The 114,585-nt window shown below is 45.3% G+C and overlaps 4 protein-coding genes across 5 annotated transcripts; 1 reads left to right on the top strand and 3 right to left on the bottom strand.

The window, feature by feature from the left end:
* Nucleotides 1-3,105: 3,105 nt before the first annotated feature.
* STK4 (serine/threonine kinase 4) lies at nt 3,106-48,803 on the bottom strand. 2 transcript variants are annotated; one of them, XM_021527863.2, is made up of 12 exons: nt 48,693-48,803; nt 46,155-46,235; nt 45,195-45,323; nt 43,321-43,435; nt 42,632-42,796; nt 42,060-42,227; nt 41,359-41,496; nt 40,580-40,708; nt 40,106-40,159; nt 38,108-38,294; nt 25,900-26,057; nt 3,106-6,160 (listed from the first exon to the last, which is right to left on the bottom strand). In XM_021527863.2, exons 1-12 carry the CDS (start codon nt 48,722-48,724, stop codon nt 6,002-6,004), a joined length of 1,515 nt encoding a protein of 504 aa, XP_021383538.1. In that variant the 5' UTR covers nt 48,725-48,803; the 3' UTR covers nt 3,106-6,001. The 2 variants fall into 2 exon arrangements, with proteins under 2 accessions (XP_021383538.1, XP_021383539.1); XM_021527864.2 differs by lacking the exon at nt 40,106-40,159.
* A 58-nt stretch (nt 48,804-48,861) lies between these two features.
* On the top strand, nt 48,862-53,200 carry TOMM34 (translocase of outer mitochondrial membrane 34). The gene is made up of 7 exons (XM_021527912.1): nt 48,862-48,983; nt 49,052-49,151; nt 49,286-49,438; nt 50,015-50,175; nt 50,442-50,586; nt 51,226-51,352; nt 52,145-53,200. Exons 1-7 carry the CDS (start codon nt 48,869-48,871, stop codon nt 52,241-52,243), a joined length of 900 nt encoding a protein of 299 aa, XP_021383587.1. The 5' UTR covers nt 48,862-48,868; the 3' UTR covers nt 52,244-53,200.
* A 2,456-nt stretch (nt 53,201-55,656) lies between these two features.
* On the bottom strand, nt 55,657-66,308 carry PABPC1L (poly(A) binding protein cytoplasmic 1 like). The gene is made up of 15 exons (XM_077787023.1): nt 66,116-66,308; nt 65,267-65,460; nt 64,718-64,833; nt 63,816-63,955; nt 62,954-63,048; nt 62,570-62,707; nt 61,982-62,077; nt 60,881-61,147; nt 60,289-60,379; nt 59,825-60,019; nt 58,754-58,893; nt 58,360-58,453; nt 57,446-57,576; nt 56,547-56,636; nt 55,657-55,975 (listed from the first exon to the last, which is right to left on the bottom strand). The coding sequence occupies exons 1-14, from the start codon at nt 66,306-66,308 to the stop codon at nt 56,553-56,555; spliced, it is 1,974 nt and encodes a 657-aa protein (XP_077643149.1). The 3' UTR covers nt 55,657-55,975; nt 56,547-56,552.
* Nucleotides 66,309-69,368: 3,060 nt separating this feature from the next.
* YWHAB (tyrosine 3-monooxygenase/tryptophan 5-monooxygenase activation protein beta) lies at nt 69,369-83,206 on the bottom strand. Its single transcript, XM_021527865.2, has 6 exons — nt 83,092-83,206; nt 75,417-75,717; nt 74,295-74,418; nt 73,161-73,324; nt 71,723-71,818; nt 69,369-71,260 (listed from the first exon to the last, which is right to left on the bottom strand). The coding sequence occupies exons 2-6, from the start codon at nt 75,708-75,710 to the stop codon at nt 71,204-71,206; spliced, it is 735 nt and encodes a 244-aa protein (XP_021383540.1). The 5' UTR covers nt 75,711-75,717; nt 83,092-83,206; the 3' UTR covers nt 69,369-71,203.
* Between the last annotated feature and the right edge of the window lie 31,379 nt (nt 83,207-114,585).

Genomic DNA, 114,585 nt, shown 5'->3' with positions numbered 1-114,585 from the left:
TCACAGCTGGGAGGGAGGAAATCCTGATGCTGCGTGTGGCTCTCTGATGCTCTGAGATGAGGGGGTGTCTCTATGCTGTTGCTCTGCAGGGCTGCCTGGGGAGGGCACAACTTAACCACTGCTCTCCCTGTGTCAGGTGCCTTACCCTGCTGGGTGTGACAGGGGTGAAAACAGTTTAATCTTTACTCCTTTGAGAGCTTTCCCATTAAAAAAAATTCAAATTTGCATGCTGCTAGTCATTCCAAGGCAAAAGCTCCCCTACCTTGGGGGCTATCAGCAAGGCAGGATCTCCTGTGAGCCCCTCTGCCACATGGCAAAGGCAAATCAGAGGGGGCTGGTGCATGAGAACTCCAAGCTCGGGTTTGGGAAAGCCACCAAAGATGTTTTCCTTTTTTAGCCTCCTGCTCTCTGTGAAGACATCAGGATTTGTATGGCTCTGAGTAAGTGCACTAGGAAAATCCTCCCACTGCTGTGCAGGCAGATCTGGCAGAGCTGGAGCTGTGCAGAGCAGGAAGAGCGGGGGGCAGGAAGGTGCCCAGCAGCAGAGTGGGTGGGCACAGCCCACGCTCCCCAGCGAGGCTGCAAGGACGGGCCTCACTTACTCTTTCGAAGGCAAGGAGGAAACTCATGTTCTTCTGCTAATCCCTGATCAGTTTTCCTGAGTGGCTGCATTTTCATTTGATACAGTGGGTAAATCAATTACACACTTTATCAGGTTATTCCTACAAAGCTGCTTTCCACATTTGCCAAATGATTGACTAAAGCATGACTCTCTTGCCTCCAGGGAATGGTGATTAAGAAGTGACCTTATTAAGCTATTTAATGCAGACAACTCTGCTCAAAGAGACAAAGTAAACTTCATTAACTTGTTCAAAACTTCTTTTCCTTTGCCAACTTTCAGATCCATGACTACCCTGAGCATGGTCTGTGCACTTGGCTGGTACTTAGAAAACCAGGGAATTTTAAAGGGATCACCTGTAAGAAGGAAAGACTCCTCACTGGTAGTGTTTCTGGGATTTCTCTTGCTCACAGATTCCTACAACCCTGCTGACCTCAGCAAAAATCAGATCTCATTGCTTGAGCACACTGCTTGACATGTTGAATCAGTGTTACTTCTATTTGCTGAACTACATAAAGAGATCAGTAAAAACAAACAGTGCAGTAATTCCATTTTTTTTGTTTGTTTTTTACAAAATAATGCTAAACCACTTTTGCCTTGTAATGAGACAGCCCCAAGGTCTGCATATACTTATTGGGTTCACTTTAGCCTTTACTTGAACCCAAGCTGCTTAGTTGTAGGAAAAATCTGAGAAAGCCAAATGAGCAGCCTTGAAGGCATGGAACTAAATTAACCAAATGTGCCTAGACAGGTTACACCATTTCGGGGAATAAAACCCACAGATCAGGCATGCAGGGAGGCACAGAACCAGCAATGCATGTTCACATCCAGACCTCGAGTCTGCTGAGAGCAGCACAGTGGGAAAAACTGCCCCACATTTCTTTCAAAATCATGCTCTGCAGTGAAGGAATGATGGTCCAGAGCTTGTGAGCCCCTTGGGCTGAGGAAAATGCACCCTACAGCTCAGTTGTCTGCTGACTGTGCACAGACAGGTCTGCAAGAGGCTGCTGTCACCACTCAGGATGGGACTCAGGGACCCTGGGCTCCCTCCACGTCCAGCACTTCACTGATTTGGACAGCAACATCCTAGAGAGGAGCAGGACAGCTCTTCATAGATGGAACTGAATTGTTTTAAAGTTTTCAAACACACTGGCTTTCTTCCTGGCCTCTTAAATTAAAGAGCAATTAACTTTCAGTCTGGAGAGAGCTGATGGGTATTTCCTGGTTTGAATCTTTAGAATTTTGCCAAAATGATTAGTGAAATGAAAAATTGTCAACCCTCGAGGCAGGGCTGTCAGCCAGCGCTCAAAGCATTTATCCAAGCTCAGACTCTTTTGGCCTGTGGACAGCAGGAAATGGTACAAAATGAGGGTGTAGGAAATGAGTAGCTGGGCAAAAAGGACACTGGCACAGCAGCTCCTGTACCTTAATGCTAATAATTATTAAAAACTGCTGGTGCTATGGGCTTAGTGGAGAGCTGACTTCTTCCCTTATGGAGGAGAAAAGCAAGGCTAACCATCAGTCCCAGCTCGTGGGAACCTGTTGCTGGGTTTGTTAGTCACATGCAGAAGTTTGTGCAGCAGGTGCAGTGCTGCCAGCACACAGGGAGTGCACACAAACATTCCCCTGGTATGGCTGCACAACCCTCCCTCCCTTTGTTCTGGGGCTCCACAATACCCTGGTAGTGTTGCTGAGAAGCTGTGAGAGCTCCAGGCTTCCCCAATTACTAGAAAAGCCTGCAGCCTCCCTCCCTTTGATTTCCAAGCTCCTTCCCAGCACTTAAAAGCTCAGATCTATTTTGTTTCTTCCGGAATTGCTAACCAAAGCTGACTCCTGAATGAATTCTGTCTCTGCTCCAGTTAGTCATCCCTCCAGGACAGATTTAGTAACTGCTCAGGGAAACCACATCCAAGCCAACAGTTCACCATTGGAAGGCATCACCCACTCACTGTCAGCTTCATCTTTTTTCTGAGCTAGAAAGCTCAAAGTGCAGCAAGTGAGCCAGAATTAGGAGTGAGCCTCTAGCCTCACCTGTTGTGTAGGAAGGTGGATAAATTGATATGTACCTAGCCCCAAATCTGCCTGCAGGCTCAGGGAAGCTGCTGCAGAGACAGCAAGGACCTACAGCAGAGCTCAGCATCCCCATCTGCCAAAGCACCCCACGGGGCAAACATCCCTCCTGCATGCCTGGAGCTCCAGGCAGGGCTGCCTGTGCTCCTCCCTGCCTGAGCATCACCTCCTGAAGCCCCACAAAGCTGCCAGCACATGGAACTGCCCCTCTGCTCAAGCAATCTCACCCCGAGCTGCAGCATTAGGAATGTTTTAAAACGTGTGTCTGACATGTTCACTGCCTGAAAGCTTGTGCCCTCCTCCAGAACGTTGCATAACATTGACTGGCTAGAGGTGCATCATGTTAAAACTTGTCCTGGTAAACAGTAACACCCCCAAGTACTGCAGTGCATAAATATGAGACACAACACCGATGCTTTCAGGTAGGGACAGTTTATTTGCCCTTTTGAACAAATAAGGCAAAATATTTGAGAGAGATCAAACAAAATCTCCTGTATCAAACTGAGAGGAATGCAATAAAAGTTACTGTTCCATACATATACAAACTAAAGACCAGAACACTATTATATACAAACAGCCAGATCTTACAAAACAGCATTTCAAGTCAGCAGTTTATGCCAGTGTTGCTAATTTCTTTGTTACAAAAAAAAGTTAAAGCTACAAACTTCACATTTGTAAGTCTCACATGACTGATACCATCAGTATCTCCAGGTTTTAGAAGCAAAGAGAATGGTTTGTCCAGAACCCTTTCCAAATGCAGATGGACCCATGGAGCACATGAATGCAGCTTCTCAATTAAGCAAGTTTTTTGCTTAAAACTTTGTCAAAACATCCTTTCCTTATGGTACCAGCCTTGGTCATAGCTTGGAGGATTCTGAGGAATGAACAGTTTCTGTGCTTCCAGACAAAGGGACCAAAAAAAGGGAAATACTTTCTCCAACAAATTGAAAATCAGTGAAGGAGAAAATAATTCCTCTGCACCACAGCTCCAAATGCAAGAAACACCATTAAGTCTCACCCACTGCAAGCATTTTAGAAAGGTTCAAAGACAGTTAAGCCATTGGACCAGTTTTAGTTATTTTGGTTTGTTTGCTATATTTTAAGACAATCACGTCAGCAAAGCAGAGTATTTCAAGAGTGCTTACATTCAGTTACAACAGTCACAGGTTGCATATTCTGTAAATAGACACCACCCCGTGGTGTTTCACCTTAAAGTTGGGGTTTCTAATGCCCTCTGATCTCTACAGAGTTACCTATACAGTGCAGAGGAAAAAATCCTTCCAGCAGAACAAGCTTGACCCAGGCCACACAGGCAGTGCACAATTTACCATGTCACAGATCTCTGTGTCTGTCACACCAGAGGTGCTGGGCCAGATCCATCCAAGTGACTTACACAAAATCCAACACTGACCAGAGAACTGCCTGCTAAGCTGGAGGAGCTTCTTTGATGCAAAGGATGCTCATGCAAATTGGCTCATCATGAAGACACGGTCAGGGCAAAGCCTATTGCACAGATTGCAGCTGAGCCCTGATGTGACACCTGGGGCTGTCAGATGGCTGGCTCTCCCAGGATGTACTCCTCCTGCAGCACCCTACATACACTGCTCACTGCCTCCCTTTTCCTTAGGGACAGCTGTGATCCCACTGCATTGTCAAACTGAGAGAAACCCATGCAATGAGCCCTGCAGAGGGTAAGAATGGCTTGGTTCCTTTCACAGCTGTGGAGCAGAACTGTAAGCAGCAGCCAAGAGCCTGCTCCAGTGAGGAAACAAGACCCTACAGAAACATGGAACAAACACATCGCCTCTGTAGCAGCATTTGATTCAGGAGACACTGCTGTTTCATCATCCAGGTGATGTACCAAGGCCTACTTCAGAAGCACGACGTGGAAACTGCTCCCTCTATCAGAACAAAATAAAAAAATATTGGTAGAAACTTGCTCTGCCCAAGCATTCCATCATATGCTAGGCACACCTGAAACGACACAGCTGTGCTGTTGGAGCCCACGGGGCAGAGGCATTGCTCAGTCTCTGCCCTGCAAACAGGCTTTGTTTTACTCTCCACTCTGCTGTGAGCTGATTGCACCGTCCTCACAGCGATTGTGGCTGATTGAGCTATGCTGGGCAGGGGTGGCAGGGAAATGAAAAAAAAAAAAAACCAACACAAGAGCATCCAGAGGAACTGGAAGAGACTGAACCTCCTCCAGCAGGACATTGGTAATTGTCTTCTCATCCAGATCAACTCTGCCTTTGCTCCACCACCGTGAATGCAGATCTTTGTTAATTTAACAGTCTTTACTTTCAGTTTGACTCTCCTGATGCACTAAACCTTGCAGAAATGTGAAGGATTGTGAAATCAAGTTTTTATTCAAGCATCCAAAGATGTAAATTCAAAATTAAGCCTATAAAATAATTCACAAGCTGTGGAGATTTTAGACACAGCTGAAGTACCTAATTCCTGAGAGAGGTTCACACAACTTCCACCCATTCAAACGCTGCTTTCTTTTCCCAGCACTCCATTCTCAGCAGGGTCTCCCTGAAGGACATTTCCAAACAGACAGACAAAGGGGTATCACATCACTGACTGGCTTTTGGTTTTAAGTGAGTGTGGATTTTAAATTACAGAATGTAATTTCTTATGGAGGCACAACATGCTTTATCTACTTGTACAAACTCATGAAGTACACAAAATGAGGACAAAACTGAGGTCTTGAAGATATCACACTTGCTTAAAGCACACAGTGTAAGGCATGGGGCTTATTACAGGCTTTTTAAAAACTGAGAATTAAGTTTCTTTCAAAAGGCTGGACCAGTTTGTACATGTTTTCACCAGCTCTCTTCAGTGACCTAAAACTTATCAGTACCTTAACAGTAGAAACAGTTAACAGCTTGAAATTGAGTCTGTGCATTCACAAAGGAAAACAAAAAAATCACAAAAGAATCAGCTGTTACAGACAACCATCTGTATTAACTTAAACCAAAATAGACTCCTGAAAGTTCAGTTGAAAAGAGAGTGAGCCAACTTTCATTAGCCAATTTCTATCCGATTCCTCTGGTTTAAAAACAATCCTCCGAAAAAAGTAACAGAACTCTTTTGGAATTATGTTTTAAATATATGTCTAACATTACAACATACAATCAGGATTTTCCACATGATGGCATTCCTGAGTTCACAAAGGTGCTATGGAAAAATAAACGAGCAGAAGTATTGCCCTCTATTTTGCTAGAATATTTCAATAGAAATCAATCTGTTCAGTAGTCATAAAAGCAAGGGGCTGATTGTTTGAGGATGGCAGGAGGTTCCACCCGTGGCTCAGAAGTTCTGCTGCCGCCGCTTCTTGGCTTCGATGGCATCGAGGATCGGCTGCCGCTTGGATTGGTACTTCTGGCGAATCTCCTCGATCTCCTGCTCCATCATGGGGTCCAGGGCAGAGAGCCTCTTCTGCAGCTCATCCACGCTCCAAGACTTCAGCTAGCAGGGAGACAAAAGAGGAACAGACACTGGCATCAGTGCAACCACCACCCACACACCTGCAGGGATCCTGCTGCTGCACTGACGCCAAGTGCATCTTCCAGCAGGGAAAGGCAGCAAGAGCTCTGCTCCAGGCTGCTGGCCTCAGTGAGAGTGCTGTGAGCCCCAGGACACTGCTTCTGCTCATTTCTCAGGTACATTACATGCTCTGGTTGCTGGCAGTGTGAGCACACAACCAACCAGTGAAATGTTTCCCCCATGGAGTTGCTTTTCTAATGCTTCGTTTTGCAGGCTTAGGACAGAAATGCTGCACTGAGATGGAAGGAAAGCAAAGTTCTCTTCTCCTCCCCATTCCCTGCAACTAAACCTCCTTATGCTAAATGACAAAAGGAGACATAGGGAACAGGAAGAAAATAATATCATTGACAAAAGCTGCAGGTGGAAAAAAAAAGGCAATTATGTACAATCAGGCTGAAACTCAGTCATGGTGAGGAATTCAGACTCTGCTACACCAGAAATCCCAGAGCACAAACACACACCAGGTCACTTCGGGTCAGCCTTGTACTGATAAAATATGCAAGTACAATTTGTATTTTCCTGTACATGTGAAGATGTCAGGCTCATCTGGACAAGCTCCCTCTCCCTGAATCCTCTCTCTCTGCCCGGCCTTTGTTGAGTTGGCTGTCTTGTCTGTGGCAATTTGCCAAGAACTGGCACAGGAAAGTTTTGCTCTCTGATTACAGATGTCAAGTGTGGCTTGGGATAGCCTAAGTTACCCACAGCTACAGCCTTTATGTAATGTTATAATATTACAATTGGTGTAACAGACAGGATTTTAGTAAAATGTTAAAAATATGGACACTAGAAGGGCTTCAAATGTTTACTTAAGCACCAGCCCTTTCCCCATCCAAGACCAAGTGACCACAGGAGAGATTATTTTACAGGCATTCCAGCAGGACAGAAATGACTGTGCAGCACCTGCTATCATTAAGCACCTGCTGTGGATGCTAAGAATATGCAAAATAATTTGGGTTCTTTCTTGTGCACAAAGAACTGTCAACATTTTTTTTTTTGCTTTCAACAAATGTCATAATTAAGTGACATATCTTTATTTTCATGCAAGCGGGCCTGTTCTAGTTTAGCTGTTAATTAATCAGCTGTCATGATTACTCTTCAAGCAGTTTCTGAACCAAAACACGAAGTTAAATATTTGCTGCCTACTATAAGGCAACAAATGAATGTTTAATGGCAGTTTGCTTCACTCCTTAAAACTAAGATATGGAGCTCCTGATGTGGAGCTCCTTTTCCTGAGGTGGAAGAGATACCAGTCCCTAAATCACAGTCACCTGCTACTTGATTTCTCACAACGTCTTTTGAAGTTCTTTAGCATATTCTGCTAAACAAGATCTTTCCTAGTTGTTGTTTCAAGATCACAAATCCGTTTTAATAATCCAGACACATATGAAACAACCTTTCTGCCCAGGGTATACAGTATTTCAGCCTTTCCAATCAGGCAACTGTTCATTAGAAAGACAAAGCACTTCCTCCACAAAGATATATATTATTTATACACATTAATGCAACTTTAACAGGCAGCAGTTTAAGTTGATGCATGGCATCAGTTGCCTTTTCACACTAACTTATTAAGGAGCAGGTAATTATTCAACATTCCACTTCCTCACAGTCTAGGGAATTGAAAAGTCAAATAAAAATGCAAAATAGAAGAAAATATTAATACAAGTACTGAATACATATACTAAGCAGCTACACCTCTCCCAGTGCTGGACTGCTTAAAGAGAGTATTGGAACAAATCTAAAACACCTTGCTCAAGGTGTAAGCCAAATATTAGATGTGAGGAATTGCCCTAGGGCTGCAATCTTCCAGGGATGCCCTTTGAGCCTTCTCTGCCATCCTCCTGAAGTGCCTGGGTGCTGTTCAGAGCCAGGAACCAAGTGCCTGAGCTGGCAGAGCAGATGTACAGATGGGCTCTCCAGAACACGTGGCAGCAAGAAAACACTGCCCTGCTGCTGTCCTTGAACAGGATGGAGCATCAGGGGACATCCTCCGTGGACACCGACACCCCCAAGTCTTCCTGCAAAGCGCAGGAGCTGCTCACCAAGGGACACAACAGCTTGGCAATCCCGGGGACTGCGTTTGTCAGGACACATGGCTGAGCTGTGTGGAAGATGCTGGAGCACAGCTGAGTCTGGAGTGGGCAAAGGCCACAGATTTGTATTAGTATGAACCAACGGGGAAGTGGGTCACCCACGTGAGGCAGAGAAAGTGGCTGCTTGCAGAGCTGATCACGGGTCAAACACCACAGGATGGTGGGAGAAGGAAGGGAGGCAAGTGCATGTGCCCAGGAATCTGGGAGCACAGAACAGCCTCTGTGCAGAGCTGTGCCAGCGAGGAGGAACGACTGGCAGAGTTTTCATCTGCAGGAATGGCACACTGTGAATGCCACGCTACTCCTGGAGGGGCAAAGCCAAAGGGCAACGCTGGTCCAGGAGGTGACTGCTCAGCCCAGATGAGCTGATGGGAGACTGGCAGGTCCCCAGTGGGTAATGAGAGCCACGAGAAGCACACAGAGCAGGGGACACCCAGCCCTCTGCTCCTGCTGTGACAGCAAGAGCCTGGGCACCTGGCCTGGCCAATTACTCAGCCTGTCCTTCTGCTCACACACATCTTCAGAAGGGAGAAAATACAACAAACTGTTCAAAATGTGATGGCCTCCATTTCACTTTGCTGTCTGGCATTTCACTGTAAGGCAATGCCACAGGCAGGCTTTCTCCCAGAAATGAAGTTTTAGACTCCAGTATATCTCTTGCTGCACTCCTGGGACACTGACATTATTCTCTTAGAGAAACGCCAGGAGCAGAATAAGACAAGAAGGACAAAGACAGTATTTCATGACAGACGGGTACCCGGGGAAAAGTCTCAGTGCTGAGCAGCTGCAATTAGAGCTGGTTTTAGCCATGGGCTCAGTCCCATTCCTCTCCTCACTTCTCAGCATCTCCTCTGCTCTAAGAAGTCTAACTGTCTCTGTAAAAGCTATCTATTTTTGTCCATGCTGATCAAATACCTAAGACAAACTTCTAAAGGAAGGAATCTCATTTTGAATGTAAAGCTGGATAAAAAAATACTTGTTCTAAGGTTGGCCAAACAAATCTATCAAAATGGTGAGGAGGCAGCACATGAAACTCTTCCAGCAAGCCTGTATGTTGAGAAAGCTAATTTTTAACTGTTTGATTAACAGTTGTATTTTTACTTGAGGTTTTGAGAACGATCTTAACTCTGCAAAAATGCCCAGCTGAAGACATATGTCAGATGTCAGAGGTGGAAGTGTTCATCTGAAAGACTCATCCACAGTTGTTGGATGCTGTTTGTTTTCTTCAGACATCACTGACAGCAACATCTTGTTTTAATATGCTGATGATTTCTACTGTATAATTCAGAAGGACACACATAATTATATCCTTTGGAAGGACATAACCTACAGCCTTTCCATGCCTACACAGTAGTGATGGACAAATCAGGAACAGATCATTTGAAATACAATTTCTTCCTCAAGGAGAAGATTTGTAAGCTACTCATGACATTCCTTTGTCAGCATTTCTGGCAGATTTGCAGACAACCTACCCCACTGAATAATGTTCAACTCAGCAAACTGCTTCTGAGTTGCAGTTCTTTCAAATCAGCATTTTAAAAACAGGGGGGGAAAAACCCCACTTGCATTTCTTACAGTCAGGTAAAGTGTCAGAGGAACATGATATTCTACTGAATGTAAATGAACCTAAGCAGCAAAAGGAGAATAAGTTCTCTGCAGACACAGACACAGGTTTGGCATTCAAGGGCACCATGGTCTTAACTTCATACCTCTGCTGTTCTGTCCTAAACAGGACACAGCCCAAAACCCTACCACCATGCCAGATTTCTGTTTCACATAAAACAAAACAAAAAAAGCTGTTGTAAAACACAAAGCCTAGAGAATTAACTCAGCATCTGCCCTGTCCCCACTAAAACCAAGCAAAAACCCCAAATGGTGGAAACTTTTTGAATTAGAAGCTGATGCAAATAATTTATCACAGTCCCCTTAGTACCCACAGCCCTCACAGTGAGGAGCACCTGTGCTGGTTTCCCTACAGCAAGGTCTGCAGCTTGCCCAGTCTGGGACTTGGCACATTCTCTGGTCCCTCAAGTGCCCTTGAGCAGCACAAGGTCACCACTGCCTGGACCAGCCAGCACTAGTGACATAAATATGGTCATCCAGTGACCCCTGAGTCACTCCAGCCATCATTCTGATTTGCTCCTCTGGCAAAACCACTGCCAGCCAAATCTCCTTGCAGCATGAATTACGAGCATCAAACAGAAATGAGCTGTTTCCCAGCAGCTTTCACACATTTCTCTCCCAACGAAGAGTTTTGGCCAAGCTTTAGCTCACTGAATGCACAGGAATCAAAAAATGTTATCTTGGGGCAAGCGGAAAACATGCTTCTCCTGAAACATTCTTTTTACTCACTGATACTGATTTTGCTCCCTCCATTTAGCATAAAGCCTTTTCTTTGCATGTCTGCAAGGTTTCAGGCTATCTGGACTTTGCTTTTAAATACTGTCTTTCAAGTCCTGAGGCTTGTGCTAAACAGGAATCCTCTATCCCCTGGGGGGGATGCAGTTTTTTCCACCATCACTTCTCAAATGTGCAGATGGACCCTGACTCTGGAACAAAACTGGAATATGTATGACACTGTGAGATGAAGTTACTTTCCTCCTGGTGAAAGCACTTGAATGGTTTTTCAGAAGGAGAATAGTTTGAAGTCTTGGTACTACAACCAATCCTACAAACAAAATTAGGAAGTTGTTCTCTTCTTCCTTAGCCCTCCAGACACATTCCTCTACCACAATTCCTGTGAGTTTGAACACTTGTCTTCCACATGCTCAGGGTGTTTTCCGAATATCCTCCCACTCTTACCAAGAGCCTGTGGCTTTTTAGAAAGAAAACACCCAGCTGTAGCAATTGCTCTGCCTGCCTTTCACCCAGAGATTCCAGGTGGCATTTACTGCTCAACATAACTTGATGTCAAACTTTTAAGTTTTATATAGCCCTTAGAAAAACTGGCTTTGGCAATTATCACTTCATAAGGGGCAGTGGGAGTTTGAAGACTAAAATACAGAAGTAATAAAATTGCAGCTTCCCACGCTACACAGGGAAATAAATTCTTAGTAGAAAAGATACAAGCTAGATGGGAGCTAAGGAAAAACAAATTAATTGTCTATTTAGCACAGCTTTTATTGTTATAGTTTCCTTTTAAGCTTAGTTTTATGCTGCAATCTAACAGTTCTTGACTGCATAGCCAGTGATCAAAACCCCCCATAAAACTCATCAATCCCATCAGCAGGGAGCACAACACATCATTTTTTTGGTGTGTATTTAGACAGGCAAACTCTAAGCATGGCTTGAGAAGGGTTTTTACCCAAATCAAGTTACCCAAGCCATGCTAAACATTAAATGGCAAATAGGAATTTGCTGTTAGAGATAATGAAAAGCATTACCACAGTAATAGAGTAGCAACAATCTGCTTTGGAAAAACAAAACCAGAACAACCAACTGGGACTACAATTGCGTGGAAGCCCCTCAGGGGAGGCTGTTGATGATGACACTTGACAGCAGAAGTGGCTACATATGAGACAAGTATAAAACGATTCCTACAAGTGCAATTAAATGTTCATGTGTCCTTTAGGAAGGGAGGCTCTTCACAGAAGAGAATAATTAAACTCCTGCTTCACTTGACCTTGGCTATCACCAAGGCTATCAAGATGTTTCCCTGCTGATAACACCAAGGGCACACTGACACTTCCTTCTCCAGAACCCTGCAGATCAGTTTGGTGTGCATCCACCTCAACTCCTGAACTTTCCTGCCATCACCTCCTCAAACAGAATTTGTTTTTGGGAGGAGCTCTCCCATCAGATGCTTTTTGCAGCAAGCACCTTGGGGCAGAGCTCAGACTGCAGTGGTGCTACAGACAGCACAGGCCAGGGAGGGCTGTCACAACTCAGGGATTCATCAATGTGAGCTCTAAAAACTGAGATTATCCTGGAATTAGCTTTCTGTAACTTGAAAGACTGGTTAAACAAGGTATCCATTAAATGCTCATATCAAATGTACTCTGAGGACACAGATTACTCTAAAGTACTATGCACTTTTTTTAAACCAGAATAAAAAATAAAGCTCTCAATTTCCCCAGCCAAAATTAAATTGTAGTAAGGTAATTTCTCAGGCTCAGCAGTGCTCCAGACTTTAGATCTTGAAGATGGTGATATAAATTGGTGTTGGAATAGCATGCCATTTTTTCCCATAGCATTTTTCCTGAAATGCTGCCTCAATATCACTTGGCATACTTTCAATCACTGCTCTAAAAATTAAGTGCCTCGTTCTCATTTATGTTTCCAGCACAAGAAAGCTTTGATGTAATGTACGAGCAGGCATTAACTATTTATTCACTTTAAGTTGTCAAATGCAAAGGACACAAGGACCTACTAGCACTTTCTGACCATTTTTCCTCATCCATCAGGTCCCTACAGCTTCACAGATCTGTCAAGCAGCCATGCTACAGAGGGGCTGCAGTAAATCAGAACAAGCCCTTGTGCCTGCACCAGCACTAATTATCTTGCTTTTCCTCCCTTTTAGCATCAGCATGTCAGTGAAGTTTCTCACTGTTATGAAAGCAGTGGATGAAATGCACTCATTGTGGGATTTCATGCAAGATTAAAACCACAGATATTAATCTTTCAAAAGATTTGAAAAATAAGTCTCAGCAGCACAAGCTTCTGCTTTTAATGCACCTTAATTATTTAGGCAATATACTGGCAAAACACATCACGGGCTGCAGCATCCAGCATAGCCAAAACAGCTCTGCAGCTGAACTGCCCAAAGAAAGAGAAGAGGAGCTGTGATCACTGCACATCTGGAGATGTTCTCCAGCCCCTCACCTGAACAGCAGATGGCTTTCCACATAGAAACACTTTCAGTGAGATCATCAGATGCCCCAGAGGTCAAGCCAGCTTAAGGCAGTTAAATATTTAAGTGCAATCACAGCATCGCTTTTGGGGAAGAAAAGATGGACACTACCACACACTCAGCTTTTGATCCCCAGCTGAACTGGAAAAGTGCATCTTAACAGAGAGTTATATCAGAGGGGACCCAGGGCCTCTCAAGTGAAGTGTTTGGGATGGCTCTACCTCACCTGCACAGACTGGGAGCTACTGAAAGTGAAGCACCTCATTGTTATGAATGCCAATAAGGATTCCAGTTCATTTTCCATGTAGCTCTGCTTACTTGATTAAAATAAAGGTTCAAGACCCCAGACCATGGTCTCTGTGCTACCCTTGCAGAACTCCTGGAGGGCCATGTGTGCCACCAGGCACACTGGGAAGATCATGTCTAAGCTGGAAACTGCCTCTGCAGGAATGACAGCAGCCATGTAGCTTAATTTACACCCACGATGTCTGATCCTGCTGCTTCAGCAATGTCGCAGTTGAGGCAGGCACGGGAATGAAATGACTGCATGTTCAGAAGGCAAAGAATGAACGTTTATTCAAAGAACGTCTCTATAAAAGAGAGAATATTGTGAAGATTAATTTCATTGGGCTTAAAGTAAAAACATTTCACACCATTGGTGCACTACGAATAGCACACAGTGGTAGAACATATCTATTAACAATATGAACAGAAAGAGAGATAATAGAGAGTTTACATTCCTCTCAGACCTTTTCCCAGGCTTAGCCTGGTAGAAATCTCTCTCCTTTTCTCTCTGACTGAACTGGGAATATCCATACAGCAAGGACCTTGAGCAGCCCATTCCTGTGGTAACTCTGGAAGACACCCACGCTCTGGACACACAACTGCTCCTCCCAGCTCAGAGGCACCTCTGCCTTCCCACCCTCCCCACACTTTGGACATTTTCCCCCATTCCTCAAAAGCCTTTAGGAAGCAGAGAGCAGCTTTGCTGTTGGCAAGGTATCAGGAAATTCCCAATTTCAGAGGATTACAGCAAACATCCCATGAACAGCACAGCCAGGATCAACAGCCCTGGCATCCCTGGGCTGCTCTTAGCCAAGAACTGCACTTCACTAATCCCTGCTGTAATCCTTTCAAGGCTCAGGGAAGTTTTGGAAGCCCAACCATAGAACCTCTGTAAGATGTTACTATCCTCAGAATTGTCCTGAAGTATTAGGAAGAAAACCCATCCAAAGGTCTACTTGCTGATAGGAGTGCTGAGTGATCATTAAAAAAATAAAGCTTTTTTTTAAAAAAAGCAATTCATTTTAACCTTCTAAGATCCAAAATTAAATTTCCTTTTTTAGCCTTAGTGTCAATTATGAGTGTGAATAGCCCCATTCACTTCCAAAATCACCCCAAGTCCTGTGCACACTTCTTGTAAATAACGGGAATGAAAAATGGTGTCAGTATTATTCTGCAGCACCAAACTTCAAGAAGTCCAAACCTTGAAATCATTTAGAAACTTAGAAAGTGGCTGACTAATCCTATAACCACAAAGACAGGTTATTTCACCGCTATTCTTTTTTCAGTAACTGAATTACAAACCAAGCTAAAAGGTCAGCCTGTCTGGACAAGCAAGCAAGAAAAAAAAAAAAAGGAAAAAAAAAAAACATAAAAAGGAAAGAAAGGTAAAAAAAGGAGCACCGTTTGCTTTTAAAAAGCACTTGCTTGCCAGCGGTTTGATTAAATAAAAACAGCAGGGTTTTTTTTCCTTCTCTAAGTGATTATGATTTAATTTTCTTGAGTAAGAGCACAAAAATACCTCTCAACATGCAAAAATAAATCATGTCATTAGGCCATGAGGATCTGGCAAGCTGCACAACTCAGCTATAAAGTACAGAGCTGGCCAATGTGGGGTTTTTCTCTTTTTTTTTTTTTTTTTTTTTTAAGAAGAGCAATCTGTCAGAAAATGCCGATTCCTTTAAATCAAACAAAATTCTTTTACAAATCTGAAAAGTTTAACAAAGTTCTTCTAGGAAGGGTACATATGTCCATAAAGGAGCTCCCTTCCAATTCCAGGTACCCTTCACCCCTCCCTCTCTTGCTCCTAAGGGCCCTACTTGCTGAAGGATTAACAACTAATTTCTTCATTCAGGATCACTTATCCTGAATAAAGCAGAACAACTTATCCTGAATAAAGCAAAACAACGGAAGAGGTAAGAATACCTCTTAAGTAAGAGTGATTAATTAATACAATATTTTTCAGTATGAAACACAAATGTAACTAAAGTGGTAACCAATTAATTAACACTAAATGAGTACTCAAATACAGCCTTTATTAATGATGTGGAGTAAGAAGCATCATTAACATATCTGAAGACTTCACACACTCAAATCTGCAAGGCACAGGGAAGGCTTAAAACACACAGCTTCAGTTTCAAAGGCTTAAGACTACATCATCCATGGCAAGCAGCCATTATAGCTTTAAATAACTTGGGCCTGTTTATCTTAAGAGTATTAAACTTTACTCAGCAAACATTTTTGAGTCTTAGTCTCCCATTTTAGTCCTAGCTCCATGAGAGCTGCTGAAAGGGATTTGTTTTCAGGAAGACCCCACATTGTCTACCCAAAAGTGATGCTTATTACAAAACCTTGGTCCAACAGTGTTCTGCCTCCCCCGTTTCACTCAGGGAAAGGAGGAAACAGCTGCAACTTGAAGGCAAAGAAGAGAGGAGAGAGAATGAAAAGCTTTCTTAGGAAAGACTGAATTACAGAGATTTCCAGGGCATTCTGGAAAAATGAATAGCTGCATGTCCATGCAGTTGTCTTTAAAACCAGGGGTATGTGTTTAATATTTAAGAGGCAAATATTTTTTGGGACAGTCCCCAGGTAAACCATCTCCACAAAATCTATCTTGAATTAACCTGCACAATTCACTATGAAAGTTTTCCCCAGTTGTTCACTTGGGTTTCCATTTATAATGATCCTGCGTGATGGCAGGACACAAAACAAGAAGGAATCAAACACTTAATTTCTGAAAAATTTTCCTTTCAGACTGTATCAGTCTATATGTATTAAGCTGTTCTTTCTTGCTCTTCCTGAAGGTGAAAGCTTTAATTATGAATCATAAAATGGTTTGGGTGGGAAGGGACCTTAAATCCCATCCAGTGCCACCCTGGCCATGGGCAGGGACAATTTACACTGTCCCAGGCTGCTCCAAGCCCTGTCCAGCCCGGCCTTGGGCTCTTCCAGGGATCCAGGGGCAGCCCCAGCTGCTCTGGGTACCAGTGCCAGGACCTGCCCACCCTGCCAGGGCAGGATTTCACCCCAGTGTCTGGACCAGGACACCCCAAGGTTACACACACACCAGTCACGCTGGCAGTGCCTCCATGGTCCCGCAGGTTTTCAAGTAACACAAGAAGAGGCTGCACAAGGTCAAATGCACCAGGTCCAGCAGTCAGAGCTGAGGTAACTTTGCTCCTCTCACAGTTCATCATTTCAGGCACTTGTCCAGATGGAAAGTGTTCACAGAGGCACGATGGAGGCTTCAATCCTCCACTTTTCCAGATGGTCCAGATTCCATCCCAAGAGGCAATCCAGAGCAGCTATAACAGACTCTCCATGCAGAGTCTCCAAAAGGAGCCCTTTTGGGTACAGATGAGAAAAACCTGGACAAGCGTGTCTTTTTAAGCTACATTACCCTTTGCAAACATTTGCACTGACAGATGAGCTGGAAGAAGATTTCAGAAGCATTTCAAACAGATATTGTTTCAGCAGCAGAGTTCTTTCTTTAAGGGAGATGCTGTGCCAAGAACACATCCAGCCCTGAAAACAGATCTCAAGGCACAACAAGGCTCAAACAGGTTTTCTAAAGAATTCAGTGTGGTCAAAGAGCATTTTTATAGTACCACACTTTCAGCTACCAATTCCTCTCCCCTTTTTCCCAAAGCAGAAATGCATGTTGCAGCCGACCTTAACCATGCAACAGCAGTGGAACAAACCCAATAATCACAAACCCAGGATGAAATTCTATTAGTCACTTAGCTCATCTGCGAAACTTTCAGTCAATGTCCTAGCAGATTAAATCTACAGTAGGCAAGGGGCCTCCAAGATAGTCCAGGATGTTGAATTTACAAGTCTGAGTACTCTGATACGAAGTCGATTTCAGGTTACATTATTTCAGTCTCCATTAAGGGCTATGACCTAAGCAACAAACTATAGCAACTCATTTTACTTCCCACTCACTGCAGGTTTCATCTAAAAGCCTCATGTCACAGAAGGCCTGCTATATACAAAAATATAGCAAAAAATGAAAATTTGACAGCAAGTTGTGGCAGTAAGTGCTTTGCAATCAATGTCAGTTTGCACCAAAGTGAAAGCAGGTGGTGAGCAATGACCCTGTTAGCAAATGGAGAGAGCAGGAATCTATTCTCTTCCCCAGCAGACAGAAGTCATGTCTCTGAAGAACCTTTTTCAATTTTCAATATTGCTAACAAATTTTAAAACCAAACGTGGTATATTCTTCTTTTGTTGTTGTTGCTATAAAGGGAATTTGGAAAGGTTTATAAAACCTACATACACGGAACTCGCTGTGAATCACGTTGGTGGTTTGACACGGCCACAAATCCAACGAGGTTTGCAGTGAGGTTCAGAGTGCCTTCCTCATGCAAATGCTACAGAAGACTCAAGACCACTTAAACAATAAAAGAGAGAAGCAAGCTGCTCCTGGGATTATTTTTAAAAAAGATTGTTTGACTACAAAGTGACAGAATGAACCATTTGTCCTTAATAAAGATGTCACAAGCTAAAAGTATTTGCTAGGAAGAACATACCAAATATGCTGGAAAGGTAATGCTTAAAAGAGAAATAAACAATTAACAGAGCTTTAAAAATTCTTGGCAGATGGCTGAAGAGAAAAAAAAAAAGGGAATCCATTCAAGGAATGTCAGTGTTATGAATCAAGACAGGTGACATTTAAAACCAATGAATAAAACATCAGGAAAACCTGTCTCTTTTTATAAATCATACTTCACAGTGGAACTACATCTAAGTAATACCCTTCAAGATCCTCCTCAATAAGCAGGAGATACCATGGGGGTACAATTCAGGTTTGAAAGTTAATAATTGTCTATCCTGGACTGCCTCCTGTTGTCAGAAAACCAGTCCTTTTATTCGAGTTCGTTTCCCTCCATCTCACAAAAAAGAAAAGAAAAAAAAATGTAGCCTTCATGCTCTCCCACAGAAAGAAATCTTTATTTTAGATCCAGCACCGCAGAAACAAGTACCTCAAGTTTTCCTGCTTCCCAACCAGGAATCTGCCCTAGTTCCATACTGCCCAGACAAAGATATCCATCAGCCACCCCAGATCTGGCGTTATCTCTCAAACTGATAAATGCCTCAGCAAATAAGTTCACTTTATGTCCAAAGTAAAACTATTGGAAAAAATCAGTGCCTTAGAAGTAATTTTAATTCCAGTCACCACTGGGAAAAAGGAGAGTTCATGATAGATGAAGGGAAGAAACACTTGGACAGAGAAATCCCTGTAGATTCACTCAAAGTGTTTGGTTAAGTCTTCAAAAAATGTTATTGAAAAATGCTCTACTTTAACCAAACTTTTTTTGTTTTCTACACAACACTATATGTATTCAGATGAATTTTTTGAGCAATCTTCATTTATCACACAAGGGTCAGAGAAACTTGCTCTCTTAGAAAATAAAGAATATCATCTAAGTTTCATAATAATTCAATAGAAATTACAAGATTATTTGATTTTCAGTGATGCCATTTAAATGACCTACAAATGTGCACACTTGAATACAGTTTTTGTTTTGTTTTTTTTTTTTTTTTTTTTTTTTGCTGTTTTTTTTTTTTTTTTTGCTGAGGCTTTCTGGTGTCTCAGTAACCAACTCAAATTACTCACTTGAGTAATTTGTCTGGGAGAAAGGAGAAACAAAGATTATTGCAGAGGCCTGCATCTGACACCTTTACCAAGCTGCTTAAAAGGCAGAAGTAAAAAGAAGATAAACCTAAGAGGATCACAGCAAAGTCAGGAAACACTATAAAATAATAAATTATAAGAAGTCACACACCAGCAGCTTTCCCATATAATGTAAGTATTCCTAGCTTCTGCCTTAATCCTGTATCCTCAGCATGCCTCCTTCCTACTGCCAGCAAAGACCAATTCCAACAAAATAAGAGCCAATTATTCAGTCTACCATCATTTTCAAAGCTGGCAACTACACAGAAAATACTCTCAAGTTTTTAATCGATTGAACTTTTAAAAGGACAAAAGGTAGTAAAGCTATAAAGCATCAATATTAGATTGCTAACAAATGCTATCCAAATGGATGTTCAGAGAAACCAAAGATGGTGAATGTTCCAGATCCTGGCAGACAACGAGCTGTTCACAAGACAAATGACACCTTCACAGACAGAATGCAATAAATTAGAGACTCTGGTCATTGTAAAGCAGCGTGTGTTTACTGTTATTGATAAGCAATAAATCACCTGCCCTCCAACAGTTCCTCCCTATAAATCACTTCCAGTGAAAGAAACAGATGGTTCCAGTGTGCAGCCATTCTTCAGCAGAGCTGGGAGAGGCACTGAGCTGTGCTGAGCCACGAGGTGACTGCAGCTGGGCACGGGGAGCACAGGAGCTGCAGGTCCCTGCAGCTGGGGCTGTGCCAGGCTGAGCAGCCCCTGTGCCCCCCAGGGCATCCTCCCTGCAGCTCCGAGGGCTCAGCCCACTGCCATCCATCCCTCCTGCCAGGCCTCCCTGCCTGCACCACACCTGACACGCACAAGCAACTCATCTGCAGGCTGCTCTCTACCTGTAAAATATAGAATAAAATACATATAAAAAATACAGCATGGTCCTAGTGCTCTGGCAGCCTTGCTTTCTACACACTTCTCAGCAACTCCAGTTTCTTGCTATCACACCAATACCTAACTTGTCTAACTGGAAGGAAAAACAGATTCATGTTCATGATTTCATTGCAAACAAACAGCCTCTTGTTCAGGCTAAACAAGCTGAAGACACCATTAGATCAACACACTTTTCTTTTTTGCTGGTAAAGATACCAAAAGTCGGTTTACTTATTTATTTATTTATTTATTTTAAAAATCTGTTTCCAATGTGACATTTTGAACTACTAAGGAAAAGCACAGAAATGAGGATGCGAATAATAACAGAATATCCCAGGAGAGATCAGCATAATGAATCATTGTCTCTAGTAAACAGAAAATTTTATTTTTCTTTACTACTTCAAGAAAAATAATTATACCTTCACTCAGGGAAGAAGAAGGTTTGCTTTTATCTACATTATACTTGTAAAAAAAGAAAAATCCCTGGCTAGAAACTGCTTACAGAGAAAATATTAGTTTCCTATCAAATAATTATAAATGAACATCCAGTTATTCAGCTATTTGAAGGAGATGGCAGTTGTGATACCAACTCCTGCAATTTAAGATCTCCAAAAGATGCAAATATACTTTTGGAAATGGGACTTAATTAAATTTTAAGAGTTTTGATGTTTTGCTTCAGCCACTGGCTTGGTGAGCCGGCATCCAACTCCCACAGCTTCCAGCTCCAAAGAGCCCTGGGCAGGACTCAGGGTAAGCAAACAGAACCAGAGGCCACAGTGAGTGGTGTACAGACAGTTCTGAAATGAGTATGTCTCATTTCAATACTGGTCTGTTTTAAGGAGCACAGTGAAGTCACACATGGACAGCAAATTGTGGCACTCTGGACGCAGCAGGTCAAACAGCCAGGAAGAGTTCAGTAGGTGGGGAAGAGCTGGGTGTGATCCCACAGCTCCTGAAGCTCCTTCTCTGCCCATCCCTGACAGGCAGCTTGTGGAGACCAGAACTTACAGCCCTGGAAGCAGTGGCAGCTGATGAGTTCTTGTATTCTTCCTCCCAATTAGCGGCAATTAACACCTCCTGCTCATCCTTCTTTATTTTGCCCTGGAAAAACTTCCTAAACCACAGCTCTATTGCTTGCAGGACAGCCCTCCCCAGCAGCAGAGAAACAGATGACACTGTGCAGTGAGAAGTGATGAAGGCTGCTTTGGAATGCAGGGAAATCACAGCAATCTTTCCTGTCCATCAGCAGGCAGCGAGACACTGCTCAGAGGGAGCTGAAGGGATGGGCTAAGGCACAGAATGGCACTCACAGCAGGGACACAGCGAGCTGAAACACAGGTGCACTCCCAGCACGCTGCAGGGTGGTGACACTGTGACCAAAGGCCACGGCAGCTGCCACCTTCCACAGGAATCTGACAAACAGGCCACGTCTGCTCCTTCCATGATGCTGCTGAGCCAGGGAAGGGCAAAATGATCCCACGACTTCAGAAAGCAAAGTGAGCATTTATTCAAAAGCACTTCTATATTTTATAGAGAGCATCGTGAACACTAATTCCATTGGTCTTAAAGCAAAAGCATTTCACCTGATTGGTACACTGGACTTAGGTCAGTGTGGTAGAACGTATCTATAAACAATATGAATAGAAAGCAAGATAACAGATAGTTTACATTCCTCTACGACCTTTCCCAGGCTTAGCCTGGCAGAAATCTCTCTTTTTCTCTCTGACTGAACTGAGAATATCCACACTTCCACTTCTGCAAAACCTGACATTCTCAAGGCTATATGTTAGTTTTATTTTCCCAAGGACAGAAACTCTGCTCCAAAGTGTTTCTGCTTCAAAGAGAGAACCTGTGAATGCAGATCCTCTCCATTAAGCCAAGGAGAGAGAAGGATGGACCCATATCAAGGCTGCTGATAATTGCAGGAATGGGAAAAGTCTGACTCACCAAGACCTTGCAGATGCAAGCAAACCAGGGTTTTCCCAAAAGAAGCAGCACACTTAGGAAAGACACATAAGCCTTGATTCTGGTTGTTATCTTCCTTCCCAGCAGGATGGAGATTGCCAGTGCAGAAAACCAGGGCTTCCTGCAGGGGAATGGCACTGCCACCTTTCAACAGCCCAGCTCCCTCCTGCTGCCCTGCCAGGGCAGCACAGAGAGCAGCTCCAGAGCCAGGGAAGTGTCTGCACCAATGCAGCTCTCCACAGGCAGCCTTGCACAGGCAAGGAATGGTTGGCAGAGCCACAGGTGCTGGAATCAAAGAAAACCTTGGAGCAAACAGCTCCAATTCCATGAAGACTTGATGTCCTGCAGTACTCTTGCCCTAATCTCAGTTAGAAAGTTCACGTCCTACTTGACTTCACATCCAAAACCAGCCCCCAGGATAGCAAACATTTACTGATAAATGAAAAAAACATGACTTAGAATTACAGCAAAACCTAAGTTTAACACTACAGATACTGAAAAAGCCCCACAGCCCCATCATGATGGCAAAATTTGAGACTGACCAGGGCCGAACTGCCACTGATTTTTGCCTGTGAAACCACACTCATGACATAAAACTGAAAAGGTTTCAGTGTTGTCAAAGCTCCCATAAGCCAGGAGTGGCTGGCACCTGCTAATTTGCTAACAAAATAGGCTTTCAATAGAAGGATTACTGATGTAATACCAAACATTCATGACTGGCTGATCCACAAATATGTTCTACAATAGGTTTGGCAAAACTGAGAACCTTTCAAGCAGGGTCAGAATAAAAACAAGTGATTCTACTTTAACCATAAGTGATATTAGAATACTGATGTGCTCAGAGCAGTTAAAAGGCTTTAAAAATAGGAATAAGTAAAGGATTTGTTGTGTCTAAGGGCAGGAAACACTACACAACTAATTTTCCTATATGTTACAGTACCACTGAAAGATTAAAGTGAAAAAATGTAGGTTATTGTCTAAACAAATCTTCTGGCATTATTAAGTCTGTGCAACAGCATGTGACTAATGTTCACTGGCAAAATTAAATGCAACTACAAAAATCCTGAGATCTGATTATGGCAATTAGTAATTATCCATACAATGCAGCCTGCCTATTATCAGCCTACCCCTGCAGCAATCTCTGCTAGAGTTTGTTATGTTCTTCCTAAAAGCCAGAATTTTTGCCCATAATTAGTATTTTTCTCCCCATGTTAAATAAATCATAATGTTGTTGAAAATACTGTTCTCAGTCAAACAGGGCTTAAAAGATCCTTGCTCAAACATGGGAGGAGATAAACATTAACAGCATCAAGCATTGACTAATCATTTAGTAACAACTTCCACCTTAAAAATCCAAGGCTGGAAATACTTTTTTGGAAATACTCTGGATTAGTGCCATCTCTGACCACAACCAGAACACAGCCAGAGCATCACATTTAGGAGGAATGGAGTTCATCACCTTTCAGAACAGGATTTCTGGGTTTTCAGCTCTGCAGTGGATGGGGTTGACTCAATCTAAGCCTCATCTAATGTGACATTGCCATTGTGATATAAATAGTGTCTTATTTGCCTGCTTCAGAACAACAATGTTAGTCAAGAAAAGGTCAAATGATTTTGCCACAGGCAAAAAAAGAGTGAAAATCTTTTGTAATTTAATATTGCCTTCTTTTTTTTTTTTGGGAAGACAGGAGACTCCAGGTGCTAGTCACACAGGAAGGAGAGGAATACAGAAAAGAAGAGAAAACATATTTATCTAGTCTGCAGTAGCAGAAAGCAATAATATTTCAATCATTTCTTAAGGCCCAGAGGAACAAAGATTTACCTGGCATCTCACTGATCTCATCTTTACTTGGAATGCTGCAAACTGTAGAAAAAGGCTGCTCAAACCTGCCTACTTTGGCAATGCAGAATTATAGCTGTAGGCAGGTCTAGGACAGATGTACTGGATACAACTGAAGAATGCCTTTTTTTCTTATTCCACAGTGCTTATTACATTGATGCTTTCAATTAATAAATCATTAATAAACATGACTTTTACCCACAGATAGTCACAAAATCAATCAATTTTTAGCCAAATGGGAAAAATACATGATTTTAAGTCTTTGACTACATTATACAATATGAGCTTGTACTAACTCTCAGATAAGGGCTATATAAACACCCACATTATTTATTAAGGCTGCTTGCAAGCAATTTTCTCATCCTACAGGAAAAAAAAGTAGCTCTGCTCCAAAATTTACATGCAAGGCAGGCTGGTATAGTCATACACAACTGAACTAGAGAAACACATAGAGCTGGGAAGTGAAATTTCTACAAATCACTTCACAAAAGTGACCCAAAGGCAGATTTATTGCTCACTTTTATTGCTTCCAGCACAGTGGGAATCTGTGCACATGGCAATACTGCAGTACTAATGGAAATCAGTAAACAGGGTCACACATGCCACAAGAGTTGCTTTTCATTGCTAAAAATATTTGTGGGTCCTGCTTGCTGGAAAGGCAGAGACCTTTGATTGTGTTGTCTGTGCTGGCTGGGGGTACCCTGCACCTACAGCTCCAGGGTGCCCAGGGGAGTGCATCCCACTCAGAGGAAATACACTGCTAAACTTGTTATCAACCAAATCAGAAAGTAAAATAATTACAGCAAATTTTCCCCTGGGCCATCCTCTGCAGACTACAAAAGACTCTGAAGATCCCCCGAAGCAGCCCATGTCTCCTGGGAAATGCCACTCATTAAAAACCAATTGTTTATCATTCAATTAAGGTACAGCATGAGGTGAATGAGATAAATGAAGCATCTGACTCGACTGGAATTGAGTGCTGGGCCCAGGCCCTGTGAGACACGGGCAGCTTGAGGGTTATTTTTGCACAAAACATGTTTATGCAGTGGCTTTATGCCTTGAGACCAAAGATAACAAAAGATAATAGTGCAAAGAGCTAGGAGGAAGGGAATGCAGGAGGTCCCCTCAGCTATTCTCTGCAGCCTGAACAAGAAAATAAGAAAAGCAGGAGCAAAGACAACGAAATAACAGCAGTAAATCTATACAATCTACAGAAAAAGAATGAAAACTCCAGCTGTTATTCCAGCCTTGAAGGGAGGCATCTCCTCAGGTCGTGAACAGCAGAGGGAATTTAATTTGCTTTGCACACTTTGGGGGGTGAATGTCACCAGCTACTGCCAGAGTGACAGCCTGAACCACAGGCAGCACGAGCAGGCACTGCAAGGGCACAGAGAGCAGAAAGTGCTCACAGTGAAAGATCTCTGCACAAAAACCAGGGAACAACGTTCAGCATCTTCTGGCTTTTTGAAATCAAACAGGAAATTTTACATCCACACACACACAGAGAAAAATTTAAATCAAATTTATGAATAATACGTCTTTCTTTGAACTTCTGATAAGTTCCTGAAACTTTTGAGCATGGGAGCCTTAGGAAGGAAGAATGAAAATAAGGATTTGAAATGAGAAATGAAGATAAGTTATGTTTGTATAATAAAACAAAATCCAGAGCCAAAGCTTGAGAAAAACAAGGAAATTCAATAGTTCTAACGCCATTCTTTGTCAATACTAGACATTGAGGATTTGCATTTTCCAACTGCCATCTGGAATTATTTTTTTAAATTTTAAATGCGTAATGGGGAAGTAAAGCAAGACAGCTTATACCTTCATGTCCTCAGGCTTTTTTGTTCCTTTGTTTGCTTTTAAACAAGGAACATTTACAGATAATGACTGGCTATGATTACTGAGAAATACACAAAGAAAACGAGTTTTTCAAATGCCCCATCCAAATGCATTAGCAATTAGAACCTCCTCAAGTTTCCATTAGTCTGTCAAAACAAGAAATAATCTCATGGCAGCTGACTAAAATTCCTAAAGATTGTCACATTGATTGAATTTCAAAGTATAGACTTACAAATTCGTAGTCTCCATCCTGTGGTACTTTCCAATCAGATGAATTTTTTGTCTGGCCAGAAACATTCTTCCCAAAGCTATTGATTTGATTCTCCTTCTCTTTCTGTTCAAAATATTCAAGGAATGATGGTCTGGCTGGCTGCATTGTTTCGTCCCTCCCTGGAAATATTAAAAATAATAAAAAACCAGTTGTTTTGAAAGATACAGTTTTGGTTATACAGCCCTACATCATACCCAGAAGTAATTTTATTTTTTTAGCACGCACTAAATCACACAGTACTGCTGAAGTACTTGCTAAAATACTATTTTTCAGCAGCTTTTCCACCATAAAACTGACGGCACAGTGAGAAAAGCAGGGAAGGAAAGCTGAAAGCCAGCACAGAAGTGATTACAGTGCTTCCATCCATCCCTGCCAGCACACTCCAGGTACCCAACTGCCCTCCTGCCCTGAATGCCAGCACTGAGCAGCTGCTGCTGAGACAGGCTGGGCTTCTCCATCCCAGCCAGGTTCCACGCACTGCAAAAGAAACAAGCTTCGAAATAAACTGTGCTGTTTTACAAGCAGAAAGTCACCTTTACATTTGTGAACAGAACAGGACAAAAATTAGGCTTTCAAAGACCACAAACCTTATAAATACCACAAAATTTGCCTTGGATAGAAGTGGTCAGCTTTTCTATATTGTTTGGGTAGAAAGGTTTATTTAGCTTTCAAAACTTGTTTTTTTTTCTTTTTATAAATAGTAGGTGTTCAAGTTTACTGCCCTAGTTTTCTTTTTGTAAATTAGTTCTTCTGAACCAACTTTGTTAGTAGAAGAAAGGCTTAGATTTAGACTCAAACAAGCCAGATATACATATTAACCATTCAATTCTAGGTTGTAATTAAGAAACTTGGGGTAATAAGAAATGGGAGGGCAGCTTCACTGGTAGGGTGATGACAGCACATTAAGGAAGTAAGTGATGAAATGTCAGAGGATGAAAATGCTAATTCCCAACACAGGCAGGAAAAAAAAAAAAAAGCCAAAACAGGAAAAAAACATGAAATTTAACTTCATAGCAAGTCAGGGTTATAAGGTGTCCAGCATCTCCAAGGGAAGATTTCTTCAGTAGTGCAACCAGTCCAGCACCAGATGCTGCCCAGGCTCTGCACACTTAAACTGGGCTGTCCTGAGTTTCAGCACAGATAATTCCTTAAGAGCTTCAGTCCAAATTAAGAAGTAGGCTTGCACAGCAAACGTGCTTTAACAGGGCTGCAACACAGGCACAGTTAAAGTCTGCTCACAGCTCAATGCCACTGCACTGCTCCTGCTGATGAAATCACCAAAACCCGTGAGCAGCATGGAAGCAAGCACTGTAACCCACTAAATGGTTTTGTTCTGTAACACAAGGTTCTCTAGAATAAGTTACTCATGCTTGAAACATATGTTTTAGGTGATGCAGAAACCACAGTTTTCAGAAAGCAGGACCAGGACTGGAGTCAACAGAAAATGGCATCAGAGCAGCCGAAGTCTGGACTGCAGAAATAAGTTCATTGCTGAATGCCATACGTTTGAAATAAATATAAACTGTCAGGCAGCCAACCAACCAAGAGTTTAGAGCTTCAAACAAGCACACAGGGGATGTCCTGTGATGGGCTGGCAAGGTCTGTGTAATGCAGAGACTCTCCCACAAGAATCTGTACAGAAGGCAGGCTGTCACAAAACAGTCCTCTCTAAGGACATTCAGCAGCGCTTTCCTCTTGAAAAAATATTAGCTGCTCTGGAAACTCATTAAGATTTAATCACAGAATATTATTCTTGCATATAAAATTGCCACGCACTGATCCAGAACTTCCCTGGCAGACTCTGTCTGAACCTGAGAGAAGTGGATGAAGTCCTTGGTCAGCTACAAGACACTCTAGGAAATCATTTGTCTATAGACGTGTTAAATACGGAACAAATTTCCACAAAGTATGAGAAATCTTGGCAGGATATTTGGGTTGTGATACTGAGAGAAGTGTGGTTCTGCACAGCCCTAAATGTCATGATGCATTTTGAAAAAGCCCTGCATCATCCTGCCTCTCCAGGGCCAGCTAAAAGCTCAAGCATGAACTGAAGTGCTGACACTTTTGCACCATGACAACTGGAGCAAAGACAAATTATTATACCCCTGGTAATAGCTCCCCTTTTTTAAAAAACAAAACTAAAAAACTCATCATACATAATTAGATCAAGAAAGACACCTTCAGACCAGCAGCGTGAAGGTCAGGCAGGGAACACGTCTGCGAAGTGGAGAACATCTTTGCAGTTGGGAATAATTACTGAAATACAATCACAATCCAATTACTGCTGAGTGATAAAACATTTATTTAGAATGAAGTAAACACACCCCTTGTACTCTGCTGCAGCTCAGCCTGCTTGAAGCAGGAGGTAAGTTATTGTAGACAATCATGGCAATGTTTAACACCAACTAATTTTGTAGAAAGAGAGGAATTCATAACTAGCCAGGCTCATCTATACACAGCTCACTGACAGCCAGCCTGGGTCTCAATAATTCAGACTTCCTAGGGGGGAAAAAAGAGAAAATCTAAATCATGTTTGTATTCTGTTTTGAAGATTAGTGTTTGCTGCAGAAGATACTGTGAAAGCAAATGTTTCACTCCAGTGACACTGGCTTATTCAGTTCTTGTCTATTTACTTTCTAAATAACTGTTCACTCAAAAGAGAGCTTAATTCAGGGGCCAGTTAAAATAATCATGTTCATTTCCTCACATCTTGTGTTTTACCAAGAACTGCAGTATTTGCACTTGGCAGAAGGGATGTGCAGAGTCTCATCTCTCCAGTGTGCCCAGGTCCCACTGGATGCCATCCCATCCCTCCAGTGTGTCCACTGCACCACACAGCTTAGGGCTGTGGGTGACAAAAGGAAGAACAGTGAAAATTATGTACCTATAGAAGACTTTTGAGCTGCCCTCGATGTCCCTGGCCATATCTAATTCTACCAGGGTTTTAGCTTTCCTAACCTGATCCCTGGCTGCTCGGACAATCTCTGTATTTCTCCCAGGCTACCTGTCCTTGCTTCCACTCTCTGTAGGCTTCCTTTTTGTGGCTGAGTTTGCCCAGGATATCCTTGTTCATCCATGCAGGCCTCATGGCATTTTTGCCTGACTCCCCATTGCCAGGATGCATTGCCCCTGAGCTTGGAGGAAGTTAGCTTTGGGTATGAACCAGCTTTTTGGGCCCCTTTTCCCTCCACGACTTTATTCCATGATATTTTACCAAGCTTATTCCTGAAGAGGCTAAAATCTGCTCTCCTGAAGCACAGGGCAATGAACTTTCAGTGGGATCTCCTCACTGTCCCAGCAAGAGGATAAGAGGAAATGAAGTTGCATAGGGTAACTTGGCTGGGCTGAACAAAAGGAAGGAAGTTTCACAACAGGGATGGTTGTGCAACACAATGGGACTGGAGTGACTCTGAAAGGCCTCGAGCAACCAGGTCTGACTTTGTCCTTGTCCCATTCCAGGGACAGCTGCACACAGGGAATCAGCCTGATGAGCACCAGAGCTCCCTGCCCACCCAAGAGCTTTTGTGGCACATGCACCTCACACCCACCATCAGAACCTCTCACCCTGCAGCCACATCAGGCCTTGCAAACACAAGCAACATTTAGTCACCACTTTAAGTACATTTAGTCATCAATTTTAGTACATTTAGTCATAAATTTTAATACATTTCCACACATCAACATATAACTCTGCATCTTAGTGCTGCTTTGTTTTTTAACTAATATAAAGCAGAGATTGCTAACTGACAAAAAAATGGGGAAAAAAAGAGATGGTAACATAAAAGGAGAAATAGCTGTGATGCAGAGCTAAGATATCTGAAATTTTAGTTGCTGCTATGATGTCTGTAGGGGTGTGGATGCAGCAAGAGTGACAGAAATGTTCCCAGAGACAGAAAGACATGACACCAAATCAATTATCATCCCAGCACAACTGAACTTCTTTTTGTCAATCTTAGCACTTAAAAGCAGTGTCATCTTTCCAAAGATGACCTGCTGTTAATTCAACACAAGAGTCACACCACTATATCTTTAAAATTTTGGTAACAGGCAGCCAAAGACCAAAATCGATCACTGCTATTTGCAGAAGCAGATGCTGCTGGAAGATGACACCGCACCAAATGTGTCCGTGCCAAAAAGCATTTAACTTCCTAATTTTATAGGGTTAGGCTAAAATACGAACATTTGACAAAAAGTGAGATCACAACTTTGGTAGAGAAGAGCCTTTTATGAGAAGGTCACCCTGTGGTGACAAGAAAGGCTTCGCTGTTGCATCTATTTTGGAATCTAAAGCATTGCTTATAAGGATGAGCCATGAGAGCTCCCTGGAGCCATTAAAGGTCTATCATTTAGATATGCAGTCATCTTTTAGGAGCTATATTAATTACACAAATGGAACACCACAGCTCTGCTGGGGCTGGTCCAACTGACTGCAGAATTGCAGGTTCAGAGTGGCTGTGCAGAGCAGGGAGGGATGCTCAGAGCTCAGCCTGCATTCTGTGAAGAGCAGAAGCCCTCCATGGAAAACTCACAGGTGTTGGCTGGTTTTAAAGTCATGCTTAAAAAGTATAACAACATCAGTACTATTGTGTCTGAGAACAGACAAAGGTGCGAAACTAGTGGGTCCAAAGGTAGAGAATGCTCTAAGTTGTGCACAACAAATGTTCCTGTAAACTTCAATTTCTGTGCTGTCCTTCACACTGGAAAGCAATGTCCAACTGCACATGGCAGTGTGCAGGCTGGGACAATCCAAATCCAAGCACAAACAGCCCAAAGACAATTGACAGGTAGAGGCAGGGCTCTGCAAGAATCCAGCACTTGGATCCTCTCCTCTGTCAAGCTACAGCAAGGGCAACTTGTAAGGAAAAAACTGAACAACAGTCCACTCCCTTCCAAAAACTGTCACCTGTCTGAATAGTTGAGGGAATGGAACAGATCAGTCTTAGGGGCTGACTGCAGCACACAAACCACCTCACATGAAACAAAGGGTGACAAAGAAGGTGTGGAGAGCCTCCAAGTCATTTGCATTTCCATATGATGCTGCAGAGAAAGCAGAATGATAAAGAAGAAACAGCCCAGTCAATGAAACCAGCAACAGATTTACTTTTCATACCCAGCTGTAAAGAATATCCATTAAACCAGAACACTTGCTATCATCTAGTCCCAGAAATCAAAACTCATTTCGTTGATTTTGCCAAATTAGCTCTCACAATTGAAAATTTGCAGGAGCTTACGAGCTTCAAAGGATGCTTTCAAAAAGAAAGGGAGATTTACAGAGACCTTTATCTATCTGAACAAGCTTGCTGAAATGAAAATTTCTGCTTTTCTCTAAAATTATTCTTCTCTACTCAAACTTGACATCAGAAGAATCCTTGTTTTATTATTCTTTCCTCTTGAAAGGGATTGCCAGGGTCTACCTGGGGTGAATATTCTGGAGTTACAAGGCTTGTCATGACAGGGAGAATAAGATAACCTCAGGAACACATTTTGTGTGCACTTTACTCAAGGCAGTTTACACAGTTAATACTCAAATACCTGTTCTTGAAGTCACAATGATTAGATTTCCTCCCTATACCATAAAAATTGGAGCTGGAGTTATGGCTGGGCACAGTCAGGAGATACAAATTAATTTACAACGAAGCTGACATAAATCAACAACAGTGATCAATTACTACATTAGTGATTTTCAACTAAGACATGATCCTTGGTATATGTATGTGCATTTGTCAAAAATTCAGGGGCTGCAACCTCTACTAAGCCTTAGTCCTCAATAGTCTCAGTAAGCTGCTGCTTTATATTCAATTATGTAACTTTAAGACTGAGAATACATACTTAGGATGCACAAAAAAGTGCCTGATGGTCATGTGTAAGCAACACTTCATTAATATTTAATTTCAAATGGAACTGCAGTTTTCTTTCCTTTGGGCTATTTTTTAGAGATCACAGATGAACTTTAGCAGCTGGACAGCATAATTTGTACAGTCTGAAGAGGACTGAGTCATTTTAAGCAGCAGAGCAGAGAGATGTCAAACTACTGAACCAGAGCAAAAATTGCTCCATCGTTAATAAGTTCATCCCATGGCAAGAGGAGTTGAAATTTCCTTGCATTAAAAGCAGAACACATAACACTTTTTATCTCTTTATGAGGACAGGTCTCCCCATAATTATGGCCTATCTCAAATTAAATCAAACCAAAACACTCCCAACAGGTCCTGCTATTAATAAGAAACTCCTAAATGAACATAAAAATCAACCTAAATCTCTTAGTGAATAAGGTGTGAAAGACATCTAAGGAGAAGAGCACCAACACTTACCCAAAGCTGTAACATCTAGTGAGAAGAACAAAAATAGGGGAGGAAATCCTCACAGTAATTGAAGGTGCTTAAGGTCAGGTTACCTCCTTTTATATCTCCTCTGCTTTAAATCTCAGACATGATTATAAATACAGAGCAGCTTTCTTCCTCCATCACAGATTTTCAGTGGCCACCTCACGTCTTTCACCTCATTAGCTTGAATTGCTAATTTAGTCCAGCAGCCAGCATATGACAGGCAGGAGATGTGAAGGTGCATCCAGAAAGAAGTCAACATTTCCTATTCTGCATCCTCTGGCTCAGCTCCTCATAAATCTTAATGAGAAACAACCTCATCAGCAGGGATGTAGTCTTCACATCCAGCACCTGTGGGTAACAGCTCAGGCTCCCCAGATGGCACAGAACCAAGTAAGCACTTCCTAACTTTTCTATTCATAAGCCAGAAACTCATTTGCTTATCTAGAGAGAACAGAAAACAACATTGCAATGGACATTTTTTTTCTCCCAAAGCTTGAAAATCTGTTGGCAGAAACGAATTTGGTTTTGAACTTCTGCAATGAGGGAATTTAAGAGTTGACACTTTACCTTATTCTTACGCTTAGGAGTAAGGCTTTCTCCAGGGTTTATTTTGATCTAGTAGGGTGTGAGTTTATTCTTAGAAGAGACAGGTAAGCTCCAGTTTGCCTGTATGTGCAAAGGCACGAATGTGCATGGGACAGAGATGCACTTACTAAGTGATTTACTACTATTCTGACTCTTGGGTGAGTCTCCTGAAGCACACTGTGCCTCCTGCACAGTGCTCAGGACCCTGTTAATCACATCTTCTCCAAGAAAAATACTTCTGTCCAGAAAAAAAAAAAAAAAAAAACCAACAAAATCCCCTACTTTCTATCCCCCGCCCTACTAAATACAGGAGTGCTCAATAATAAACTGTTAAAACCAGCAAAAATAGCTCTGTTAAACACATACATCCTTTCTCCAATTTCAGTATCTCTGACAAATTAAACAAATAATTAACTTTGTCTTAGCAATGAAGCTTTGTCAAATGTGCAGGACAGCCAAAGGCAGACAAGCATCCCCCTTAGCTCTTGGATTAACTTCCCTTCATTCTCCAGCCTGCCCAGAGCCAGTATTTCAATTACTAGGGCCAGTGTTCAAAAAGAAAAACAAAACACACAACAAAAACCCCACAACAAAATGCCAGCACACGCAACACCTCCCATCCCTCAGAAATGCTGTCTGCATGTTCATGCAGCTTAATACTCTTAAGCAAATTTTACTGGCCACTGCTTATGTCAAGCTTGCCAGCAAGGCTGCTATGAAAAGTCAGAAAGCAACAGGAACATTTTTGTGTGCAGATTTGTATTCTCCACACCCCAAGAGTGGCAGTAGGATGATTCTTACAGTTCGAGAACAATTTAATCAATGTAGGAGTTTGTATAAGCAGCATGTTATTTAAATGCATTATAATGCTGGGAGTGTTTTATGGTTCAATTATGACTAAATGGATCAATTTGCTTTAAACACTGAACTGCACCACTGGACATTAATAACACTAAGTAGTGGGAAGCTGCTGCAAAGAGCTATTGCTGTCCATGGAGAAAACCAGAGGCAAAATAAGAACTTTTGGCCAGTATCTGTGACGCACACATGATGTAATTCCCAGCAAAATGTGGAGTTATTCTCCACGGTAGCTGCATGAGTAATTTGGATAACGTGCCACTGCACTTTCCTGGACAACTAATGATATTATCATCTATGGCTACCTCAGCTGTACACCAGTAATACTTTAGTCAATTACAATATTAATGCAATCACATAATCCTTCTGCCACCCATTCTCATTCTGCTGCTCACACTGCAGGTTTTACAGCCATTGCTTTATGTGAAAAATCTCAGGTTAATACATGGGGAAAAAACGTTTCCTGAGTCTTGGCAGAAACATTTTTCTGGCTTAGGTTTAAGTGTCACCCACTGGATGTCTCACACAGCCACCAAGATGACAAGCTTACTCTGAATCATTTGTCAAATAGGAAATTGCCAAGTTTGCATCTTAGCTCATTTAATTTGCTAATGAAGCCCAATTCCCCCTCAAAAGGGGAAATCCTCTTTTAAAATGACACAACCATGCTTAGCAGTGTGGGCATGGTAAAAGCACAACAAAACCCAAGCCATCTCAAATTGTGTAAGAATGAAGCCTGGATTTTTTTTTTTTTCATTTTGAACATTTACAAACTCTAAAGAATTTTTTTCCAGCACATTACATTATCAAGGTAGAGCCAACAGTGTTATTAAAGCTTCTGGATTACCTCTGCAGCAGTCACTGTACTGAATGTGTGCCACATGAACAAAAACCCCACACCACAATCCTTCCTCTGTCTCCAGATTCCTCCTTCATCTCAACCCGAGCACCAGACAGCCCAATTCACACTGCTGCTGGCAGTTCTGCATTCTCCAATATAATTCACTAATTATTTCATGCTTAAACAAGCAAGATGTATTTTAACAGAGAAAATATGGCAGACTATAGCACTAGACAAACTAGATCAAATTTCACTTGGACCTGATCGTATTGCAGTGTTCAAGGAAGTCAACATTATTATAAAATTATGTTCTACTCTTTAAATCAGAGACAAATTCATGCCAAGATTCCACTATCTAAACAAGTACAGCAAGTAAAGCAGAAAAAGGAAGTGTAAAAGCATAAAGAGTAAAAAATGCTTCATTGTTTACTAGCACTATATATTCTCTCATAGAAAAATTTTAAAAGGACATTTCCAGACATATTAACAGCTCAAAAGTTATTCCAGCTCTCAAGCACAATGGAAATGTCAGTTATTACAAATCATTGCTCATCTATAGCTCTCCAGCTACATTTAAAGTTTTCCTGGAATAGTTTAACTGCAATCCATAAGAAATCTTTCAGCAATCGATTTAAAAGTAAAATGTGTGCAGCAGGATTTAGTATCTGCAGTCTCAGGCAATCACTTGAGTGCTTTCAGAATGTGTAACAGAATGGCACACTGACATTTTTAATGATGCCTGACTATTTATATTGAGTGCCCAGAATAAAGCCAAGCAAATGAAAGAATTTAAGCAAACACAATTACAGCTCAATTGACTGCAAAAAAAAAACAACTTCCCCTACAGTGTAAAATACTGGAATTTAAGATTCCTCTGAGCTAAGAAGTCACAAACTGATTTATGCAAGAATCAAGTCTACTGGAAGTTGTTTGCACTTTCAAGGCTATTGGAAGTTGTTTGTTAGAGATTTCTAAGACAATCCTATGCATAAAACACTGAAATACAACATTTTACACACTTTTTACATTAAAAAGAAATACAACCAAACAAAAAACTAGTTAAGACACAGATTTATTTTTTTTAATTAGAAAGAAGGGCTAGAACACAACTTCAGAAACCTGCAGTTAGAAAGCCCAGGACACCTAGGGAAGCTGTAATGCCATGTAAAAAAACAAACCAGAAGGTTTTTATTGACTTAAAAATAGGTTCTATTCTGAGTCATAAGACAAACTGCCAAAAAGAAATATAGGCATCTTTAAAAATATGATTCAATGAAGCTCCTTAAAACTCAGTAGTTCTCAAACAGCATTATTATATTTATATGTAAGATTACAAAAAAGCACTTTCTCCAGAGGATTCTGCAGCAGGCTGATGAGCTTTAGGGCTAAATGCATTTAACTGAATGTTATAAATATGTAAATGGCAAGCTGAAAAATGGAGCTGCAGGGAATTCTCACAAAGGGCAAGCTGCTCAGAGACCCTGCCTTGCATCTCCAAAACATCCTGAGAACTGCCCCGTGTGAAGCCAGCATTTCAAAAGAGTTACAGCACCAAAGGAGGAAACAAGGGTGTTAAGATAAAGTTATCATTTTCATTAACATCAGATTTGCTGGAATGAAGCTACAAGCAGGCAAAATGCAGAATAACCTGCAGCAGAGTAGGCTCACTGGGCATCCCTGTGTGAGCCATGGGCATGGACGTGGCCCCTGTGCCAGCCACCACCTCCAGCTGCAGCACCTCTGCCACACACCTGGCTCGGAACACCTGGCAAGCAGCAGCTGAGCAGCAGGGAGTTTATAAGGAGTCTAAGAGGGTTTAAAATAAAAACTCCACTTTCCAGTCACGGAGATCTGGAGGTGTCAGAGCTTGTTGTGGAGCTCCCTCTTGAGGGTAGAGGCTGCCCTGTGGTGAAGGCATCGCTGCATCCTCCTAACTCACCCTGCTCCAAACCTGAGCATGTCCTTGCTGAAGAGATGCTATCAAAGGCATCTCCTCGAGCCTCTGAACACCACACACAGCACTAGGTGCTTTTGAGTTACAAGCACTGCAGCATTAAAAAGATATTGATAAGATAAGCACATGTCAAACAACGCAGATAACTCTAGAGGTGCTTTACTTACACAGTGCTGGCAGTGCAGGAGCACCAGACAGCAAAACCTCTGATACTCTGAGCCATGAAATGGAACAATACACACTGATGATAAGAAACTATCAGCAGCTTCACAGGTTTATTCAGTACTGTTGAAATGTCCTTTTCTTTGGATGACGTTTTTGCTGCTCTAAGCCTCCATCCATCTCCTTGCTAGACCAACCTTGTTCCACCACACCACTGTCTTTGCTGCCCCAAGCTGCTACATGGACTGACACCTCTGGGTTTTAATGTGCTCAAACATGTTTATGAAAATTTGGAAAAATCTTTAAAGGGATTCTGCTGAAATCTCCCTCTCAAACCCAACATCGTTTCACGAGCTTCAAAGGGCCCTGACAGGGAAGAAGCTTTCACCACAGAAATTCCTGAGGAAAGGATTTTTCCAAACTCCTGTGAAGAACAGCTAAAGGCTCAATATCAGATGGCCATGGAAGTCTTTGGAAGCGTTGCCAGAGCCAAAAGAACAAGCCTTGCATGTGATGATCATACTTGAGTACTGCTAAGCCCTCAGTCAGCACTTTCTCCACTCCTTGAGCAAACAAACATCCAGGCTGGCCAGTTGAGTCATCCCTGACTACCTCTGCCTCAGCACTGGGACTTTAACAAACCAGAGACAATGGATTTCTATGAGCATCCATAATTCAGAAGATTTCTTTTCTTGTAGTCATACTTTTCTGGGAAGGCTCTCCCTGCCACTTCTTTAATCAAAGAAACATTTTCAACCCTTTTCCAGCTCAAGCTGTGAGGTCTTCCACAGACAGTAAGTCACAAAATTTTAAATCTTGTATCTCTGACAAGGCTTGTGGCTTTAGTAAGCTCTCCTGTTTTAGGGCAGCATGGATTTCAACTCGAGTGTCTGAAACAGCAACACAGCCCCCTGGGCTGTCCTCAGTGACTGCAGGAATACTAAAGCAGCACACCAACCCCTCCCACTGCGTGTCCTGCTGTGATGAAACCTGCAATGCATTTCTCATTTCATGAATCTGTCTCTTCATTGAATGCATCACTCCTAAAACAGACTTACTGCTTTCAGAGGCCAGGTTACAGCCAGATCATCTAAAGCAACACACATTTTGTGATTAACTACTTGTTAAGAGTCCCACTGTACATTCTGTGAAAAATACAAAACCAGCAAGATAGAAGTGACAAAAAAACCACCCCAAACTAGTAGCTAGAATCAGATCTTATTAACACAAAAGCTTGTGGAAATTTTGCACTTCAGCATACAAAGTATGGCTTGAAACTTGGACCTAGAAAGGTTTCTCAGAGGGCACTGACCTACATATTTTGGCTCCCCTACAACCAAAAGAGTCAAATATTTACCAAAAATATCAAAGCAGGCTGGGAATACATATCATAGCCCACATGAAGCTTTAAGTAATATTCTAGAGTCAGCGAAGTTTCCTTACTTTTCATGGTGCCCTCCTCCTCTTCCTCCTCGCTGTTGATGACCATTGTGCCCAGCTGGGACTCCAGGGTGCCATCGTGTTCTATCATGGTGTTGGCTCCATCACTCATGGTGTTCACAGCCCTGATTGTGCCAGTTTCATCTCCACTCGCCCTCACCATGGTACCCGAATCCGTCTCATCCTCCTCCTGTTCAAACGTGCCACAAACAGAGATTTTACTGATGCTGCTGAAGTGCCATGAAGAATTTCTGTATTTAAGGACACTGCCAAGTCACAGTAATTCAGAGGTTTTTACAGACACACACGATGTTTGGTTTGTGCACTTTGTTCTCTCCCTGTCATCTCCAAACAAGTAATGAAAACTAATGAATACTTTTCTGCCAGCATGATAAGTAAGAGAACAGATAAATAATCAGCAGAAACTTCTCAGTGCAAATTGTATCTCATTTCTGAGCTGGTGAAGTGTCTGTAAGAGAACATCAGAACACTCAATAAGTCATTAGTGTTTCTATTCATGCAGGCAGTTCTGAGAGCTGAGCCTAACCCACTGCCTCCAGTGGTACAGCTCACTGAGGAGTCACCAGTTACTTGACAGCACCAGGTCTAAGTCTGGAGAGTGTGTGGCACATGGAACATCCTGTTCTTTTTCTAACATTTAGGTAGTTGTACTCATTATAAACTTCAGGAGCACTGAAAAAAAAAAATTAACTACATTTGCAAATCTTTAAAAAGGATTCAAACAAATTATCAAAGTTTGGTAACTTTTTTCAATGAAAATTACTTTTTATCTTTTCATTTCCTTAAAGGGACTAATAAAAAAGTTGGAATTACTGCTGCCAAGGCTTAGGAGAATGATTCTCTAGGAAAACACAATCTCTTCAGAGCAATTCTGGCAAAACAACTTCCTGGCAGAGTTATGTCAGCCAAAGGTGGCAGTTTCACCAGGTGGTGTGTGCTTCACTAAGTGTGTATTTTGACTAGGACTCCATGAAGAACTGGGTCAAGATTTCCACAGTCCACCTGGTTTCTTCAAAATGTGGACCAGCTACCCAGCTGCATGAACAGAATTCCCTTTCCAGCCTTACAGTAGAGTTTCTGGGCACCTCACCTTAGATGAGATGCTCATGTTTTGTTCTCAGTATGAAGTTCACATTCTCTATGTGACCATGGTCTTACTGATCTGTGTTAGTGTTAGAAGGAAAACACACAGGTGTTGCACATCAAGCTGTAATAGTCCAGCTCAATGTCATGGAATGAAAGAAGTCACCTCTCCAAAGTCACAAAGTTCTGGTGTTCCCAGCACTTTACCTGCTGTGTCAAGAGTGTCTGTAAAATTTACTTCCCAACCTCAAAACCAATAGCAAGAGAGGAGAAAACTACACAAGATGTTAATAGAGGAGAATTAATTTTGTGTGGAGTTTAGTGGGTGAGAATAAGTAATAAATTTGTTAGCTACACATCATTTAACAAAGGACTACATCAGAAGTTTTCACATCACTTGGGAAGTGTTTGGGAAGCTTTTCTGCTAGCAGACATGGAGTAGAGAAGCTTCAAGAAAACACACACACACCAACAGAGAGGACTCAACTCCACCACACTGACATCACCTCTCAGCACTGTGACCCCAGATCAGTCAGAAATGAAGAAGGGACAGCAAAGACAAAACTCAGGGTAGGGACAGTACTCATAGAATTGACATCATGGCAACATGACCCATAAAGTAACTTCCACACTGAAGAAATACCCAGTCCTAGACTGCAAAACCAGATGCACAATGTGTTCAGCACAGATACCATGGACCATGCTGCTCAAGTGTCACCCCTGAGCAAGGCTGGCATAAAATGCCTTGTGTTGCCCGTTTCATTTACTCAGGCTGAAGCAGGCAGAGGCTCAAAAACCAGCTTTCAACATGCTTCCCAAATTGACATGCTGTAACCACTGAAACACAGAGCCAAACTGAAATTCACAGCAAGCCCTGAACACTTCCCATGCCCTCACCTCAGGCTTCTGTCGGCTGCTCTTGTGTAGAAGAAAGTTTCTATAAGGGATGTTCTAAAGCACAATAGCAAAACAACACAACAGACTTATATCACAGTGCATCAGAGATGATATTATTATTTTGTAAGAGGAGAGCAGTCTAAGACCTGAATCTACAATTAAAACATTCTCACTACTGCATAAATAATATAATCCAAGTGGGAAAATGAATCAAGTCTTCTGCATACAGCACTTTGTAGCCCAGCCTTAAGCTACACTATAAGGTGAACAGTACCCCACACACACTGCCTCTCCCACTCCAATGCAGCTTGAGCAGGGACCAAGCATCAGGAAGACAGTCATAAAAAACTCCAGCACTAAGTCAAATCCGCTGGTAATTGGACAAAATATTGCAAAAACAAAACCTGAAGCAGTTAAGCCTTATGAAAGGAGCAAGAGTTTGGACTTTGCACACTGCTGCTATAAAATACTCACTGAATTTTCTTCATCCTCTTGATCGAGTTCACGCTGTTGTGCCTCTTGGCGTTTCAGCTTGATGTCCATTGCTTCATTAATCAGGTCCCGCAGAATTGATACTCCTTTGGCACTTTTAACAAATGGATGCTGAGAAATATTTTAAAAACAAATAAGCACTGCATCCAAAGCAGGACAGAGCAGTAAAACACTTTTACTATGGCCCACCTCAAATCAAATTAAGGTTTAACTCGAAACATTACTAAAATAAAGATCCAGTTCTTCTGTTGGCACAGGAAGGAGAACTTCCACCCTTCAAACAAGAACAAGCTCCAAGAGCTCAACTGATGTAAGACCTTGGGCTCATTCACCACCCACAGCTCTACTTACTTCTTTCTTTAGCTTAGCTGTCAAGAACCAATTACACAGACCATTACCATGCCTGGAACATTCTGAGCAACCACTTACAATTAGCCTGCCCTGTTTTGTGTTTTAAGAGACAGTTTCTTGGCAGTGTTGGTGGGAATTTGAAAGTAAAACAAATCCAAACCAAACAAAACCAGCAAACCAACAACAAACTCTGAAAGCCAAAACAACAAAAACAACCCAGAGAAGACAAAGGAAGTTGAAGTCAGACTGGTTCTTAGAGAAGAACTGAGAAGTTGAAGAAATCTGTGCGAGGTTTTTAAAATGAGTTACTAAAAAGTAAAATCTGTAGTGAGCAGGAGCAGCAAGAAACGAAACCAACATTTCAAGAGCCACACAGCACAGAGCTCATGCTCTCCTAAGAAAAGGCAGACCTGCAGCAGCTGTGTTGCAGTGGCTCTCTGCTCCGGGCTCTTCACGAGACACTGCTTCACAAAGTCTGTAAAATTGTCCGACCACAGCTCTGGTTTCCGGAATGTTGGAGGTGGATTGGTAGGAATCATGAAAATTGCCTGAAAGCAGGAAGAGTATTTCAGATTTCCACAACAAAGCAAAAAACCAACAATTCAACATAAATACACCCAAGCAGATGCTGGTACTAAAGAACAGTGGACTTTTCAAGGTGCTGCCTCTGAGGAGTTTGTGCCAACATTACACACAAATCTGCTCACAGGGATGAAGTAGCAGGAAAACAGACTTTCTTCACAAGGTGCTCACACTTGGCTGAGCCATTAGGTGCCCCAAAAGTGTGACTCTGACATTTTTCAGTCTCTAAAATTTGTGCTTGCATTAAAAAAAAAAAAAAATTATTTGTATAATCCAGCTGAAAATATCCTTCACGTCCAACACAGAGCACCAGCTATGTCTTAACAGAAGAGGACTGTGATTATTTTTATTCCCATGCAGACTCTTCTTGACAAAGACCTGTTTCTCATTTAATCAACAGTACAAATAACTAACAGAAAACAACTTGTTCTATACATTAAAAGCAAGATTGCATGCTGATGTATGATTCAGCGAGGTATGATATCAAACCTTTTCCAAACAGCAATGCATTTAGGGCCACAGTCCTTACCCTCATGGGATGAATATCTGCATATGGTGGCTTTCCTTCAGCCATCTCTATTGCAGTGATTCCCAGGGACCAGATGTCTGCCACACAATTATACCCAATTTCCTGAATCACTTCTGGAGCCATCCAAAATGGGGTCCCTATGACTGTGTTCCGCTTTGCCATGGTGTCCTGAGGAGAAAAGGATAAAGATCCAGACAATGGCAACTGTATTAGCCACAAACAGTCATTCATAATTAACCAGCATTAATTATCACTCTAATTATCTTGCAGGCATGCAGATTATTAGACTCGGCAAGACTAGAATACAGAAGTCTGCAAAGATCAATTAAAACGTGCTCATAGAACTTAAAAGTATCCTATAAAAAACAGCAAATGCTACTACAAACCATTAATTAGTTGTAACAGCTTCAACAGAGGAAGATCTGCTTTAATCTCCTGCTGGTTTAGCATCTCATGTTGATGCCAAGTGCTAAAAACCAGCTATGAGCAATTTGTCCAGCTCCACAATCCTATCAGACACATAGATTTAAAAGATAAACTGAAATGTACACAGCCACCCTGGTTTTACTTACTGTAAGTTGTCCTGCCACTCCAAAATCAGCAAGTTTAGCATGTCCCTCTGTATTTAGCAATATATTTCCAGCTTTGATGTCCCTGTGTATTTTCCTCATAAAATGCAGGTACTCGAGTCCTTTTAGAGTCGACTGCACTATTGTAGCAATTTCCTCCTCTGTGAGCTGAAGAAGGGAAGAGTTACTGCCAACGTACCAGTGGCTGAGACACAGCACTATTGTGCTTTGGTCTGTATTTTACTGAGATTCACTAATTGCCACTTAATTGCCTTCACTAAAGGTTGCCATACCAGTGGGGAGTTAGTGACTTACAGCATTATGTAGCAGGATTAGATCATAACCAGCATAAATAAACACACAACCACATTTCATATGCCACAACCTTTTCTCAGCTAGTAATTCTTCTCCTGAAATAACCAAAGTAAGGCAAAGTAGGGTCTTACGTGGAATCAATCTGGGTTTTTAGGAAAGCCAACACACCAAAACCTGCTCCACCAATTAAATTGTCCAGGAAACCAAAACTCAATCAGTTTTCTCGTTTTCAGAGTAACAAAGGACCTGCATCTCAAATTATGGCCAATGGCTGTGTCAGGCACTGAACACTGAGAATTATGCCCTAACTACTCAGCTTCCTTGAGCTGCTGGACACCCATATTCCCACCCACGCACTCGAAGGAGAAAGGACGTACAGTTTTATTTCGTAACCGAATAATGTCAGACACAGATCCAGCACCACAGTATTCCATGACTATCCACAGGTCTGTGTTCTTAAAATAGCTGCCGTAGTATTTCACCACATGAGGACTAGGAAAAAAGAAGGATAAAACAAAGGGTCAAACACCAGTAACCAGCATCACTGAATAAGCACAATACGCTGCAGAGACCCCCGATCAGAAGTATTCCAGAACACCCTGAATTCTGCACAGGGCTCCCCAGCCCTGCCAAACCTGTTCCCACAGCAGGGCTCATATGACCTGCCAGTAAGTCACTCCAGGGAGCTAAACTGGTCAACAAATCCCACAGAAACAAGGAGTGATTAGCCCTTGGTCTGGTTCAGCTCCCTGAACCAGGTTACAGCAGGGTCAGTGCTGGGGCAGGACGAGGAATGGGAAACAGGCCACAGCAGCCCCTGGTAAAGGTGCTACAGAACATTTGCAGACAAACAGAAACAATAAATAAAGTCCACAATTTGCTGGAAAATAGCTATCATGCTTAGACAAACATTCCCCCACTACCACGTGAACCTACTTGTCTCTTTGATTTAGTTCATGATATATTTTAAGATCTCAGCACAACCTAAGACTCTGCCTCAGTCAGCTATCTGCCTGCCCAAAAAGCAAACAACATAGTAAAGTACACTCCTCAGAAAAACCATATGTCTTCTGAAAAAGGTAAAGCAGAAACTAACAGAAAGACTGTCCCTGATTTGATAGGAATGGAGCTAAGGAACAAAAGTGTGTTTAATCTATTCTCTGCTGAACATAAAACTAGCAAGTCAGTCACACTGCACACTGTCCCTTAATGCTTGCACAGAAAATGTGATGCTCCAGTGATTCACTCCCTCTGCCGTTCACAACTCTGAGGTCTCACTTCAGGCCTTACAATACTAATATTTAATTTAAGAGAAAGTAGTAATGCATTTCAATTTATGCAGTAAGCTTTTTCAGGAACAATTTCTTTTCAAGGTACTCTCTGCTGCCTACCCCTAAGTCATCTTCATTTAACTACAGTGAGAGTGGAAAGCAATAGAGTAAGTGACTGGGACCAGAGTTTTATACTGCTCATGTAATTTATTTTAAATGGCTTTCCATGCAGGAAGTCCTTCAAAGTAGTGTTTCCTAAGGCCAGATTCATAACACCAGAAGAAATGAGTGTATTTCAAACCTTCAGCCTTAAACTTTGAGAGGGTCTTCCCTACCTACAAGTGGATAGGCTAAGTCACTGCAGCATCCCTTCCTATAAAAACATGCACAAAGGGGAACTACAGCCCACAGAGCTGCCAGCAGGTCATTCTGGGGGTGCTCAGATCAGCAGACAGCTTGTGCTGCAGCAGAGCCTGCAGAGGCAGAACAGGACTGGGAAGGACAGTCCTGCACACGAGCAGCTGACAGCACAGAGGTTGTGCACATGCAAGAGCAGTCATGCATTAGCAGCTCTCATCCACGTGCCCTTTAAAAAAGAAACAAAAAACCTCCTCCTGACAGTTTTCTAGGCCTTGTTGGGAAGCCAGCACCCCTGTGCTGCACAAATCAAGCTCCCACTGTCCAAGGAGAGACGTCGCCCGGGCAGGAGGCGGCGACTGCTCACAGGGCTGGCAGCAAGTGCAGTTACTCCACTCAGCTCTGTGCTCTCTCCTGCTGCAAGCTACACTTCTTCTGTCTTACCTCTGCACTACCCAAATGGTCAGCTAAGGTGACTGTTGATATGAGGTAACTTGACTGTACAAATCCAGCCTTTTAAAAAACACGTAAGGCAACGTCATGGCTCTTATTTGATTAAATGCCAGGTCATGGGTGATACTTTTCCTTGCACCCCAATAAAGGGTTTTGCAGCACACACTTACCTATCACATTGTTGCATTATGGATATTTCCTTGATAATTTCTTGCAGGTCAGATTCCACAGGAACTTGTTTAATTGCAACAACTTGACCCGTTTCTTTATGGATGGCTTTGAACACACTGCCATAAGAACTAGAAAACAAAACATAAAACAAATACTGAATATAGTAATATTTTAAAAATGCAAATATTATGGTTTTGCTTTTTGTGAGTGTAATCATCAGGTAAAATATTAACTGTCCTTTTATTAAAAATATTTTGTATTTTAATGTAAATAATCATCCCACTAACTTCTAAACACTGTAATACAAATAAGTCAGCACACTGAGACTGTGAAGGAAGGGCACAGCATCATTACCCTGACCATGGCTTTGGAATGGCCTTTCACACAAATTCAACAACTAACATTTCTTTTTTTCCAGCATGGAGTACAAGCTGAGCATCAGTAAGAACTACAGTTCTGGTCAGAAAGGTTTGCTTGTTCCTGTCAGATATTACCACTCTTATTTCCAGCTTCTTTACTTACAGCAGCCAGACAGATTTACAACTCAGTCTTTTCAAACTGCTTAAGCAGTAGTGTTGCCATGCTGCTCTGCCTCACCAAAGGGCACAGTGTCACAAGTTCACTCCACCAGGAAGATCTCCCTCAAGATGTACCAGGGATGAACCACAAAATCTCTCAAATTCCCAGAGAGCTCTGCCAACTCCTGGCTGGGATATTTCACAAACTTTTAAACTCCCTACTACTGACCGATAACCTGATATTTGGATTAAGCTATTGCATTCTTGGGAAACAAATTCTTTATTCTGTTATTAACCAAACAATGCCACTATGTCAGTAACTACCTTTCAGAAACAGGACTATGACAAAAGTGAAACATCAGAGTCTGCTGAACACACCTCCATTACAGATGCATTTTCCTAGAAAAATGCATACTGAGCCCACTGGAACACAACACATACCCTTCTCCAAGCTTCTCCAGGACATCAAATACTTCTTCAGGTTGTTTGGTTAAACTGTCTTCGTCTAACTTCTTCAGCTGCCTGTATGGGTAAAAAGAGAGAAATTATTACATTTAATTTTATGGCAGATTGGGCTCTGCTGAAACAGAAGAATAAATAGCACCACTTAAACATCCAAAAGGTTTGGCATGAAGTAAATTGATTATGAAGTATTTCCCTATATTTCACCTGATTTTCCCAGTATTTCACCTGATGAGGAGACTGGATATTATTAGCACCCAATAGGCAAAAAGGACTGGGAATTACAAAGCACAGAGTGTGAGCAGGCACACAAATCTACAGCTCCTCTTGGCAGAAATCAGTTTCAGGATCTATATGCTGGTGGTCACATCTCAGCATGGCACAGTCTTGAAGCCATTGAACATATCTGCAGAATATCAATACTGGAATGGAAGGATAGCTACCAAAAAAAAGGGAACATCATCTTCCTTGATGATTAGAGTACGTGTGGAATACATTTGTTGGGAGGCAGGAAGCAATACTACTCTCACCTGTACATTTTTATCATCAAAACTTCAGATATTAACTTCATAGGCCTGGACACTTACTAGGAAGATTCTATCAGGAAAAAGGAAACTGTATATGACTCTCAGGATCTTAATGCCATCCTTCCTACAGTATTGCTAATAAGAGTCAGCTAAAATAATTTCTAGGAATAAAAACCTGCCATGTGCTGTGATTCTTCACGTGGGCCCCCTTCCCCTAGTACACCTTTTAGGGAGATTCCGTGCATAAAGCAATAAGAAGCTCAATCATATTTGTTTGAGTCTACGCTGGAGAGCTGTTCATCAAACCTCCTGAAACAGCTAAGGACTACATAACCAAAAAGTCTGAAAACAGTATTTTATTGTCAGTGGTAAGAGTATCCAACAGCCCACAAACAAGTGCTCTTTCATTTTCACATGAACTAAAAAAAATCTGAAACAACAATAAACAAAACCAAAAAATAGCCAATAAAACCCCCTCCAAACTCCCGAAACCATCTCATTCAAGTTTTTTAAACACAGAAACTTAAAATTTTGAGTCTCAGAGTTTTTAGCACTGACTGGTGTTTAAAGTAAAACACACGCGGTTGCCTGCAACTGCGAATTACTCCTGAAAGCTCTTAACAGCTGCTGCTAAAGATCAGGACTCCAGTTACAGGAATATTAATTTTTATACTAAATATATAACTTTTTTTACCCAATTTCTTCAGAAATAGAACGAAAAACCATTGATTGATCCTTGGCTATTATATTTATGCACAAAAGCCACATGGGAGGAGCAGCTCACGCATGGAGCACATACAATGGCTTCCTGAAGCAGAGGAAACATTATATAGAAGCAGACTCAGGAAGTGGTGAAATACTGAAAGTAGCTGCTAGCTTCCCTGCTCAGATAAGCATTAACCAGAATTTACTTGTCCCTGTGAAAATAGAGAGGGAAGAAGGTGTGGGAAAAGGGGAAAAGCAAGTAATACATGCACCAGAAAACACACAAGCCACCATTTCCAAGGAGCCCAAAATGTGGTGACGCAAGAGGCAGACCCTTCTTATTTGAGGCCTAAATTCTACAAGTATAAAGAAAGAAAAAAAACCAACTTTTCATATACCAAACACAACAACCAGAAAACTACTGGGCTTGCAGCAAGCAGCCTAATTTCTACTGCAGACCAGAGCCCAATTACTTTGCATTGTCCTGCTCCATCGAGTGCACTAGCTGCTGCCTGACACACTCTGCCGTTCTCCTGGATGCTTTACAGGTGCAACAGCAACACAAACCCAATCTCACCTCTGTTATTATTCAGATCTAATCTTAATCACCTGCCCTGTAAACACCGGCATAAGCAATTCCAGAATAAAACGAAGGTTGTTTTGTTTTTTAACAGCACATACATCACTGTTTAACCAAGGGGGCCAGTGCCACTGGGGACCAGCGCCAGCAGCTTCCTTTGTTCGCTGCCGAAGCGCTCCCCGGGCCCAGCTGCGAGCCTCTGATAGGATTCTGACACTGACACTTCACTCAAGCTGCCGCCGGTCCCCAGCTCTGCCCCGCGGCCCCGGCCCGGCAGCCCGAGACAGGCGACCCACGGCTTCCTTTCGCCCCGAAACGCCGAGGGTCGGGCTCGGTGTGCCCGGTGTGCCCGGGCCGGGCACCGCGCCCGGACACGGCACCGGGGGCACAGACCCGCACGAAATTCAGCCAAGGAGAGACGCGAGGGGAGAAGTGACGGGGCTTTGTCAGCGCTGTGGCACGGGCCAGCACACCGCGTACGGCCGCGGAGCTCCCGCAGCAGCGCGGGCAGCGCCTCCTCCCCAGGGCTCCCGGTGCTGCCCAGCACCGACCTGCCCGGTGCCACGGGCTGCTGCCCCGGCCCCGCGGCTCCGGAGGACCGAGGGGGCCGGAGCCCGGCGCGCCCGCAGCCCCGCTCCCGGCCCCCGCGGGGGTGACCCGGGCCGGCGCATCCCCGGTCCCGGCAGGGACACGCCCCGCGCTTACCGGCGCGGGTTCCGCAGCTGCACCGTCTCCATGGCGGCGTGTCGGTGAGCCGGGTCTGCCCCTCACCGCTCCATGGCACCGCTCCGCCGCTTCCGCCCGCCGCCGGATGCCGGCGGGGAGCGCCCGCCCCGGCTGCGGCGGGCGGGGCGCGGCTTCGCGGGCGCGGCGGCGGCGCGATGGCCGCGTCCCCCGGTGCGCTGCGCCGGGCCGGCAACGAGGAGTTCCGCCGCGGGCAGTACGGCCCGGCCGCCGAGCTGTACTCCCGGGCGCTGGCGCAGCTGGAAGCCGCAGGTAGGGTCGGGGCGGGCGGGCGGGGGCAGCCCTCCGAACCCCGCCTGAACGGCGTGTGCCCCGCGCAGGGGATGCCGGCGCCGAGGAGCGCAGCGTGCTGCTGGCCAACCGCGCCGCCTGCCACCTCAAGGACGGTGCCTGCAGCCTCTGCGTGGCCGACTGCACCAGGTGAGCGGCGTTGGGGCCGGAGGGAGCCGGAGGGAGCGCTCGGCCGCTTCCCCGCTCGGCCGGGGCGGGCGGAGCAGCGGCGGCCCCGGGCGTGCCGGCTGACGGCGCCGCGGGCGCTCTGCCCTCCGCCGCAGCGCCCTCCAGCTCGTCCCGTTCGGCATCAAGCCCCTCCTGCGGCGGGCAGCGGCGTACGAGGCGATGGAGAGGTACTCGCTGGCCTATGTGGACTACAAGACGGCGCTGCAGGTGGACTGCTCCGTCCAGGCGGCACACGATGGAGTCAACAGGTAAGGAGCGCTGCCCGGTGACCAGAGGGAGCAGCCAAAGGCTCGGGAGTACGGCAGCTGGGTGCTGCTGCTCCATCCGTGCTCGTTCCTGCTGCCTGGCTATGCTCCCTCTCTGCCTGCTGGTACCTATAGCTCCTTTCAGGTCGAGGTCTGGGAATGATTGCTGTGGGACTGTTTTTGCTTTGACCAGTGCCTGGTTTAAAGGAAATAATGAACTGACGTTCATACCCTATCCTTTAAGCATCTCTATGTTTGCTGTGTTTACAGGCTGCTATAGTCCTGTTCTCTTTCTGGTGCTCTCTGCTTGCCAGACCAAGGAGTGAAATGCATGTCTCTTGCTCACCTGAGCAGTCACAGCCCCAGCCCATGTCCTGTTGTATTTTTAGCCCTGCTGGTGTGAAGATAATCTTTTTGCAAATGTCCTGTCTGTAGAATAAACCTAGCTGAGATGCATGTAAAGAAATCAGCAGACAGATGCTGTTCTTAAATACACAAGCCAGGTTAAAAGTGATGTGGCTGGCTACTGCGTGGCCCAGCCAGCCAACAGCCAGGGTGACTGGCAGCTGTCTCTTCCAGGATGACTAAAGCCCTGCTGGAGAAGGATGGCATGAACTGGCGTCAGAAGCTCCCACCAATCCCCACAGTGCCTGTTTCTGCCCAGACGAGGTGGAGCATTCCTGCTGCCCAGGCCCCTGGGGCAAACACTCCTCCTGCAACTGCACCACGGGGAGAACGAGGTGGGAACGAGCCCTGGGGCTGGGCAGAGAGCCCTGTAGCTCCCAAGGGTGATGAACAAGACAGCTGCCACACCTGCTTGGTGTGTTTGCAGCCTGGGCTGAGACCTGGAGAAACCCAAGCCTGGTTCTGCCAGAGCCTTTTCAGTTGATTCTGGTTTCTTTGATGTCTCTGTGTTTTGCCTCTGGCATGGGGATATTTGTTTTCTGTGATGTTTGATATTCTTGTTGGTTTTATAGAGTTGTGTATCCTTTCACACCATTTCCAGACAAGACTGCTGCTGACATGGAGAGAGCTAGAATGCTTAAGGAAGAAGGAAATGAATTTGTAAAGAAAGGAAACCATAAAAAAGCAGTTGAGAAGTATAGTGAGAGTTTAGAGCTCAACAAGGAATGTGCAACTTACACCAACAGGTACTGTTCAGCTCTTTGCCCAACTATTTCTTGGCCCTAGATAAAAGCCACCATGGTACTTCCTAGCAGAACTGTTTAATATTTGCTCCCAAACTAATGAATAAAACAAAACTACCCCCTCAGGTTCATCCCAAGTGCAGCCTCCCCTGTAATATACATTCTTTGATTAGGTAGTACAGAACCCCTTGGAGACACTCCCCTGTGGGCTGCCAGGGGATTTCTCCCTTGACTGCTTTGTCTGACAGGACTCAAGTATGTTGAGTGGTCTCTGCTCTCTTACAAACCTCAAACTGCAGACTGTTGTTCTTAAACACTCAAAGTGCTTCTAAGGCAGTTGCAGCAAGCAGAGCAGGGGCTGCACTGGCAGAGGCAGGAACCTGCATCCTCAAAGTGCAAGTGCAGGTTCTTTGGCTTTAGGGCAGGTTGCTCTAAACATCTTCCTTTTTATTTCTTTGCAAAAACCATTTCCTTTTCTTCCTCCCTGTAAATGAAACAAACCTGAGCTCAAGATTAAGATGGCATAAGACACGAGGATGGTTTTGGAGCCCAGCTTTGTGCTGCACTGGCAGCTGCTCTGTGTGTTGTGGCAGTGGATGCTGCTTTCAGCCAAAGGTCTCTGAGCAGGTGTGTGTGTTGCAGAGCTCTCTGTTTCCTGACCCTGAAGCAATACAAGGAAGCAGCACAGGACTGCACTGAAGCTCTGAAGTTGGATCCTAAGAATGTCAAGGCACTATACAGGCGTGCTCAAGCACTTAAAGAACTGAAGGTAAGTCAGGAGTTTCTGAAGGGCTTTAGGCTAGGACTAGATGGCTGTTGATGCATGATCAGAGCCAGGGATACCCTTCAGGGTTTGTTTCTGTGTTAGGCAACCTCTGCCATCAGACCTTTAAGGACTGAGAGTCAGACTTTGCTGTTTGAATCTCATGAACTTGTCAGAATTAGGTCCAGTTTTAGAGATGCTGAAGGCAACTGCTTTTCAGAGAATCACAGACAATGCTGAGTTGGAAAGGGCCCACAGGAACCCTCGAGTCCAGCTCCCCACCCTGCACAGCACCAGCCCCAGCAATGACACCCTGGGCCCGAGAGTTGTGCAAACACTTCTTGGGCTCTGTCAGGCTTGGGACCGTGACCACATCCCTGCGGAGCCTGTTCCACTGCCCACCCATCCTCTGGGTGAAGAACCGTTTCCTAATACCCAAACCTCCCCTGACACATCTTCAGGCTCTGCCCACAGATCCTGTCCCTGGAGAGGGACCAGTGACCAGAGACCAGTGTTGTGCTGGGCTTTTATCTTCTTGTCTCATGAGGAATGCTGGAGTCAGTACTGGAGTACCTATTGCATTGGTGTTGGACTCAGAAGGCACTTGAGTGATGAAATTATCTTCTCAGCCCTAGTTTGAACATGTTTTAGAACAGCTACATCAATGCCAGTGCTGAGCAGTTACAGGGAGGGAGGCACAGGCTTAACTGTGCTGTCTTTGCCTCTGTTGCTGGGTAGTAGTTCTGCCTTAGACTGCCTTTTTAATGCACTACCCCTTAAAAAATATTCTCTTTCTAGGATTATAAATCAAGTATTGCCGACATCAAGAGCTTGTTGAAAACTGAACCAAAGAACACAGCTGCACTGAGATTACTGCAAGAACTGAACAGAGCCTAGGGTAACCAAGCAACAAGGAAAGCTTTCTTTTCCACTGCAGAGAAAAGCTTTCTCCCTTCTGCTGTTGATACAGGGACCAGTCGATGCGGGATTGGTGTTAAATCTCTCTTCCAGTGCTGCTGAGATCTAAGAGGTTCTGTACCAGCACAGTGATTGTTAAGACATAATCTGCATCAAACTCTATTCAGCTGGCTCTATGATCATGCACAGTTTTAATGCCCCTCCCCAAGAGGCACTTAGGTTAATTTTCCTGGTTGAAGTCAACTTGCCTCTAACTATTGGCCTCAGGGACTCTTTACATGTTGGCTAAGATGCACAGAAGTGGCTGTTCCTGTCTGAAGAGCTACAGAGGGGTTTTAGTCCTTATTCAGGTGACAGTTTTGCTGCATTTGTGCTGCTATTACTGAAAAAGTCGCTGCAAGAGCTACTGTAGTTGCCAGAGCTCTACATACCCTTCATGTGACAGGGGCTCAGTTACTTGCACAGGGCCAAGCTTGTTCCCTCTCCCCCTTCATGCCTGCTGGCCCTCAGCTGGGTTCTGCTGCTTAGTGTGGCTGGGCAGATGTTTACAGTAGCAGCTTTCTTTAATTATTCTGCACATTTAAGAAAACAGCAGCAAGTTAAGCCTGCCTTGTTACACTGTGCACTGTTCTTTCAGATTCTGGGTGCTTGGGAATTTTGCAATGGTTTGTTTTGTCCTGTTTTTTTTTTTTTTTCCTTTTTTTAAACCACTTTAGCTCTGTGCCTTTTGGAGCAGTTGCTGTGGGGTGTTACAGGGAGGAAAATATGCAGTAACACCCCAGCTGAGGTCTGGCTTACTACTTCAATGCATGTTTAAATTTCCCCTGGTCTGATATTGTTGGCACTGATTTTAAATAGTAGATAAAAAGATACTTGGAATTACTTTGTGAACTGTTAAAACCTATTCTCATTAAAGCCATGTTTATTTTCATTCTAGGACTGTGTTTTTTGTGATGGATGGAACAGGGGAAGGGGAACGCTTGATTAATCATTTCATACTGTCTCCTCTCTTTCCCAGAGGATTTTAGGCACTGTACAGGGGCCTTGCTCTTTCAGACAGTGACCACAGCTCATAGTTGCCATTAAAATTAGAGTTCAAAGAACCAGAAAGCCTACAGCTCCAGGGACATTGGGGCTGGGAAAGGCATGCCAAGGAGAGCACAGCACTGCATCATGGTTTCCAACCATTGCTCAGCCTTGCACTCTGCCTCAGCTAGTAAGATGCCGGGCAATGCTGGACCTAATCCAACTCATAATACAGAATAATAAGATCAGATAATAAGAAAAAGCTAGCCCTTGGTCAGGGTTCAAAAATATTTGTTTCCCACCTTGCCAGTCCCAGCAGTGTTTCAAGGCAGGTACCCTGCTGAATTGAATTTTGAGAGCAATTGAATAAAGAGCAATCCCTCTAATACCATTGAAGACAAAGACCTCTTACCTTAGCCTGACATTAAACAGCTTTTTGTAGGTCCCAGGGTTGTACTCCATCAAGTGTAATGTGCCAGGGCTTGGAACAAGCCCTCCCTGAGGGGCACAAATTGCTCCATTCACTCCATTCCTGCTTCTAAGCATGGCAGCTCCATTGATCCCACAGCTAGCCCTTGCCCAGCTCTCAGCTGCTGTGATGGATTTCAGGGTGGGGAAGCACACAACAGTACACAGATAGGCAGAGAAGGACTGGGAGTAGGAGTCTAGAAGACACCACTGCAAGCTCAGGGTCATTTCTGCTCCTGTCTCCCCTCCTGCTCCTGCTGACGTGCTGCTGTCTGTGCTGGACACTGCCCAGGTGGGCAAAGGTGGTGCTGGCCACAGGGCAACAGAGGGTTTATCCCAGGGACACTTCTTCAGCTGCCCCATTCACAAGCAGCAGCTGTTCCAGAGCCATTTGCATTGCTGCCTCAACTCCCCAGAGTCTCAGAGTTCACCAAGGACTGCAGCCAGGGAACTCCTCTGAATAATTTCTAGTATCATCAGGGATCCAAGTGCTGGCTTCACCTCTTCTGATTATCATTTGAAAACCCCTTGTCCTTGTTCACATCCTTTCAGAGGCTATTCTGATATCTCTGTGTTCCTGGGCCCCACTTGACATTCCCTCTGGTTTTAAAGAGGGTTCACCCAGCACAGCCATCTGGCAGTGTAGGTGGTGTCAGGCACACCTGAACTGCCCTGTTACACCTGAAAAATGGCTGCAGCCAAGCTAAACAACAGCAGAATGAAGTTTACCTGTACAGCTCCATTCCAGCTCTCCTTATGTGCATTACACTCATGCAAATACATGTTTTTCCTCCAGACACCAAGCAGAAAAGCTTCCAGCCTGTGACACTCAGATAAATAACAAATTAGGTTTCTGTATATTAAGTGAATTAAAGTCCTTTATATGCGTCTCACTGAGGGGATGATATCTAAACAGTGAACAGTTCAGGCTGAGGGATCCACTAAGAGGAAAATAAATATTTAAGGAAGTCAGATTATTAACTGGTGAAATGAAGGTGAGAAAAAGGAATTATGAAAAGCCCCAGTGGAGCAGAGCAGACACCATGCAGGAGCAAATGTGTAAGTGGTTCTATTAAAATGCTGGAAGGAAAACAAGAGGTAGGAGGGGTGACTCAGCAGGGAGCTGAAGTGAGAGTATGATACAGCACAGAAGGAAGATTGAGACAGCAAAACCAGCACGAGCTGCACAGAAAGAAGGTGGGTGGTACTGGTGGAGGTGTGCTCCTGCCAGCTCCAGGAAGAAGTCAAGTGAGGTCAGTGCATCACCAGCCTCAAGCACTGAGGAGTGAGTCTCTGGGGATTGAAATTCCTTTCCTAACTAGGAAGAGCAGAGGATTAAGGTCAGGGTGATGACAGGAACACAGGGAGCACAACACAGCAGTAACAGGTCCCAGCTCCCCCTGCAAGCCAGAAGTGTCCTCGTAGGACATGATGCAGTCATGAAGGCTTGCAGGCTCTTCAAGGACTCCTGGGAACCTCTGGTCAGAGGCATACATTGGAAACAGCTTTTTATTTACAGCTACTCCACAATACCTCAAAAAGTTGATCCTTTGCACCACAGACACACAGACCCTGTGGTGAGTAGTAGGAGACACTCGAGGCCATTACTACAGGAACAGCAGCAATAGCTCCCGTTTTGCTTAAATCCAAACTCCTAGGGAATCAGAAAGGATTAGAGGAGCCTGTTGGTTGGCAATTTGTTAATGTAGAGCTGTATATCCCTTCTGTCAGCTTTCCAGGCTGACACCCCACCAGCATCACAAACTTCAATCACTAATTACTGCAGCCTGAGCTCATCCTTCCACCTGTGAGAAGCAAAGTATTGGCTGTCTTCCTGCCAAGGGAACTAACCCATTTGTGGGGGTGGAAGTTCTTTATTAGTGTCAGCTACATGAACAAATAAAACTACAGAACCCAATAAATTCAGTGAAATGATGATTCATCAGCACTCATCATTTTCCAGGCAAGTGAGCCAGGCTGGGTTCCACACTACATCTCACAAGGTGCTTTCAGCGGTGAGAAGAGATTTAATGTGAAGATTTTTACAGGTGCAGGAGGAAGCAATTCTACAGGGGTTACAATACACACAAACAATAGGATGGGGCATTTGAAGACAAGCCAGGATCACTGTAAGGGCATGATTCCAACAGCATGGTGGGGTTGCTGCTCCTGTTCTTCAACAGCAACATTCTCAGGGCTTGCTCTCAGTCCCATAATCTGCAAGACACAAAGAACTCACATATGTAATTGTCAACTGCTAAAGGAAGAATTTCATCTAGAAAACATGAAATTCACCTGAACTTGGATTAACACTGTTACACCAATATCAGAACTCAAGAAGACATCTGAAATATCTTAAAAGGGGTGCATACAGTCTGAATTGCTTTGTTAGTGCATCTATCCCAGCCTCAGCAGCAGGGCCAGCTCCCTGATCAAGCACACAAAGGATATCTTATAGGGGTATGTACTGTCAAGGTTCTGCAAAAAACCCACTGGGAATTCCCAGGAAAGATTGTGCTGGTCTCCAATAGACCTACAGAAAAGCAAGGATATTTCCTATAGTCCTTTCTGGTAGCAGAGTCATTGCCCTCATCAACATAGAAAGAACCCCCACAGGTCTCTGTGGTACAACTAAGAATAGAGGATGCAATTCAAGAAATGGAATATTACAGTCAAAGACACTGATAGTGCTCATTAAACCTGTCTTGGCCTGGATGAGAAACCCAATCCCCAAATTTCAGAGTAAGAAACCAGAGACTTGGAGCACACCAGGGCTCCCAGCACCCACCTGGAGTCAGGGCAGGAATGCCCCAGCACTGCCCTTGTGGGGTGTCTCCGTGCTCTGGTGTGCCTGGAGAACAGTGACTGCTTCCTCGATCTGACAACAGAGAAGGGAGAGAAGCTGAGTTGCTGCAGTGTACAACTGCACTGCACCAGGAACTCGGTATTTTGGATCCCAATGTGGCTTCCACACAAACCCGCTTTCAAAAGGTAAAGGACTTGATTACAAAATCCAAGCCTGCTGCTTCTGCAGGAGACTGATCAGCACAAAGACCTTTTCTGTCTCTTACCAAGGGAAATTCTGAGGAAACTCTCCTTTATTATCAAGTCAGAACTTGCTAGACACAAGTCAGATTTCACAGGTAAAGCTACCTGACACCACCCAGCAGAGCCCAGGCTCCTCAGAAAAACAGGAGTGTAAGAATGAGAGCAGCTCCTGTCTCCAAGGAACAGCAAAAAGATGCAGTCAATTTACTCCAACTACTTCAATGGGAACCAAAGCTCAATATTCACCAGAATTAAGAAGGAAAATGAAGAAATACTGTAGAGAGGCAGCAGTTAGTCTAGTTTTTATTCTGAAGAAAGAGCATCTTCCTGGCTACTTCCATGCAGACATACCACCCTGCTTTTCCCCTCTCACTTCCCAGCCACCTCCAAACCACCCTGAAGCTTGGTCTGTGCTTTCAGGGAGCTGCTTCCAGCTTCTCCTTTTGCTGAAGGCAGGCAGGCATTCAGGCACTGGGTGTGGTGACATCAACCTGAGGCTCCTTTTTCACGTGAAATAAAACCAGCAGCTGCTTGCTCTTCCTACAGTGATCAATGTCCTGGGCTGTGTCATCTTTCCTTGCAGCAGCAGGTGAGCAGCCCTTTGGAAAGGGATTTGTTTGGGCACTGAGTCTGTCCTACCTTGGAGCGCAGGGAGTCTGGGGACTCCAGCAGCAGCAGCAGCTCGGAGTTGTCAATCTCCAGCAGCATCCCAGTGATCTTGCCGGCCAGCGAGGGATGCAGCACATGGATCAGAGGGTACAGGCGTTCTCCTGCTCCAAACACCAGTGAAGACATGAGCACTCTGCAAGCCCCCCAGCATCCTAAAAACCACTGCAAGTCCCCCCCTGCCTGCTCAACCAAAACGGGATACGAGGGTGGTGATGGTGGTGGAAAAACCACTGCTCAAAAGCAAAGCTACTCCAGCATGTCTCAACAACAGGAAGCTGCTGGGTGAAGTCAGCAGCAGGCACCTACAGTGGGCATAGGGCAGTGGAGCTGTGCACATCTGCCCACCTGTGCACAGGTGAAAGTGCCAGTTTGTGCAGGAGCAGTTTCCCCCTGGGAAGAAAGAGCTGGTCTGTGACCTGCTGTGCTTTGCCAGGCCAAGCAATGCTGTCCCACACCAGGGCACTGCCTGCTCCATCACAGAACACCTGAAACCCAAGGGTTGTGTGGCACAGCTGACCTTAACCCCTGTGGCCACCAAGCTGTTCAGCAGTGCCCAGGAGTACAGGATGGTTCAGAGCTCAGGGGAATTGTAAATGCCCTGGCATGGCCTGGCAGCACAGGCAGGCTGGATGGAGCTCTGCCCGTCTGCAAAGCTTCACCAGACACTCTCTCACTGTCAGGCAGCTCATGCAGACAGGGAGTGGCTTTATTGCTCCCATCCAGTTCCAACACAGACTGAATTTATTATTATATTTTAAAGCAGCATAATATCAGAGCAATCCCACAAAGCCTTACAGCTTCCCCCAGCAGTTAATTTTGCCCTGGAGCATGCAAGCCCATATGCCCCCAGGGTCCTGCAGCTGGACCTGCTCCATGGCACCCACCGATCATTTGCTTCTGCTCCTGAGGGGGAGCTGCTGCAAGCAAGGATGCTGTCAGTGGCTCCTGCCCCTGGACATGCACAGCAGGTTCTCCCACCTGGAGGAAAAACAGGGAAGAACAGCAATCAAAGGCTGGAAGGGATGTGAATTACCTGACTTACAGGAATGGTGCTCAATACCAACCACAACGGGGCATTTCAGCCTTCCAAGATGCATTGTCTGTTTGTATTCAAACACCAGCTTCCAGAAAAGCTGGAATCAAGCATTAGAGCTGTGTGGCTACTGGATCCACAGCCCCACAGCATCATTCACAGAGCATGGGGGTCCCTGGGGTCAGCAGTCATGTTATCCCAGAGCAGGACCAGAATGTCACTTTTTGGTGGCTACAAGCACTTACCTGCGGGGCCACCACAGATGGCATGTGCCCCATGGGCTGCATGTTCCTGGCAGATGAGGAGTACTTGTACTGCTGGGCACTCCGTGGCAGGGCAGATGAGGAGGGCAGCCGGGTGCTGACTGTCTGCGTCCCGATGTTGACTGCAATGGGGACAAGAACATTTGTGAGGAGGAGTCCTTAAATACATGCCTGTGTCAAGGAGGCTGAAGCCACAAGGACAGTGTGCTTGTTTGGAGGGCCTGAAAAGTCCTCCATGGGCTCAAAGCAGCCCCCAGGTCAAAGGCAGGTTCCCCATGACAGGTAGGGCACTGCTGCCCTTGGGGTGGGGTGGTCTGATGTTGTGCAGAGGGCAGGAGAGCTGGCAAAGGCAGCCACACCTCATCATCTCTCCTCCAGAAACCCATCTGCATCAGCAGCCAGAGAAGGGGAACAACACTGAGGAGGGTGGGCTGTGAGACCCTTGTCTCCCAGCTCATCCTGAAGGGAGGTGAAGGCAGAGAAATGAGAGGACAACGACAAAAGGAGAAGGGACAAGCCACAGACAGCCCTCCTGGTCCCACTGCTCACTTCAGCAGTAACAAAGATAACTTTGGGCAAAATCCCATGAAGATGGGAAGGCTGTAGGCAGTCACTGCCCCAGATGGTCATGTGTGGAGGAGACACCCCAAGAGCCAGGGCCTCAGCACAGCCAGGCACTGGGGATGCCAGCAAGATATGACTCTCAGCTCCAAACCTCTCTAACATGAGGCTTGACATTGGCAGCAGTTCAGCCAGAGCCTGTAAGATCCCCTTCCTGCACCCCAAAGATCCTTTCCCACCCTCTGCCTTTGTCCAAGCACTAAGCCCAGGTGCTGTGGCTGCACCACCATCTGCTTTAAGGATCATATTCAAGGCACAGCCACCAACAAGACCAATCTGCACATCAGAAACCTGTCCCATTGCCTAAAAGGTCCCAGCTTTCCCCAAAAGTTACATACTTAGTTCCTACAGACATTGCTCCAACTCCATCACACCATCCCTCCACAAGCAATTGCACAAACCAGTCCATCCTGACTGGAGACCTGAGCTCACAGCAAGCACACTTGCCAGCATGCTGATGTCCCAGCTTGCTATCATGGGGGTTCTTCTCACACTCACCCACTCTCTGGGCCTGGGGGGGCACACGGGGCACCTGGGTGGAGGCCTGCCTGGTGGTGCTGATGTTGGACAGCAGGCGCCGGGGTGGCACGGCAGCCCTCAGGATGGGGGTGGCTTCAGGATACACTGCTGCAGAGACAGAGCACACAGGATGAAGCTGCTTGGTAGCAAAGGCATGGAAGGAGGTGTGGGGAGAGTGGCTGTGGCTAGTTCAGGAGCACCTCACCTCTGGTGTCACTGCCAACATCTCACCTCCCAGTGCCCATCACCGTGACCCTACACACTTTTCCAAGATAAATCCCCGTGGTTACACACTTCCTGCTACTTTTAAAAACCCTCAGTCCCTGACTGAGCCCAGCTGATGCCAAGAGCCCCCAGGGAGAGACGGGCAGACTCACAGGGAGGCCGGGAGGGCTGCGCACTCCAGCGAGTGGCAGGGCGGACTGGGACAACGGGGCTGGGGCCGTAGAAGGCAGCTCTGGTTTGTGGCTGGGGAAGAAGAACACATCCAACGTGACTGGGGAGCTGAGCTGAGCCAGAACTAGCCCAGAGGCTCTTGGTACTCCCAGAGCCACTTGGTGGCTGCTGCACACAGACAGACAAGCCAGAACCATGCTCTGCAGGATGCCAGAGCACTTTAAAGACCGACCTCCAGCCCTGCTGTCAGCATGTTCTCCAGCAGCTCTACTTCATGCCTCCTCAGGAGCTTCTGCACATCTGTAACCCTTCTCCCTTGCTCTCCATGCTTCCCTCCCACCAAACTCCTCCTTGCTTCCCTTCCTCTGAGGAGCAGCAGTAAGTATGAAATCCCCAGCCCATTTCCTGGAGCACCTGCACCCCACCCTGCTGCTCACATGGAAGCCCAGGCAGATCCCACAGGGTGTTCCTAGATCTGCACAACCCAAACTCTGCTTCTCAGCCTGACTGCCACCCCGCTCCAGGGCAGACTTGAGTCCCTGTGCAAGGCTGCCATTGGGGAGCAGGACTCACCTGAGGCATGGGGGGTAGGAAGTACCCTGAGGGGGTCTGGAAAGAGCCCAGGAGAGGGCCAGGCAGGGCCCTCATAGTGGCCAATCTCTGCATGTACTGGTTGGTGAGGATTGCTTTCCGCTCCTCTTTCCTCTGAGCGAGCGCGACGTAGAGAGGCTTTGTGCTCACAATGCGCCCGTTCATTTCTGTCACGGCCTTGGTAGCCTCTTCTGGGGAGGAAAAACATACAAACCCAAAGCCTTTGCTGCGGCCACCCTCTGTCATCACCTAAAATAGGATTAGAACAAGACAGCTAAGTCCACAGATCACTGCAGCATCCACAAAACACAGTGTCGAGGGGGTTGTGTGGGATCCAACCACAGGCACCCCGTTTCAGCCCCCACACCCAGGGTGGGATGGATGGGACTGCATCTCTCTCACAAACAGATTTCTCTGGGGAAGGCCAGGATTTGCTCGGGCAGTAGGTTTGGAAAATGAAGATGGCAGAGTCTGAACCAGCCTGCGATCAGGAGCTTGTGATCATCTGGGGGGGAATATGTGCCTCAGTCTTACAGGGCTCATGGGTCAGAAATGCTCTGGTGCTGAATGCTGCAGGAGCCAGCAAAGGATGGGGAACAGTGGGACTCTGTGCCCTGACAAGGGCCAGGCAGCATCTGCCCCTGGTAGGTTATAGGCAGCTGATCTTAATGCCAGACCATCCCTTACATGTTGCCTTCCAGAGAATCCTGACACCAGTGCCAGTGAAAAGAGCGACATGACCACGGTGTTCCAAAAGGCCAAACACCAGCCTGTCACCCCACTGTCCCAAAAGAAGTGTATTGTGGGTCATTTTCATTTGTACCAGTGTCACAGAGCAGCTGGGCAATACTCAGAATGTTGCAGCTTTAAGGTCCCATACCTGGCACCTCATCAGGGTAACTCAACAAAGCTACAAAATATTTGCTCCTCAGGGCAATGTGAGGTGAAGCAGCATGTCCCTTACACCTGGCTTGAGACACAAGCCATCAGCAGGGAAGTGTAATTCAACAGGATGATAACCCCTATCCATCCCCAAGGGCAGAGTGCACCAGTTTACTGACCACAGGAGCTCCAGTCCCTCACCTTGGCACTGGTGATGGTGCCATAGGGGGAGAACTCCTTCCTCAGCCTCTCATCGTCTATCCCGTCATCCAAATTCTTCACATACAGGTTGACCCCCTGCACCAAGGTGAAAAAAAAAGCAGCTTGGGATCCCAAAGTTTACAGTAGTTTGTCACACTGGATGCACATCTCATGAGCAGCTCAGCTGGAGAGTGGGACATCCCAAAGAGACATCCCCTGCAGGAGCAGTGACATGGAGAGGGGCCAGGATTGTGCAAAAACTCCACTCAAAATGCAAGCACCCTCGAGTGAAGAGGGCACTCACACCATCACTGGGAACCTGCTGAACCTCATGAAGCTGTCTCATTTCCAGATTAATATTTCTGGAAATTAGCAGAACCATTTGTTCACCTCTCAACATCATCCTAGGTTTAAGTCTCTCTCCTCTTTCCTGATATTGCTTCCCAGGACACTCCCAGGCAGTGACTGGACCCCTAATTTCAGGAGGTACCCACGATGCTGATCTGCTCTGGAGAGCTCTCTGCTGTCCCCAAGCCGAGAGCATCCCTGGTGCAGACCTGCAGGATGGAGCACCCTGCTCTCCCTTACCTGGTACCTGTTCACCCGCTCTTGCTTCATCTGCTCAAATTTCCTCTTGAGCTCGCTCTGGCGCTCCAGCCGCTTCTGGGCGCGGCCCACGTACAGCAGCCGCCCGTTGATCTCCTTCCCGTTCATGTCAGCCACCGCCTGCCGGGGCAGGAAAGGGCTCTCAGCTCAGCAGGAAGCCCAAGGCCACAGCTCTGCTCTTCACCCACCACCCCAGGGCAGTCCCACAAGCAGAGACCCGCTCCCCCTTGCCAGGTCCTGCCCATCCAGGTACCCAGCACCAGCTCCCAGACAGGCACAAAGCTGGTGAGGTTCCCTCTGAGGAGAGCTGGGAGCATCACCAGGTGGCACTCTCAGGAGAGAGATGGGCAGTGAGGAGCCTCTTGCCTTCTGGGCTTCTTCGTGCTTCTCAAAGTTGACGAATCCGAAGCCCTTGGAGCGGCCGTTGTTGTCCATCATGACCTTGACACTCAAGGTCTTTCCTGCAGCAGGGAAGGACAGCACAGTCTGAGGGTGCCCTCAGGGAGCACTGCCAGCGTGCAGCACTGTGCTGGACAACCACCATGAGAGACCAGCCCAGCGAGGACACTGGACAACCATGGCAGCATGGAAGAGCCCAGCAGGAGGACAGACAACAGGATCCCCAAGAGGCAGGGACAGGAGGCTGTGAGGTTTGGTGAGGGTCAGCCCTCCAACCCAGGCTGCTGCTCTCATTGCCCTGGGCTCTTCAGCTTCTCCAGCCAGTGCAGTGAGGTCCTTCGGCTAGAAAATCTCATTTCCTTTACATATGAACACGTAGATTGGGTTCATATGAAGGATAACCACAAATTACTTGGGATGACACTGACCATGTATGGCCCATGGATTGGCACAACACCAAAACCCATCACAAGGGGCATCCTCCAGTAGTGGACTAAACTGAAAAGCCTGTTTTCCTTACATTCAGACTCAACAATTCTTATTCACAGGGTTCCTGTAACCAGACAGTATGCTGGTAACAAGACAACTTAAAAAAAACATAAATTTTTCAAGACCAAGTACAAGTTATCCTCTGTCACAGCAGGAAAGCACATGTGACATCCTGACAAATGAAGTGACTGCAGTCCTTTTTTTGTGGAGTTGTTTAAACAAGTCATATCTCATTGAGAAAAGGGGCTTGCTATTTCAGCCAAGCACCCCCCCCACTTCCTTTTAGGTTGCTCCAACTCCAGTTTATCAGACATAAGGATATTTCAACAACTGTACTCACCAAATCTGGAGAATATTTCCCTCAGTCTGTCATCATCCATGTCATCCCCAAAGTTTTTGATGTAGACATTGGTGAATTCTATTGCCCTAGCCCCAACCTCTGCCTCACGCTCTTTGCGGGATTTGAAGTGTCCAACAAACCTGTGGGAAGAAAGGAACAGGCCTCAAACCCTGCATGTCTCCTGCAGAGGGAAGATGGACTCAGGCACACCTGCCTCAGTTACAGGCCAAGAGAGATCCCATCACCTCAGGCCATGCTTCGCTCACCCAGAAACTCACCATGAGTTTCACATACAGCAACTTCAGCATAACCCACTCTGGTGTACATACACCCGAACTCCCCATTGTCACTGCCAAAAGTAGAGATTTGTCACCCCAGGACACATCCAAAGACTTCAAAGGATGCCACCACCACAGAAGACCCCAAAGGATACCACCAAGTGCCAGCTCTCTTCCTCCAAAGCATTCTCAAACACTCTGCGTAGTCCTTGCCTCTGTGGGATGTAGAGAGTGAGGTGATGCAATGCAGAGAGAGGAACAACAACAAAACCTCTTCCTGCCCAGATTATCTGATGGCAACAGCCAAGATCAGGGACCAGCTCCACTTTGTGGGCACTCATTACACCACCTCAGCAATAAAACCCAGCCTGGGGCTGGACTCCTTCCCCACCATCTGGGAGCAGCTCCAAACCACTATCACACTTCCCCCAGCACCCACCACAAGTGACTCACTGTCCCAGAGAGCAGCAGAGCTGCCATGCCCAGCAGGGATGGAAAAGGGAAGAACACAGGGCAGCAGGAAGGGCATGCCTGAGCAGGGCATGCTTTGACTGCAGATAGTGGACCAAGGCAAGGCAGGAGCAGAGCCAAGTCAGAGTCTAGACCCCCTTCTCTGGCACTTACACCTTCCTGTCATTGAGTAACATCCCATTCATGGTCTCAATGGCCCGAGTTGCTGCCTCATGCGTCTCAAAGTGGACGAAGCCATAGCCACGGGATCCATTTTCATCACAAACCACCTACAAACAGCATGAGGTGCAAAGGAAGGAGACAAACATGTTTGGTTTTGTTTTTCTCCATGTCTGTACGTAAGTACATCACAGGAAAGCCCAGCCCTGTTTTCCCTCCCTGATATCCTGCTCCACTGCAGCTGAGCTCTTTTGGGATATTGGCAGCAGGTCAGGGAGGTGGGCAATCCCAGGACCAGATCCATGGTCTGCACTGAGCTGGGACAGGATGACACATAGCATCTCTGCACAGGGACTGGAGGGAAAGCCACTATTCTGAGGGGAAACACAGCCAGGCCTTTTGGCTTCAAAGCAGCTGGAAATTTAAAGGAGATGATGTGGGAAATTAAATGAGAAAGGGAATTCCAGCTGGCTGGAGCATGCTTCCAAGAGTGAGGGCAGATCTGCAGCAAGTCCTCTCCTGCAGGGCCCTGGGCACACCCACCTTGCATGACAGGATGTTTCCAAAGGCAGAGAATGTGTCATACAGGGCTTTGTTGTCAATGGAATCATCCAGGTTCTTGATGAAGACGTTTCCAACCCCTGATTTCCTGAGCCCGGGGTCGCGTTGGGACCACATGATGCGGATGGGTCGGCCTTTGATCACCTCGAAGTTCATGGTGTCCAGGGCTCGCTCAGCTGGCAAGGAAGGGGGAGGAAAGGGGAGTAACAGAGACAGATCTCCCTCACATTCTGCAGCAGCTGAGATGGGCACAGGAACTGGGGATAGGGGCTTGTTACCCTAAATGTGATAGGCAGTTCTGCCTCTCCAGCCCTCCAGCCACACCACTCTTAGACTAATTACTTTTTTTCTCTCCAAAGCATGTCTGACTCCCAAGGATCAACCATTTCACAATAAGCTCCAGCCTGGCAGATGCCCAGCTAATTTACCCAGTAAGGATTTTGGTCTCTAGGGCAACTAAATCAACACTTTCCCATCACTACAGCCTCACTTCAGCATGGAACACCTTCCAATTACAATACTGTGTCATGGCAATGCTTGCCAGGAGACTGGCCTCACTTTACACTGTGAGCCAGTGGGCAGCTGGGTACCCCAGGGGAAGGGCAGAAGGGGTTTTGGTGTCCTTCTCTGATGGAGAAGGAGGGAGGAAACTCTTCACCTTCAACCCCTCACCAGAGCCCAGATGAGATGGAAGCAGGATGGGTCACCATCAGAAAGCAGACTGGGATTAGTTAGAACCAAGCCCTAACAGCAATGCAGCCACTCAGACAACTGCTCCCCCCAAGCCCCTGCTGTGAGGCAGCTCCTCAGAGCTGCTTACAAGGAACGTACCATCCACAGGCTGCTGGAAGTTTATGTAGGCATAGCCCAGCGACCGGCGCGTGGCCACGTCCCGACAGACTCGGATGGACATGATGGGCCCAGCAGGGGAGAACTTCTCGTAGAGCATAGCTTCTGTCACATCTTGGTGCAGGTCTCCCACATAGAGAGAGGCTAAGGGATAGCCAGGGCCACTGGCATTCATGGTCAACCACAGAGCTCAGCTGCAGAAGGAGACAGACCCGCAGCTGCAGGGCACAGGTTTCAGATGGCCTGTGCAATCAGAGACCCACGCTGGGGCTGACCCCACTGCAGCAGCACAAGTCAAAGCAATGCTTTTCCCTTCCCACCAGCAGCACTAGGATCAGGAATACCCAAGGAAGCTGCAATCTCAAAACTTTCCAGGACATAACAATTTTGATGCAAAAGTTGAGCTGGAGTATCTGTACCTCACAGCCCTTGCACACCCTGGAAGGATGCAGAGGGACACACTACACACATAGAGATTTGCTCTTTAAAACACACAACCACAGGAGAAATAAAATGGAGTTTAATTTTTCAGAGGGTAAACAGCCCTTCTCCACCAGAGACTTCCATTTTAACTCTGTAATGGCTCCCTCCAGCCAGAGCAGACCCAAGGATTGGGGGTTTGTACTGATGGCCAGGGACAGAACTGCAGCCCACGTGCTCCCTGCAAACAACTCCACCTCTAACAAGGCAGACACAGGGTTTTAGCCACTCCTTCCCAGTTTCTCAGCTTGTTGACTGCTGTTCCCTGAGCAGGCAAATTGATGCTCAGTGTCTGCCTGCTTGCAGTTGAGTATAAAGTTCTGTGTGAAGACAACAGTCCAGTGCCCGAGACCCCCAGGCTACTAACTAGGAACACAGAAATGCAAGTCCTGCCCCAAAAACTTATAAATCCATCCTTGGGGCTCTTACCTTAGAGTTCGACAGTCCTGAGACACTTGTTTAGACACCTATGGATACCCAAAATTAACACACATATATAGGAGACGTGCATCGAGCAATCCCCCGGCCAAAGGCAGGTCCCCACGGCGGGGAGCCCGTGGCAGAGCCGCGCACCGGCTCCGTGACCCAGCCCCGCTCCTCGCACCGCCCACAGCCCTCCCCAGAGAAACACAGGGTAACGGAGCAGCCCCAGGCCCCTCCACAGCCAGCGGGGCAGGGAGGGAAGGGAGCTCAGCCGGGGAGCGGCCGGGCAGAGGCGGCAGAGCCCCGCCGGGGAGCGCAGGGCAGCGCACAGCGCCGGACACGGGGCAGGGCTGCGGAGGAGCGCTGCTCGCCCTGCCCGAGCCCCCGGCCCGCAGGAACGGCCCCGGCAGCCGGAGCTGGGCTGCTCGCCCCGCACTCACACCGAGCGCTCGCCGCGGCAGCACCGCTCCGCTGCGGCTGCCGGCGCCGCCCGCCTCTTCCGCGGCGGCCCCGGGGGCGGGCCGGGACCCCCGCCCGGGACCCCCGCCCACCGCCCGCCCCGGCCAGGTGCGGCCCGGCCCCGCCCTGCCCCTGCGCACACGGCGGGCAGGGCCGGCTCAGGGCGGGAGCGGAGCGCCTCGGGGCTCGGCAGGTGCAGCTCCTCATCTCGCAGCTCCTGCGCATCTCCTGCCTTCCCCAGCGAAGGGCCGGGGAATTGCGCTGCGTGTCACCCCGGAACGCTGACAGCGTGTCCCACCCACGCGCTTTTAAGGAAATCACATTCACCTTCTGACATGTAATTCCCCGAAGTTAAGGAGAACAGGCAGGAGCCGTACACGGCTCGGTTACAGATCACTCATCACCGGGCACTCATGCATTTCCAAACTGCACAGCAACCTCCCTCAGGACACAACAGAGAGACAGGGAATATGGCCTCTGCCATCATCATCCCTTGTCCATATGGCCTAGGAGTTCTGTAAGTTCACTTTCATCCACTGAGGTCGCACCCCAGCTGTTCTGGACATGATTGTGCTACTGAAACGCTGAATGAACAGAAACCCCGAGCCGCAGGCAGCTCCACCCCATCCTGCAGCCTCAGAAGGGTCAGCTGCGAGGCAATCAGAACCATCACCTTCACAAAAGCCTTCTGGTGGTTTCCCACACCAAGATGCCTCACCCGCAGGTCAGATCAGCATCAGCACCAAGAATGAGAGGCTGCAGCAGCAACAGTTTGATGAGTCAAAAATGTTGAGAGCACCTGGACTCTTACTGTGGCTGGGTCAGCTGCAGTGCCCTTTCCCAGAAAGACAGAATTAAATAAAAAATGGGGACACCCTCTCAACTCATCACTGCTGCAGACCAGCCTCCTCAGCTCACGATTTCCCCAAAAGAGACAAGCAAGGATGAGATGTTATGTGAAAGGACTAAGACAGGAGGTGGTCTCTGAACAGGAACAGCTAGCAGATGCAGGGATTTTTCTTCTCAGAGCTGACAATGCCATCAACATGAGTCAGACTGGGAGTTGGTGCACACTATAAAATAATTTAAGATGTGTGGTATGTGCATACATTTAGGTATGTCCATAAAGGCTGAAGAAAATGATGAAGTAGTAATAATTACAGATATGGAGGAACCACCATGTAAAGCCATGGCACAGACCAGAACAGTGGTCAAGCAACAGCTGGTTAGATTTTGTCCTAATGCCTTCATTGGTCAATCAAGAGCAGCCAAGTGATATTTTCCACTGTGCATACTTCTGTGATGCCACACTCTGGGAGCAGGACCAAGCTTCCTGGAAGCTTTCAGGCTGCCTGGCATCTGCTACCTGGCTACTGCCATCCATCCCTTCAAGTGTTCTTACGTCCAGTGCACCTCTGCTATTTTGCACTCTTGGTGTTCTTTTAGCACAGCCCAGTGTGAGACAAGCAGAGCTGGGTGTGCAGAGGTGAGGCCAGTCCTGTGCACAGAGCAGGTATTTAAAATATTCCCAAGAAAATCTCTAAATGTAACCAACAGATGTTTTTTTTACAGTGTGTTTGACCCTACAATAGGCAATGACTCATGGCAAGTTAAACGATTATTCAGAGTTGCATTTAAGCCCTGCAGTGGCAATATATTACAAGTATGCCCTTGATGAAAAAGAAGAGAAAATGTTTTCTCCTCCAAATCTGGGAGGGTGTGTGGGAAAGTTTCTAGTTGAAGAAATGAGTAACTCGGTATTTGTAAACCATGAATCAACTCACACAATCCACAAACTGAAAACTGAATAGAAGTGGTGATTTTACTACCACGGGTTTCAGCAGTACTACAGCAAAGATGACAGACAACCAAATGATAAAATTTTTTTTTTATTATTCACTTTTGAATTCTTTTACACTTTCCTGATTATTTTGTGTAAGGTGAAACTAGAACTGTTTAAAAGACATACACAAATCTAGTACATCAATAACCAGGTATTTCTTTTTGCTATACTATTCTCACAACCACGTGTGTGCTAGGCAATATAACCGTCACAGAAGCAAACTTTAGGCAGAATACTGGTCAGTAAAAACAAAGCGAAAAGAGCTACCAGATATACAGACAGGCTCGGTTCCACATTCACTACTGCATTTATCAAGCGCCAAGTATTAACTGCACAATTTGTTCAGCTAGTAGAGGGGAGTTTTAAAATCAGTGCATGAAATTCTCTTCAGCAGACAGATGGACAAACAGATGGATCCTATATCTAAGTGGAATGTGAAGGCAGGGGATGATACCACGGGACTGATAGGTGACTATTCCTAATCTTTTCCACTGCATTATTCACGCAACTCTTACTAGGTTTTGTTTAATGGGACATGTTTGAAACATGGTAAGGTGAGGACATTTGGAGCTCAAATATTACAAGCATTACAGATGAGTAGGTCTGCATTCCAGTACAAGATGGGAAATCCTGAATATTTGAGCCAGTACTTGAGCCAGTTTCCTGGTACTACCAAAGAATGGCAGACAAGAGCTGAAGAATACAACAGCACTGGCAGCTCTCGAACACCCAAGGAAGAAACCTGTCCTTGGTGAGGTGAAGGCCTCATCCACCATCCTGACATCACCAGGAACCAAAGAAAGGATGATGCATATGGGAGTCCAAAACTGCTTTAATGGAGTTTAAACAGGTGAAAGGGTCAAGGATGAACAGAGTCCGGTGGGAGAATAAAGTGAACTAAAAGATGGCTCAGTGGATTACTTAGGAAGTTTTCAGGATAAACTGAGAATGGGAATACCATGGAGATTTTTATTTACCTAAGAATAAAGTAATGCAAAAGTGGCAGATCACTTCATGGTATCATTCAAACTAATAAGGCCATTCAAAAAATTGAATCTTCTCCTATTGCAAGTCCATGGCAGTGAACCAAGAGTTTTTACTACTGAAGAATATCTAAGCTGTAACTAGGTAAAAGTTATTGCTGTGGGAAGGGGCTTAGTCATGCATGTGGTATGAGCATGAAAGCACTTTGAGAAGTCAAACCCCAGTTATCTGCCTGTGTAAAGAGTTTGGAAATCAAGCTGCTAACTCCCCTGTTTCCCTCCTCCCCAAAACAAACCCCATCCCCAGAAAGACAGGATTGACAAAGTGAGCTTTTAACTGAAAGTGGTGCCTCAGACTCGGTTACAAATGTCTACAGAGTGTGCCTGTTCAACTACCTCATAGCAGTGTCCCTAGCTGGAATGCCATACATTGGATTGTTTTCCTTCCGTGCCCCAGTGTGACAATAGAATCTCTATAACTTTCTGTACAACTTTACAACAGAATTGTATTTCAACTATTTTGGTGCCAAATTAAGCTCGCCAGAGTTACACAATTGATGTCTACTTTTCTACCAATAAGAGTTTTGTAAAGTCAATTGCAATCACAAAACCCTTTATTATTATTATCATCACAGTGTTCAGTTAAAAATATAAACACGGTAATCGGAACTGTAAATGTTCAGAATAGGAAAGTTCGGAATGCCATTGGAATAACCGACCTCCGCTCTAGGTACACAAAACACCAACCGGTTTTACCCCACAGACAGTTTTCGCTACGTTGAGGTTGTGAAAGTCAATGTACTATTCTTTTTGCTTGTCGCACAAAGGGATTATGTGTAGGATACAGGGTGACATTGAACATATAGTGAAGCGTGACAGCCATTAGTTCTCTCCCTCCCCAGCATCCCCTTCATCTCCCTGGTTTTCCGACGTCCATAGCTGTAAGGAAATACAAACATGTGTTTATGCTGGAAGCACAGTTAATTACAATTGTCAGGAAAGGGAAGACAGCGTAATTAGTAGTAGCTGTGCAATTTTCTCAGCTAAAAGCAATGCAGAACTGAACTTAATAGTAAAGCTGAAGAATAATAAACTAGAACATGAATAAAAGATAGGCAAGAAGCTAGCACAAGCTGGAAAGTTCCACATAAAACTGTTGAGAACAAACTCCACTCTGTGTTACAAAAGGAATCTGAGTTTGTTACAGCAGTTAACAAATGATTCGTAGTTCGAACAAGCAAGTCTAACTGGTCTGGTTACAAAAAGCATCGCAGTTAACACATGCAGTTAATGCCTCAGAAAAAGCTTTTAACGGCACAGAACCGCATCAGCTTTCAGATGCTGAGTCCCACTTCAGAGTGCAGCAGCCTAGAGTGCAGTGGTTTGCCCCATGGTACTCACAGTGAGGTTGTCCCTAAGCAGCTGCATGATCAGGGTGCTGTCTTTGTAAGACTCTTCATTCAGCGTGTCCAGCTCTGCTATTGCTTCATCAAATGCCTAGAAACATAAACACAGCCCTTTCATACTCAGCTTTCTGAAGTCACTTCTGCTTATACAGAACTTAAAAACTGCCACATTACTATCCACATTCTATAAAAAAGCTTCCAGTATTTTAGCTTCCACCACAAGAAGAAATGTAAAACAAAGTGAGTACCAGATCCTAGACAGCCAGGGGAAAACAGAAGTCTTCAGGGGTGTCCAGATAAAAGCCCAGAAAAACTTTACTAAATGCCAATTCCAAACACTGAAGAGACAAGAGCACACTATGTGTCATGCTGAAAAATGGTTCACATAACTTGAAGTCAGGTTTAAGACAACACTTAAAAATAAGACTTTCTTTTAAAAAGGAAGGTCTCCTTGGTCTAAATAAGCAGTGAAACACAAAGGTACCATTACTTGAATAAGTATATATTTATATATATTGCACATGAATCAGTAGACAAGAAAATGGAACACAAAATTTTTCGACAGTGGGGAGGAAGGTTTCCAATTTCTTTTCAAAACAGCAGAGGAAATCAGGTATGTTCCACTAGAGATTAACAAAGCCATTCTTCCCATCCATCTGTTACACATGAAAATCAATACTGTGAGTCTGAGAGCCGTAACTGCTATTTCTTCATTCAGGTTTCAAAGAGATGCAAGCATTTTGACTAAAAAAAGCAAGAACAGCAGCAGCATTTTACAGCATCACTTCTTGCTACAAAGTCTTACTGAAGTGCATATTAACAACACAAAGATTCACCTAAAGCCCTGTTATTCAAGTTACTAGCAGACAATATTCACAGATGCAAAAAGCTCCATTTAGAAGACTAATCCTATTTTAGGAAGAAGGCTAAGGAAAAAATGACTGGCTATTTACTTGCTACAACCCATCACAAAAGCTCTTTTTGGTCTCTGGAAAGAGACCTCTGGAAGAGGCACACATGCACATGGATAACAAGGACATTCAGGGCTACAAAGATGGGCACACAGACAACACTTCATGTACTGGCTAAGTGCTCCAATCTAAAGAAATATTTCACTTTAGAAGTGCTAAATTAATTCAAGTGTTTTCCATTTTGACACAAACACATTCAAAGAGAATTAGGTGGACATTAAACAGAGGCAATTTGTCTTCCCTGTCACTGGAACAGCTGCAGTAGCAAATTAGCCTTACCCAAAGCTAAGCTAGTCTAGCAAATCAACTTACCTGAAACTAGACTACAATGACAAGCATTTTATGACAGCATTTTTAAGGAATTTGATATGAAAAAGCATAATCATCTACAAAGTGCTACTGTAACCATGCAATTACCTCCTCAGCCTCCACAAAAATTGGTGATATGAAGAGTCTGCTTACCGTCTTTGCCAGATTACAGGCTTTTTCAGGAGAATTTAGGATCTCATAGTAGAAGACAGAGAAATTTAGAGCCAAACCAAGTCGAATGGGGTGTGTTGGCTGCATCTCTTTCTTGCTAATTTCAAATGCCTCCTGATAAGCTTGCTGGGAGTTTGCTACCGTTGCTGCAAGAAGCAATTACAACCACATAAATACACAATACATCTCTCTACTTCACAAGGGAAGCAATTATATTCTCAGCCTAGACTACAATTCCACCAGAAATTCATACAATTACCTATTCACAGACACTTATTTCAATGTTTTTACATGCAAAAGCCTTCCACTTGCCGAACAATTAATGCTGAAATAGATTTTTTAAATAGAAACTTAAAATAAAATCCAACAAATTCCAACCAGTGTGAATGGATGTAAACTCTACTTAAGTGTTCTGGTTTAAACCATTCATTCCCAGCCCAGCTGAAGAAGTCATAATTATCAATAATAAATCCAGACAAAGCCATATGGGGAAGAACAGGTAACTAAACTGCTGCAGGTAGGTCATTAATTTTGTGTTTCAGGTTGGGGTTTCAGGGCAAAGCCAACAGTCCCCTCCTGGTTAGTGAGTAACAATAAGCTCCATACTGACATCAAGCTAAGTTTGCAAGACATGGACTACATTAGACACTCACAGGAATTCAGACAGTTCAGCACTTTCCCATTTCAGAATTTATTACTTTAGAACCCAGGAACCCAATATCCCATATCTGTACGGAGAAACACTTCACTTTGCAAACAGTGAAGACTTGAGCTGAATCCATATTTTAAACATGAGATCAAACAAACAAAGCACTTTCTATGAGAAAGAAACCTACATTCTCCAGGAAAATGATTTTACACTGCCACATATGCTCGAAAACTGGCTACTGTGGTCAGGGCTGCAAGCAGAGTTTGATGGCATTGATGAACATCTGTCAAGCAGTTTTATTAGTTTCAGTGAAGTCTTTCTCCAAAAGTGACTTACACTGCACCTATCTTCATAACTACAGAGCAGCAGTGAAAAGAAATAAATACATGATATTGGGGAAAAGAATACAAGTGGTTTTTATACTGGTTTCTGCTTGGTCCACAGAGAGACATTTAATTTATACTTACTTTGCTTATTGTCCCCAGATGCCACCTCTGAGAGGTATCTGTAGTAATCACCTTTCATTTTCAAATAGAAGACCTTGCTTTCTGGCTGTGTGGCATTGACAATAAGGTATTTATCCAGGAGTTCCTGAGAAAGATTTTTAAAAAAGTGATGTTACCTGAGTCACAAAAATAATGTCTGAAACAGAGCCTTTGTTACAATGGCGAGCATGAACTGTTCAAACAGTAACAATGACTTCTGTCATGACTTACGCAGACTCATGTGTTAATCACTTTGCCTACTGTTGTCTAAACTCTGGGAAAAAAAATAAAGATAAACTACTTGTAGCCTAATCTGTGGAAAGCTGAAAACGTGCTATGTTGATCCTACCCACAATTCCTCTCCTCAGGATCTGAAGGCTATCAGGGCTTAAGCCTGCTGATGCAAACCCACATCCATGACCAAACTAATGAAAAGCAGCAGCTGGAAATCTGCACATCTGGTCACTTTTGCTGCCACAAATTTGAATTCTATATAGAACTGTGAAATTGTCCACAATAAACTGATTCTAACTCCAACTCCAGCTGAAAAGTTTGACAGTGGCATAAGCAGCACATGTGCACTCAGAAAGAGATGCAATGATTGACTACACTAACAGCATCTGCTCCTGACTGATCTTAAGCAAATGGAACAACAATAAAAAGAATCCCTCTTGTCTGAGGGAAAGAAGAGCAAAATTAGTCTGGGAGACAAACTACACACCTTGTCCATTAAAAAAAAAGTACTAAACAAGACTCAGGATGTCAGCATTCATTAATTAAGGAATTCAAACAGCAGGCCTTTTAACAGGACTCATGTCTGCACTCCAGATCTAAATTTGTTTTCATGGTGAACCCCCTCCAGCCAGCAGCCAGGGGTCTTCAACATGGCCTTGTTTGCTTTTTGCTGCTAAAAAAAATATATTCCTTTATAACAAATTCCCTTAGCTCCATTCTAGGAGCTAGAATTGGACCCAAGTATGTAGCTATGCAAAATTATCCCCCTGCTAAGGTGCTGCAGTGTCTCCAGCACTACTAAAATTCCTTAAGCCTCTCTGGAGAATGCTGCAGTACTAACTACTGTTATTTTTGCTGTTGGATTATTACCAGAACATCATTGCAGATATCCTGCAATTCAGCCTCAATTTTCTCACGATATTCTTTTCCCATCTGCTGTTTCTTCTCGTTTCTCTCTGTTTTCTGTTCGATGCTGGAAATCACACGCCAGGACGAGCGACGGGCACCGACCACGTTCTTGTAGGCCACGGAGAGGAGATTCCTTTCTTCATTGGACAGTTCATGTCCCTGCTCAGTGACAGCTTTCATAGCAGCAGCCATGTCATCGTAACGCTCGGCCTGCTCAGCCAGCTTGGCTTTCTGTACCAACTCACTTTTATCCATGGCTGTCCTGCAATTAGCGAGGAATAAACAGAGAGAAAAATGTCTCCATGGTCTGCACTGGGGAAGTTCATGCTGAAGAAGATCTTACAGTCAGTAATAAGAGGGAAATCTATCAACTGTAATAAAGTAATACAAAGGGTTTATTTTAAAAAATATATTTGACCTTTTGCCAAATATGTATAATTTCCATGTGTAAATGACAATCCTGAAGATATGAAAGCATCATTCTTCAAAGTGCAGCAGAAGTCATCCTGGCATTAAGCACAGCCCTATGTGAATTTCTCCTCTTTCCTTTACCAGCCACAGCTCAGCTGGGGAGATATTAATGAAGACACTGCTGGGGCTTTTTCAGATTTGTTTGTTGTTGTCTGTTTCTCTCCACTGCAGTACAAGAACAGCTACTTAGGAGCACTGAAGCACTGGACAGCTCCTTCTGACACTGAAGATTTTTGGCAAGTTAGAGATGTTTCTGTGGGTTTACATAAACCATACCCAGGAAAGCTGTAGTTGTTGGCAACTATGGGAAGTACATTTATAATGTTCTGCCAGAAAATAACGTGGGGTTTTTTTTTTACATATGCATCAACATACACATAATGGACAACTCTACACAGTTAGGGTGGCTGCAGTCTCAGGTTTTCAAGACCTTTTAAATAACATTGACATTCATAAAATCTGATTGGGACGTGGCCCACACAATGGTCACTGCTACAAAACAAATTGCTTATATAGAAACAACTTGTTTATAATTTCTGATAATGCAGTTTAGTAACCAAAGCTGTGAAAGCACATCAAATGGCCACAGCATTACTGAAGAGCTTATGCCAGGGAGAATGAATAAATCACCCAGGGCCAGGCTCACAGGACAAAGTAAAGACTTTATCAAAATGGTCCTCACAAACTTACAGACAACCCAAATTAATCTGTGAAATTTCTTCAGGTGTGCAGGTTCACTTTTGGACACAGCCAGCTGTTATTCTCATCAGCATTGACCAATACTTATCCTCTCCCACTCCTAAATCCTAATCAGGGCTCTGTCTAAGTAAGTTGTCAGGCTGAGATTTAACAGCCTAAAAAAAAACTTCTGAAAGAAAAATAAAAACCAAACAAGAACAGTAAGTTTACATTTGTATTTCACAGACTTCTGTTCATTACAGAAGTACCTACAGTCCTATTAGAAAGAACCAACACGCTGAAAGAGATTGCTGCAGCCTTTTCCCTGGCTCTCATCTTTGAAGATTCCAGTCTGACAGGCTTCTGATGGAGAACATCTTGCACACTCTGCTCAGCTTGTATTTTACTCCAAGGGTCACCTACCACACTATTATAGAGGTAAACCAGTCCCCTGTGCCAAGTCCTCAAACAGGACAATGAGACACAGACCCAAATTCCAACTGTGATACATTCCCAAATTCATACATTGCTCACACTGCCGAGGATGAGTCCTAACTACAAACTTACTTTGAGATAAGCACAATCTGTACCTCCAGCTGAAGATATTCTACTTTAGCAAAAAATATAAATCATCCAGTATATCAAGTCAAACATTGTTATTTTACGTAAAAGTTCCTGAAGTAAACCCAGCAACCAAATGTACCTGCTCGGTATCTGCAAGTCACACTCACCCCTATTTGTGTTTGATCCTTGTAGATTCTAATACATCCATCTTCATAAGGCACTCAAAGTAAGGACATGGAACACTACAACCAGCCTCCTGAAAAGGGATCTTTTACTGGTAAGTAAAGCTGGGCTCTGCTTCAGCTCCATTTCAAGTGCTGTTTTTAAACCAGTGGAATCTGGGACCTATTGGAAGGTGCCACACAGACTTCAGATCAAAGCCCTCAAATTTGTTTTCATGACAGGGTGACTGTGGGCACCAGTGTGACAATTTGTGGTAAGGCATGATTCATTTGGTTCTCTCTTCCCCAGTAAACTTTTACCCTGGGGATATTACCATTGGTTTCCACAGGCTTATCAAACAGATAGCTCCCAATGATGGAAAAGGTTAAGTGGGATTTGTGATGTGCATTGTTTCTTCCTAATTTGAAGCCTATTACAGCACCAATGCAGAATGAGCCCAAGGAAATCATCAGACCATTTCCCCTTGAGACGAACCATCCAACTTTTCCCTGTTGAGTCTATCAAACCTTGTAAACCATTCCCTTAACTCAACACTATTTGCAGACTATGTGCTTAAGGCAGGAAGTAATTTGTGAGTGGTATTTCTCTAGTCACTCACTAAAATCTAAACATGAACAAAGTACACCTGAACAATGCTTTTTGCATTACAACAGCCAAACAACACGACATTGAAACTAAGCAGTTTCAGAGCACTTTTCGTTTCTTCATTGTCTGCACAGCTTCTAGAAGTATTTATACTGCAAACATCTTATCTTCTCCTCTTCTTCTCATGGAATGTGATTGTTATGTGGAAGCAGCCTACTTGTTGAAATGCAGAGGCATGTAGCTCCAACAGAGTTTACATTTTGCCATTGAAAAGTCACTTAGTTTTATCTTTGATCTGCACTTTGCCAATAGTGGTCTAATCTGTTGACAAGTCATCTGTGCAGAATTCTGTTTACAAACAATATAGTTTAGTTTTGAAAGGGTGCAGAGATTGTTTTATCAAGCTCACTGACATATTTAGATACAAGACAGTTCACAGGAGTCAATGGGTTCATATAAGGACACATGAAGGAAATCACAAAAGGAACTGCACATGAAGGAAAACACAGGGACACAAAGAGCTAATGGATAAAAGACATCCAGAAACCAGTATAACGTAAAATACCAGCACAAATTAGAATGTTGCTTCTCATCAAGCAATTTTCCTCAGCAATGTAACTAATTTATGCACATGAAAGTCATTTATGCATATATGAAACTCAAACTCATCACTAAAGATGGAGCTCCTGAGTGCTTCACTGGCTTAGTTCTGACACAAGAATTCAGTATACACAGGCTTGAGTTTAGTTAATTTGTGTTAATATCTGTACTGTTATCAGGCTTGCTATGAAACACAAGTATTATTCAGTAACATAGATTTAACAGAACTTAAATGGAGTAAGAAAAGAATTGCCCACACCAAAATATCTGCCAATGATAGTAAGCCTACCATTACTACCTTCCCAGGATGCTGCGTAAAGGAAGACTTAAAATCCTCATTTGATTCTCCATTGCTTACCTTGTTAGAAGCTTGGAGAGAGCTTTGCAGAGCTATGCTGGCTTGAGCTCCAAAAGAGGGAAGTGTTTGCCAGAAGGAAAAAAGATACAAGGAAAGGAGTGATGTTTGAAAAGGCAAAGAAGCAACTATCAGTTATAACTGGTCCCTCCCAGAGAGATGAAAGCCACACTCTAACAATGGACCAGTGTGCCACAGTCTGAAACAAGCAAAGCCTAGAGCTAAAAATACACCTAGGCCACACACAGAAGCCATCTACTAAAGGTTACCTGCAGCTAGGAGCAAAACACACAGAGGTGATGAACAGGAGGCTAACAGGAATGGTCTATTCTAGCACTGATAAAGCCATGCCATGGTGGCAAAGGGAAAAGAGGGAAGATGGAAAAAGGTGCAGAGACGTGCAGATCACAGCCATGGAGGAGTCCTGAAAGTTGCCTGTTCTAAGCAGAAGATTCTGATATTAGATGCATTAACACAGTTCAAATTCTTAAGATGCTGTCTTCTTAAGCATCTGTCCAACACAACTTAGTAGCCCTCAAAAAAGAAGTGACTGGATATTGTTCACAATAAGGAATGCCAACCACTGCCCAGCAGTCACAGCCAATAGCACCAGCTGCCAGAAATTTCAATCACCTGAAGTCCCACACTCAAAATGTAATTTTTTTACTATCTTTTCCCTCTATCTCCCATGCAGCCTGGAGCTCTTTCAATCTCTCTTGCAAATGCAGAAGGAATATGTATACAGGCACTATAAGTTAGAAGTGCTTACTCACACTTCAGAAAGCTTTACACCTGTGTGGACAAGACTGAATCATATCACAAAGCATCAAAGGTAAAGACCAGAACCTGCAAAACTCATTAGTTTGTAGCTGCCTGCATCTCTCAGTGGAAGATGCAGTGAGAAGGGGATGGTGTGGCCAGCCTGGGAACAGCACCTGGTGTCAGTACACCCACAGATCTTTCAAGAGTGGATGGACACAGAACTGGAGCTTTACATCCCATTAACAGCTGAGGGGTAAAACATGCAGCTACTGTTCTTCAGAAAACTGCAGGATTTTGAGAACTACAGCTTACTCCTTAGCACTTATTCCATCTGCTCTGTAGCCTTTATTGGTTCCCGTTCCTATGGGCCCTTTAGGACAAAGCCAAAACTAATCAGAACTAACTGTGCTTAAAAAGTCTGTAAAAATCAAATGAAAACTGACACTGAAAATAATCTGGCTTATATAACATATCGAACTGACAGGACAATTCTAATAAGCTTATGTTGGTCTGAAGTCTGCTGCTCTTGATGACCTGTTCTTCTGATGCTAATTAAGTCATCGATTTTTGTGCACTGTTTTTCTCTCTACAGCAAGCATGAGAATCTATCAGACAAACACTTCCACTTTGTAGAAAAGAACTGGTGAGAAAGCAGTGTAGTTATTGGTTTGACATACTGGTCACTAACATGTTGAGCAGAGCTGCAAGTTAACAGACTTGCATATTTCACTGTGAGACAAGAATACAAAACAAGGTTTGGTGAAATGGGAGGGAATCATACTTCCCAGTCATAAGCTCTCTAAGTCCACTCAAATTCTACCAGAAAAAGCAGCAGACTGGTACAGAATTTGCAGTTCAATATTCCAACAATATGTGAACACACCTTATTTGATTTCTGGACAGGCAATTCATTCTGAAAATAAACATTCACGTGAGGTGAGTGGTACCTCAAATTACAGTTCTGTAACTACAGAGAGTAAGAGCTCTGGGGACATTATTTCTAAAATAAACAGAAAATCATTCTCCACCATTCAGGTACACACATGCTAACACGAGTATCTGCATGATGGGGATGGCATTCCCTGTCAACTGGACAGTGCTTCCAACATTTATTTTTTTACAGGAAACGGAGTGCAGCTCTTTCAGTTGAGTGTAAGGAACCTTCCTTGCTTTCCTGTAGCATTATGCATTTGATTTTATTAGTTGTGTTTCTCTAGATGGTTTCCTCAAAGGCTACCATGGGATGTTTGAAAATGAATAGCTCTGTTAAGATCTGAACAGCAAAATCTTCCCATCAGAAGCTTGGGTATAACAAGTTCAGTAAAATATCCTGCAAACATAATGAAGGAACATGACTTCACAGCTGTGATATTCTTGCTGACCTTGTGCAGCACATAACTTCAGCCTCCTCTGCATCTACTCTGGCCTTCGGCTCAAGTCTCTATGCAAATGCTGAGATAAAATTAACATTCTATAAAGCCATGCCTCACCCTGCTCCGGCCATCTGCTGCCATCATTACTTGTTGCTTCGTAAAATTGAATAAAATGACATTCAATGGCATTCACTCTCCATAGAGTATTACAAAATGCCTATGACCACTACCAACAGCACGTGGGGACACTGATATTGTACAGACATCTTAAATTTAGTGAAAGCAGCCTTGTTCTTCCTAATGCCAGGCTGAAAAGCAGAGCTCTGCTCCTGCCTATGGCCCTTTGCTCAGTACAGCTGCAGGTGGAGACATGCTGGCACTTCCACAGCACAACATCCCCACATGGCAACACCTTTTTGTTCCAACCAGCAGAACTGTTTTTGGCTCAAATCCAGGTGGAAATTGTGACTATACCCAAAAAATCTTCCCCCGGGCATAAAGTTCACGCCAAAATAATGTATTCATATCACAGGTAAATCACTTTTGTTAATAATAAACTGACAGTATTTGTATTACAGGGTGGGGCAAGGAATGTGGCCATATAATAGACACACTACTGTAATGCCTGGTATTAGGATACCACACGGATCAGAGTAGGAGCTTTTACCTCATTAACCAAATAATTATTTAGTGAGCTCCTCCTCATCCGAGTTTATTCACATGCATCACAAAAAGCTGCATACTGGCACAGGCCTGCTCGGGAAAAAATAAAACGACTCAACATCAAAATAGCGGAGATCAGAACATGCGGTACTGACATAATGAGGTTGAGAAAACTGCACCAGGCCCATCTGTGCAAGGAGTCTATCACTTTATTGGTACCAATTTAATAAACAAAATATGATACAAGGGATATTTCTGCAGTCCTTTAATATGAAGGGAGAAAAAGGCACTTGTGTTCTTGTTTTCTTTTCTAGACCAGATTTTATCTCATTATTGCTTTAAAATTAAAATAAGCTCATCTTTTTTCATATTAAAAGTGTTACAATTTCTGACTGAGGTGTCCTGAGTTAGTGAACATGTGAATACACAAATATTCCTACAGCCACTGAAGATACTAAACATTACAAACACCGCCAAAGCCTCTGATGTTCTTCCATGGGAATTTAGCTTTTATGGTGCTGTATGATGTGTCTTTTGTTCTCCTATCAGTGGAAAATGTGTTTTAACTATTAATAAGGAATCTATCTGAAAGCAACCAATTTATATTGTGTTCTTTGCATGAGATGCATTGATGCCAATACAGTGATTGCATGTCACTGTTATTTTAACATCCCAATTAATACCTGGTTATACATACCTCAAACAAAACCCAAACCCGTTAGATCTGGGCTACTGCCCAGCCTTTCTGTACGCTGGGACTGAACCAACCTTCTTTCCCTGTGGAGTCCTCCCTAAACGCATCTCTATTCCCAAATGGACACGAATGATCAAAACTGGAAAATAATAAACGGGTTTTATTCCCTTCTAAAGCGCTCCTACACGGCCACGACCACCTACGCGGGCCGGCTCAGAGCCGCGGGCACGGGCACGGCAGCTGCGCTCTCCGGCTGGGCACGGAGCTGCCGGCGCTGGGCGGCCGGAGGCCGGCCCGGCGGTGCGGGCTGGCCCCGGGCAGCGCCGCTGGCTCGGGCAGCGCCGCTCCCGGCGGGGCTCGCCGCGGGCCCGTCCCGCCGGGCGGGCCCAGGTGAGCGCGGCCGCGCCCCGGGCCGCCAGTGACTCACCGGGGCGGGGCGGCGCGGCCGCCCGGGGAGGGGCGGCGCCGCCCGCCCGCGCCCGCCGGGCGAGGGTCACGCCGTTACCCGGGCCGGGGGACGCAGGAGCGGGGAGGCAGAACCGGGGACCCTCCCGCGGAGACCCCCGCACGGCGCGCCCGCCGCGGCCTGCGGCTGCCCGCGCGGGGCGGAGCGGAGCGGAGCGGAGCGGGGGCAGGCCGGGGCGGGCTGCCCCGGGGTCGCGGTGCCGATCCCCCCACGCCGATGCCCGCCCCGGCCGCGGCCCTCACCTGGCGGCGCGCGCGGATCCCACGGGCGGAGGGAGGCGACGGCAGCGGCGGCCGCTCCACGGACACGCGCACACACCCTGCGGCGCTCGGCCCGCTTCCGCCGCGCGGCACGCCCCTTCCGGCGCCAGGGGGCGCCACCGCCCGCGCGCCGCCCCGGCGGGACGGTCGCCATGGCGACGGGGCCCGGCCCGGCCCGGCCCCGGGGCTGCGCCGGGCTGAGCGGGGCCGAGCGGGGCCCGGCGCTGCCGTGCGAGCGCGCCCCGAGCGGGGAGAGCCCCCGAGACACGGCCCGTGCTGCGCTCACACCCCGCAGCCGCCGCGCTGCGCGCTCTTTGTCTCCGCGGAGCTCCCCGGTGGGGGTCCAGGGGAGGGGTGCTGCGGCCTGCAAGTGCAGCAGCTTCTCCGGCAACAAAAGGAACGGTTTCTGGTTTTCTTGTCGTTTCGCACTGCTGTTCTTTGGCTGGACCTCACAGTAGAAGTGATAGAATCACAGAATTGATTAGGTTGGATAAAGCCGTCTAAAATCACCGATCTATGACTGAACGCTTCCACCCCGCTTAGAGCATGGCGCTGCACCCGGTCTTACACACCACCGGGGACAGTGACTCTGCCGCCTCCCTGAGCAGACCGTTCCGAAGGGATATATATCGGACATCTCGGAAAACAGGCAGTGTGGTTATTCTCTGCACCCTCAGAAATAAAACCTGACAAATGCTTTGAATTGCAAAATCACCTTTAAATGCTGTTTTAGTAGCAGCTCTTCCCTACAACTTCAGTTTTCACTGAAAAATCAAGATCCATACTGGCTAGATAAGATTCATGCAACTTACAAACTGCATTTTTCTAAGGAAATGGCAAAAGAGAACATTTTTGGGGCATGAGGAGAAGTCTAGCTTGGTGTCCAAAAAGGAATCCAAGTAAAAGAGTTCAGTTTTGTAATCCGTATAATCCTTTTGGATAAGAAGTGACAGGACACACAACTCAATTGCACTGCACCCAGATCTCAAATTTATGGCAGCAACACTTGTCAAAGTGTTATTATTTGGACTCGGTTCAATTACAGCATTCTGGAGTCCAATTTTCTCTTCTACTTTCAGATACAGTCCTGGGCCCATCAAAGTCACTGTCAGATTCCTTTTTGGTGATGGAAGGACTTCATTAATTTCCTGCTTAATCTCAGTCCAAAGGTTAATTACTTTGGAAACTCAGAAGGAAAATTACTTGGCACCCACGAGTTATCTTAAGCTGCAAACACTGATTCAGCTCCATTAGTTGCTGTCATCACTCTCTTTTTTCTTTTTGAGGCAAAACTTGTTTTTTACCCCTGATCCTCTCCATAGTCCTTATCTTCTCAGTTTCCATTTGGGCCATTCCCAGTGTTCTTGCTGAGGCCTTGAAGGTGCTGATTCATGGCAGAATTACTTGGTTTTGACATTCCTTGCCTCCATATCTGTGTATCATACTCAGTTTGCAGAGGTGTGCTGTCAACACCTGTTCATTTGGACTTCCACTGTGCCTTCTTCACCCTTCTCCTCTTCCTACCTGTGTTGTCACAGCTCATGCCTCTTCCAGTGAGGTGCACTGAGCTCCTTTCATACAGCTCCTCCAATTTGTCCACACAAAATTCTCATCATCACCGCTGAAATGCAGCACTCAATCCTTCTCAACTGCTATTTTTGGACCATGCAATCTCCACCACACCATCCAGGTAGGGCAATTCTATACTGTGTAGTCAGAGAGGTGAAGCATCACCCTCTGCTGTCACAGAGCTCCTGCAGCTGTGTCCCTGCTGGGCCAGAGGCCACCGAGACAGAAATGTGTTAATGATACAGATATTCCTCCTTGAGCTTTTCCTACCCTGGGGGCTTCCCAGTCCTGTGCCTGGTCTGGTGCTAGAGATAAGCAGGGCACCCTGCAGTTCCTCCAGGGATGGTGAAGGCTGGAACCAACACCAAACCTCAACTCTGGAAAAGCTTGCACCAGCAGCAAGTGGTTCAATGTGTCACCCTTCAGAGGAGGAAGTGCACATTGGCTCAAAGAATCTGAGATACCCAATCTGTGCAAGAACAGCCATTATCTCAGGGACAGGCTGGATCCATGAGGAAACAAGCACAACAGAGAGACCAGCTTGCCTGGCTCTCCAGCAGAAAATGTCCTGTTGTGTGTTTTTCCAAAGAGCCACATTTCAGGTAGGTAAGTGTGAGGTCTAAATGGAATTTGGCTTTAGCTGCTGGTCAGCGTTAACCTGTTACTGCCCTGGGGAGCACAGAGCAGCTGCCCTAAGAGTGCTCACACTGAGCTACAGCCTCACAGACCGTAAATCCAGAAGGGAGGAAATCACAGGATTTGGTGTGAAAGAGGATACAGCTCATGGCTGAGGTGGAGTCCCTTTGCTGAAGGAGTGGTTCTTTACAAGGACTGTGAGACCAAAGCCCTACCCTGGATACACCACAGGCTTCATCCTTCAAAGGAGGCTCTGCAGGGCTGCAAGGACAGTTTGTTCCTGTCTTGTGCAACTGATTCACTATAGAGAGCGAGTTTCCATCTCCAAACCACTTCTCTTGCACTAAGTTAGTACTTAACATCAATAGCAGGTAAAAGAAGTGTAATAAGCTTTTTGACAAAGATGTCAGTTGCCAAACAGGGAGGGCTGGCTCTATTCCTGTGCGAGCAGCAATGTCAGAAGCTGTTCCCAGCAGATGGCACAAGAGCTCGAGCTGCTCCAGTCTCTGTACCTGCCCTCAGGTGTGCGGCTTCTGGTACAGGAAAAACGAACCTGAGATTTGTACTAGAACAAGTGGACAAACCTTTGTTCAGAAATGCCATCCTGACGAGTCGCTCAATTTTTGTGATTTTTTTTTTGTTTGTTTGTTTTTGGTCATTTGTGTTGAAAGTAGTAGGTCTCAGCTGCTGTGGGTACCAGAAGCAAACAGTTGATGGCACTGCATGATCGCTGTCCCTGCAGCTGATGTCTCCCTGCAGCCTGACCGAGTGAAAAACGAGGGTGTTTCATTTCCATGCTGTAGGAAAGACACTCACAAAATGTAATCGCCACCTATTAAGTATATTTTATTTCTTGATTGCTTTGGTACTCATTTTCCCAATCTTCCGCTCTGTGTATGAGAGTGTACAGCCTGGATACTTCAATTGTTCTAGAGCTGGATCTCACAGATCACTAAATAGTGGATTAGGTGATGGATCCTGCATGGAACTGGTGCAGCGGTTTATGGCAGCTGACAGAACTGACCTGCTGGAGCTGACAGCTGGGATGTCCACCAGAAGTCTCATCAGTAAATTAAGAATTTCATCATTTGTCAATGCTGGTTGTGGTGTACTTTGAATTGCACATGATGGTCCTAAGAAGGAGATTTGTAAGGAAGAAACAAGGAACATGAAAGAGCAAAACAGTACTTTTAAATTAGTATTTCTGCAATAGGAAATTTTTAAAAGCTCCAAGGTAAAAACTTCTGCAAAACATCTTGTACTTTCTCTGTGCATAAGCTGCTTGTGACATTATAGACTACTGTGATGAAGTTAAAACTAGAATTAGGTTAGTTAGAACTAAAATTACAACTAAACTGGGCTCAGGCATAAACATCTTGCATAGGATAGAACTATTAATAAGTTTAATTAAAGCAACATTTAAAGCAAAGAGCATCAGGTTTTCCTCATGGTCCCTGCCAACTAAATGCTAGACTAAGTAATACTTTGTTGGGCAACTTTCAGTCCTTCCTTCTGTCCAAGGAATGCAAGTAGTTTAGTTCAACTTCTCTATGAAATGCGATTTGGGCAAAAGTCAAATTGGTGTTTTAATTTTAAGGTGTTTAAAGGTCTGAAGGTGACTTTGGAGAACACAGTTAAGAGCATAATTGCAAAGCAACTTATAAGAAGTAACTGTGGGAGCATGAAAATATAAATGACCTAAATAGTATAAAATAGTATGATGGGAAATGTGGTTGGAACAAACGTCTTGGATGGGATAGGAATTCAGCTCCAGGAATGCAATTTTGGCAGTAGTGCCCCAAACAGAGAATGCTATTTCTGGGGAAATGCACTGAACTCTGGGTCATGAATTAAACTCAGGTAATTTATGTTCTGCTCATAAAAAGTGGCAGTGCAAAAAAAACAAGCAGAAATGGAATGGAATATATTGCTGTAAATTTTTGTAGCTGTTGGGACCTGGAGAGTCGTTGTGTACTTCTGGTGCCAGGTAATGCCTAAGAAAAATTCAAGCCAAGGAACACATAGCAAACCCTTCAAAGCTGCCAACTCAGTGACCCTAAGGAAATCCAGTTTCAAAGCAACATATGAAGAGAGGTTTGAAGAGGTGACTTCCCAAAATCTGAACTTTATTTATTAGCTGTTTCTGACAAGCTCTAAAGAAAGGCAAATGTCTTGATATTTTGAAATTGCATGGCGTGTGTTCATTTTCTGAGGAAACTCTGATCTTTAGGAAATACCAATATTATTCCATTTCCTGATTTCTCATTCTTTTTTCTCTTGGTATTTAATACCAGTCTGCTGTACAGAACTTCCAAGCCAGTGTCTCATCCAAGACTTGGCTGCCTGGGTCTCACAGAGCTCCAGCTTCCTCACAACCAGCTATCTTGCAGGTGCCTTTGAAGTGGGATTTCTGCTAGAAAAGCAGCTATGGGAGAAATAACCCTCCTGTGGTAATGACAGGTAGGTCTGCTAAGGTTTTGATAACGTTTCACTCCTCAGCATATGCAGGTCAGCAGGAATTCTTTATGGGGAGATGCAGCCAGACAAGAAACCTCCACTTGGCAAAGGGATGGGTCCCTTTGGGATTTGGTGAGATCAGCTTGGACAAGTCTAGGCCCCTTATGGAAAATTGGGGAAAAAATCTCCATAATGCATGGAGTGGTGGAGCTCCTTCTTTGGTATAATGCATAGGGGAGCTTGGCATGATGTTTTCTCTGGATGTCTCTGGGGAAAGGCAGCTTCTCTCCCAGCAATATGTATCTGTTTCAGGCCATACTTCAAAGTCCAATCTGGGTTTTTGGTGTTTGCTTTTCTCCTTTTAAAGAGAAACTATCCACAGGGCTAAAAATCTGAAGTTTAAAGAGCTATACAAGCTGCCTGGAGCTCCAAAGTGTTTTTTTATAATTTGTATAAATGCATTAAATATTTAACCTTCATCCTGTGAAAACCCCGACTTTTAAAAAAGAATTTACAGCACAGGGTGGAGTTTTATCTGCTCCTAAATAGGACAGCAATTTCCTTCCTTCCATTTCTGCCCCAAATCTCAAATTCCAGAGTGCAATGAATCAATTGCAGAGGAGGAGATGACTGTTCATCCACCTCCCTGTGCAATTGACTCTCAAAAACTTGATTTTTCTCAGACGAGTCAGGGTGAGAGTTCTGAAGTAGCACAACTCCAGCTGGGTATCTGTTCTTTATTCTGACTTGTGGCTCAAGGTGTCTTTTTTCTTAATAAGCACCTGCCACTAGACTGTTAATAGTTTAACAGTCCACAGCTTCCAAGGAAAGGCTTGCCAGCAGTCAGAGCTGGAAAATAACTCAGAGCATGGCATAGGCCTGATAAAAGGATTAATAAATCATAGCCCTGAGAGCTGTGAGTTCAGCTTTGTCTGACACTGGCTCTACAGATTATTTTGTTCATTCAGTGCTCTTAATTGCTTTTTCTCCCCGGAAGTTTGTATGCAGCTCTGGGATAGATTTGGAGAGCTTTCCTAACAAACTGAACTAGATTTCTTTCTAAATTATATTTAAACTCTGGTCCTTACAGCAGACACTTGTATTTGAGCTGTACTGAGAGGGCTGAAAAACAGAGAGGAAAAGGAGTGACACGTCTTCTCATGGCAAAAGTAGAATATTTTTGCAGAATAAAACTGCCAACCATTTCAACCGAGCTCTGCTATTCCACTTTTACTGGAATTGTTCCGTCTGTTTCTCTGAAAATGAAAGTCTGTTTCTACTCCTGCCACCTGCTATTTCCATATGAAAAAGCTGTTTGGTTATAATGAAGGTACCATTTCTCCCAAGGGCGAAGTAAGGACATTTCATCACACTGCTCTTCCTGAAATTTCACTAACCAGATTCAATATGTTACTAGAGTTGATCTACTTTTTCACAAAGCTTAAAGCCTTTAAGGGAAACCTCAAGTTCTGTGTGAATATTTACAAAACAAAATGTCATTTCCCTGCTGAACTGTAAGACAGTCTGATCTGGCAAAACAAAAAAGAGAATCCAAAACCAAGATTCACTTTAGCTTTGAGACTTACTCAGTGACAAGCTTTTGGAAATCAGAATTATTTCCAAGCACAAAGCATAACTTATCCCAGGCAGAAGTCTACAACAGTGTAAACAAAAAGTTCCTTCATGCTGACTTTGATGTGAGCAGTCGGAATGGCCAGAATTTGGGTTCCTGAGCAAGTCAGCATTTTGCAGATTCATTTGTGTTTTTTAAGAAGCTGTTTAAACTGTCCCTTGACTCCAGGAGAAACTCTCCAAATGAGTCGCTTTTGACACCCACCTTTTCATGAACCTCTTGACATCATGAGCGTTGTTCTCCTGCTTTCCAGGAGCAGAGCAAGAAAACAGTCTGAAGGCTGATACTGGGCCACCAGAATTTCCTTTGCAGGATTTCTGAAAAAGAATCATGGAAAATCAATCCTGCTCTTAACATTTGTGTAGCTAACTCAGTATCTAACCCATGACAGAGTATACTCGGGAGTATGTGACACTCAGGAGTTTATAACAAAATTAGTTTGATCTTGCAGGCCTGGATTCACTGCAGGAGATTCCCAAATGGCTGCTAAAGGCTTTGGCAAGGGAAAGAGCAGGGAGTCTGCCCTGGGCCACTTGCTGCACTTTCAGCTGTGCCTCAAGTCCCCTTTTCAGAGCAATGCAGACACAAACATGAATCAGAAAAGATTGCACAGTTACAAAGCTCTTCCCAGCACTGTATCCTTTTTCCTGGTAGACTGGCAATCTCGTGGGCTGAGATACACTCTCTGCTTTGTTCAGGGTTAATAGGTATCATTAGGGATGGAAAGGTACAGGCTGCACTGAAGACTGAAGAGAAGACATAGCTAAATTTTTTCTCAAATCCCCAGAAAGCCATCAACTGTCACTAGAGCTCTGGTCAGGATTCTACAGCTCCTTGGAAACTATCCAGGCTCATAAAACACAATAAGCCTCTTGCTGCTTCTTTGACTCCTTTAGGTTCCAGTCTAAATTGAATCCTGAAGGAATAAGGATTGGGGTCCATAGCAGGCTGAGGCTTTCTTGAAAATCCCAATTGATACTTCCCTATTAATATTAAAGGTCTGCCTGCGTTTTTTGCAAGTCATCTTTATTTCAGGCCTGATTCATGTATCAAATACTCACAGATCAGCCAAAGGCCAGGGCAGTACAAGGGAATGTGTCAACACGTTCACTCTTGGATTGCCAAAATATTATCCAATTATCTGTGCTAATGCCAGCTGCTTGGAACATGGAAAGCCTTTAATAAAGAAAAAAAAATATGGTAAAGAAACAATGAAATGAGAATAGCTGAAGATGTCTCCCCAGGCTGGGGGAGAGAGCGACGCAAAGGAATCATCACAAATGCACACCTAAACATTTTGCAAATATGAATATATCAAGGGATGAAGTCTTTGTAGCCCCAGAAATAGAGGCAGAGTGTGTATTTTTGGTTTAAATAGGTTTTTTGGCAGATTTCTTGGAGGAAGCACCACAAAACTGCTGTAAGCCCTTAACTACAAGTGCTACCAGCCACTAGATGTCCCAGAGCTGCACTCAAGCTGTACCCATCAACTGCAGACAGAGGGAGGGCAAACTTGGCAGTCCAGGAGACAAGGTATAATTTAACAGAATAACTGATTTGTCTGGAATCAGCACATATATATCCTTCTTTAGGGCTTGTATTGTACCTCTGATGGTACGAGGAAATAAGGGATCTGAACACATGGATCTGAGGAAGAGTTTCCACATCCCAAAGCTGGTCTTGCTTCATTTATTTTTACCTTAAACAAGGGTACAGCAGCAATGCTACCACAACAGGAAAGCAAAGAGGGATGGGAAAGCTGACACTTCAGTGTTAATAAACTCCTCAGAATAGCAATATGGAAGAGCAGAAGGCAAATATTTCTGATCTTGTCAAGCTGGTGCAACCATGGAATCTGCACGTGCACATGAAGGTGCAATGTCAAGTGCTTTTCCTTTCCTGTTCCTTGTTTGTAGCTTAGCATCTTTGCTCAATAAGGTGCAATGGTGCAAGTTTCTATACACACATGCACTGTTCTGCACCCACTGTTTCTCCCTTCATTTAATTGCTTTGCTATCATATTCAGAAGTGTTGTGATTTTGCATTTGACCTAGGAGAAAGCTGTGAACAGCTCACTCAGAGGAAAAATCCAGAAAATGGCTCAAGCATGGCTTGTGCTCCTTCCACACAGAAGTGGTTTAGAAACATTCACTTTTCTGACATCCTGATGCCCACAGGGCCTCCTTCAGCCTATGCTTAACCTCCCTTCACCTCCGGTTCGTGGCTATTCTCTCTGAACAATCTTTATGATGATCAGTCATATCTCTGCTTGTATGAAGCCTTCTGCAGCACTGGAGTGTTGTGTTAGGGCTCCTGTATTTCTCTTCTCCATGTTGCTCTGTTGCTTGATCCATCTGAAACAGCCCAAGCAGAATAACTTTGCCTGACATGCACAGCATAGCTCTGAACTCACCCCTCACACATGGTTGGGATTTTGGGGTGCTCAGGAACCCTGGGGAAAAATTCTCAAAGTCCACTGCTCTGCTTCCTGCTTGAAGTCATCTCCTACACATGATTTTTTTCCTGATTATCAGGGAAAACAGAGACTGTGGTCCTGCAACACTCCCTAATCTGCCTCTTTCCTATGGCACTCGCCACACAATTGCTTTTTCTTCTCTGTCAGAGCAGTAATTTAATAACACATACCAGGATCCAGCCAGCATGTCCAATGAAGGAACAGAAGCAATTTAATGTGATTCATGATCAGGACTAATCATGATAGGACTAATTCTTTGGCATTCATTCCTCAGAGTAAAGAGTCAAGGGAAAAAAAAATATATTCTTGATTAGATTCAAAGAAAGTAGAGGAGTCTACAACCTGTTCACAGGCAGAAAGGAAGGGAAATGAATCCACCAATGAATATTTTTTTTTTGTAAGTGACCCCCTGCACTGCTGGATGAAGAGGGAGAAAGGATTGTGTCAGAGAACTGTGGTGCTGCCACTTGCCTCCTCTAAACCATTCCTTCCAGAGTGGAAAAATTTCAGGGGACAAGGCTGGATGTGACAGTAAAAGATTCTTGGAGTACTGTGGTATCTTGCTTGCTTGCCCTTGATATCTCAACTACTAAGCAGTGTGAGATATAAATGGAGTTTTGGATGCAGAAAGGTTGCATGGGGGCATCTGCTCTCTGTTCTGGTGCAGAATGGTGGTGTCATTTGTGCTTGGCAGGTCCTGAGGATGAATGAGAGGGAACTAATGAGAACATCAGAAAGAAACCATTTATTAATGCTTCCCTTGCTAGAAAAATCCATTGTGTCAGTCTTCTGTTCCTTCTACCTTACTTAAAACTCACTGACACTGGGTGACATTTTTAGCTTAGTCATTTTATCAAGGCTGTGAGATAAATCACTGCCCAGTGTGGGAAATGAGCTCAACGACATTTATAGCAGTGTGGGGTCTCATGAAATCTTAATTTAATGACCTTTGAGTAAGAATAGAGGCAAATATACACCCCTATCAGGCAACCACATCCTGGACTCAATCAGATCCTGCCATCTACTTCTCTGGCTGTTCTGATCCTGTGCTGCAAACCAGCCCAGGTCTCAGATGATCCTCTCCTTCAAGCTAATGGGAGTGCTCAGAGAGTTCATTTCTGCAGCCAAAGCTGCAGGCAAGAGGGATGAAACCTTTTCCCAGGGTGCAGCAGTGCCAGTGAAAGAGCTGTCAGTCACCAGGACTGCCAGCAGCTGATGGTTAATGCCATCTAAAGGCAGGCAGGGAGGGAGCAGGAGAGGCTGCAGCCTTGCTCTTCTGAAGCTCGTCTGTGACCAGAGGAGCCACAATAAAGACCCTTTACAGCATTATCACATCACATTCATCTGACAAAGCTGTCGTTTTGCACTTTGGGCCTGGGGAAACCCCATGATGGGCAGGATGGCAGCCAAGCCTCGATCTATGCATGATGTGACAACCCTGTCACAATGCCTAGGGACCTCCTGTGGCATGGATGTCCCTGTGGTTAATGGCATTAACCCAGGCACTAACTGTAAGGGATCAGGACAATGTCCTGGGAACTGCACTCCAAAAGTTCAGCAATGACAAGTCCACAGTGCAGCTGCACAGAGCTTGTGACAGCTGCAAGACAAAGCACAGAGTGGGCTCCTGAGCACATGAGCTCAGACTGCCCAGGCTGGTACACTCCCCTAACTGTCAGAGGACTGATGTTATGGTCCTTTGTAACACACCCATTCAGTGCCTCTTCATCTGCCCACTTCTCTTTCTATGGCCCAGCCTCTGAGCTCTTCTCTTCACATATATCTAAATAAAGGAAGAAATCAGAAGAAACAGTGGAGCAGCAGTGATGCTACTCTTCTCATGATCATCATTATTTGTCATATCTACCATCAGTTATGGTTTGTTTGTGCTGGGTTTTATCCAAAAGCATGGGAATAAGATATTCCTCACCAGAGGGAACACAGAGTGCAGTTTAGAATGTGATGCAACAGGTGGGGGTGTTTCAGGCTGGCAGGGACCGTCTCTCCCTGTTTGGCTGTGTGGCAAATCTCTCTAGCCCTGGGCAGGAGGAAACCAGGGAGCCTCTCACCTGCAAGGAAGCAAAGAAAAAGTGTTTGGTGTCAGCTCAGCCTGGTGACAAGGACAGGAGTGCTCCTAAGAAGTGGAGGAATGCCTTTGCCAGGAAGCTGAACTCCTGGGTGGTGGGACACGGCTGTCAGGAAGCCTGGCCAAATGTCTCAGAGAGCTTGTGACGTGGCACTGCTTCGCCACCACACACACACCATCTGCCACCAGCCGTCCCCAAGCACAGCCTCAATGTGTAGCTGCTCTGCCAAGCGAGGCTGCAAATTAGCTCTGGGAGATGGAGGCTGGTAGCAAATGCCACCCCACGCAGGGGTGCTGAGTGTGGGCTCCGGAGTGAGGTGGGGACACTGCACAGTGTCCAGCCAGGGGCTGCTCAGTCTGCCCAGTTCACACAACCACCATGTTGACAGGGTAAAACAACTTCCTCATCAGTAGCTTCCTCACAAAACTCTGAAGAAGCTTCCCTAGAGAGAGAGAGGTGAGACAGCTCACAGTGACAGGTTAACTCTGTGCTGTGATGTGCATGTGCAGCCCTTTGCACCTTGGTTTGAGTAGATTTGGAGCCCAACTCCCTAGCCAGCACAGGGTCCATCAAACTGCTGATTCCTCTGCCAAACTCATTCCTCTTCTGCAGCTCAGACATCCCTGGTTTTCCCATGAGATGCTGCAGGGCTGAGTCTGCCTTCCATCCACAGCATGGCCATGGAATGCACACTGGTCCCTGCCATGGGTGCACGAGATAGGCTGCAACTTGTCACCCTGTACTTTTGAAAGTTTTAAAGTTCTTTTAAAAGTCTTCTATGCCTTCTGATGTTTACATCTACTGGAGTTCTTATGCACTGTTCATGTAAATAATGATTATTTTGCATTCTTCTTTGTGGGAGGAGAGAATTGATAGACTGTTGCTTTGACCAGTTTAGTTGGAGAGGTGTAAATTTCATCCTCCAATCCACTGTCACTTTTAGAATTCTATATATTGCGAGGTCAGAAATAAAGTTCCCTCCTTTTACTCTTTTCCTTCTTTTGCATCTCGAGTGAATATGTGAGTTATTTCATGTTGTAGTGTGACAGCAACTGGTGTTTGCTTTCTATAGGGCCTGTGCCCCAGATGTAGTCCTTTGCTTTCTTTACTGGTAGAACTCCCCCTGAAATAGAAGAATTTGCCATTTTAAGTGGAAACTATTATTGATGAGCACTAGGGTGTCACAGATTTTTACTGTCCTCTACCCTCTCCATTTCCTCTCTTAATTTTCTTGCTGCTGGAGACAGCTATCTGCTCTGCCTGCCCAGGGCTCAGCCCTTGGGATTATAGTATCTCCAAGCAGTCCTGATTACAGGAAAGCTAGGATCCAGTAGACGCTGTGAGCACCAGAGTGAGGAAGCCTCGTGGGAATGGAGTGAGAAAACAGCAGGCCCAGCCTAATCATCCTCTTGGAGCACTCCTCGCACTTGGGAAGCTGAGACCAGCGGTGGAAAGAAGCTGCTCTGTGTAATCACTGCTGCACATGGAGCAAACCTGTGCCAAGCATCTTCCTTGGTTCCCAGGCTGCTTGGCACCTGTCTGCCACCCAGCTCAAATCCAGAAACTTTGCAAAGAAAAAGAATGTCAGTCTTCTCAATGGCTTAGTAGTGAGTTCATTCTATGCAGCTCCTGTTCTCCAGGGGTTTCCAGTAATCAGCTGCAGCCTGACAGCACTGTGAGGACTCCAGCAAAGCCCAGATCTGTGGCACAGTCAGCAGAGGCTGGACAGAATGAGCTGGCAACTTAGGATTGCCCCTTGCCTGTCCTTCTGCAGACTGGGGCTCCGGTGCAGCTGCATGGGGCTGATAACCTGCTGCACTGCTTCATGGGCAATCACAGAGCTGAAGGGATTGAGCCCCAGGACTCTTCATCAAAAGGGTGGAATGTCAAGTCCAGCCTGGCCAGGAAAATCAATTCCTCCCTGCGCAAGGGCAGGGTGAGTTTAGCAGGCTGTGCAGTGGACAGCTAGCACTGACAAAGCTGTTTCTTGGAGAGTAGGGTTGAGCTCCACCATCCAGGGCATTTTCCTTCCTCCCTCAGGAGACAGAACTGTGCTCCACTTTTTCCTCTAAGAACTTTCTTTTCTCCCTGCAGTCTTTAGTTAACGAGACTTCCCCGCTCCAGAAACTCAGAAAAAAAAAAAGTAAAGTGTTGCCAACTTTCTTCAAGATTCCATTACAAGGAATCCAATAAAGCACAGGAATAGATCTGATTTGCTAGAAAGTAGGACTTTTTTTTCCCCTAGAGCTTGTTCCTATTGCCACAGAGAAAGTTCCAACATGGTGATCCACCTGCACCTGGGAGTGTGGTAGGAACAAGCCCAGAGGCAGGTGGTGGATCCCTGGCTCAGCAGAGCTCCTGAAGTGCTTGTGAAGGGCTCCGTGCTGCTGCTCTGTTCACGATCACCTGGTGGGATTTGCAAGTAGGGCAGGAGTACATGGAGTACATTTCTCTGACCTTCCTGTCTGGTATTAGCTGTACCTGCTGGAGATTGAGTCTGTAAATGATTGATGTAAACAGAAAGGAAAGTTTATACCAAACAAGAAGAGGTAACAAGGAGTGAGCCACAAACAGCCTCCCAAAGAGGTAAAAAGGAGTGATCCACAAACAGCCTTCCAAAGGGGGAGCTGTGAGTTTTCAGATCCAGGCTGAATGTTGCCCTACTGAAGTGGAAATATGGAAAGTGCCACAGCTCCATACCTGTTCAGGTCACTGTGTCCAGCCCAGGAGGACCTAAAGCCCACCTGGACTCCCTGGGAAGGGCACCTACTATGTACCTAATAATCTCATGTTTACAAAATGCCCACGTAGTCCTGGAGCTGGACTCACTGGGATGAATGCTTTGCCAGGGAAATACACTCACTCAGGGTGACAGGCTGCCTGCAGCCCTGCACAGATGTGTAGGACAGGAAACCAAGGAGAACAAATATCCTGTTCAAATACTGGAAGACAGTGTGTAATTACCTGAGCTGGGAGCTGGCCAGGATTCCAGGAGCCATAGTGCTGCAAGAGTAAAAGATGAAAAACGTGAGGTAGTGATGGATGGGGGAGGTGGGTACCAGAGAATCAGGCACAAATTTTTACTCTCTTTAGGAAAGCAGCATCTCTGCACTGTGCCCATTGCTGGGGCTTTGATCCAGTAAGGATGGAGAGAGAGACGTGTGTGCCACTGCACCCTTCCCAGCCACTCCATTGCCCTGCAGGGCTGGGGAATCTGCCCAGGGGATGCTCTGGCCCAGGTAGCCCTTGTAGCATCCCTCACTCTGTGCACTGGGCATGTTATACCCTGTGCCAGGCCCAAGGTGCATCTACCCCTGGATGCTTCTGGAATGGCATGTAAGAATTTCAGGCCAAAGCAGTCCCAGAATCTGGTGGGGAAGATGCAGAGGGGTTGGAGCAATGCATCACAAAACACTTTGGGACAGAGCAGGGTGTCACAGCCTTCACTGATGGTAGGAAACCCCTGTCACAGGCCTGTGGTACTTGCAGACACCAGTCCACAATTCCCTCTGTAGAGAAGTGTCAGCCTCCACCATCTCTTCCTTCCCAACCACATCGCCACATATCCCATCACACTTTTCAAGAACCATTTTTCTCTTTAATCACCAGCCCCAAGTTTCAAAGTTAATTGGCGCTGGTGAGGTATAAATAGATGCTGGACCAGATGGAAACTCTGTCGTGATTTATAGCTCACTGAGCCATCACATGTTCCACTTGTACTCTGAGCAAGGGCACCATTAATTATGACACTGCCCAGGCAGATCGCAGGGGAGGTTACAACAATGATTTTCAAGCTGAGGACTTAAATAGAACCAGGTTGTGACGTTTTGCTGAGTGTGCAAGATGCAGACAGGACCTGCTTGTTGCAGTGGCACTGTTTCCAGAGCATTTCTCCAGGAGCCCCAGGGGAGCTCATGAAGCAGCTATTTTGGTGACTTTTGCATGGACAGAGCCAACATAGCTAGTCCTTTGCAGGGTCCTGCCTTTGTCCAGGCAAACTGCAATAAAGCTGAGGGATATTTTCTAAGCCCTGGGAAGGGAGAACTGTGCATTCCTGGCCCGAGGAAACAAAAAACAAACAAACAAACAAAAAACCCACAAAAAAAAACCCACAACACAAACAAACAAACAAACAAAACAAAACAAAGCAAAAAAAAAAAAAAAAGAAAGGAGGTGTGGGCATCCCATGCCACAAGCTCTGTGTCCTCAGCTCCACAGCTCCAGCTGGATGTGGACCATGATGCATCACCCTTAGGGGCTGCAGTCCAGGCTGATGAGAGCAGTGGAGAGGGACATCTCAGCAGTGTTTCCAGAGGGATGCAAAGATCAAAGGACTTGCTGGAGGTCATCTGGGTGGGTCTGGTGCTGCACCAGGTCTCCTGAGTTTCAGGTCTCTTTTTATCACTGCCTGTTTCTCCTTGTAGCCCACGCTTAAAACTTCTTTTTAGTTATCCATTGTGAATTGGGATTTTGCTAATTACTGGAAGAAAGGGAAGCTCAGGGCAAAGGGGATGACTAGTCCTGCCTTTCCCCAAACCCATTCTGCCTCAGGAACACACTCCCCATCACATGTGAAGCACCCAGTTCAACAACAGTGTGCAGTTGTCCCGATTTTCCTGGGACCTGCTGCTCAGAGGTAAAATGAGAACACAAGCCACAGTCTCCTCTTGCTTTTCAAAAGTACTGACCTCTTGCATTCCCTGCACAGTGCAGCTTCAAAATACAGACACGTGTCACACCCTACTGCCAGATATGGAGAAATCTTTACAAAATCTTCCTTGGGGACTCTTTGCATGACAAACTGAATAAGATGTGCAATTACAGAGCCATGATTTAAGAACTTAAAACCCAGCTAAGCTCAATAGAAGGTATCAGACTTAAAAACAATACGTAGGGAGAATTTAATCTTGCAGGGACTGCAGTTATTTGAAGGGAGAGATTGTGTTTGGGATTAAGAGTCAAATTACTCCACAAGTTTTTATTAAACCTTTATATTTTCAGCTGTACCTTGTAATGGCTGTTTTGGGACAGGAGCTTGATTTTATGAGGGGCATAAATCCCCCCAAAATAGTTTGGATTCTCTGAAACAGACAAAACATGAACAAAATTGATTTGGACTTTATCTGGGCTGCTGACGACTTAGAGCCCACACACGCACATTTCATTAAGGCATGCAATTTTCCAGAAAGCAAAAAAGAGGTCTAAAAAAATATCTAATTTCCCTAGTGTCCTAAAACCCTAAAGAAGCCTTGAGCACATACACACCCCCCTCGCTGGGAGCCCTCCTGTTCTGCATGCACACTCCTGCTGGGAAGTGCATGTCTGAGCATCCCTGTTTTGAATTGATCCCAGCACTGAAACACCACAGAAACATTCACTTGTGGGAGCAACCTCCTGATTATCTTAGAGCTCCAGACAACATGGCCCAGCTCCTCTGGGGGGATGCTGGGTGGGGTTAATGTGCTGGACAGGGCTCTGTCAGTGCCTGGATGGCCACAGCCCTGGCTGGACACATGGTGTGGCTTTGTGGTGGGGACCTGGGGGCTCAGGGGCTGCCAGAGGGTCACGCCTGTGACTGTATCCACAAATGTCCCTCTTCCACCAAACACAGACATCATGTCCTGGTGTGCAGTGGATGTGTCTGTGCAAGACAAATGTTTGGTTCTGAGTGAGCATCACTGCTGTAGCAGAGAGGGCAGGAGTTGGGACAAATGCTATTCCCTTTTGATGTCTCTGATTAAAAGTGGCTTTATTCAGCTGGCAGCCAACTCTGGGACTGGGAGCTGAGCTCAGAGCTGAATGGACCTGGCTGTCCCCAGCTGCAGTGTGGCATCCCTCTCCAGCTGTGTGATGGGTAATGTCATGCTATCAAAACATCCTTGCCTGCAAAAATACCTGGGAAAGAAAAAATTTGTGTCTCTGGCTTGATGCAGGTAGTGCTGGCCTGGAAGTCTCTGTGCAGCAGCTCCCTGCAGCTCATCCTTGTTGCCATCATCCAGCAGCAAGTGCTCTTCTTGAACAAACCCACTCCTGTCTCTGCATCTTTGCAAGTGGGGTGACAAATGCAAAGTGCTTTAAGGCCCTCTGTGGGAAATAACTCACTCCTGAGTGTGTGAACATAATTTTATCTATAGGGAATGCAGGTGCATGCCAGGTGAACATGGGTATAGATCACATATCATTAAATGATCCACAGAGATCGGGAGCTGGGAGAAGGAAGGAGCAGTCTGAGACAGGGAGCAAAATACAAAACACACACTGAAGTGTTTGCAGGTCAGACCCACGGCACCAGAAACCCTTCTGTGCTGTGTCTGTGCAGTGGATCTGTGCCACCTCCCCACAGGCAGGGCTCCAGTGCAGGCTGCTGAGACCCCGCTGTCACAGCTGACACGGCAGGAGGAGGAAGGCTCTGCTCCCTGTCACCTCCTGCTGCCGTGCTGCTCGGAAATGGCTCTCTCTTCCCAGCTCCCTTTGCTGCTTTGCTCTTTCCTGCCCAGCTCAGCTGCTTTATTCCTGTGGGGATTCAAACTCTGTCCTAAATTGTCTGAGTTTGGGCAATTCCAGCTTGTGCTAGCTCCCAAGGACCTTTTTACCTTTGCACTTTTAGTTTGGAGAAGATGAGGTAAAGTGGGGCAGCATCGTGCACCAGGGTACCTGAGGTGGGTACCAGGGAGCTGCACCTCTGAAAGCATCTCGGGTACATGGACATGGGTATTAAACATTACTTGAGGAGTAGTGTGGTAAGACACTGCTGTGAAAGTGTCCTTGTCACCATGGCTGTGGTCACCTGCCATCACAGACTGATGCAGGCAAAGGCCCCTTTCTGTCCAACAGCTGTGCAAATGCTGCACAGGGCTGGCCTGCAGCATCCTCCCAGAGCAGCACCATCCTCTCTGCCCCTGTCTACTTTTCTGCTGGGCAGCAGAAAGGCGAAGGGCAGGGAAATATTCACCAGGTTCAGGGCTGGCTTCATACGGGGGAGAAGCCCTGTTCTCTCAGCAGGATGAGCACTTCTAATTTATGGCGACAGAGGGAAATAATTTGATGTATTCTGGTGGCTGCACTCTGCTATCAGCCTGACCCTAACTCTTGTGGTGTGAAGCACTGGCTCTGTGGAGGCAGCTGGCAGGAAAGGAAGACAAGGGCCCTTCCTTCCAGCACCTTTGCCTAAGCAGCACCATCCCTGATGCAGGGCTGCTTCCTCCTCCCAAAGCCACAGCTCCTTCCCAGTGACCCTGGCTCACTCCCACTGCAGTTGCTGCTGTTCTGGGTGATTAATTCACTGTGAGTAATTTTGGAGCAGATGATCTCATTCACGTGGTTCCTGCTATTTCTCTGGCAGAGAGGAGAGGAGGGGGAGAGGAGAGGAGAGGAGAGGAGAGGAGAGGAGAGGAGAGGAGAGGAGAGGAGAGGAGAGGAGAGGAGAGGAGAGGAGAGGAGAGGAGAGGAGAGGAGAGGAGAGGAGAGGAGAGGAGAGGAGAGGAGAGGAGAGGAGAGGAGAGGAGAGGAGAGGAGAGGAGAGGAGAGGAGAGGAGAGGAGAGGAGAGGAGAGGAGAGGAGAGGAGAGGAGAGGAGAGGAGAGGAGAGGAGAGGAGAGGAGAGGAGAGGAGAGGAGAGGAGAGGAGAGGAGAGGAGAGGAGAGGAGAGGAGAGGAGAGGAGAGGAGAGGAGAGGAGAGGAGGAGGAGAGGAACATGATGTCCATGGGAGTTGTCCCTCTGTACATGCTCAGAAAGCCCAGCACCACTTTGATGACCATTTAGTGGTACAGTGCTACAGGCAGAGCAGAAGAAAATTTGCTGGCGAATTGGTTTCTCTCAATAGAGAGCAGTTTGATCATTTAGCCATAGGAGCTCAATTATGACTTTGTAACAAGGTCAGCATTTGGGGCAGCAAGTGGCTCCTGTGGCTGAGGAGCAGCCTGGCTTGCTGGGCTCCTGGGGGCTGGGGAGGGCCCCCAATGTTGGGTGTGTTACTGGAAGTCTGGGCCCTTGGGGACTGCCAAGTTCTTTCCCTACCAGGGGCTGGAGAAGCTTTGTGAGGAGCAGCAGGGACTTGCTGCAGTCTCCAGTTACCAGTAGGAAACCCCAGTGGATTTAGAAGCCTCCAACTGCCTGCTGACAGAGTCAGAGACATTAAAGACATCTGTGGGCCTGTGTTTGGAGACACAGGACCTACACTGAGGTGGTTCCAGACTGGCAGCATGGGTGATGGGAGAGCGAGGGCAGCAGCACTGCCCTGTCCTGGGATGTACCACGAGCAAACTGGAATGAACCCTATGAAATGGGATGAGATTAACAAAACAGCTGAATTATTCTAAGCTAATAAAGTACCAAGTCCATATGGCTCCCACTATGAATACTATTAAAGAGAAAAACTCAGGGTAAATTAGGAGATTTGAAGCTAAGGCTTTTCTTGTACAAAAGATGCACTGTGGGGTGAGCAGCAGTCTCCTCTCCCTGGCTACTCCAGGGGCAGAGATTTGGTGCTGGTTTTTTTCAGCCCTGGAAAAAAGAGTATATACTCCTTTTCACTCCGTTTCTGCTGTCTTCCCTTGGAAACCATGCTTACTGCTTCATGGCAGTGCCAGGCTTGGAGCCATGGGGGCATCTTCCTGCCACAGACATGCCCCAGCTGCCTGGAATCCATGTGCAGAATTATTTCCCATCCCTGGGAGTGGTATGAACCCCTAGCCATTTCTGTCTTGGCCCCCTCTCACTGGCCCAGACAAGTGGGATCCCACTCAAAAAATTTTCTGCTAAGGGAGTAGAAACCATGAGTTTGCTTCTGAATTTTGGTGCCTGAAATAAGCAGCAGTAGCCCTGTGCTGCATTTAAGGGCCAGATCCAAACCACAGCATGCCAAGGACTGTTTGTCCATCCCTCAGCCTGGGAAGTGGATCCAGAGGCAAGAAGTGGCTGCAGGGCTGGGGCAGCCCCAGCCCCGAGCTGCTGCAGGGAGTGAGGCAGTGCTTAGCAGGGTTCAGAGGGGACATCTGTGCCATGCAGAGGGGAGTGACAGCTTGTGACATGGGGTTGACACCAGGCAGAGCAGCTCAGAGTAGGGCAGCAGAGCAGGTAGGATCCAGTGGGTGCTTAGAGGCACAATATTTCCTGCCCACTGTGGTGCCTGGATGAGGATGGACATTTAAAGCACATCCTTGCTCCAAGAGGGAGGAGAAGAACCATGGCAGGGAGGGAAGGAGCTGGTTTTGCTCTACGGTGCCTGGGGCAATAGATGGCTGATGTGTTTAGTTTCTGAATTACCCTGATGAGATGTATAGGCTTGTTCTTTGTTTTAATTAATGAGAAGGAAACTGTTAGAGTGCCAGAAAGTGTGAAGAGAGGGGGAGCAGAGAGGGAAGATGGGGACATTTGGAATTGAAGCATCCTATTAATATCTCTGCTGTTGAATGAAAGGTCATTAATGATCCAAAGAAAAATGAGCGTGGAGAGAAACAAGAGAATCAAATCCCTCTCTGCCTCCCATCACCCACGTTGTTAACAGAACATCTTCCAAGCCCTGCTGCAGTCCTGCTGCCCCTTGTTCTCTGCTTTTTTTCTGTTGTCTTTAATCTGCCACCCTCCCATTGGTGCTGGATGGGGTGGGAGTGTTTCAGGGAAGAGGAGAGTGGTGCCTCAGAACACTGACACAAAGCTCCTCAAAACTGCACCTTTCTGCTGAGATCCAGAGCAATGTCTGCTGCCTTTGTCCCAGGACCTCACCTGGACACAGCAAGTCTTGATCTCAGCTGAAGGCATTGAAATACCAGCCTTGGAGTGATGTTTGACAAGCAGAGGTGCTGCAACAGGCAGAAAAACCTTACTTGGTTTATTTTTCTAATTTTTTTCTGCTCTTTTCAAGGTTTCCATGACCAGTGTGTGTTCCCAGCCCTGTGGTGAAACTGTGCTTGCCCAGGAATTGGTTTGTCACGCCTGAGGTGGAAGCAAACACAGATTAAATTTAAGCTATTTGTTCAGTATCTCAGGTACGCAATTGGACATCATAGATTAGGGAAGGTGACCTCCTGTAGCACAGGGGGGGATTTACTGAGATGTTTGAGCAAATATTACACTTCCTGGCATCCAGCACAATGGAGAAAGGAGGAAAAAGTACTGCCTGGCTGCCTCCCTGAACAAGCACCTAAACCCCAGTGATCTCTGTCTTCCCTCAGAGCCTCAGGCTGGATCTCCAAATCAGGGCCAACCCTGGTTCCTCCTGCAAGAAAGAAAAGGAGAAAAGGAAAGAAAGATAAATAGAAGGAGAAGAGGGAAAATGAGCCTTTGTAGGGTCTCAACTACCTGCTAAACATGACCAGCCCAGGAGATGCAGGATTTTGTACCAGTCACCATCACCCTGAGAGCTTCATGATATTGGTACATCCAAGGCTCTTGGTACATTGAGGCTCTTGCTTGCTGCAGGGAGGCTCCCAGGGTCAGGGCTGGTCTGAGGGTTGTGGCAGTGAGTGGGGAGCAGGCAGAGGAGAGGACACAGCTCTAGGGATCACAGGAAGGTTCATTTGCTCAAGAGGCCAGCAATGGACCAGCAGTTTAAAATTTAAATCAGTGTGCTTAAAAAAGAAAAGAAAGGAAAGGAGCCAGCCAGGATTGGTGGTTGCACTGCAAACTGTCAGTGTCTGTTTGTGAAAAGGCTTTTGACTGACAGCAAAGTTGTCAGAAGCATTTGACGTCAGAGCTGCACAGCGAGGTGTCGAGGTATCTGAGGGCACAACTTGCCAACGGCAACAGCAGCATCAGCTGCCTCTGGGTAGCTCTGAGCTCTGCTCCTCCTCCTCCTCCTCCTCCTTTTCCTCCTGGGCTCGATTTTGGAGCAGACAAGCAAGCTGCCCCAGCACTGATGTGTCTGCTGCTTGTGGAGCTCCCCACATGGAGGAGGAAAGGGGAGATGCTCCCTGGATGCTCCATGGCTCCAGAGCTGTTGTACCCCCAAGATGAAGACATCCTGGCACAGGCAGGGCAATGCCCAGTGCCACCTCCTTCTCCCTGAGCCCTGACCTCCAAGGGCTGAGACAGGCTGGGCTCAGCCTGCACCTGGAAAGGGAGTGGGAAGGGGAGCTGGGATCTCACAGCAGCACAGTGCCAGAACGGGGTCTGCCTTGCACTTCCCACACCCCTCCCACTCTTCCAAACCCCACCCAGGGTTTTACCCACCCAAGTGTTCCACAGTCCCTTCTCTGGCTTCAGAAAATCCATGAATATGCCAAGTGCCAGAGTGTAACACTAACCCCGGGCCTTCCCACTCTCCTTGCCTGGTTCTGTGCCACCTCCCACACGACCTGGACAAAACCAGGGCTCTACCTGAACAAACCAGGCAAACCAGATGGAGACTAAACCTGTTTCTGCATGCTTTAGCACTGAAAAAAATGCAGTAGCTCTGGCCATGGCAAGAGCAGGGCAGAGATGGGACAGAGGGGGAGGCTGGGGCGAAGGCAGCTCATGTTTGCCTCTTGATGTGAGGTCTTGCAAATGGAAATGATTCTCCAGGAGCATCTGTTCCTCAGGCAGGGGCTGTACCATTGCAGGCATCCTCCAGAGACATCACTGGCACAATGTGCAGATAAATAAATCAATAAAAACAGTGGCTACAGGAAGGGATTTGGCCTTCTTGTCTTGGAAACACCTGAGTCACCCAGGATGATCACCCTGTGGTCTTGGATGGGTTTTCGGAGCCCTGAGACACCTGCTTGCTGCTGAAGTGGTTTAGTCCATCTGTTTAATGCTGTGCTAGCTGCAAAATTGTTTCTCTGCTTTAGCTTTAAATGATGAATTGTTGCCTGAAAGATTATCCTCTGTTTATCTCTGTTCCAGTGACCCCCTTTGCTGCCTCTCCTCTCCGCTCTGTTTGGGTGTTGCAGCAGCGAAGGCAGAAGGAACAGGAGATGTGATCATTCCCAGCCCTGAGTATTGTTGATCTTTCCTCTAAGCCATCTCCATTTCCAGATAAAATTTTGCCTCTTGTCCAGTTCCTGGTTTCTCCAGAACACACAGCAGGGCCTGGCACTCCTGAGACTGGAAAGGAGCACCTGAAATATGGAATAGCTGGATGAGAAGGGTGAGGAGGAGAAGGATCCTGTGTGGGCACTGCCTGTGTCACTTCAGCACCCCGAATCCCAGCACTAAGGGCATCTCTGTGGCCCAGCTCAGATGGTTTCCTGTTTTCCCTGTGTCCAACGGAATGGTCTCTAGAGCAGGAATTTGCCAGCTTGATTTGCATTTAGAAAAATCCTTAGAATTGCCTTAGAAAAATCCTTGGATCATAACTCTCTTAGAAGGACCAAATGTTTTCTCTCTGGAATCTGGCATAGCTTGCTGCCCTGTCAATGCAGGTGTGAAACTGTTCAATATCCAAAGACAGCTGGGTCTCTGACCCTAAACTGAAGGGAGCAGCAACCCCAAGTCCCAAAGCCACCTGTGAGAGCTCCCACTTAATTTTTGTGTTCTTGAGAACTGCAGCCTGAATTCCTCTCTATTTCCTGACAACTTAGACCAACTGCTTGGGAACCAGGTTTTCATGCAAATAAATTCAGAGAGGAAACGGAGCCATTAGAAAAAGGATTGAATCTCACTGAGGAAGCTTTGTGCAAGAATAAAGTGATGAAGTGACAGAATGGATTAGTCTTTAATTTGGTTAAAGCTGTGGTGGCAAATCTGCAGAAGGTCACAGTGACACTAAACAAGTGTCTTGTATTAAACCCAGCTCAAGTTTTCATGTCTTGGTAAAAGAGCTGGAGCATCTATAACTAGTAACAGGTTATTTTTGGCATCCCAACCTATTTTGTAGTTCCCAGGAGGACAAAACTGCCTCTCTTTGACTTTGCAAAGCCTGGATTTCTTTTTGTGTCGGCAGGATGCTGGGATCTGCATTTAAATTCTTCTGACACTGCCTGTCTTAACAAAAACTCACAGGTCCAGGCAATTACTGTTCTTGCTTGCTTTGCTTGCTGTCTAGATGAGGGCTGTGTTCAAAATAACAACACAGAAGTTATGTTGAGTGACCAGCTCTGAGGTGATTTTAAAAATATGTAGATGCGGTGTGTCTTGGGAACATGGATTAATGGTGGTCTGGGCAGTGCTGGGTTAAACAGGGCTCAATGATTTTATAGGTCTCTTTCCACCGGAGTGATTCTATGATTCAATTAAAAGATGCCACAGCTCTAAAAAGCCTCACTCTTTAGTAGACACAGTGGTCCAAGAGATTTTTGCCTCCTCAGAGGGCACAGGGCCACAGATATTTGTTCAAAGTCACTTGGGCATCAGCAGCAGAGGCTGCTGCCAGAGCTGGGCCATCAGTGCTTATCAGACAGGTTTCCATGACTCTCTCTTCCTTTGCTGTCCCTTCCTGTGCCCAGCTGCACCCACACCATGTTCCCACTCTTCCTGAGGCTGCTTGCCAGACGGGTGCGGATCTCCAGTTCTGCGACGCACGGTGTGACATCTGCTCTGCCTTCCCTCCCGCTTCTCCCAAATGGAGATAGCCAGAAAAAATATTTAAGCCAGCATACACAGAATCATCGAAATCAAAGTACTTCACAAAATTTACTGCGCTTGACTGGAATTTTGTTTTGAAACAAAACAAACAAACAAAAAATCTGGCAGAATCAAAACATCTTTTTTCAGCGTTTTCAGAAGAAAACCTTCCTGTTCTATTCTGAAAAGGCTTTTCACTGCTGAGATTGTTTCAGAAAATAGCGAAATCAAGCAGAAAGCAAATTTAAAACTCAAAGTCTCTTGGAGATGGATCCAATTTCCAGATTTTTCCCTAACTGGCAGCCAAGAGGAGCAGTGTCCCTTGAGCATCCCATGGGTGCTGGTCCAGCACTGCTCTCCTCTGGCTCCCTGTGTGTTCATGGAGGGGACAGGGAAGAGCAGGGATGTGACCCAGGGCTAAAACCTGGGAAAACCAGGCAAAATCAGGGAAACCCTACTATTGGCGAGGAGCTTGTCTTCCTCTCATCAATGACAAACCTCCAGAATAAAGTTGTGCACTGATGAGAGACAAAGAGGACTCAAGATGTGACAAGAGCAGATGACCTAGAGGTGTTCAGACAGCTCCTGCCTCTGCTTGAGGAAGAACTGAGTGGATTTTCCATTGCATCACTGCACAAAACACCCACAGAATATACGTGGGGACAGGAGTGTTCACACAGTTTGAGTCCTGTGCCAGCAAGGTGGGGACAACAGAGCACTCTGCAGCCCCCCCAGCAGCCAGATGATGGGAGCAGACCCTTCAGAGATGGGGTACAGCTCACAGGCTGCACAGGTTGCTGCTGCAAAATCCATTATGGGAGAATTGGCATGGAATCTGGGGCTCTGGCTTAACCCTGGTTTTTAATTCCCCAAACATCTCATCTCTTCCTTTGTGAGTATTTCATATTTCCTTCAAATATTCATATAGGCCCCTCTAGCACTGGCTGGCACTATGGAAAGCAGCCTTGTTAGGAAGTAGAGCCCCTGGCACAGGGATGTTGGGCAGACGCCTGCAGAGCCATCAGCTGGAGATGGGGAATGTGTGTACAGGGGGAGCACTTCCTCCTGTCTGTCCAGGGCTCCACATTGCGTGCATTTTGCCTTGAAAAACAAAAATCAGCATCTGCTCCAATAAGTGATTTGCCCAGGGCAGCAATGCATCTGCTGGAGAAAAAGCACATCTGTGCTCAAGGTAAAAGTGGAGCATTGTGTGGAGCTGGGATGCTGCATGGGAACAGAGCTCGGTCCCAATGGCCCTGGGAAACCTCTCCTGGGGTTACACACCCAGGGTACAGCTCTGCAAGAGCTGACACATACAGGTTGAATTTGGCTCTTTGTTCAAGGAAAACAGAAGTGGATTCAAGCCACTGGACCCCCAGCACTGAGGAGTGTGTCATCAGCCTGCTAAGACCTTGGGCAGGTGCTGCTGGATAAACAAAAACCCAACTCCTTTGGTGATGTGAATTTTAGAGACAGGAGAGAAAGAAACCAACAAGGTGTTTACAAAATAAAAAAAAACCAAACAAAACTAAACCTGGACTTCTTTGTGCTGTCCCCCCAGTCCATCAGGGATCCAACCAGGAGCTGGAACAATCTGTGCTGATGCATTACGAGCAGTGAATCCCTCCTGCCCATAATTTTACATCCCCAACAGTTTTACTGATATAAACTAAAAGCAATCTCAGACCTTGTAAGACAAGGTAGTTATCTCTACAGCCAGCCAGCAGCAGATTTATTGACCTCTAAGATGCATTCAAACCATATTTGCTTTCCTATGACAAGTGTCCTCTGTTATTGAAGCAGTTTTTCAGCAGTCCTGAATCACTGCTGCAACTCCATTTTGTCAGAGGCAAACTGAAGATGTTTTCCACTAGAGTCAAGGCAACTCAGCACAATATCTTTGTGAAATGGGGGACATCAAACCATTAATGATAAGAATTGAAGTTTAAAAGGGGCAGATTTTCAGGCAATGATGATAAACACTTCAATAGCTGAACTCTAAAGTGAGGAGTATTTTTGGCAGCAAAAGCAAAATATGGTAAACTGTTTTACAGTACTTTTACTAAGTATTTGAATGAGTAGGACTAATATTTTGAAGATTGGAAGCAATCTGAATGAACTTGAAAAATTTTCCTTGTGAAAAGTGTGAAACACAGCCTGAATTGCATTAGGAATCCTGGCAACCAGGCCCTCAGACTGAAAAAAAGGGGAAGGATTTGATGAGACTGCAAATGTAAAAAAGAGTTGAAATTAAATGTGAAGAGGGGAATAAAAACAAGACAGATGAGATAAGAAATGGAGTGATATATTCCAGTACTTGGGGTGAAATATAGTGTCTGTAAAAACATGAAAACATTATCTGGATTTTCACTGGTACTACCAGTGTATCTTTATAGGCAGATGATAAGAAATATAATAACTCTGAGAGCACTAAAACAATCAATGTAAAAATATATTTCCAAGACATGCTTGTAGTGAATTTCATAGTGTGCTGCTTTAATTTTAAGCTTTCAGAAGATACACATTCTGCCCAGTACAGAATCCCCTACATTTCCTTCTATCGTTTTCTATACTTAGAGATTTAAGAGAGGAATTACAACACTTGAAGGAGCAATCTGTTGATGGCATATATAGATAAGGCATTTTGAAAGGTAGAGCACTTTTTTTTTGGGTGGGACTGTCAGAAGACAGAACAGAGTTGTGAAGCTAAATGTGAGCTTGCTGGTGATAACTACAACAGGTCATTAAGATCTCTGTTTATTTTCAAGCAGATGCAATGTTTTAGGTATTATGATCAAACATGTGTTATCACTTGGTTGATCAGCACTGGCCTTGCTTTCAGTTTGTAGCTCCACAGTTTGAGTCACAGCTTTGAACTATTTGTCTTGTGTAGTGTTCTATAGACAATCTGTTAGGGGCTTCTTATGTAACATTATTCCTCTCAAGTTCAGCAAAAAATGCTGCATCGTGAAGAATGTGCATAATGTATAACAAATTTAGCCCCTCTGCTAACTGCAGACGAGTGAATTTCCTTTCATTTGGGGACAGAGTATTGCAGCCTGGAGGAAGGAGGGAGGGAAAAGGCAAGGCAGAACAAGAGAAAGGGTTAAAGCAGCTTCTGTGGCAGGGCCATAAACATGGAAACACATTTCACCCACAAGATCCAGTTGTGCTGCACCTGCATCACCCCATTCCATAAATCTGCCAATGTCCATCCAATCCTGGAGCAAATCCATTTGTTACCACTTTTACAGGTACTAAAGCCCATCTGTAGGAAGCCTCACAGAGGATTATTTCTATCCTCTTCTTATTAGAGTCTCAGCAGACTCGTTTAAAAGAGCTATTTCCCAAACTGGTTGGCTCCCAGGCTGAGGACTGTGTGCAAAGGGGCTGCAGTCCAAAAGCCACTGACTTCAGCAGCATCCATGGCCCTGGCAGGCCTCTCCTGCAGGGGAGCAGAAATGCTGAGATGAGGCAGGTGGCAGCGATGAACATTTTGTCCACATGATTATATGTTCTGGCAACTGAAGGATCCAAATCCTAACATTAAAATTAAATTAAATTACCATTCACTGGGCTGCTGAGATGTCTGCTCCAAGGGATGTTTATGGCAGAGATTGCAGCAAAACCAGGATGTTGGGGGCAGTTCTCTGCCTCTGCTCTGGTGAGACCCCCTCCTGCAGGGCTCCATCCAGCTCTGGGGACCACAGAGCTCATGTGCCCTCATTTCCTGGGTTTCCCCAGTGAAGCTCTGAGCTGGTTTAGTGCTGGAGGGACTGTCCAGGACATGGGCAGATCCCTGCTATGGAATGCTTCGCAGGGTGCCTGGGAGGTGTTCAGCTCTGAGACTTCTGAAAGCCAGGTGTATTGGTAGCTCACGAATGCATTCTTAGCTACAAACCTGAATTCACAAACTCAGAAGACCAGAAAGATGAAATGTCTGTGATGTTGTGATTCTATGATTCTATTTTCTGTACTCATTCCAAGAAATGCTGTAGCTGCACAGGTAGCAGAACTTCCCGGTCTTGGCACTGAACACTGTTGCTACAACAGTATTTAAATATTTCCTCTCCTTTCCTCTGTACCTGTGTGAGTGCACAGGGGAATCAGATAGAGACACAGCCCTTTGAGTGCCAGTGAGAGAAGCAAGCCTGAGTCTCTCTAAGCCTGGCCTGGGATGGCTGCCATTCTATTAATATGTAATTTGGCTGGGTAGTTCTGAGCCATCTTCATTCTCCAGCCATCATTACTTTGCTTGGTTATCATTCAAATATTTCTATGTGCTAGTTTGCTTGGAGGGAAGAGATTGGACATTTAGAGTGGATGAGTCTATATTTTTGGAATTGGAGCTAAATTACCCACCAGTTGAAGCATCATTGTGTTTTACAATAATTGCTGATTAAAATCCAAATGCACTAAATTCCACCTGTCATTCCCAGCATTGCCTCTGATGTGACAACACCAACACCACGAGCTGATACAAATGAAAGGAGCGAAGAAAATGGTTTGTCTGCAGAATTCCATCCTTTCATTCTGCCACAATCTGCCAAACTCCTCTCCCAAACCCTTGGGATATTTGCCACAAAACGTCAGCTCTGCTGGATGCTTCATAGAATGAAACCCCATGGTTCACATTTCCAAAGCAGCCTCTGTGCTTTTACAACCATACAGGACAGGCACCCACCTGTCTGAGCTGCACCCCTCTCTCAGGTGTGGTCAGTCAGCCAGGAGCTTTAAAACACTGATGCTCATGACTATTTGTGGAGTTTTCAGATGGTCTTCTCTCTTTTTGGAGGAGCTAGATGGGCTGTTAGTGTACGTGAGCTCCTACTGAGTGTCTCTTTTTCTCCCAGCCACAGGATGTGCCCAAGTCCATTTCTTCAGATCTCTTGAACTTGCCTCTGGCTGCAAAACTTTTCTACAGTGGCTAAACTCCCCAGTCCTTTCCTTCTCCTCTTGTGCCTCCCACACTTCTGCATTTTTGGCCTCCTTCTTGCTTTTGATCTTCCATTCCCTTTTGCCCAGATCTCAAGCTTTTCCTCACTGTGCCTAGCCATTTCCCAGCCTGGGGAGCTGGGGATTAGCACAGGCCCTTGGGAGATGGTTTGTTTATTGTAAATCAGGGAAGTAGATAAACAAGTACTTGCTCTGTACAGCACTTTCTACATGCAGGTGCTTCCTCTTCCCTTTCGCATGTGAGTGAATATTGCAACAGAATGTGTCTGCAAATCACTGCTACCCTGTGCTCCATCAGTCTGGGTCTGCATTTTAGTCATCAGAAGAGAATCAGCCTGATTTAATATCCTTTTATTCATCCTGGCTGGCTGAACCAAAAAAAAAAGCCTGACCCAAACCTCAGCATTGAGAAGGACACAGTGGAGCAGAAGATTGTCTGCTGAGTGTCCAGCCCATCCAAACTCCTGTCAGGGGTTGGAAGTCACTGAATGGGCTGAACCTGTGCAGTTTTAGTAGATACCAATGGTAAGAACAGAGTGCAGCATGTGCTGTGAAGCCTTGAGTTCTCTTGACTCAGGAAAACCCTGGCTAGACAAATGTGAGAAGAAGCAGGGCCAGCAAGGGACCCAAGGCTGACAGCTCAGCCCCTCATTACTCATCCTCTGGGCTCGGTCTCACTAGTCATTTAGCACCTTTGTGGGCTTGTTTTTGATAGCTAGAGAGGGCGTGAGAGAGATGTGACTAAAACAACAGGATCTCTGCTTTTAGATGGGGTGTCAGGTTGAAGTAGGTGCAGAGCCTTGTGAAAGGTTCTGCACAGGTAGCAGCCTGGCTTGCTCTTTAGGGCATTATGTGTGGTTCAGCTGTGCACAAACCAGAGCACTCCTGGCTTGCCTGGATCCCAGCCAACAAAGGATGTTGTAAAAACCTCTCTGGCTTATAATTTCATTTTGCTAAGGTTAGAACATTTCTTCTATTAGTGAAAAGCAGAAGGTAGTTTTGAGATTATGGCAGGAAATCTACAGTCAGTTCCTAGCTCCAACAGAGATTTTCCTTATACAGGGTTGGGCAAGACAACCAAAACTCACATGATTTGGACCCTGAACTTGTATTAAAAAAATTATACTTTCACTTCTGTTCTTTGACTTCTGTTCTTTGTCTTGGCTTCTTGGACAATGAGCACTTGGGGAAAAGAAAGGTTTTCACCCTATATTTATACTTTGCCTGGTTCTTTGAGGCGTCAGCCTGTAGTATTCCATCTACACAAATAGCAGGAAAGAATAAATAAATTAAAATGTGTATTGTTATGTAAGTGCACAACAACCAAGCCCAGTGAAGCTGTGGTACTTGGTGTGTTAGGCATGTGAGCCAGTACCTCTGAGCATCACCCAGGACTGATGCCATGCCATGGCACCACAGGCCATTCTCTGGCGTTTAGTCCCTGGGTCTGTGTATCCATGTTCAGCACATCTCACCTCGTGCCCATCACTGCACACTCCCAGCCAGGTAATAATTAGCATTGACTCCATGCTTCTCAGAAGGCTGATCAATCACTTTATTACACTATACTTATTAAAAAACCCATCGCCTGGCAGACAGTCACCACACAGGTGAACCCAACTGGTCCTTCAATCCAAACACCATCACCACTGGCTAATTAAGAAACCACCCTTTGGTAAACAAATCTCCATAACACATTCCATATGTTCCAAACAACAGGTGCAGCAAGTGGAGATAAGAATTTTTTCTCATTCTTTTCTCTGATCTTCCCACAGCCTTCCGCAGAACAATGCCTAGGAAAGTTGTATGCTGCTCTCTGTGGCCAGAGAACTGCTGCCATACCAGCCTGCCCAGAAAGGCCAAGAGGAACTTCTAAGTGGAATCAATTAGAGCCCCGAAGAGCAGGGATGGTCAAGTCTGCATTTGTTTTTGGGTGCTGGAGAACATAGTGTGCTGCCAACCATGAGTTGCCTGGCTCCAGCATCAGCTCAGGGCAGGGAAGGGGTAGCACGAGACAGGGAGGAGCCCAACCCTCCTCACCCTTAGGAATGCTGTATTTACTCTGAGCAGATTTATGTATGAGATGTGTTTTCACTAGCAGGGCTTGTTTCTCTGCTGCATTTGAGCTCCCAGCATGTGGACTATTTTTTGAGCAAGCAGTGGGCAGAGAGAGCAGA

This window comes from Lonchura striata, chromosome 17 (assembly GCF_046129695.1).
Source record: "Lonchura striata isolate bLonStr1 chromosome 17, bLonStr1.mat, whole genome shotgun sequence".
In the NCBI taxonomy this organism is placed as follows: Eukaryota; Metazoa; Chordata; class Aves; order Passeriformes; family Estrildidae; genus Lonchura; species Lonchura striata.
The sequence above is the reverse complement of the archived record's forward strand: the minus strand, read 5'-3'. Positions and strand labels throughout refer to the sequence as shown.

Coding starts and splice junctions, on each gene's coding strand:
- STK4 (XM_021527863.2), bottom strand. CDS start 48,724: ATGGAGACGGTGCAGCTGCGGAACCCGCGCCG. Junction 46,236..48,692: donor CAGCTGCGGAACCCGCGCCG/GTAAGCGCGGGG, acceptor TTACCCATACAG/GCAGCTGAAGAAGTTAGACG. Junction 38,295..40,105: donor GCAGCCGACAGAAGCCTGAG/GTGAGGGCATGG, acceptor ACGTTTGAACAG/GAGGAGGATGAGACGGATTC.
- YWHAB (XM_021527865.2), bottom strand. CDS start 75,710: ATGGATAAAAGTGAGTTGGTACAGAAAGCCAAGCTGGCTGAGCAGGCC. Junction 74,419..75,416: donor ATATCTGCAATGATGTTCTG/GTAATAATCCAA, acceptor AATCTTTCTCAG/GAACTCCTGGATAAATACCT. Junction 73,325..74,294: donor ATCTGGGGACAATAAGCAAA/GTAAGTATAAAT, acceptor TGCTTCTTGCAG/CAACGGTAGCAAACTCCCAG.
- TOMM34 (XM_021527912.1), top strand. CDS start 48,869: ATGGCCGCGTCCCCCGGTGCGCTGCGCCGGGCCGGCAACGAGGAGTTC. Junction 49,152..49,285: donor TGCGTGGCCGACTGCACCAG/GTGAGCGGCGTT, acceptor CCTCCGCCGCAG/CGCCCTCCAGCTCGTCCCGT. Junction 50,587..51,225: donor TGTGCAACTTACACCAACAG/GTACTGTTCAGC, acceptor TGTGTGTTGCAG/AGCTCTCTGTTTCCTGACCC.
- PABPC1L (XM_077787023.1), bottom strand. CDS start 66,308: ATGAATGCCAGTGGCCCTGGCTATCCCTTAGCCTCTCTCTATGTGGGA. Junction 64,834..65,266: donor GAAACATCCTGTCATGCAAG/GTGGGTGTGCCC, acceptor TGCTGTTTGTAG/GTGGTTTGTGATGAAAATGG. Junction 57,577..58,359: donor GGAGCAGAAGCAAATGATCG/GTGGGTGCCATG, acceptor TGTTTGGAGCAG/GAGAACGCCTGTACCCTCTG.